The sequence below is a fragment of the Oncorhynchus kisutch genome, linkage group LG18 (assembly GCF_002021735.2).
Source record: "Oncorhynchus kisutch isolate 150728-3 linkage group LG18, Okis_V2, whole genome shotgun sequence".
Taxonomy (NCBI): Eukaryota; Metazoa; Chordata; class Actinopteri; order Salmoniformes; family Salmonidae; genus Oncorhynchus; species Oncorhynchus kisutch.
The window spans coordinates 45,419,666-45,563,844 of NC_034191.2; the positions used below are offsets into that span (position 1 = coordinate 45,419,666).

Here is a 144,179-nt window from a genome sequence, read left to right on the forward strand (position 1 = left end):
CAATTTCCCCATTAACTCCTTCACGGTCTCTGTTTCGCTCACCTCCAACACCGGCTCTGGTTCGGGTCTCCTCCTAGGCTCCTCACGATAAACAGGGAGAGTTGGCTCAGGTCTGACTCCTGACTCTGCCACACTCTCCCTGAGCCCCCCCCCAAGAAATTTTTGGGGCTGATTCTCAGGCTTCCTTCCGAGTCGCCATGCTGCCTCCTCATTACGGCGCCTCTTTGCTCTCGCCGCCTCCAGTTCCTCTTTGGGGCGGCGATATTCTCCAGGCTGAGCCCAGGGTCCTTCTCCGTTTAGGATTTCCTCCCATGTCCAGAACTCCTTATAGCGCCTCTCCTCTTTGGGCTGCTCCTGCCTGTTGACATGCTGCTTGGTCCGTTGGTGGTGGGTGATTCTGTTACGGTTTTCTTCTATATCCTCCTCTGACGAAGAGGTAGAACAAGGATCGGACCAAAACGCAGCGTGTTGATTTAGATACATATTTAATGAAAAAAAGAAAACACGAACTTACACGAACACTACAAAAACAATAAACGAAACCGAAACAGCCTATCTGGTGCAAACTAACCGAGAATACACATAGGACACTAAGGACAATCACCCACGACAAACTCAAAGAATATGGCTGCCTAAATATGGTTCCCAATCAGAGACAACGATAAACACCTGCCTCTAATTGAGAACCACTCCAGACAGCCATAGACTTTGCTAGATAACCCTACTAGCAACAATCCCAATACCACCACCAAAACCCCAAGACAAACACACCACAATTACAAAAACCCCATGCCACACCCTGGCCTGACCAAATACATAAAGATAAACATAAAATACTTTGACCAGGGCGTGACACTAAGTATGATTCTCAATCTGAGACAACGAACGACACCTGCTTCTGATTGAGAACCATACCAGGCCAAACACATAAACACAACATAGAAAAAAGAACATAGACTACCCACCTCAACTCACGCCCTGACCAAACTAAAACAAAGACATAACAAAGGAACTAAGGTCAGAACGTGACATCCGGTATCAATATGTCCAGGTGAGATGTCTGTTCAATAACCAAACAGGGTACATACACAGCTATGTACAATGTAAAGTACTGGAAAACTGCACATACATTCATCTTTGTGGATGAAGCTGGATTCAACCTGGCAAAAACATGCCGCAGGGGAAAAATTGTGATTAGACAGAGAGCAACCGTGGATGTCCCAGGCCAGAGAGGAGCTAACATCACAATGTGTGCAGCACTGTCCAATGATGGTTTGCTGTTACACAAACCAGTCATTGGCCCCTACAATATAGAGGCTCATTTATTTTCTGGATGACCTGCATAATCGACTTGTGCCAGCAGAGGAGAGAGGGGCATGAAACTCCCCTACCTTCGATGTTGTGTGGGATAATGTGGCATTCCACCACTCTGCTGCAGTCACATCCCAGGATGTCAGTACTATTCCTGCCTCCGTACTCCCCCTTCCTAAACCCCATAGAGGAGGTTTTCTCTGCATGGAGGTGGAAGGTTTATGACCACCATCCACATGACCAGATGTCCTTACTGGATGCCATGAATGTGGGGTGTGGAGACACTTCTCCTGAAGACTGCCAGGGTGTGGAGACACTTCTCCTGAAGACTGCCAGGGTTGGATTAGACATTCCAGGAGATACTTTCCAACATGCATCGCCAGAGAAGACATAAGATGTGATGTTGATGAGAACTTGTGGCCAAATGCAGAAGAGAGGGAGAACTAGAACCCTCACAGTACTGTACATATAAGTAAAATATAGAAAAAATAAAGGCTATTGAAGCAAATTGCTGCATTGCTGATTCTTTCTTGTTACATATACTTTAGTACAGTTAATAAAGGGAAAAGGTGTTATTCTTATTCTACAATGAAATACAGATTTTTTGAAAATCCTTCAAACTTCAAAGAGAAGTTCATTTATGTAATGCTCCCTGTTAGTGTTTTTTAGGTCACTGTGTTAAGAGTGACAATGTGTGCTTTCTGAGTGAAAATTGTTGCCAGTGTTATGGTCGAACGTGCTTATTTTGAGACATGTATGAAGTGATTTGAGTGAGTTTGGGGGAGAGACTAACTGTTTGGCCAAGATGCATGTTGGTAACGCAGACTGTGAATAGTTTTGAAAAGGTGGCTTCAGTATTGACCGATGCTTGCCTAGTAATTGAAAAAAAGTGTGCCCTGTTAAAAGTACATTTGAGCCAATCAGATGTGTTGTGACAAGAAAGGGGTGGGATACAGAAGATAGCCCTATTTGGTAAAATACCAAGTCCATATTATGGCAAGAACAGCTCAAATATGCAAAGGGAAATGACAGTCCATCATTACTTTAAGACATGAAGGTCAGTCAATGCGGAACATTTCAAGAACTTTGGAAGTTTCTTCAAGTGCAGTTGCAAAGCGCTATGATGAAACTGGCTCTCATGAGGACCACCACAGGAAAGGAAGACCCAGACTTACCTCTGCTGCAGAGGATAAGTTCATTAGAGGTAACTGCACCTCAGATTGCAGCCCAAATAACTGCTTCACAGAGTTCAAGTAACAGTCTCATCTCAACATCAACTGTTCAGAGGAGACTGCGTGAATCAGGCCTTCATGGTCGAATTGCTGCAAAGAAACCACTACGAAATGACACCAATGATAAGAGACTTGTTTGGGCCAAGAAACACGAGTAATGACAGACTGTTGGAAATCTGTCCATTGGTCTGAGTCCAAATTTGAGATTTTTGGTTCCAACTGGAGTGTCTTTGTGTGAACGGATGATCTCTGCATGTCCCCACAGTGAAGCATGGAGTACGAGGTGTGATGGTGTGGGGGTGCTTTGCTGGTGACACTGTCAGTGATTTATTTAGAATCCAAGGCACACTTAACCAGCATGGCTAACACACCTTTCTGCAGCGATACGCCATCCATCTGGTTTGCGCTTAGTGGGACTATAATTTGTTTTTCAACAAGACAATGACCCAACACACCTCCAGACTGTGTAAGGGCTATTTGACCAAGAAGGAAAGTGATGGAGTCCTGCATCAGTTGACCTGGCCACCACAATCACCCGACCTCAACTCAATTGAGATGGTTTGGGATGAGTTGGACCGCAGAGTAAAAGAAAATCAGCCAACAAGTGCCCAGCATATGTGGGAACTCCTTGAAGACTGTTGGATAAGCATTCCAGGTGAAGTTGGTTAAGAGAATGCCAAGTGTGTGAAAAGCTGTCATCAAGGCAAAGGGTAGCTACTTTGAACAATCTCAAATATAAAATATATTTTGATTTGTTTAATACTTTTTTGGTGACTACATGATTCCATATGTGTTATTTCATAGTTTGGATGTCTTCACTATTATTCGGTATTATGTAGAAAATAGTTTTTTTTCAATTAAAAAACATTGAATGAGTTGTGTCCAAACTTTTGACTGGTACTGTGTATAGTTATGTTAGGAATGACGGTGGAGAAGAGAAGCAGGCACGAGGAGTTTACATTTAATTTGGAATGGACATGCAACAGGACAGGAACGGCATCAGAACTGGGTAACACATAGACTGACAACAATCAATGCTGAAGCGGGGAAAGGAGCTGGGGAACAGACAGATATAGGGGAGATTTAAAAAAAAACAGGTAATTGAGTCCAGGAGAGTCCAATGAATCGCTGATGCGCGTGACGAGGGAAGGCAGTTGTGCGTAGTGATGGTGGCAGGAGTGCGTAGTGCAGGGCAGCCTGACGCCCTCGAGTGCCAGGGGGGAAGAGCGAGAGCAGGAGTGACAATTTACATGTTTATCTCGTACCCCTGCACATGGACTCGGTACTGGTACCCCGTGTATATAGCCAAGTTATTGTTACTCATTGTGTTTTTATTCCTATTATTTTTCTATTATTTTCCTATGTTTCTTTCTGCATTGTTGGGAAGGTCCAGTTAGTAAGCATTTCACTGTCAGTAAACACCTGTTGTTTACAAAGCACGTGACAAATACAATTGGATTTGATTTGACATCAACAAAATGCTTAGACTCAATCTCCAATAATTGGAAGTCCTTCAGAGTACCTACAGTCATTTCCCTTTTGAACTTGAACTGCTGAGTGGAAGGCTCCTGACTGACATGGATGGGTGACTGACACGGATGGAAATTAGACTCTGGCTATGTTGATTGTACCCATGAATCAAGTGGATACAGCATATTGTGTTAACTGTTCGTGCATGAAACCTGTGTGCCTGGTATTACGAAAGACTGATAGGACATTGATACACGATACTAAACATAAATAAATCTGTCCTGGCCAGGTAGGGGCTACTGTGCCCAGGTTCCACAGGGCAGGCTGGAGGGCAGAGCAGACCGCGGGGCAGTAGTTGTTGGTTGGGCAGCTGAGACAGCTGTCTATGGATCTAGCACCAACCGTCGGCCCAAACGTACCCTTCAGACATTGCACTGGTGTGGGACTTCCCACTGGACAATAGCATCCTGATTGAATAAATAGAGTTTTACCACATGAGATGGTAGTGGTAGTGTACCACCAAGGGTATTAATATATTGTCACAAGGTGGCATAGTCAGGTTTTGTCTCTCATGCCACACACAGTTAAAACACAATAGCCTAACAATGAGATCATAATTATTCTCAATATCCAGGTCTATCTAAGCATGCAGAGACACACAGACAGCCTACCTTGTTCACATGGCCTTTCCATCTCCTTGGACTTCTCCGTTCTGTTGTGGTCATAGACAGTGTGCTCCTTCACACAGACATACAGGTCACCAAAGCAGCAGGGTGGGCCACATGCAGACCCCTGGCCCTGACTTCCTTAGCATCATCCCAGTCCTGGACAGTCCTGCTACGGCTGTCCCAGACTCAGTGAGAGTCAGTGGGGTACAGGAGACCAGCACTTTCCCTGGCCTACTGAATCATTGATGGGGCCTGAGAGGTAAGGTAACATGGGGGACTGGTGGGTTGAAAGCGGTAACCCAATATATCCAGTTCAGATTACAGGCTTTCTTCATATCAATCCTACCATGGTACTGATATTGGACTGATAGGTATTTAGCTCTCGTCACATCATCATCAACTTCGCTTTACGGTTCACTGCAATTCTCCCCAAATTCTAGGAATGTGCTATTTATTTGCATTGGATGTTCAGAATTAGCGGACTGTTCTTAAGCCGGTTTCTGTTTGCCGTTTTGCCAGGTCAAAGAGTGGCCGTGAGAAATGAGTACTATGTTTCGCTGCTTATCCAGTTGCGTCAAACTTTGTGCTGTATACTGAAATGCTGCCAGCTTGTTTTCAAAATCCAAGGTTAATCTTCACCCTTGCTTCCTCATCAAATTAAGCGATAACGGGCATGTCCATGCCTTTATCCAGTGGAACACATACGCATACACATATGCATGCACCAAATCCATACCACTTACCAAATTAATATCAATGAAAACCAGTAGCATTTTCAATATAGGCTAACCGCCTAGAAACCACAAATACAGAATGGAAGTGTATTATGCAAGTGTGTGTGCGCGTTTGTGTCTGTGTGTGTTTGTATACACTAGGAATGTGCATGGTTATGTGCGTGTGTGTATGTGCGCTTGAGTGTGCAAACGCTTGAGTGTGAATGCACTTGTGCGTGTGCCTGGGATGTGTAATAACCTGCAGTATGTTCAGAAGTCAACCGCCTGCACAAGCAGAAGCAGGTGGCCTTAATCTAGAACTGGATGTCTCCCTTGTCTCTTAATTTGATGCTTCCTCATCAAATTAAGAGATAACAGTACTCTCCTGGCCTTTATCTAGTGGTGCACATACCCATACACTAAATTAATGTCACCAACCAAATCAGCATCAATGAAAACAAGGCGCAATATGAACATAGGCTAACTGCCTAGAAACCACAAATATAGAACTAAAGTGTACAATGCTTTAGATGAACATGTCAAAAGTGATGGCAATTTCCTTTTTTTGAATGACAAGAAATTTGCTTTAAAAACTCAAATAAATCTTCTCAACCTCATAGCAAAATGTGAACAATAGCATTAGATTAAAACTGCCCATTTTTTCTATCTGCTCCATGTCAATGTGAGTAGAATTGCACGAAATGAGCTTTAAAACAGTTAAATGTTTTCATTTCCCCATGGCAAAATGTGTAGAATTGTAGGAAGTTAGCTGTTTCCTTCCTTGCTCAGACCTTGGTACGCCACTGTTATCCACTTTCGAGGACGTTCCCTGTAATATATTCTTCCACTTTTTTTGGCTACCTGGAATAGCCTACATAATTCACCACAGAAGCTCTGTCAATGACAACTAGTTAGTTACCTAAGAGAGTTGCAGTGACCTTTCACACACACACAAGCGGGATGAGATGAGTGAAGGATGTGTCCTGGCTGCAGTCAATGGTTAAACCGTCTGTGTTGGCATGACGACTGCAGATCAATGACATTATGGCTGTTTATACTAATTCACATATAAATATGACTCATATAGAGATATTGGAACAGATGAGCTCATATGAGGTGAGAGTAATATCGATGGGTGGGCTGTTAACCAACAAAACCGATACATGCGCATAATATATATACATAATATATACTACCATTGTTTTCAGAGGAGGTCTTTAACAGAGGCCTACTTTCCATGTCTGTGTACTCTTCGTTTTAAGCACAGTAGGCATAGTCTCTGCCCCAGACTGAGGGGATTCAGAAGGAACTTGAGTTTTTCCAGGCTCACCCAGTTGTTGACTCATGACAGGGACTGGTGGGAAGCAACCATTGAGCTTTATCCTAGTTGGCTTCAGTGTTCTATATCTGATAGTGCCATTAATTGCCTGTCACATGTTGCCATCCCTTGTTTTTCCCCCAATTGGAAACCAGCCCTTTTTGTGTATATTTTATATTTATTTAGAGTTTCCAGTGACCTTTATCATAATTTGTGTGCTTTACTCTATGTTACATGATTTTCAATAGTGTGCTGTGCCTCTCCCTCCTTTTGTGTTTTCTGATTTATTTATTGCAGATTCCTCCCCCTTGGCTGGTCTACTTGGAGAGTGAGTTGGCCCAGGTCTGCCACACCTGGGCATGATTGAAATAACGTTCCAGGTCGGAGACTATCCTGCAAAAAGGATTTTACAGACATGCTGGGAACATGAGCGAGGAGAGAACACAAGCTTTGGGTGGGGTAATAACCAGGTGAGGGAGAAGGGAGTTTAGCCCTAAGGTAGTTATTCCTGTGAACCCACTATGGCTACTTCCACCTCCAGTTGTTGATCTAGACGTGTTGGAGAGACTCGGGGAAAGATAGGGAGGGGGTTGATCCATCTAATCTGTTTAATAGATGTCTGTATAATAGATGTCTGTATATCAGGATTCTGTGCCCATATTCACAAATGGTTCAAAACACCCAAGGAGAGGACATACTGGGTCAGCATTTGTAGTGCAGGAATGTGGGGTGGGAGTCAGGAAACGTATTACAGATCACCTGGCTGTTTACACAGTGGAGCTGATGTCCGTACTGTTGGCCTTGCAGTGGGTGGAGGAAATCAAGCCAGACAGAATAGTTATTTGCTCTGACTTATGTGCAGTGTTGATGAGTCTGAAGTTCTTTCGCTCACGTAGCAGACAAGACTTGCCCATATGGGGGTGGAGGGGAACGAGTCAGCTGATGTACTGGCTAAACAGGCCCTTAGTAGTGGGGAATTGGATGTTGAAGTTTCAATGAGCAAGGCAGAGGCAAAAGGTCTGATATGGACAGTTGTGGTGCAGAGATGGCAGGAGCTGTGGAACAGAGCCACTAAGGGCAGGCATTTATTCCAAGTACAGAGGAAAATCGGGGAGGGGAAGAGAGGATACTATTTTTACAAGATTAAGGGTGGGATGCAGCTGGTTGAATAACACATTGAATGTGATAGGAAAGCATCCAACAGGAAAGTGTGATTATTGCCAGGAAACAGCGACAGTGGAACACTGTACTGATACAGTGTGGACAGTACGAGAGGGAAAGAAAGGTTGAGATCCAGTATGAGGGAGAAGGAGACACAGAAAATGTGTTTAAAGAGCTTATTAAGTAGACCATCATTGGAAACAGTCTCAAATATTTTTTAAGAGAAAGTGGGCTGGCAGGTAGAATTTAGTTTCTCACTGTCTCTGGCCCACACTCTAGTACATACACGATAAACACCACCAAAGAAGAGTTTGGGGACTGCAGCTGGATGGCGAACACATCAAAGCCGGATACTGCTGGAACAGGATTCGGCACCTCTCCATTTTATGGACCGTTTGGTTCCGGAACCCATTTGCCAGGATCCAGTACACATTTTCTTCACTGTTTGCAATGTAACAATTCTAATCAAAGCAGAGTTAATTAAAGTTGCCTTCTCTGTAGTTCTCATGCCCCATAAAAAATGTAATGTGAAATGTGGCTTATATTCTAAGAATGGATTCATGTTGGGTCGGCCCGTGCAACATTGCAACATTGTAGCCTATAAAAAACGCGTTGCCACTAATTTCCAGCATTGCACTTCATCTCGCAGCCTAAAAAAGCCTAGCTGTGGATAGTGTGCAGCCCAATCACATGGCACGCCTACAGTTGGGAACACGTGACAAATGTGTCAGTGAAAAGAGTATACTAATCTATCTGTAGGCTACCAAATATGTTGTCAACTTCCAAATAGGCCTCCTGAGAAAACAGCATTGTTTTACACAAAGTAAAACGAGAGAGATAGTCTTTAGGCAGCGCACATCTGCCATCGATGGCGAGCGAGCATTGGGTGAGTCAGTGAAACTGGAAAGCTGTTTTAGGACTATAATTTCCTCATGTTGTACAATGTGTCTCCACACAAGTAGGCCCAGGCTATTGATGGATTCAAGACAAGGTTGTTTTTATTGATCTCAGATTCTGTTTGTCAGTGTCAAAGTAGCCTGTCATTTTGATCATTTGTGAGGTATTAAAAACGATTCTGCTAAGGTCTCCAATAATCTAAAACGATGTAGAATTGCATGAAATTCATTCATAAAAGGCCACATTTTTCCCAGATCCCAGGCTTCAATTTCGGGTTCTCCTATATGTGTGCAACTTTTCCAAGTGGCTCTACTCTACTGCTCTATGCCAGCACACAAAAGCAATGATGATGCAATGCTTTATTATAAAGGTTATCTTTCTTTCATGCGTTCTCAGGTACCTCATAGCCCCCCATCTTGGCTCACATTTTGTTCCCGCACCTCCCAATTTACAAATGAAGCACTGGCCGAACTGCTGCTGCTTCCACGACCACGACCACCAGTAGTCACCACGTCACATCCAGCCTGCAGCCAGAGGGGGACCTGAGTCGACAACGCTCTATTCTGCAGATAAGGGACGGGCAACCCCATAACATGTGAGTGTGGTCAAATACTTCTGTTCAGAACGGCTCCTGCTCATGCATGTCTTCCTCTCCCCCTCTATCGCCAGTGTGGAACAGACCATAGGCTCGGTGCCACAGACGCCTGATGATAACCGGCGAAGAGGAACAACTGGCAACCAACAACCGATGGACAAATGCTGGACGAGTGACCGACGGTGGTGGCGGGGGCTATCTTGAGGACCTCCAGCAGCGTGGACTGTGTTTTGGGACTGTGTGTGTGAATGGTGTGAACCCCGCTGATGCTTTTTAAATAACGTTTAAAAAAACTTGACATACTGTATTTTGAGCCATGTAGTGTATCTAAGCGGATGAATTTAATAGTGCATTTAAATTATAATTCAACGTGGTGGTTTTTTAGGAACACGTGTCCCCATGGTAGTTGCAATGAATCAACTTTGCATGTCCTCTTTTATTGACCTGCAAACTCTTCCTGATATTGACCCTGTCGCCCCACATGACTCATTTTAAGACCACAACGCTTTTACAATCTTGCCCCTTAATACAGGATGACATCATTTGAAATTCTTGAAACCGATGTCGCAAGGAATGTTGGAGCTTGTGCAGTCTGTGACAGGGAGAGTTACTGTGCGTTGTGTTGGGTGCTATTCCTTATCAACATGACCCTCCACGTGTTGTGTGTTGACACAGGCAGAGTTAAGGGCAGCCAATGAAAAGAAGGACCCATCCCTTTATAAGCACTGTCTTGATGAAGAGTCATTCTGCCAATCCTAGTATACAGGTAAGGACAGGCCACTCTAGCACTTATTGATCTACAGCTACTTCTATTGTTGTTTGGTCTATTTAGTCTGAAGATTCATGTGAAAAATCAAAAAATTCATTTTCCCATTTTTCTTCAGTGAAAAAAAACATGCATCTCAAAGTAGTGATCTTCGCCTTGTCATTTTTGACAACCACAGGTTTGTGCTTTCTTCCCTTTCCATTTCTTTAAAAACATCATTGCATCTGCTATCGAATAGTGTTTGTCATAATATAGAGCAGATGTAATGGTGTTTTAAAGAGAATAATAGAATTTAAAAGGAGTTAATGTATCAATGGTGTTAACTTCTCCTATCTTCTACTGTAGCATACCCACTCCACCGTACCAGCAGAGAAACATCCCAGGCACTACGGGACATGATGACAAATCAGGCTCATGAGAAGACAGACCTCAACAAGGATGTCAAGTATGTACACATACATAAACAATTGAATCATGAATCAGAAATGCATGTATACAGGTGAGCCTTCTAACAATCCTACACATCCTTATTACAGCCGTATAACAGTCCCATAACAGACTTATAACAGCCTTATAACAGTCATATAATGGTATTATAGCAGTATTTTAACAGCCCTGTCCCAGTCCTGCAACAACCCCTTAACAGCCTCATAACAGCCTTATAACAGTGTTTTAACTGATCCTGTATGTGAACAGCGGGCTGTGGAAGAGCCATGTGGAGAACAGCAACCTGTATTTCCAGGACAGCGCCAGCCCCATGGTGAGCGAAATCCGGCACAAGCTTACCCTGGAGTCTGAGAGGCTGCGCGCCCGCCTTCGCCAGGAGCTCACTAAGCTGAGGGAGATGCTTGCCCCGTACCCTGCCCACCCCCAGTCCAGCGAGTCCACCCTGGCCAGCATGAGAGATCGCCTAGGCCCCCTGATCAAGCAGCTCCAGAGTGCCTTGGACGGCAACAGCCAGGAGCTGTGTAGCCACCTCAGGCTCTACTTTCAGGGATTGGAGGCAGCGGAACGCCAGGCGGTGGCCGGACCCATCCTATACCTGGAGGCTGTGCAGTGGATCAGCCAGACCTTGGACGACAGCAGTGCCGAAATGACCTTCCTCATCCAGGACTTCAAAACCAAGACGTCCAGCATGATCAGGGAGCTCAATGGTACCATTCAGGGGGACTTCTGCCAGGAGGTGAATGTCCGGCTGGGACAGGAGGTGCAGGCGTTGAGTCTGGAGGTCCAGGGCAGGGTGGGGGTGCTGAAAGCAAAGCTGGCCCATCTCCTGCTGGCTCCACAGCCCCTCAAGGCAGTGGTGTCCACCAGTATGGAGCAGTTCTGCCAGAGTGTCGCCTTACAGGACCAGTTGTTCCATGCCCGAATTGAGAAGCACCTTCTGGGGCAGGAGTCACAGGCTCAGAGCCCCAGCGAGCCGCTCTCTCTACAACCTCTGGGCTTATTGGAGGAGGACTTCTCTGCGAAACTAAGTGCTCTCCTCCAGGATATTCTTCACAATGTCCAGTAAAAGCAGAACAGAACTTTCCACATAGCAGAATGAGAGAGAGAGAGAGAGAGAGAGAGAGAGAGAGAGAGAGAGAGAGAGAGAGAGAGAACATTGTGTCCCATTATAGGGAACATTTAAACTATATAATTGTTTCTGCTCCTCGTGCTTATATATATCAACTCCTCTACCATTGTATATAGAGTACAGTAAGTAATCCATGTATATTTATGATTTCATTGTTGTGTTTATTTCATGTGGATGATTGTTGTAAAGACATTTTATGTCAACTGTAAATAAAGCTTGTGTGAAGTTTACACTGTGTAAATAGTATGTATTGTTACGGCTAGTTCATAAGCAGTACTTTTACTATATTCTCATAAAAACAGACATCATTACAGATACAATTGAATTCATATTTAACAGAATGTAGTCTTTTTCAGATAATATACAGTACAGAGCAGCAGTAGCAGGTCTGAAATTGGAGCATGATTGACACGAAAACCAGCCATCTTAGGTTAGAATTCAGCTGTATTGAGTACAGTATATCAAAATAAAATCCCCAAAACCTATTTCATTTCAGAACATTGTGGAAGACTCAGTGCATATATCTATGGAGTCATAGGAAACGCTATTAATTGTAGTCAGATAAATGTCATGGGTAATATATCAGTTCCCACAAAGAAGTATTGATGCTGCCTCATGTTATCTTGTACAGTATTGCTCAAGTGTTTTAACATACACTACATGGCCAAAAGTATTTGTGGACACCCCTTCAAATGAGTGTATTCAGCTATTTCAGCCACACCCATTACTGACAGGAGTATAAAATCGAGCACACAGCCATGCAATCTCCATAGACACACATTGGTAGTTGAATGGCCAGTACTGAAAAGCTCAGTGACTTTCTACATTGCACTGTCATAGGATGCCATCTTTCCATCAAGTCAGTTCATCAAATTTCTGCCCTGCTAGAGCGGTCAACTGTAAGTGCTGTTATTATGAAATGGAAAAGTCTAGGAACAACAACGGCTCAGCCGTGAAGTGTTAGGTCACACAAGCTCACAGAATGGTACCACGGAGTGCTGAAGCGCGTAAGGGTGTAAAAATCACCTGTCCTCTGTTACTACACTCACTACCGAGTTCCAAACTGCCTATGGAAACAACTTCAGCACAAGAACTGTTCATAGAGAGCTTCATGAAATCGGTCTCCGTGGCCGAACCGCCGTATTTTGAAGGGAAATCGTAATGCTACAGCATAAAATTACATTCTAGAAAATTCTGTGCTTCCAAATTTGTGGCAACAGTTTGAGGATGGCCCTTTCCTGTTTCAGCATGAGTGCCCACGTGCACAAAGCGAGGTCCATACAGAAAAGGTTTGTTGAGATCGGTGTGGAAGAAATTGATTGGCCTGCACAAAGCCCTGACCTCAACCCCATCGAACACCTTTGGGATGAATTGGAACACCGACTGTGAGACAGGCCTAATCACACAACATCAGTGCCTGACCTCACTAATGCTCTTGTGGCTGAATGGTCCCCGCAGCAATGTTCCAACATCTACTGGAAAGCCTTCCCAGAAGAAAGTGCCAGAGTGGAGGCTACACCTTGACGAGGTCGCTGTGGTCCTATTAGCCAACTTACAATCAATCAATCAATCAATCAATCGATAAACAAATAGACGAACTACGAGCATGTATATCCTACCAACGGGACATTAAAAACTGTAATAGCTTATGTTTTCCAGAGTCATGACTGAACGACGACATGATTAGCATACAGCTGGCAGGTTTGAAGATTTTTTGGCATGATAGAACAGCAGCCTCTGGTAAGACAAGTGGAAGAGGCCTATGCATATTTGAAAACAACAGCTGGTGCACGAAATTTAAGGAAGTCTCAAGGTTTTGCTCACCTGAGGTAGAGTATCTCATGATAAGCTGTAGACCATACTATTTACCTAGAGAGTTTACATCTATATTTTTTGTAGCTGTCTATACACCACCGCAGACCGATGCTGGCACTAAGACCGCACTCAATGAGCTGTATATGGCCATAGGCAAACAGGAAAACGCTCATCCAGAGGCGGAGCTCCTAGTGGCCGGGGACTTTAATGCAGAGGAACTCAAATCAGTTTTACCTCATTTCTATCAGCATTTTAAATGTGCAACCAGAGGGAAAAAAAACTCTAGACCACCTTTACTCCACACACAGAGATGCATACAAAGCTCTCCCTTACCCTCCATTTGGCAAATCAGACAATAATTGTATCCTCCTGATTCCTGCTTACAAGCAAAAACTAAAGCGGGAAGCACCAGTGACTCGGTCAATAAGAAAGTGGTCAGATGAAGCAGATGCTAAGCTACAGGACTGTTTTGCTAGCACAGACTGGAATGTGTTCCAGGATTCTTCCGAGGGTATTGAGGAGTACACCACATCAGTCACAGACTTCATCAATAACTGCTTCGATCACGTTGTCCCCACAGTGACTGTACGTACATACCACAACCAGAAGCCATGGATTTCAGGCAACATCCTCACTGAGCTAAAGGGTAGAGCTGCTGCTTTCTAGGAGCGAGACTCTAACCCGTAAGTTTATAAGAAATCCCGCTATGCCCTCTGACGAACCATCAAACAGGCAAAGTGTCAATACAAGACAAAGATTGAAGCGTACTACACCGGCTCCAATGCTCATCGGATGTGGCAGCGCTTGCAAACTATTACAGACTACAAAGGGAAGCACTGCCACGAGCTGCCCAGTGACACAAACCTACCAGACGAGATAAATTACATCTATGCTCACTTCGAGGCAAGTAAAACTGAAACATGCATGAGAGCACCAGCTGTTCTGGACGACTGTGTGATCACGCTCTCCATAGCCGATGTGTGTAAGACCTTTAAACAGGTCAACATTCACAAGGCCGCAGGGCCAGATGGATTACAAGGACGTGTACTCCGAGCATGCGCTGACCAACTGGCAAGCGTCTTTAACTGACATTTTCAACCAACTGAGTCTGTAATACCAACATGTTTCAAGCTGACCACCATAGTCCCTGTGCCCAAGAACACAAAGAAAACCTGCCTAAATGACTACCGACCCGTAGCACTCAAATCTGTAGCCATGAAGTGCTTTGAAAGACTGGTCATGGCTCACATCAACACCATTATCCCTGAAACCCTAGACAAACTCCAATTTGCATACCCCCGCAACAGATCCACGGATGATGCTATCACTATTGCACTCAACACTGCCCAGTCCCACCTGGACAAAAGGAACACCTATGTGAGAATGCTACTCGTTGACTACAGCTCAGCGTTCAGCACCATAGTGCCCTCAAAGCTCATCACTAAGCTAAGTTATCTGGGACTACACACCTCCCTCTGCAACTGGATCCTGGACTTCCTGACGGGCCACCCCCAGGTGGTAAGGGTAGGGAACAACAAATCCTACACGCTGATCCTCAACACAGGGGCCCCACAGGGGTGGGTGCTCAGTCCCCTCCTGTACTTCCTGTTCACTCATGACTGCATGGCCAGGCAGGACCCCAACACCATCATCAAGTTTGCAGATGACACAATGGTGGTAGGCCTGATCACCGACAACGATGAGACAGCCCATAGGGAGGAGGTCAGTGACCTGGTCGTGTGGTGCCATGTCAACATCCTCTCCCTCAACATGATCAAGACATAGGAGATGATTGTGGACTACAGGAAAAGGAGGACCGAGCACACCCCCATTCTCATCGACGGGGCTGTAGTGGTAAAGGTTGAGTTGGTGTCCACATCACCAACAAACTATCATGGTCCAACAACACTAAGACAGTCGTGAAAAGTGCACGACAAAGACTATTCAGGAGACTGAAAAGATTTGTCATGGGTCCTCAAATCCTCAAAAGGATCTACAGCTGCACCATCGAGAGCATCACTGGTTGCATCACTGCCTGGTATGGCAACTGCTCGGCCTCCGACCACAAGGCATTACAGAGGGTAGTGCATACAGCCCACTACATCACTGGGGCCAAACTTCCTGCAATCCAGGACCTCTATTTCAGGCAGTGTCAGAGGAAGATCCTAAACATTGTCAATGACTCCAGCCACCCTAGTCATAGACTGTTCTCTCTGCTACTGCACGGCAAGCGGTGCCGGAGAGCCAAGTCGAGATCCAAAAATCCTGAATCAAAGCGCTACCCAGACCACTCTTTTACTCTGTTTATAATCTATGCATAGTCACTTTCACTCAACCCACATGTACATATTACCTCAATTACCTGAACTAACCGGTGTCCCCACACATTGACGCTGTACCGGTACCCCCTGTATATAGTCTTGCTTGTTATCTTACTGCTTCTGTTTAATTATTTGTAACTTTTATTTTCTAATTTCATTTTTTTTTTTTACTTATCGATTTTTTACTTGACACTTAAAAATATAAGTTTTATTCTTGCTAACTACTGTGGCGAGAGAGGATGAGAGATATACTAAGAGGACATTCACAGAACAGAGATAACCACAGTCAGTATCCATGATCAAAGTGCAGAGGAGATGATAATGCAGAGATGGTTGGGAGATTTGTTATCCCACGTAGGAAATGCACATTTAAATGTACCCACTAAAGAAAATCTGTAACATTTCTAAAATGATACACATGAGATATTTCATATTTCTTGGAAACAAATAAGGGATATCTTGAAAATGATTGAGCGTTGTTGCTTTACAGGGACAGATTATACACTGCATTCATGTCTGTTTCAAATATCATGTTAGATTCATTCAATGAAGCATCATGATTTCTTTTTACATTATAATGAACCCACTTGAATGCAATATTCTTCAGTGATTTGTTAAAAGGTGATTTGGAAAAAATGTATTACAAATATAAACAGTTGAAGTTGGGAGTTTACATACACTTAGGTTGGAGTCATTTAAACTCGTTTTTCAACCACCCCACAAATGTCTTGTTAACAAACTATAGTTTGGGCAAGTTGGTTAGGACATCTACTTTGTGCATGTCATTAGAATTTTTTTCAACAATTGTTTACAGACAGATTATTTCACTTATAATTCACAATTACAGTGGGTCAGAAGTGTACATAGTTGACTGTGCCTTTAAACAGCTTGGAAAGTATGTCATGGCTTTAGAAGCTATAGGCTAATTTACATAATTTGACTCAATTGAAGGTGTACCTGTGAATGTATTTCAAGGCCTACCTTCAAACTAAGTGCCTCTTTGCATAACATCATGGGAAAAACAAAAGAAATGAGCCAAGACCTCAGAAAAGAATTGTAGACCTCCACAAGTCTTGTTCATCCTTGGGAGCAATTTCCAAACGCCTGAAGGTACCATGTCCATCTATACAACAATAGTATGCAAGTATATAAACACCATGGGACCACGCAGCCGTCATACCGCTCAGGATGGAGACGCGTTCTGTCTCCTAGAGATGAACGTACTTTGGTGCGAAAAGTGCAAATCAATCCCAGAACAACAGCAAAGGACCTTGTGAAGATGCTGGAGGAAACAGGTACAAAAGTATCTATATCCACAGTAAAACGAGTCCTATATCGACATAACCTGAAAGGCCTCACAGCAAGAAAGAAGCCACTGCTCCAAAACTGCCATACAAAAGCCAGACTACGGTTTGCAATTGCACAGGGGGACAAAGATCTTACTTTTTGGAGAAATGTCCTCTGGTCTGATGAAACAAAAATAGAACTGTTTGGCCATAATGACCATTCTTATGTTTGGAGGAAAAAGGGGGAGGCATGCAAGCCCAAGAACACCATCCCAACCGTGAAGCGCGGGGTTGGCAGCATTATGTTGTGGGGGTGCTTTGCTGCAGGAGGGACTGGTGCCCTTCACAAAATAGATGGCTTCATGAGGTAGGAAAATGATGTGGTTATATTGAAGCAACATCTCAAGACATCAGTTGCAAATTGGTCTTCCAAATGGACGATGACCCCAAGCATATTTCCAAAGTTGTGGCAAAATGGCTTCAGGACAACAAAGTGGAGTGGCCATCACAAAGCCCTGACCTCAATCCTATAGAAAATTTGTGTCCAGAACTGAAAGAGCAAGGAGGCCTACAAACCTGACTCAGTTACACCAGCTCTGTCAGGAGGAATGGACCAAAATTCACTCAACTTATTGTGGGAAGCTTGATGAAGGCTACCCGAAATGTTTGACCCAAGTTAAACAATTTAAAGGCAATGCTACCAAATTCTAATTGAGTGTATGTACATTTCTGACCCACTGGGAATGTGATGAAAGAAATCAAATCTGAAAGAAATCATTCTCTCTACTATTATTCTGACATTTCACATTCTTAAAATAGAGTGGTGATCCTAACTGACCTAAGACAGGGAATTAAAGGTGTATGTAAACCTTTTTAATCTGTTTTTTTGTTGATAGGTTGAGATAATGTGTAGAATATCCGATAATATAAATTCTGAGCCTCCGATACAACAAATCTATACTGAATACTATAGAATGATTCTCTATTGAGCATGGGTTTTAGCCCAGAACTTGGCTTAACCTTTGTCTAGGATACAGGCCCTTAGAGCTTCACAGGTTTGGCATCCTTGGGGTTCATTTTGCGTTTCTTATCAAACTTCCACCTAAAAGTGAGATTTTAAATATCCAATAGAGACAAAGCTGTCTTTGCTATGTCCTATGTAGAAGAGTGGATTCATGTCTTGGGAATGAAACACTATGAATTTTGGAAATCTGATAACCCACGCCACAAGGTAAGAAACACACAAAACCAAAAATAGGCCTCTATTCCAGTATAGAGGCTCCTTGCAAGTAGCCTTCACTGTAGGCTACAACTGCTACTGGTCAAGGCCTATTGTTCAGTGTGAAATATAGAATGAAAAAGACCAGATATGTTTTTGCCAAAATCTGCTTGGTGAGAGAAGAGATTTGAAATACTATACGGATGCGTCACTCGGTGATAGTCCCTTCCCTTTTTGTCTCTGCCCAAGATCTCTCCAATGACAACAGTTTAGTGTTCAATAGGGGATGCAATGAGCATTATATTATCAGATTCCAATAATGCTAATGGCTGCAGGATTCACTCAATGGGAGAGTTCCAGATTACGCCATGCCAAACTAAGACAGCATAGTTTGAAACTAAGCTGTTTACTATTATTTAAGTCAATAGATAATCAAGGTTTATTGATTCTGAAAATGAATGAAAGGGCAGTACTCTACATCTGGAAATACCACAGTGATCAAATGCATGTTGCTTGCCTCACATGTTTTTCTGCTGTTGTTTTTTAACGTTTATTTTATCAGGGAGTCATACTGAGACCAAGGTCTATTTTACAGATGAGTCCTGAATGACAGAAATCACAGAAAATGCACACATCAAAATATAAATACAAAACGCAAGCAGAAAGAATTGACGGTCATGAATTGCACTAGAGGCACTAGAACATGGCATTTAAGAACATTTTGAAGATTGTTCCACAAATAAGGTGCCAGAAAACTAAAAGCTGATTTACCCTAACTCGGTAGAGACCAAAGGAATTTCCAGAGTTAGCCATCCCTGTGTGACCGGGTGTGGTAAAAGGGCTTTATAAATGAAAACAAAGCAATGTATCAATTTACGTGACATCAAAGAGGGCCAAACAACATTCTGGTAGAGAGTACAAAGACTGTAGCTCGTAAAAAAGACCATTGCTCTTTGATAGGGCGGCAGGGTAGCCTAGTGGTTAGGGCGTTGGATTAGTAACCATAAAGGTTGCAAGATCAAACCCTGAGCTGACAAGGTACACATCTGTAATTCTGCTCCTAGGCTGTCATTGAAAATAAGAATTTGTTCTTAACTGACTTGCCTAGTTAAATAAATAAACTGCATCTCACAGCTTTAATTAAGTGGTAGCTGTGTTCATATAGATGATGTCGCCATAATCTAGGACCGATAGGAGTGTTGACTGAATAATCTGTTTTCTACTATTTAGCGAGGGACAGGACCTATTGATATAGAATAAGTCCATTTTAATTCTCAGCTTCTTAAATAACTCATCAATATGTTTTTTACCAGACTACTTTTTATGCGCTCTAGAGAACAACATACAGTGCCTTCAGAATGTAGTTACATCTTGATAAGTTACAGCCTTATTCTTTGATTAAATAGTTTATTTTCCTCATAAATCTACACACAATTAGATTGACAATGCAAAACAGGATTTTAGACCTTTTTGCTCATTTATTTAAAAATAAACAGCTGAAATATCACATTTACAAAAGGATTAAGACCGTTTACTCTGTACTTTGCTGAAGCACATTTGGATGTGATTGCAGCCTCGACTCTTCTTGGCTATGACGCTACAAGCTTGGCACACCTATATCTGGTGAGTTTCTCCAATTATTCTCTGCAGATCCTCTCAAACTCTATCAGGTTGGATGGGGAGCTTTGCTGCATAGGTATTTTCAGGTCTCTCCAGAGATGTTCGATCGGGTTAAAGTCAGGCTCGATCGGGTTACCATCCAGAAGGCGAGGTCCGTAAAGGTGCATCAAAGCTGAGACTGGGAGACTGAAAAACAGCTTCTATCTTAAGACCATCAGACTGTTAAACAGCCATCACTAACACAGAGAGGCTGCTTCCTACATACAGACTCGAAATCATTGGCCACTTTAATAAATGGATCACTAGTCACTTTAATAATTCCACTTTAATAATGTTTACATATTTTGCATTACTCATCTCATATGTACAGTATATACTGTATTTTATACCACCTATTGGATCTTGCCTATGCCACTCGGTCATCGCTCATCCATATATTTATATGAACATTTTCTTATTCCATCCCTTTTGATTTGTGTGTATTAGGTAGTTGTTGTGGAATTGTTTGATGACTTGTTAGATATTACTGCTCTGTCGGAACTAGAAGCACAAGCATTTCACTAAACTCACATTAACATCTGCTAACCATGTGTATGACCAATAACATTTTATTTTATTTTCTTTGAGTCAGTTTTCCTTGCTTTGGCCTAGACCTGATTTCTCCTCTGAATTAGCTCAGATAATTATGCAGAAAACAAAGTGTTCAATCTATCTTTGACTCTAAATTGTTTAAAAGGGGCATGTTTATCGGCCAGATTAATAAATATGGAGGATACATTTTGGAAAGCCAATTCAGGGTCAGGGATAAATGAGACAGTGGCTAAATCAGAGGAGAGCAGGTCATGTAAAAACCCCTTGATCAGAAAACTTTTTTAAATGCATCTTCTTAATTAAACAAGGATTAGTATTTAGCTGTTTCTCTGTAATACATACTATGGGACAATGATCACTGAAATCACATGCAAATACTCTACTAAACAAATATTTATGTGGGTTATTTATGTGGGCTATCAATCAATGAAGAGTTAACAGGGTTTTTCACCTTTAGACATGTGGGTTTTTAGATAATTTGAGTCAGATAAAAATCAATGCATATATTCTTAAATTGATATGAGGCCGGAGATAGCCAATCCAGAATCAAATTCCCTAAAATGACCAACTCTGAGGACAGAAAAGGTGTTAAACACTCAGATATAGCACCAATAGCATCCACCATGGCAGCAGGGGGGTGGTAAATCCCAGCAACAAATAAATGTGTATTCTGGTTTATGGACACAACCAGGATCTCAAACGTCTTGGGAACAAAAATATTTAAAGATTGGCATGTCATGAAATATGATTTTACATATATGGCCACTCCTCCCCTTTCTGTAATCTGTCACATCTAAATACATTTGAATCACTTACTTTGTCTTTGTCAGAGACAGAACCATTTAACCATGTTTCTGAGATGTCAGGACATGATTCCTGTACCCAAATGTCAATAATGTCATTATTTTCACATTTAAGTGCATTAGCCTAAGCCCTCTACAAGATTTAAAGTCAAAGGGGGTATTAAGTTAATTCTCAAAAGAGCTAAGAGGCATAGGGTCATCTGCAGTTACAGTACCAGTCAAAAGTTTGGACACACCTACTCATACAATGATTTTTCATTATTTTGACTATTTTCTACATTACAGAAATGAAATAACACATATGGGATCCTGTAGTAACCAAAAAAGTGTTAAACAAATCTAAATATATTTTAGATTCTTCAAAGTAGCCACCCTTTGCCTTGATGTCAGCTTTGCACACTCTTGGCATTCTCTCAACCAGCTTCACCTGGAATGATTTTCCAACAGTCTATAAGAAGTTACCATATATGTTGAGCACTTGTTGGCTACTTTTCCTTCGCTCTGCGGTCCAACTCATCCCAAACGGGTTGAGTTCAGATCATCTGATGCAGCACTCCATCACTCTCCTTCTTGGTCAAATAGCCCTTAACACAGACTGGAGGTGTGTTGGGTAATTGTCCTGATGAAAAACAAATGATAGTCGCAAATCAGAGGGGATGGCGCATCGCTGCAGAATGCTGTGGTAGCCATGCTGTTTAAGTGGGCCTTGAATTCTAAATTTTATTTATTTATTTGACTAGGCAAGTGAGTTAAGAACAAATTCTTATTTTCAATGATGGCCTAGGAACAGTGGGTTAACTGCCTGTTCAGGGGCAGAACGACAGATTTGTACCTTGTCAGCTCGGGGGTTTGAACTTGGAACCTTCCAGTTGCTAATCCAACGCTCTAACCACTAGGCTACCCTGCCACTGACTAGCAAAGCACCCCCACACCATCACACCTCCTCCTCCATGCTTCATGGTGGGAATCACACATGCAGAGATTATCCGTTCACCTACTTAGCGTCTCACAAAGACACGGCGGTTGGAACTGAAAATCGCAAATTTGGACTGATCAGACCAAAGGACAGATTTCTCGTGTTTCTTGGTCCAAGCAAGTCTCTTCTTCTTTTTGGTGTCCTTTAGTAGTGGTTTCTTTGCAGTAATTCTACCATGAAGGCCTGATTCACACAGTCTCCTCTGAATAGTTGATGTTGAGATGTGTCTGTTACTTGAACTCTGTGATGCATTTATTTGGGCTGCAATTTCTGAGGCAGGTAACTCTAATGAACTCGGGGTCTTCCTTTCCTGTGGCGGCCCTCATGAGAGCCAGTTTTAAAATAGCGCTTGATTATTTTTGCGACTGCACCTCAAGAAACTTTCAAAGTTCTTGACATTTTCCAGATTGACTGACCTTCATGTCTTAAAGTAATGATGGACTGTCCTTTCTCTTTGGTTATTTGAGCTTTTCTTGCCATAATATGGACCATAATTCTTGCCATATGGTCTTTTACCAAATAGGGCTATCTTCTGTATTCCACTGATACCTTTTTCACAACACAACTGATTGGCTCAAACGCATTAAGAAGGAAAGAAATTCCACAAATCAAATTTTAACAAGACACACCTGTTAGTTGAAGCATTCCAGGTGACTACCTCATGAAGCTGGTTGAGAGAATGCCAAGAGTGTGCTAAGCTGTCATCAAGGCAAAGGGTGGCTACTTTGAAGAATCTCCCTCAAGTAGCTGGATGCAGAGGCGTGAACTGGAAGAGCAGTGTTGGCAGAGCTCAGTCCACCCAGTTGAAGCTCCCGCCAAAGGAGTGGAGCTGCTGCATGGGACAAGAGTCACTGCCACTGCTCAATTCTGGGTGAGCACAGGAGGTCTTGGTTTGGCTCCTGTTGCAGGGTTGGGGATGCCATGGGGGACAGGAGTGTCCCAGGCCTTGGGATGGAAGTAGGTAGGGTAACCAAAACCAGCCTGGGAGGTAGGCTGTGGGGGGAATTAAGGATGGTGGTGTGGAGGGCAGTGTGGTTGACGAAGCTCCAAACTCTCAGCATATTGTAGGCTGAAAATGTGAATGTTACATGGTGTGGACTGCATCATCTGGTGCACTTCCCTCAACGGTGTTTTGGCAGACTCTTTGTTAGCTAAACAATTAAGCATATCTATTTTGTTATATTATTTCTGGTTTGAGAGGGGGACACAAAGGATTTTAGAACAATTAACTCATATGTAAGATGAATGGGTTAATAATAGCTGTTAAATGTGGAATTGTTCTCCATTCAGTCTTTCTAATAAAGGTTTTCATTCATTCAGTCACCAATGCAGGAACCCTCAAATTTCACAAAGTTAAATCCTGCATGAACTGTGAACTTCACCACTGAAAATGAGCCATAAAACAACATGACAAGTGTAATAACGTCAAGACATGTCAGCCAGGATTATGCCGTAGTGACAACATATTCCAACACAGTAATCGCCATTGTGCTTTTTACCGTATTCATTCTCAGGACTCAACAATGGTGGCAGAAATTCGATCACAGTCATAGCAATAACCAAGGGCAATTAGATTTGATTTGGGAAAGAAGAGATGGTGGGAATGGGTAAGAGAATGACACTGTACACTTTGGAAGGGTATAGTGGATAGATCAAGGAGTCATAATACTACCTGTGTGTCTCCGTGGACAGCTCCTGCATCACACAACTAGCTTATCTCTCCTTTCTCATCATGTCAGCTTGCAAGGTGGACATATTGTAGAATACCACAGTATGAGTCATAATACCAATAAAACCTAGAGGTCAAACAGGGAAATCGTTCCAATAGTTTTTCCACCATTCATTTTTCCCATGTGTGATTTTAGAATCACTTACAATATGTAGGTATACTCGGGCGTGACGTTTTCATAACCGTATATGCTAATTAGCTGCAAATGTGGCCATCATAAACAATTACAAATGCCATGATGATCTGGACGAGACTGCCGAATCGAGGCAAAGGTAAGAATCTAATGTTAGATAAATGTAGTAATGAATAAATTGACTACAGATAGACTACTATCTGTCTTGTGCACATTTTATCTGGTATAAAAGGTATCCGCTAGAGATGCAGAAGCTTGCAGGGATTTGTAGTTTTACATGATGTGTACTTTCACGTTAATTAGCATTTTCAAATCTGAGAGTAAATAGAACTGAATATATTGATAAAAGTCACCTTGTCCGAGAGAGATTAACATGGTTATCAAAACATCACACCAGGGTAAACCTAGACAAAACATAGCCCTTATTTTAAGTGTTTCTAAAATCCCCTATGGGAAAAATGAATGGTGGAAAAACGATTAGAACCATTTCCCTGTTTGACCATTTCCCTGTTCTATGGCCATACAAGGGCCATTGTCTAGTTATGGCTTCATGTTGTGTCCTTGAGATGGCTCTTGTGTGTTAGAAATGTTGGAGTAGAACTAGTATGAAAGTAGAAATAATGTGATTATTGGTCACTGCCATTGCTTGGATAAGACAATGCAATGACGGTAAGTTAAAAAAGATTGTTGTGAGAGAAGTAGTCTTATGCTGTCATCTGCTGGCCAAGTTTGGGTAGTTATCAATGATTGTGGACCAAGGTATACAAAACATTAGGACCACCTGCTCTTTCCATGACATAGACTTGACCAGGTGAATCCATTTGAAAGCTATGATCCCTTATTCATGTTAAATCCATTTCAATCACTGTCGATGAAGGGGATGAGACAGGTTAAATGAGGATTTTTAAGCCTTGAGACAATTGACATTTGGATTGTGTATGTGTGCCATTCAGATGGTGAATGGACAAGATAAAAGACTGAAGTGCCTTTGAGCGGGGTATGTCAGTAGGTGTCAGGTGCAAAAGCTGCAACGCAGCTGGGTTTTTCATACTCAACAGTTTCCCTTGTGTATCAAGAATGGTCCACCACCCGAAGGACATCCACCCAACTTGACACCCAACTGTGGGAAGCATTGGAGTCAACATGGGCCAGCATCCCTGTGGAATGGTTTTGACACCTTGTAGAGTCCATGCCCCAATGAATTGAGGTTGGTCTGTGTGCAAACGGGGTGCAACTCAATATTAGGAAGGTGTTCCTAATGTTTTGTGCACTCAGTGGATGTTCCTCTTATTATTTGGAAATACCCAAAAATTCAAATCTGATCATAAAAAATAAACAAAATGCCTGTTCCAAATCATAGACTTTTATTACCTTTCAGTAAGACCCTATTTAGTATTTTAAACTGGGTCTTTCAAGCCTTGAATGCTGATTGGCTGACAGCCGTGGTATATCAGACTGTATACCAGAGGTATGACAAAACAAGTATTTTTACTGCTCTAATTATATTGGTAACCAGTTTATAATAGCAATAAGGCACCTCTGGGGTTTGTGGTATATGACCAATATACCAAGGCTAAGGACTGTGTCCAGGAATTCCGTGATGCGTCGTGCCTAAGAACAGCCCTTAGCCGTGGTATATTGGTCATATACCACACCCCACCATGTCTTATTGCTTAATTATATAACATACTATATAACATACTGATGGCTTGAAATCAAAAGGGCCTAGTCCATTCCTGATTTACAGCAGATGGGGAGCCCCTCACAGAGAGACAGTGCATGACATTGCATGACTTGAGTAACACTACCCTGGTCTCACTCAGGTTACGACCCTCTCATGGGGCCAAGACTTGTGTCACTAATAAAGGGACATGATAGAGCGTTACATTCCAGGAAGAAGAGTAGTGAACCTCTGGCCCAGAGCCAGCCAGACAGCACAAAAGTGCCTCACATAAAATGCCTGTGTTGTGGAACACAGCCCAGCTTGTCTGAGCTCTTCATTTGCTCCCAGAAAACATGTGTTGCAGGGTTACCATCTGCTGATGACTGATAGAAGAGAGGCCAATGAGTCTCGGTCTTGTGGCTGATTTACTTGTGGCTGACTACTACTGTGTGTGCTGGGCCAAATAGGCTAGTCTTTTCTGTTTACATGCTGTCTGCTTCCTGGAACAATCTTGTATCATTTTTTTTTGCTAATTTATATGTAGATGAAAATATATATATATATATATATTTATTTATTTTGAATTTATTTTGCATAAATTGAGTCTAGGTCATTCAATAATCTTACATGGAAATATATCTGAAAATCAATTGTATTTCTTTTGTAAATTAAAAATAAATAGGTTTTTCCAGGACACCGACAATGCTGTTTATGGTATGAGAAAGCATGTTCTACCTCTTCGTTCATAGAAGATTGTTGTCGTTCTTTCCTGATTCTGCTTGGGCATGATCGCTCTTTGACAATATTGCATAAAATTAAGTTCCGACTACTTTATGTGTAACTGATATTATTAGTTGAGAGATGAGGGTTCTATTTGCTGCATGTCATGTGTATAATACTGTTATTGATTACTCTGTTTTAAGCGTTAAGCCTCTACATTTTTCTTCATATTCTTCATTATTCATTATTCATAATTTCGTCAAATCATTTCTACAATCCTTTTGACCATAAAAAACGTGAAATATACTTATTTACATTTTTCTAGAGAGTAGGGGAAATGAGTGGAAGTGCCTGAAAAACAAACGAGAAGGAACTGGGACAGGAAATATAGTGTTGAAATAACAGCTGTTCCCTTTCCTCCTTTCTGGCTTCCTGTTAGGGGCCAATGCTTTGCACACTCCTCTGAGCCCATGAACTCACCGTGATCAACTCTCCTCAATAGCAATTAAATCGGAGCCTTTTTTCACCGATCCTAGATCAGCACTCCTACTCTAAGACACTTTATGGACGCAGGCCCTGGACTTTTCCGTTTCTGATAGTGGAAGTCAAAACACGAACTGAAAACGGTTCACTATAGGGGTAATTTGGGTTTCCAGTTTTAACATACCTGGCAACCCATTGCTGTTTGTTGCCAAGTTAGGTCACCCTTTCCCATGTAGCCTAGGCCACAGCATACAACCAAATGTGTTATTATGGTAGAGTCTGAGGTGACTGATGTTGGCTCTCTGATGTTGGCTCTCTGAGCATCAGCACTCAATTATATCTCAGATCTGCTCTGGCATAAAACAGGCTTTTTTACTGACTGACCATGTGTAAATTATGTGGATACAGATTTCAGGGCCGTTGTTATCTGGTTATATTGGCCATCACATAGTAACCTCACAACAACAAAAAATGCTCACCACCTTCTTGCATTGTCTGGAGTTTGCTGCCTAGAACACTTGAACATTTGCCAAAGTCTCGCCAAAGTTTTCCATGGCTCTGCAACCACTAGAGCAAACGGTAAAGTGAGCAAAAAATATAGTAGCTACAGTACAATGGATCTTTGCAGGGCAGTCCACAAAGAAAAGTGACTGCAAAGTCCTTGCTAAATACGCACCCGCCACCCGGCTCTAGAATTTCATAATTTCCTCATGTGGATGAACACAATCCTGAGATTACAGTTTTTAACAATCACTTTGGCACTAATTTCAGAACCTTGTGGTCATTTTTCAAAAATCTAGACACAAAACTCAAAACGGTCATCACTTGTAACACAGGCTGTCCAATGTTCAAAACATTGCATTGTGCATTCATATCTTTAAAGAAACCTTGCACTTGCTGAATCATTGGTTCAAATAACTTATTTATCATGAAATACCATAGGAACATTCATTTAGATCACCCACACACAAGATACCGATAGTTTCACTGTGTAGTTGTTCGTACAATCATTAAATATTGTAGTACAAAATATGTGATACATGTTTCATTATGCTACTACACGTAAATACATCACTGTAAAAGGACTATCTAGTACCCAGTACTAGATAGGTGTACGTAATAAAGTGGCTGGTGAGGGTACAGTAATGTCAAATCTGAAAACATGGTCTGGAAAAGTGGTACATGGGACCATAGAAACAGTGTTTGATAAAGAATGATGATGAAATATTACATCCATAGATAATGTAGTCCAATTGGTTCATGTTCCACGGTAACTGGTGTCAATGGATCTCGTTATCCTGAAACTTTCATGATCTAAACATGGAATATTGTTCGTCAGTTTCCATAAAACTATGCATTAAGAGTAATGCAAGTTACTTATCATTTTGATCAGTTGTATCAATTGATAGTTAGATCATTGTAATGAAATGAATAGACAGTCATCTCAGATGTAATGTGTGAATTGTATTTGATGTTAAGTTGTGTCATTTTGAACAGGTGATTTTAGTTCAATGAACAAATTATCTTAACTTTATGTGTATTGTATCCAAGCAATTGAAAAATGTGCATTTTGATCATTGGTTGTGAGTTTTGTGTCAAGGGTTTTGAAAAATGACATCAAGGTTCTGAAATTAGTGCCAAAGTGATTGTAAAAAAACTGTAATGCTTCACATTTTTTAATTACACATTTTTCTATCACCCCGGTTGTCAGATCTTTCCTCTAGCACACAGTAGATCTAGGCTATAATAGCAGGAACATTTGCATATGAATGATTGATATTCAATTAAAGTAGTGTGTGTGTGTGTGTGTGTGTGTGTGTGTGTGTGTGTGTGTGTGTGTGTGTGTGTGTGTGTGTGTGTGTGTGTGTGTGTGTGTGTGTGTGTGTGTGTGTGTGTGTGTGTGTGTGTGCGCGTGTGCGCGTGTGTATGAATGTGAAATAGAAAATATTTACTATACACTTGTTCAATCCTATGTATGTTTCTCTCACTCAGTATAACATACCATACAAAGACATCCATTCATTCTAGTCTCTCTCCCATTCTTATCAAATATATGTGACTTTGATTATTGTGTGGGTACAGCATGGAGTAGCCTAATGTTATTATGCCTTTATATGAACGCAAAAAAACATAGCAAGATATGAGAAGCGTTGCTCCTTTAAACTTTTATCTTGGATGGACTTACACAAAATCAAAGGCCATCCGCAGTAAGAGGGGTTTAAAAACCGGATCCTACAAAAACACTTCGACCTAATTCTGATGTGACCATATCCGATTGTTTCCCTCTCTCAGGCTTTGACGAGCAGCCACGGATTTGCTCGAATTCACGCGAACTCTTTAGTGAAGATGAAGAAATGGATTTTATTAAACTGCTCGGGATTGTTTTCGCTGTTTTCTGCCAACCAGGATTCACCCAATTTGAACTCAATGGTGAGTGTTTACAGGAAAAAAATGTCAAACTTGTCAAAGCCCGTTGTCAAAAAAGTAACGGTATGATTAACCAAAGTTATTTAATGCATGAAAATATTGCGCCCTGTTGATTGTGCGGGAAAAACATGTTTCTTTAGTGCCTAACGAAAGAAAGATTTTGAACGACTAAAATGTTTAAATAGAAACTTCAAACGTCGCTCAAAGTCGGGTATTTTAGTAGGCTACATGGAAAAAACAGTAACTGCGAAATTTCACTTCAATGGGCCTTTACATTACCCAGGGCAGGCTTTTTGTTTTGGTTTGTGTGTCGGAAAAAATATGATTCGTTTTGAGATGGGGTATTGTGCTCCCAAGTAGGCTACAGATTTACAAGACCAATGTGGTATTCAATGGCCTAAAGGAGGTGCAAAAATCAACGCGCAAAATCAAGGTGGGCCATATTACTTGAAAGATTAATCACTGTGGTTCGCAACATTATTAATAAAGGCCCTAATAATAAAGAAAATAAGAGAGTAATAATCAATAAATAATAACATGCAGCCTATTCATAGTGTTATATGCCAGCGCTTATGAAAAACAGTAAAGCATTTCTTAAGCTTATGGCAATAGGCCAACATATAATCAAGAGATCTTGCACATAGGCCTATTATCATGTAATTCATGTAGGCTAATATGTGTTCCATATGTCCTCACATCTTGCATAACAACTTGCAATATTATTCCAATGAATATATATGAATTAATTACCATTCTGATTTGCCAATCTTGATTAGCCATGCTTAGATTTGCAATTTTGCAATTGAATTAGCAATTTGATTTGCATTCTTGATTTGCAATTTCTTATTTTCCAATGTGATGCACTGTAGGCCAGAGGATCTGTCGACGTGGCACAGAGCGACCCTGCTACAGGATCAACTACTTCCAGGACCCACGGCGGAGGGTGACCTTCAATGATGCCAGCCAGGCCTGCAGAACGGATGGGGGGGAGATCCTCAGTATCGAGACTGACAATGAGCAGCACCTGGTAGAGAGGTTCATCCAGCAGTTGCAGGCCACTGATGGGGACTTCTGGATCGGGCTGCACAGAAGCCCACGCCACCGGGTGACTACCATAGGCTGCCCTTCGCAGTACTACTGGCTGGATGGCAGCAAGGCCAGATTCAGGTGTCCTTGTGTTTTACTTTGGTTTCAAGTCTAGGAGATCCCTGTAGCAAAAAGTCTAGGAGATCCCTGCAGCTGTTGCCATGCACACCACAGGAAAATACAGGGCCATAGCGATACCTCACATGACTCACAATAGTCTGAGAGTCATCAAAGAGCATCGTGGATTAACATATGTTGGTGTCTTCATGCTTTGAGGGTCATTGCTATTTTATCTGTAAAATGTTAATAACCATGAATGTTGTGGTATCGGCAGTGTTGAAGGAGCTATTCTGAAAATATAGTTTACCAAGGTACTAATTACTTCACACTGGCAGAAATTAAGCTACACTAAAGCTATCCTTAAAAAAACATAGTTTACTTTGAAAAAGTAGTTCACTACATCCAAACTACTTCGTGAAAAATGATCATATGTAAATCCGAAGTGTCACAAGATGACAAATTGCAATAACAGATCACTGAGGTCAGATTTGACCAGAATGTGTCATTTATCCTATTAATCACAAAATAAATCTTTCAAGTGAGAATTAGGCAGGCCTGAGGCCAAAAAAGAAAGGAAATGATTGCCGATTTCACCCATATATTATTTTATTTAGCAAAAAAGAATAGTGTATTGTTCCAGTAGCTAGCTAGCTACACCACTACATGGCAAAAAAAGTAATTAACTACTGAAAACTCTACTTTGATTTGAATTTAGTTCAAATGCCACCATACTACTGCAAAATGTAGTTAAATTACTAGCAGAACTGCATGTAGTTCACTACTCCCCAAAAGCGGGTATCAGTAGGATGAGCGTCCATTTTTAGAATCATGATGGTGACTATCTGAGAATTTCTGATAGGGTTGTTGACCTATGGAAAACACGCTCGTTGCAGAAACTGGCATTGGGACGAGCCATCGTGTGGAAACGAGATGTGTGTGGTGCTGTACCACCAGCCCTCTGCCCCCCCTGACGAAGGCGGGCGCTTCATGTTCCAGTGGAACGATGAAAACTGCAACACCAAGAACAATTTCGTCTGCAAGTACTCTGAAGGTGAACTGTACCCTGGACACGTTCTGAGTAGGCAAACGCTGTGGAACATTGCAGATAGAAATGTCATGAATAGAGCTGACATTATTCATTATTCTACATGTCAGAAAGTTATGTTTGTTCTACATCATGTTTTTTTCTATCTGAACGTTCCACAACATTGTGCCCTTCTGAACATGGCCCCGGTGTCCTTGATAGTGTCCATATTTAGACATGAACAGATTAAACCAGGGTTGTATTCAATAGACAGCAAACGGAAGGAAATGTACCGAAAAAGGGAGGGACTACCTAAATTTGTCCAATAATAATCTCTCGTTTCCGTTGACGAAATGTTTTGTTACGGTTTGCAACAGTGTGCACTAATGAATATGACCCACGTTACATTACATTTATCCAATCTCAATCCTGTAGTTTATCTCTGCTGAAGGAGATCATATTGTATGGTATGATTTTGATTGAATACCAGCTTATCAACAAGGAACCAGGGAAAAAGATAATTCAGAATCAATATAGTCCATATTAATTTGCAGCTGATGATTGTCTCTTTCTTTCTCTTACAGAAAAGTTGCCAGTGTTTACTGTGGCGTGGAATTCAATATACACAGGTAAACCCACTCCTGCAGCAAAAAAAACACATTATGACTCTGATATTTTAGAGTCCACTGGACCACAAAACAGATGGTTGGTGCATATGTTACGGTAAATGTGTAAAATCTGGAAATCTATACATTTTCACACATTTAGCCTACCAGTGTGACGGTCTGATTTGACACATTTACCGTAACACATAGACCAGTGATTGAGTCCATTCAATATAGGTAAAGGTCTGCATAAAAAAAGAGATCTAATGGTTATTTTTGTCCAACAATTTAGTGAATTACCTTCTTTAATGTTCAGCAATTAGGCCTGGCTGTGTCCTACAGTAAGTGATGATTTCACAAAGTTACGCTTACATAAAAGTGCTATTTATAAACATTGTTTTGGCATTTTTAACAGAAACATTTAGATTTTGTTAAGGTCAAATATGTGAATCCATGGGATGAGTCATTTGTTGATACTGAGATCAACAGCTCGAACATGATTATGACATCACCAGTCTCAATCACCGAAGTGTCTATGTATAGGATGACATCTAGTGGTCAAGATTTATGAATCACAATATAATAGAATAGAAGAGGGTAAAATAGAAAAACTTTATCAGAGTCCCGTTCAATTCATCCTCTTCCCAGATAATAGAGGCAATGCATTAGGCTACAGTACAGTACTATAGCCTACAGTAGGCTATAGTACAATTATAGATTACTAGTGATGCTGCTTGAAACCTTAGGAGTTTATTTCTAGTATGCTGCTAATTTGCATATTAGTCATACTATACTAGTCTACCCATTTCTGCATCACACATGCTCATTCTTTAATCTCAGATGAAGACAAATGTTGCCTATTTTTAGTCTACATATTTATTTGGGCTATATGATGTTTTTGGATATCATACGAACTTACAGTGTTTGTCTATTTACACGTTTTGCTACAGTGTCTGTCTATTTACAAGTTTGTTCATGATCTGTTTTCCAGTTGCCCCAATTATATCTCTAATGCCAAACCTCCCGTCAGCTACAGTGAGTGATGAGAAAACAAAAATAGGAATGTCTGAATCATCAGGTAAAAAATCTGCACTCTTCAGGTCTATCGAGTTTGATCCTTGTACATTGTGTCCCAAATGCAATAAGTAATCTCATTTATTTTCCAACGTTTTTTCCAAAAGTATTCATAGTTGAGGTGCCAACTTACTGCCATTAGCCTGGTCCCAGATCTTTTTGTGCTATCATGTCAGCTCCTTGTCATTGGCAATGAGTGACAAGGAGTTGGCATGATAGCACAAACAGATCTGGGACCAGGCTAGAATACCATTATCTTACCTCTGGTGTTCTTTTTCTCCCTGCAGTAACTCTTTCGGATAATGCCTTATATGTCTCCTACATTCTATTTGCCACTATCCCCGTTCTACTGCTGCTGCTTGTGGCTACAGGAGTCTTCTGCTATAAACGGGCAGCCAAAAGGTAATACTTGTTTGCTTCATTAAATAATAACATGCAATAATACATTTTGTACGATAGGCACCTTTCAAGGGCACCTAACATTATTTTAACGTGTGTAAAACATCTCTAAGTTAAAAAAATGACATGAGTGGCAAAACTGAGGAAGCTCACAAGAGGGCTTGCGAAACATAATCAACGTCAGACATCACAGAGCATAAGATGGCCTTAAGAGATGTTTTGTTTTGAGGTGGTTTTGAATGCCGTATTTGAAGTAGGCAATGCTGGAGGTGTGTGTGGCTCACTACATGCCTCTGTAAATGATAGTGTGACTGTCTTTACGCAGGAGAAAGTCTCAAACAGACAGCTACCCTAAGCAAGAGCAATGGGGTACAATGTCCACAGCGGCCTGCAACATCCAAGGACCCTATGCCTACCAGGACATCACTAAGCTTCAACCAGCCGATCTGGAGAGCATGGCACCTGAATCAATCAAGAAGATGTCCTTCTGTGACTCCTCTCTTCATACCCAGTGTGATGATTACGAGAATGTTTCAAACAAGGAGACAGTGACAGAGAGTGGCTTTGTGACCAATGGCATCTATGAGGCCTGCCAAGACCAGGGTCGGCACTATCTCAACGAGACTGGATGGGTGGAGAATGAGATCTATGAATAATGTTGCTGTCCTGCAGTGCCTCTCTCTTTACCACATGTCCATTGAGCCATCTGGGCATCTGACTGTTGGTGTCTCCATTAAGCTTTCATATATCCTGCTGGTGGGTTGTATGGCATCATGTGACGCGAGACAGGACGGACAGATCCTGTGTGGTATTATAAAGTGTTTGCTTTAGGGTATGCCCATTAACCATACAAAGAAGACCCTTTTGAGGCTTCCTGTGTGGAGGCTGATGTCAGTGAAAAGGACAATATCTTCGGAAACTCGGATGAGTTTTATAAACTTGTATTTATCACAATGTTGTAAAGAAAATCAAGAAAATATATGTTTTGCGTACATTGTATATTCAAGTGGGGCTGACTAGAGTGTTGTAAAAAAGTAGTCTAACTAGCTACAGCTGAGTGTTCTTGAAGGATGTCTGACAGGAAATTCTGAAAGCACATCTGGAACTCGCACATCCAGGAAATCTAGCAGTGACAGCAGAGGCTTTTGTGGTGCTGCTCTCAACAGTTTTTCATGTAAGGCTGTCACGATAGGTTAATTAACAAAACATGCACTTGCTGGACATGTAGTACTATCAAATATCACAAACACTGCTCTGGCTACAAATAAAGCCTATGGATGACCAGCATAAGTGCTTTTATTTTGTTAGTTTTACTTGAATGTGACTTTGTTGTGTTTTTGTGTACAAGAAGACGGAAAAATAGACCATTTCTAAGTCATAAAACCTTTGGTAAGATAGAGCTTACTTCACTGTACTATTGCAAACTCATGACTTCCATATTGTTTTTTTAACCAGCGGGTGGTGCTGTTTCATGTCATTTTTTAACTGTCTTTCCATTGGTCTCGAACTCCAGCACCTTAACTCAAATTCTATGTTGATCGCTAGATGTGCAACGGGTATGTTAAAAAAATGATAATAATTTGCTCATATTCTGTTATAATATTTTATTAGTCTCAAACCAATTGATTCGGTATAATAACCTGTATTCAAAATGTACAAACCTGAATTGCAGATCACACACCATCCAGCGTAATCCAAGTGAATGTTTGCCGTTTTATGCATAGCTTGGAAACCTGGCAAGCATCTTTGTTTAACCTTTATTTAACTAGGCAAGTCAGTTTAGAACAAATTCTTATTTACAATGACGGCCTACCCCGGCCAAACCCTAACCCGGACGCTGGGCCAATTGTGCGCGGCCCTATGGGACTCCCAATCAACGGTTGTGATACAGCCTGGAATCGAACCAGGGTCTGTGGTGACGCCTCTGGTACTGAGATGTATTTGTGGTTGCATCACTTGCATGCATAATTTGCTTTGTGCATAAACATGCATATGTTTCATAGTAAGAGCCCAGCTGCACACACAACTTTACATAACAACTTGCATGCATAGAGTAATTTGCTAGTATAAATGTACATAAATAATGCACACAGTCCAGTCCCTGCACTTTGACCATGAGTAACAAAATCTTTATGTGTGCACCTGCAGGCCAAACTTCAAAGTCAACTATCCACTCAGGGCGGCGAGCTAACAGATTTCAGAATAGCAATGTAACCGGTTGACGTTAGAGGTGGGTCCGGTTGCCTTGGAAACGAATTGGCACTGAAGCGTGGAACAGCTTCAGAGGCCCGCCCCCTGTACAAATACCCCCATAGCTCTGACGTCAATGTACGTCAACGAGAGAATATGATGCCTCCTGCAAGTCAACTCGTGTACTTTAGTTAATAGAGGTAGCTAGCTGAAATATTCTAGCCGTGTTGTGTTGGAGAACGTGGCGTGGCAGCCTGTGGCACTCGTACATGTCACCTGTCGTCTCGTTGGTCTGAAGGGTCGTTCACGTTCAAACTGGCAGGGCGACCGAGAATTGTACTTTTTGTCTATTTTGAATAGACACATTTCAGCGGGCGGTTTGTTTTCCCTTCCTCGATATCTTGTAGGCGAAAGTTGCGAGCCTTTACCTCCTCACCCCCCAAAACCACATTTAATACAGCATGGTCATGGCTGACAATCACCAAAAACCGATGTTCCGGGGTCCTGTCCGAGTGGGCTTCTACGATATCGAACGTACTCTGGGAAAGGGTAATTTCGCCGTTGTAAAGCTGGCTAGACATCGTATTACCAAGACCGAGGTGAGTACTGAGCAAACTAGCTAGCTGGCTAGCATGTTAGGTAACCGTGAACTACAGTAAGCCTAAGCGTGTAATTCTCTTGTAAAGGATACTAACCTTGCCTTTGAACTAACAAGCTAACGTTAGTTACTTACCCCCTGTTTTGCAGCGATAAATTAGCTTGCTATCTAAAGTTGTATTTGCACATTCTGTAGTTAACTTATTCTGTTCACATTTGACATTGACATGTTTCGACTATTTCACACCTAGTTAACGTTAGCTTGCTTTGTTGCAAACACGGTAGTTTTTTTTCAAAGCTTTTGAACCACACATGAAGAAAGCAATAGAGTAGTACCAACTATTATATAACTTGTTAATCAAAACTGTCCGACTATGGTTAACTTGGGTGTCACCCAGTTTTAGATGTAGCTAACGTTAGCCTAACCGTGAAGCAGATTCATGAGACAAATCATTATCCCATCTCTTTGCAACCTCAATGTTGTGCAATACGCTGCCTTTATTTGACCATGGATCATTACATTGCTTCATTACTCTAAGTAACGTTTGTATAATGTTATGTATAATGTGCAAGCCACCCCATAGACCAGGGTTTCTCAAACTCTGTCCTGGAGCCCACCTTGGGTGCGCGTTGGTTTTTGCCCTAGTACTAAAAAATCGATTCAAATGACCAACTCATCATCGAGCTTTGATTATTGGAATTAGACTGGTGTAAACAACCACATAAATATCTAGGGCATGCAGCATGGGATTAGTGCATTGCATTAGTTACATAACCCAATAATAATGTGATTTTGTTGCCTCTTCTTGGGACAATCACTGTGGAGCTGCTGTGTACATACTCCATTCACAGATGCTAATAGCCCTTGATCATGACTTTCAGTTCCATTACACATAAGAGTCATTGGACGAAGGTGTCTTCCTTACAGGGCGAGTTTTGTTGAGCCACGACGCTTGCTCTTAACATTAACATGCATCGCTTGCGGTATGGTTTTGGAAACATAAGAATGTAGCTTTAACAAAAGGTTAAACTACTACACACCTTTATAGGGTTAGGGTTCCCACACGGCTGTATTTCCATGTTACAGCGCTTGTTTACAGAAACAGATGGAAGACGGGGTGGACTAGGGAGAGGCGGACACGCCTAGTGCCCAAATTGTAAATTGTAGATGTATGTTGCGCAGTTGTGTCAAGTGGAGATGAATGGATTCGGTTCAGTCAGTCATCCTGATGAACCCTTCCCAGCTAGTTAGTTTATACTGGCTAGCTGGCAACAATAGCAGCATGGCACTAGTTAAAACTTGTAAAAGAAAGTGATTGTTTCCGATGGGTGAAGAAAAAATAACTTGTAGCTAGGGCTGGCACAATTATTGTGTAACCGACAATAACTGTGAACATAATCGTCTTACTACTCTTTTCAGGAGAAGGAGTGATACAACGTGATATTTAGTATATCTACACTGCTCAAAAAAATAAAGGGAACACTAAAATAACACATCCTACATCTGAATGAATGAAATATTTGTATTAAATACTTTTTTCTTTACAGTTGAATGTGCTGACACCAAAACCACACAAATTATCAATGGAAATCAAATGTATCAACCCATGGAGGTCCAGATTTGGAGTCAAACTCAAAATTAAAGTGGAAAACCACACTACAGCCTGATCCAACTTTGATGTAATGTCCTTAAAACAAGTCAAAATTAGGCTCAGTAGTGTGTGTGGCCTCCACGTGCCTGTATGACCTCCCTACAACGCCTGGGCATGCTCCTGATGAGGTGGTGGATGGTTTCCTGAGGGATCTCCTCCCAGACCTGGACTAAAGCATCTGCCAACTCCTGGACAGTCTGTGGAGTCATGGAGCGAGACATGATGTCCCAGATGTGTTCAATTGGATTCAGGTCTGGGGAACGGGCGAGCAAGTCCATGGCATCAATGCCTTCCTCTTGCAGGAACTGCTGACACACTCCAGCCACATGAGGTCTAGCATTGTCTTGCATTAGGAGGAACCCAGGGCCAACCGCACCAGCATATGGTCTCACAAGGGGTCTGAGGATCTCATCTCGGTACCTAATGGCAGTCAGGCTACCTCTGGTGAGCACATGGAGGACTGTGCGGCCCCCCAAAGAAATGCCACCCCACACCATGACTGACCCACCGCCGAACCGGTCATGCAGGAGGATGTTGTAGGCAGCAGAACGTTCTCCACGGCGTCTCCAGACTCTGTCACGTCTGTCAATGTGTTCAGTGTGAACGTGCTTTCATCTGTGAAAAGGTCATTTTGCAGGGCTCTGGCAGTGCTCCTCCTGCTCCTCCTTGCACAAAGGCGGAGGTAGCGGTCCTGCTGCTGGGTTGTTGCCCTCCTATGGCCTCCTCCACGTCTCCTGATGTACTGGCCTGTCTCCTGGTAGCGCCTCCATGCTCTGGACACTACGCTGACAGACACAGCAAACCTTCTTCCCACAGCTCGCATTGATGTGCCATCCTGGATGAGCTGCACTACCTGAGCCACTTGTGTGGGTTGTAGACTCCGTCTCATGCTACCACTAGAGTGAAAGCACCGCCAGCATTCAAAAGTGACCAAAACATCAGCCAGGAAGCATAGGAACTGAGAAGTGGTCTGTGGTCTCCACCTGCAGAACCACTCCTTTATTGGGGGTGTCTTGCTAATTGCCTATAATTTCCACCTGTTGTCTTCCATTTGCACAACATCATGGGAAATTTATTGTCAATCAGTGTTGCTTCCTAAGTGGACAGTTTGATTTCACAGAAGTGTGATTGACTTGGAGTTACATTGTGTTGTGGAACTCTTCCCTTTATTTTTTTGAGCAGTCTAGTTTACCCAATAACACTTACTCATTTTTACAAGAAGTGCATAAAGTTGTTAATCATTTTACGAGCAGAATGGCACGGTTGGGAGGAGAAGCATCATTTCGTAATGTTCCAATCGGTCAAAACCATTTGTTTTGGAAACAGCGGTGTCACCAAAGCTGTTATTTATTCATGATATATGTCATAGCAACTTTTCTAAGATGCATTCAAAGCTTAAACACATTTCTCTACTAACATGACAGATATGACAATAACCGTGACCATTTGCATGACAATTGGGCCTAATCGTTACCCAAAATTCCATAATCGTCACAGCCCTACTTATAGTATTGGTTTCCATCTGGATGTCACCGGGATATGCCAATTGGCTAACGTATCGAGGTGCCTCCCATTGTTTTGCTTCCCCAGGCAGCTGTATCGCATATCGCTTGAGGTAGCTAACGTGGCCAACTTGTTCCATCCCACTTGATTATATTTTGAGTAAGATAGCAGCCTACACGAGAAATAACTTGTAATATTGGTAGTCACCTTGATGGTCTACTGCTCAATGGGAGAGTTTGCCCTGCAAGCTGACGACACATCACGGGGCACAGTGCATCCTTAGTTCCTGCTTTCCGACCAATGCAGAGCACCACTGTCCTGCAGTAAGGAGAGGGGATGTAGTTTGATAGTCTCTCGTCAGTCTTTTCTCTTAAAGCAAAACATTTGGTCTAATAATGAAGGATCTAGAATAGGCCAATGCAATGTCATACCTTTTTTTTTAAAGAAAGACAAAAATGTGTGATACATTCATAAATGTTTTCTTTGAGGATGTGTATGGAGCTGAGTAGAGCTACATAAACATAAATCATAAGATCTTATAGTTTCGTTAAAATTGCATTTGAAGGACATGTTTGGATTGAATCACCTGACTGGCAACATCCTCAATGTCCGGAACACCATGAGCTTTCTATTCTACTGCGATTACACAGGGGGACTAGTAACCATTGTGACTGTGCTTGTTTTTAACACGGACACAGATGGGTCATCTTTCTTCATTAGCTTTGAGCTCACAGAGCTCTCGAAGGTGCAAAATTAAACAATTTCGGCACTGAACCTTGGAGTCCTGTCCTATTCCTCTGAATATAGCATATGTATCTATTTAGCTAGTCAGTGGCAATGTTTCTCAGCTAAACAAGCGAGTCACATTGGTCAGTTCAAAGACCAACATAAGCCTGGCTACGTGTTGAAACAAGTGAGGAATAACATACAATGTGACACCTTCTTCCACAGATGAATACAAATTGATGACCATTACGGAATGTAATGTGAGTCATAAGCATGCAGAGACCAGTACAGTACTTAGAATGACCCTCACTGTATTTTATGTTGTGAGGCAGCTGAAGCCACTGAACATGGGTCTACTCTGCTGCTCTCCCTCTGACCATGTTGTCCAGACTCTCCATATCCAGGATGTGTCCCAAATGTCACCCTATTCCCTATGTAGTGCACTACTTTTGGGCAGGGCCCATAGTGCACAGCGCCCTACTTTGTAAATGGTGGGCCATTTGGGATGAAATCCTAGCCTATCCATGTTGCGTGAAATCAGTCAGTCAGTAGGACAACGATGGGAGAACTAGGGTGTATGAACAAAACGGAAGCCAACAGAAGCAAATGGCAAGGGACCTACATGAATTTTTCCATCATCAACTCTTGTTTTCATTGCAAAACGTGTTCTGTTACAAAACGTTTTGCGACTGTTTGCTATGGTGCACAATAATCATTACACCACTATCCATCTCCTGTTGTTCCCTTTTTTTCATTGGTCTCTTTCATTTATGATCTTGTGATCAGTCGGACCTCAGTTCACGAATGCCCCCAACCTTACTTGACCTCATTGGATATATCGGGCGTATGCATCAAATTGTGTGTGGATGGCTTGACAGAAATGGTTGCAGAAGGTAAATGTTGAACTTTTGTTGCACAAATATCCAGATGATGCTGCATATAATTTTGCGGTAGGTGTGATCGAGGCGTCAATGTAATCTGTTTATAACGAAGAACGAGAGGAGCGTTAGTGTAGTGCTATGTATCTAATCAAGCGTTGTGTTGGGTAAGATTACAGTGGAATGATAAAAGGCCTCCCCTCGCTTTTGTTTACTCCCTGAGCTTGGCTCGCAGACATTTTGGATCTCTTCAAGTCCTGTTGATGAAATGCTGTTTATGAGAGAGAGACTTGGGATATTGCATGTTATCATGACTTGGACACACTGTTAATCAACTCTCGCAAGGATGAAGAAATGGCCTGTTTTCCAGCAGCTTCTGCTAATGTTTGCCGCCCTTGCCTCTCACCCAGTATGGGTGACGGAATATAAAAGCTGTTTATGATTACCTCCAGCAAACAGTTTTTTGTACATAGGAGAGCATTTTGAGATTTCTGTTTGTTTGTCTGTGCTTGCCTTGCAAGAACTGAGAGTGCTGTGGAATTATATTATGGAGAGAGAGGCTTACTGCTTACCACTTTTTCCCCCTTTTGTCTTTAGAATTATCTGCCTCAGTCTAAGCGACACTTAAAAATGTAGGCCTCCAAAAAAGTATTTTATTTTCCTACATAAAAAGACCTCAAGGGAATCCTTTGAACGTTTTGTCCAGGGACTCATCACTGTGTTCCACAGGTTGCCATTAAAATAATAGACAAGAGCCAACTAGATGCTGTGAACCTGGAGAAGATCTATCGGGAGGTACAGATCATGAAAATGTTGGACCACCCGCACATCATCAAGTTGTACCAGGTAAATCGCCCCTCTTAAAAAAACAGTATACAACATACATTCCCTTTTTATTTGGTCCTCTGGGTTTTTGTCAGGAATAAGGAATAATAATTAACCAAACCGTAATTTTTATTTTTATTTTTTACAGATAGCCAGGGTCACACTCCAACACTCAGACGACATTTAAAAACAAAGCATTTGTGTTTAGTGAGGACGCCAGGTCAGAGTCAATATAGATGACCAGGGATGACCAAGTGTGCGAATTAAGTATTTTTTCTGAAGTACTTTACACCACTGTTTTTTTGTATAAATTTGCAACGCCTACGGTCATTCAGGATATTTTCTAATAGGTTAGCAAACATCTCCAATCTACCTGGCCTTCACAGTCCTAGACCTTCATAGATATCAGAGCTGACGTCTGACGGAGTTAATGACTAGACAACCAACCCTCTGCATCTTCAAGCAACGTGTCAAGGTGCTTGACAGAATTTCACCCAAACTCCACTGTAGGTTTCAGCCTCTCGTGTTAATAGCAGAAGGGGAAAGAAATGTTCAGCTGCCAAGCTCTATCATCAGAGGAGGTCCTACTAGTCAACCTGAAAAGCCCACCCCAGACTTCACTTTATTACATAAGACTTTAGGTCACTTTGGTCATTGGCAATGTGAATAGCACTTCGTTATTACACAACCAAATGGCTCGGGTCCAGACATTGATGTGTAGTCATTGTGTATCATTATTTCCAACAGCTCTTCCATTCAAACGGCTTGGGTCAATTAGTAATTTCCTTTCAGGCCTCATGAACAGAGGGCAGCAGGCTCGGCATCGGCTCTCTTCTCGCTCTCTCATCCCCAAACAACCAACACCCCCCCCCCCTTTGGGGTCTTTGCTTCACAGGATGCCCCCTCAGTGGACAGTGGACTCAGAGACCCAAGTTTTACACACACACACACACACAGCTCTTGCTTCGACCACTTCACTGTTTCAAATAAACTCCTCATCCCCACCTTCATCAATATATTACCCATTTGTCCCCATCAAGCATTCACAACAACACAGAGAAGTTGTAGGCTATAATGTTGTCCTTTACATGGGACAACAATCCATGTCATTCCCCCATTTGTATCATTGACAGAGTACTCTGGCAGAATTTGGATGATTAGTGCCATGTGGTCTGCATGTTATGGAAGGCACTGGGGAAAGTCACATTGGTTATCCCTACAGCGTCTTTGATAAAGTCATGGAGGCAGTGGCATATTGGTCAGAAAGGGTGCAGAGCAACGGGTTAGTGTGCCCAGATGGGAATTTACATGAAATAACCACTTTGGGGGATGTGAATGTATCTGATTCATTAATGCATCTCTTTTCCTCTCTCTCAATTTAGCTCTCTTCATCCCGTTGTTTTCTTTGGCTAATTCTGTACTGATAGTGCCAGCGGTGTGTGTGGGAGGACACCAGGGTATTTGCCCCAAAATGGCACCCTATTCGCTATGTAGTGCACTACTTCCCATAGGACCCTGGTCAAAAGAAGTGCGCTTCATAGGGAATAGGGTGCCATTTGGGATGTAGACCCTGGTGTCCTCCCACACACACACCGCTGGCACTCTACAGGGAATAGAGGAACCGTTCAACCATGGAACAGAACATTGTTCCTGTTCTCTCATATTTGTGTCATTTTTGTAATTCCGAAAAAAAAAAAAATGTTATTGTTGTGTGCAGCCAGTATAAGCCGTTTACTCTGCTGATCTGTGCAAGTTTGCATTCATTCATTTGTTCTTTATGATCCTTTCATCAAGACTGTTCTGCGGTTCTCAGTAGGCCCACGTCAGCCAGCCTAATACTATTCCAGGAATCCATGCACAAGGATTATCAGATGAATTTACATCTTAACAGCACCAAGGTCATTGCTGAAGTTGGTCTTAATCTGTTTTGCTGTGTGCTTATTGCTTACTCATTGTTTCCTTCCCTCTTTCATAGGTAATGGAGACCAAGAACATGCTCTACTTGGTGACGGAGTATGCCAAGAACGGGGAGATTTTCGGTAAGTGACGCAGACGTACCAAGCAAATTTTTACCCGACGACAATGTCGAACAATTTTAGCATAAATCTCTAAATCGCAATCTGTGTAGATGAAGGGGAGGATACAGGTTAAAGAAGCATTTTTCAGCCTTTTAAGCTAATTGAATTATGGATTGTATGTGTGCCATTGAGGGTGAAGTGCCTTTGAACGGGGTATGATAGTGCAGTGGATCCCAAACTGTGGGGCGTGCCCGCAGGGGTGGGGGTGTTTTTTACATTTTTTTAAGGAACTTACAAATTTACAAATTAGGTAGTGCATCATCAGTTCCTCTTGTCATGCTAGTCGTGACATACATTAGAGAGCTATTTTATAACTTCTAGATAATGTCCGGATCAACTAGCCCATGTCAGCTAATGTTTTTAGCTGACATGCTAGGTTTTTTTAGGCAATAGATTTTGTAGTAATGTTTTATAACTCATATCACATGAATACACATTAGACATGGCAGAATGTATAGAATTGCAAGAACACTCGCTTTAACTGCTAAATGTTCTCTGCAGCCAATTACAAAATGTGCTTTAAACCAGCAACATTTTCTCTCTGCCAACAAGAGGGGGGTGAACAGTTTGTGTCATGAACAGTGCTTGTGCCCATATAAATAAATGTGGCGCGCATGAAGGAGGGGTGCGGGATGTTCCCCAATGCTGAATGCGGGGCCTGAGTGAAAAGGTTTGGGAACCCCTGTGGTAGTGGGTGCCAGGCGCACGGGTTTGTGTCAAGAGCTGCAACGCTTCTGGGTTTTTCAAGCTCAACAGTTTCCTGTGTGTATCAAGTGGCCCATCACCCAAAGGACATCCAACCAACTTGACACAACTATGGGAAGCATTGGAATCAACATGGGCCAGCATCCCTGTGGAATGCTTTCGACACCTTGTAGAGTTCACGCCCCAACAAATTGAGGCTGTTCTGAGGGCAAAAGGGGGTGCAACTCAATATTAGGAAGGTGTTCATAATGTTTGGTGTACTCACTGTATGTTCCTGATAGGCTTTTGCTTAATCAAAAAGGAAGGCTTCTTTCACTGTCTGTCTAAGGACAGGTAGTAGGACAAAGGAATGCCTCCACCTGTTGAGACAATGAGATGATTTGATTCAATCTTCCCTTGAGCTCCTCACCATTTGCATATCTTGCCCCTAATCCTACTTTCAGTGAAGATTGATTGTCATAGGTGAGAAGCATTGCGTTAAACCCATGTAACTAGAATTCTATGATATATGAACCGCGTAGATAGTGAATTTAGAGATGATTTCCCGGTCTTGTGTTTTGACTAAACAAGGCTGGTAGTTTGTCCAAATACCCTTGTTTATGTTATTGTGCCACTTGGATGGCACCCACTGTGGCAGGGAGAGGGCAAGGAGGAGGAGGCACAGGTTAATAGAGCTTGTCTGACCTCCATTTTCAGTTCAGGGGTCAGTCAAAACAGCCTTTCCTCAAATACCCTTCTGTATCTGTACAGAGTTGTTACAGGCTTACCTGTCTTCTATATACCCACCAAATAAGACAGAATCTAAACCTAAGAGAATATCATATGATGTAGGTAAAGATGCGAAATGTGAATGCTATTTTACCCCAAAGCACATTTTGTTTTTTGTACAGTACATGGACCTCACAGACAGGCCTTCCCAAGGCAAGCCATTTCCCAATGGTTATGTAAATTGATTTTTGTATTGATGAATAGTGTTGCATGATGTTTGACACATCATTGTACTGTAGGCAATGCAGAGCTGGGTACAGTGACTTTCCTGTTCTGTGTGCTCGAAGGTGTGCACAAGGTGAGTGGGTTGGTTAACCTTTGCCCCTTAAAAAGTGGACGACAAACAATTGGTGGGATTCTACTACTGGACTGGAGCGGTTATTGATATGAAAACGCTAGATAGCCTAGCCGTGAAGAATGAATAAGTGTCTGGTCATGAAAGGAGGGCAAAACCAGAAGCCCTAGAAGTAACCTATTAGGACTTATAGAACCAATCTTGATGTACCATTGAGGTATGAGGCGCATGTTCTATCGCTAACAGACACGCCATGCTCTCTGGTCTGCTCCAATGAAAACCAGCGCTGTTGCCACCAGCCATCTTGGTTATACAAGCAGCGTTTTCTGGTTCTCTCATTTATTTGTTTGTGTAGAGGGAGGAAAGGGAGTGCTTGCTTGACACTTGAAGAATGACAGTTTTTTTTTTTCTTCACATGTGGAACAAAGTGAAGTGATGCAGGGCACTCAGCAAAGTTGTCTGCCTTATCCGTGCCAATGTTTATCCTTCTGGAAGGTTCTCCCATCTCCACAGAGGAACTCTGGTGCTCTGTCACCTCCCTGACCAAGGCCCTTCTCCCCCGATTGCTCAGTTTGGCTGGGCAGCCAACTCCATTTGAAATTCATGCTGTAACACAACAAAATGTGGGAAAAGTACATTGGTGTGAATACTTTTTGAAGGCACTGTATGTGACAGGTCTTTTTTGTTCTTACACACTCAGTTCTTAGGTGGTGTGTTTGTGTGATTTTTGCCTAGTCAGAGTAATGCATGTTTACAGAGGGTCGGAGTAGGGAAATGTGGCAGTGATTCTCAAGTGGTTGATGCCTTATTTTGGATGGTCATCACGTGTTTGTGTGTGTGTGTGTGCGCAAAGCAGCGATACTGCACTAAATAAACAAACTGTGTTTGACACTCTTCTCCCTGTGTCTGGGTTAAGCCAGGGTCAAGCTCAGACCTGACACTGGTGTTGATTCTAACAACAGCCATGATAAAGAAGGGTGCAGAGTAGTGGCGAGTGAATGGGACAAAGTCGACTGACACCTTTATTCCCCTTTAGTGCACCTCTTTTGACCAGGGCCCATAGGGAAGTCCATAGGGCTCAGGACTCTTTCTGGGGCTGTATTGACTTATGTGGCGCCTGGAGGACTTGTCTTGCAATCAGCCCACGACAAGCCCATTATGATAGAAATAGACTGGGCTTGATAGTTCATCAGCGCAGCACTCCAACTGAAGGGCGGACAGTACATTTGGGTAACCTAATTTCAGAGAATTCTTAGATTGCTCCGCTGATCATGTCTAGGTATTACAGAACAATTTTGGCCCCACTTATTGTTCTTATTGCACAATGTAATATGGTTATATAATGCATATTTATATGCTTTTCGCCATCAACATCATCACTGAGATTTTCAGACGCCAGCAAGCAGCACAATAGCTGACATAGGTAAACAGGATTAAGACGTTCTGTTTTCTTCCACTATAAACAGACATTCCTTCCACTTAACATCAATCTAAAGATCCACCAAACCCACCAAGCTACATTTGTGCAACTTGACTTAGTAGCAGGCTGTCAAGTAGTGTCTGTTAGTGGCTTTGTGAAGCCACGGTTCTTTATCCAATCACCAGAAAGCACTTCACCCACCTATCTGTTATCAAGTCCTTTTTATAAGCCTGCTGCTCTCGGTCCGTATCCATCCAGCTTTGTTCCAGACTCGGTGTCAACTAGCTAGCTGTCTGGGAGGAGATCTAGTCTGTCTGTCCATGTCCATCCCATAGAATTGGAATTACTAAGACGGACGTTCCTATACAAGTCAATGACTTACAGTTCCAGTAGGTCTATTTCTACAATCCATCCATCCCAGCCCAATGGACTTTGAGTCTGGCAGGGTGGTGGGCCAGACACCGTGAAAGCAGCCATGCCAACCTGTCTGCTGGCTTGTCAGCCTTACCCACCCACCAAGCTGCAGGAGTGGATCAAACCTGGAGAAATTGGGTCAACTACAAATAATGAGGAGGAACAGAACCGCCAAGCAGAGGAGGGGGGGGGGCAAGGGGACATCAATTTGAATTTGAAAAGGGGGTAAAAAAAAAAAATGTAGGCCATGCATATTAAGAAGAAAACACTACAGGAGAGTAGCTGAGTTTAATTGACTAGGCCTTAACACATCTGTCTTCCTGAGAGTGTGCCACGGCGAGATTCATTTTGGCTGTCAACTTCTATTGTCCGCTGCAGTAGTTGGGGCAATTTTTTTAAATTCTGTTACTCAGTAGGTATCGGGTGTTTTTTGTCTGAGCTGAAAAGGCTTGTAAATAGTCTCTCTTTGTAGAAGTAAACTCAGTTGACAATCTGTCTTTCAACTACCAATACAGTAGACACCTGTTGACTCACCTAGCTGACACTAGTAGCATCGTTTTGATGGCTGATTTGAACTGGGGCATGCTAGGCAGTGTTGAATTGTGTAGCGTATGCGTACGTCTTTACTTCCGTACTAAATTTCAGGAAAATAAGTTTGGAGCTGAGACATTGCAGGATTGATCGGGAGAGAGTCATTATTTCCCTTGTTCAGTGGGCAGGCTCCCCCTGGCTTGGCTGTCTGGATGCCGGCCAGCTGAGAAATGTACGGACGCCAGGTCCTGCTCTCGCTCGGCTTTCCAATCTCTTCAAAACCTGAGCAGCTGTTAAGAGATTACACATCTACCCAACAGAACTGGAACACGGTGCTCTTCTGAGATTTTCCCTCGTTGTTTTTAACACCCTGTCCTGGACCTGTGATTCACCATTTCCCCCCCCCCCCCCCCCCCCCCCCCCCCCCCCGTCTCTCCCACTTTCTCCCAGAATGCAGCACTTCTTTGACTGAGTACACCTGACTGTGCTGCCATGTTGGTCCTCCTCCTTGCCCCTTCTGATGTTGAAGCAGTGCATTACTCATTCATCCACTGATGTGACGGTAGCTGCTGTGACAAGCTTGCTTTTTTTTGTGTCATTAGCCCTTAGCGGAAGCACTCTGGAGCGCACCAGACTCTGTTGCTCGCGTGTTAATGGAACGGCTTAGCTCTGTCAAGGTGTTGGGGATCAAGGCTAGAGAGCAATTTTCAAGTCATGCCATAGATTTTCAAGTAGATTTAAGTCAACTCAGGAACATTCACTGTTTTCTTGGTAAGCCACTCCAGTGTAGATTTGTCTTTGTGTTGTAGGTTATTATTCTGCTGAAAGGTGAATTCCTCTCCCAGTGTCTGGTGTAAAGGTGCTCCGTTCGGAAGGACGACTGTATCTTTGTGTCTGGGTGGTTTAATACATCATCCATAGCATAATTATTAACTTGACCATGCTTAAAGAGATATTCAATGTCTGATTTGTTATTGTTACCCATCGTCCAATCACTGCCCTTCTTTGAGGCTTTCGACAAGCTCTCTGGTCTTTTTTGTTGAATCTGTGCTTCAAATTCAATACTTGACTGATGGACCTTAAAGAGATTGTATCTATGGGGGACAGAGGAAGGAGTGGTCATTCAAAAATCATCTCAACCCCTATATTGTATTTCTCATGTCTATTTCAGTGCAATAAAAATAGTATCTAGCACAGTGAACATCACTTCTATTGTCCAATGTAAGTGTCAGCTAATTCCAGCCAAATGGGTATCCAGGATCCAAAGTCCAGACTTTCTCTAGCGAGGGATTGGTTAGGTACTATGGGGCAAGAGGCCGCTGTAGGCTTACTACTCAGTATATGCAGAGAGGTTTATCACATAGCTGTGTTGTGTAGCCCACCCACCCAATCTCCGTATTCAGAGCACCTCGCCACATTCCCATGCCAAGTGAGTTTTTATTTATTTTTTATTAGCGACACGCGACAAAGCCTCAGTCAAGAGGGGAAACCATATGGAATATGGCACCCTCTCTAATCAGTGTCATGTTTTTCTAATTCCCTCTGAAGTTAACCATTCATCAGAAGTACTGTACTGTCTGGCCATAATGTCACAGTTTCCTGGAACTTTAGCTGTATGCATTCTCATTTGCATAATGAACTGGATATGAGGGAATTATAATTCAGATTGATGGATTTAATGCTTGATATTTCCTAACTTTGCAGTTGCTCCATTTTTCATTTTTTTCACCCTCTCGTGTGAGCACAGGGTGGTTGACGCTGTTGAGATGACTCAGGCTCTTTAAAACTCGAACTCTGGTTGGTCTCCTGAAATGTTTTGTATCGTTGAAATGTCTTGAACGTAATTTTGCCCTTGTACTGTAGAGGGAAATGAGTTCCCATTCCTCTCTGTCTTTCTCCCTCCATGCTATGTGAGGGTGTGAAATACAGAGCTGCATGCATGGCTGCCTGCTGGTTGCAGGTGTGAAGATGCCATCATGACACGAGTTCCCCAGAGGCTGTTGATGAGTGATTAATTCTCTCTCCCATTATATCTGTTCATGGTTGTAATTGACGGGAGGAAGTCGTAACGAGTTTTATTTGATTTGGAATTTGCGGATGGTTACAATTCAAATTTTACGTTACAATAATTAGCTAAATACACTCATACCATCATGGCCGCCTAGTCATCCCCAGCTTCCAGTTGGCTCATTCATCCCCCACTCTCTCTCCTGTAACTATTCCCCAGGTCATTGCTATGAATGTTAACTGGTCAAATAAATGTTAAAGGAAAAATGGTATCACAATAAAATAGAAACAATGAGGCTATACACAAGAGGTACCGGTACTGGGTCAATGGGCAATGCTTACGGGTTAGTCAAGGTCATTGAGGTAATTATGTATATTTGGAAAGTAGTCAGACCCCTTGACTTTTTCCACATTTTATTATGTTACAGCCTTATTCATATGTTATTTTTCTCATCAATCTACACACAATAGCTCATATTGACATAGCAAAAACAGGCTACAAGCTTGGCACACCTGTATTTGGGGAGTTTCTCCCATTCTTCTCTGCAGATCCTCTCAAGCTCTGTCAGGTTGGATGGGGAGCGTTGCTGCACAGCTATTTTCAGGTCTCTCCAGAGATGTTCGATTGGGTTAAGTCCAGGCTCTGGTTGGGCCACTCAAGGAATTTCAGATATTTGTCCCGAAGCCACTCCTGAGTTTCTTGGCTGTGTGCTTAGTCGCTGTCCTGTTGTAAGGTGAACCTTCGCCCCAGTCTGAGGTCCTGGGCACTCTGAAGCAGGTTTTCATCAAGGATCTCTCTGTACTTTGCTCTGTTCATCTTTCCCTCGATTCTGACTATTCTCCCAGTCCCTGCTGCTGAAAAACATCCCCACAGCATGATGCTGCCACCATGCTTCACCGTAGACATGGTACTAGGTTTCCTCCAGACGTGAGGCTTGGCATTCAGGCCGAAGAGTTCGATCTTGGTTTCATTGACCATGAGAAACAAGATTCTCTGGTCTAGAGTCATTTTTAGGTGCCTCTTGGTGAACTCCAAGTGGGCTGTCATGGGACTTTTACTGAGGAGGGACTCTACCATAAAGGCCTGATTTGGTGGAGTGCAGCAGAGATGGTTGTCCTTCTGGAAGGTTCTCCACAGGGGAACTCTAGAGCTCTGTCAGGCCTTTATGACCAAGGCCCTTCTTCTCAGTTTGGCCAGGCAGCCAGCTCTAGGAAGAGTCTTGGTGTTTCCAAACTTCTGTGTTCTTGGGGACCTTCAAAGCTGCAGCCATTTTTTTGGTACCCTTCCCCAGATCTGTGCCTTGACACAATCCTGTCTTGGAGCTCTACTTACAATTCCTTTGACCTCATGGCTTGGTTTTTGCTCTGACATGCACTGTCAACTGTGGGATCTTTATATAGACAGGTGTGTGCCTTTCCAAATCATGTCCAATCAATTTAATTTACCAAAGGTGGACTAAGGTGAAATATCTCAAGGATGATCAATGGAAACAGGATGCACCTGCGCTCCATTTTTAGTCTGTCTGAATACTTATGTAAATAAGGTTTTTCTGTTTTTTTTATTTTTATAACTTTCTAAACCTGTTTTTGCTTTGTCATTATGGTGTATTTGTGTGTGTGTGTGTGTGTAGATTGAGATTATTTATTTAATCCATTTTAGAATAAAGCTGTAACAATGTGGTCTGAATATCAAATCAAATCAAATTTATTTATATAGCCCTTCGTACATCAGCTGATATCTCAAAGTGCTGTACAGAAACCCAGCCTAAAACCCCAAACAGCAAGCAATGCAGGTGTAGAAGCACGGTGGCTAGGAAAAACTCCCTAGAAAGGCCAATACCTAGGAAGAAACCTAGAGAGGATCCAGGCTATGTGGGGTGGCCAGTCCTCTTCTGGCTGTGCCGGGTGGAGATTATAACAGAACATGGCCAAGATGTTCAAATGTTCATAAATGACCAGCATGGTCGAATAATAATAAGGCAGAACAGTTGAAACTGGAGCAGCAGCACAGTCAGGTGGAAGTTGAAACTGGAGCAGCAGCATGGCCAGGTGGACTGGGGACAGCAAGGAGGAGTCATGTCAGGTAGTCCTGGGGCATGGTCCTCCGAGAGAGAGAAGGAGAGAATTAGAGAACGCACACTTAGATTCACACAGGACACCGAATAGGACAGGAGAAGTACTCCAGATATAACAAACTGACCCCAGCCCCCCGACACATAAACTACTGCAGCATAAATACTGGAGGCTGAGACAGGAGGGGTCAGGAGACACTGTGGCCCCATCCGAGGACACCCCCGGACAGGGCCATACTTTCCAAATGCACTGGAGCTAGGGGTAAAGTGACTATGCATAGATAATAAACAAAGTAGTAGCAGAAGTGTGTGTAGTTAGAGTCCAGTGAATGTACATCAAGCAAGTTGTTGTAGAATTTTAAACAATTTTGCAAATAGTCTGGGTAGCCATTTGAGTAACTGTTCAGCAGTATTGTGGCTTTGGGGTAAAAGCTGTTAAGGAGCCTTTTGGTCCCAGCGATGTTGTGAGAGTTTGGGCGAAGTGTTTGCTGTTGGAGAATTTTTGGACTTACTAATACTAATTCAAGAAATATCAACAGAATCGAGACATGATGGGTCCATGATCTTTGGAGATGGATGGGGAGGTTTCTTTAAGATGTACACTATTCAAACAAGATAAGCCAAGCCCCCAACATTTAAATTTTTTTTAATTTAACCTTCTATTTAATAACTAGGCAAGTCTGTTAAGAACAAATTCTTATTTACAATGACGGCCTGCGCCTTATGCGACTCCCAATCACGGCCGGTTGTGATACAGCCCGGGATCGAACCAGGGTCTCTAGTGACGCCTCTAGCACTTAGATGCAGTGCCTTAGACCGCTGCATCACTCTGGAGCCCCAAAATAGATTCCAAGTGTTTGCATTTGTCTCAGGAAAATGGTCCGTGGCCCAAATTTGTTTCCACCCGTTTGTCCCTTAGAGAGGCAGCGTAGGGGTCAGAACAGAAGAGCGTCATGCAGCTCTTTGCACGACATTGCAGCACCCAGGGACATTGGAGTTAGGTCATCTTGGCTCTTTCTCACTCCCTCTCCCTCTTATGTGCTAATGCACAAACAGCAGGGCAGTTCTGAGTAACCCTCCTTCTATCCCCTCCTTGAGTTAGCTGATGAGGACATTTTCAATGTTTTCTGTGTATTACAGTAAGCTTAGGCTATAATGTGTTTGTCACTGCCCAGCCCTGCCAGCTCACCTCAGCTCTCCAGCTGTAAACTGAGCGGAGCTAGCCAAGCTGGGCTAGAATGTGTTAGTCGAGCACTGTATGCGTTAGTTGGGCCTGTAGGGTCTGCGGGCTTGGCTGGCTGAGGTCTGAGGGCCTGACCCAGCACTCCTGGGTGTGGTGACTGACCACATGATTACGTCCGTGGAGGGGGGGGGGGGGGTGTTTACTCTGCTGCCTCGACCCGACCACAGAATCACAGGCCAGGCTTCTTATTGTGGCTCATCACTGTCCTTTCCTTTGTAGGCTGGCCGGAGGAGGGGTGGTTACTGTAAGAATAGTTGAGAGAGCTGAGGTGTTCCATGCCACTATGTGATTGTACTCTACAACCATGGCATATGGCAAACCCAACCCAAATGGAATTGTACTAGACTATTACTGTTCAGGCATGAGCAGAGTGTGGATTCTGTTAGGCACACAGATGGATTTGGTCTAATGTGTAGTCTAGCAAGCCTTGGCTAGGAAGAAGACATGGAGCACACACAGGCCTACAGTACATGTTTGAGGGCTACGCATCCTAGCCACCCTTGATTTGAATGTATGCCAGCTGATGAATGTATATATGACTCTAACCCTCTCCCCTCTCTAGACTACCTGGCCAAACACGGGCGACTGAGCGAGCTAGAAGCGCGGCGCAAGTTCTGGCAGATCCTATCAGCGGTGGAGTACTGCCACAATCGTAACATAGTCCACCGAGACCTGAAGGCTGAGAACCTGCTGCTGGATGGACACATGAACATCAAGATAGCAGGTAGGTGGTCAGTGCAGTGAAGCCAGACATTTTTGTGTTTTTTTCCTTGACTCATAACCTGTCATGAGAGACCAGACATTTTTCTGGTCAAGTCACATGGTCAAAAAAAACTCCTGTACTTTCTCATCGCTAGGGTTCCAAAATTCCCCCTGTTTTCCAGAAATCCTGGTTGGAGTCCTGGCAATTTTTGGAAAGTGAGCTGAATTTTGCAACCCTACTCTTAGTGATTCAGGGGAAGAGTAATCTAAATTGTTAGGTTAGATTACTCGTTGGTTATTACTGCATTGTCGGAACTAGAAGCACAAGCATCTCGCTACACTCGCATTAACATCTGCTAACCATGTGTATGTGAGAAATACAATTTGATTTGATTTGGAAAGACCAGTGGGATGGACTGTATGAAAATACCTTGTGTAGAGAGAGTTTCATGTTCACAGTTGTGAAGATCCTGTAAATCGACATAGGCCTAGAAATTGTGAACCAAGTCTTTTATATATAGTGCGAACAACTTCACAACTTGTTTTGATCAGAACATTGCTGTTGGATTACATGGCCAGGAGCAATGAACTCAGCGACGGTTCAGTTCTGAAATGTCTAACGACCAGAGCAGGCCATTTGCACTGTGTTGAGGTGACTAAAGCCCCCTAGCTAGATCAGGGAAGCAGGAGCTGAAAGCTAGGCCGTACTGCACAGAGCCTCGGGCTGTTGTTGCATTATCAGGAAGATGGCATTTTGAGCGGGCTGGTGAAAATGTCATCGAGCATCTGCGAGAGGGCTGGGTGAGAAGGACTGTTCTGAGATGTTTGTCAAACACGGTGACGCGCTGTGTGCATGCCCACAGAGTCCTTGCGTTCCTGCTCCAGTGGTGTGAGATCTAGGCTAGTCCGGACTGTGACTGACAGAGAGAGAGACTTAAGAAGCCTGTCTTCCCGTGTTCATTAGGGCACACAAAGGAAAACGTTTCCAAACGTTTTTCAACTAAAAATTAAAATGAGTCCCTGTAGTCCCTCCTTGGTTTTAGTATTTTGTTCCGTTTGATATCTAATGAACACGACCCAGTTTGTCTCTCTGTGGATGTAAGAGAAGATGATCGGTTGTGGTGGCAGGTGGTGGTTGTTATTACCAAAGGCAATATCGCCACCACAATGACTCCGATCCAATTGTTGGGAAAGGTACACTTTTGGGGGGAAATGGACCAGTGAAAACATTAACCTAGGATTACAAATACATCAGGCAGGCACACAAGGACATTGGGACATCCTGTGCTTTGCTTGTCTTAGATGAGGACAATGTTTTTTGTCATTTTGTTCTAGTCTCTCTGGACTAAAGAGACTCACTGCACAGAGAAACAGATAAATGTTCCCCCAGTGATATCTCACCCCTTGTTTTACCTCACCGAAGGACATTGTGTGGTTCATGTTTTATCCTCAAAGAAGAGGATGCACTGCCACACTAGTTTCCCTTTTTTAAAGGTCTCCTTTTGTATACCCAGAACTGCCCGGGTGGTCAGTCTCTCAGACGCTCCATAGTGCTGTCGTGGTTGATGGTCAGTCAGGGAACGGTCATCCAAGTGCCAGGCAGCAGGGGGTGTTGCTTTTATGTTTCTACTTCAGAGCTTGTCTCTCTCTCTGTGTGTGTGTGTGTGTGTGTGTGTGTGTGTTAGATCATGCACTAATCAGGAAGCCTCTTAATCACACTTGGGGTTGAGGCTGGCATCAAATTAACTGCTTTGAAAACACTCATCATATGTGACCAGTGATTGGGTCTGCTGCTGCAGCAAACAACATTTGATCACAGTGGTACACTGCTTGACACCCCCTCTCCCCCTTCACCCATACTATAACACTATGTCTTGTTTTATTGTTCATGGACCAAGCTGAAAGGCGACCCATTACACAGAATCACATGTTCAAGGTGCAGGTGTGATATAATCATTAAGCCACCCTCGCATTCACCCACCCCATGCCTCTACCTCCAGACAGGGTGATACTCATCCACACACACTGTCCACCAGCTGTATAAATCACCATAGTAAGCTGAGCTCTCTATGCACTTGTGTCAACTTGAACAAGGACACATCGCATTGTCCCTCATTTATAAAGGAACAGCCACTGTTGGGATCCATTTGGGACACAGACAGAGTGACTGGTGCTGGGCGCGGCGTTGCGCAGCCCACCCTCTCCACATAGCGAGCCCCTGGGCTGTTGGGAGCATTGACGTCAGCCAGCCACGCTGCTCAGTATGCAGCCCGCAAAGTGGGTCAGCTCCTCTGATAAGCCCTCACTCCTTCTTTACTCTGCCTTAATGTGCCTTGCCAGGGCCTTCACCAACATAGACTAGCCGAGATATAATTATCTACAACTCCCTTTGTCTCGGGGTAATACACACCTTTAGATCCCCCGTCTTAGATATGGGCATAAAGGTATATGATTGACCGCTTCTTTTGTCTCTAGGTTCAAATGTAGCCTAAAGACTAGGCTAAATCTAGATGTACGTATACTGTGCCTTCACTTCTTTTAACATTTCACATTTTGACCTTGTGGCAAGCATCACTCTGACCTTGATGCATTGTATTGTCAGAGCTAGACAGTTTTCAGGTGAGGTATAAAAAAAAGGGGGGAAAAAACACATTTCAGATTACTTTCATTCAGTAAACCCAGATTCACAGTATTACCAGAATAGAATCCAGACTTGCATGGGATTGGATTACTGTTAATTTTAGGTGATGGTTATGAAACCTTGTTTTTAGCTAGACAAGTCAATGGCAATGCTGCACTGCTGTTGTTAAGTGTGTGTTGTGCAGTCTGTGGTACACGTCACACAGGGTTTCCGTTAGCCAAAAGTTGCTGGCTTTTGTCCACCCCCCAAAAATGAAAAAACTGTAAATAAATCTGTTGCAGGCTAAAATAACCGAGAGAGGGAAAAAATAACATTGCAAAATGATGCTGTTTATTCATTGATGGAGATACAAGTCAATGTAAATGCATTTGATGATCATGCTTACAGTGCCTTGCCAAAGTATTCATCCTCCTAGGCATTTTTCCTATTACAACCTGTAATTTAAATAGATTTTTATTCGGATTTCATGTGATGGACATACGCAATATTGGTGAAGTGAAATGTAAAAAAAAAACTGAAGTGGTGTGTGCATATGTATTCACCCCCTTTGCTTTGAAGCCCCTAAATAAGCTCTGATGCAAACAATTACTTTCAGAAGTCACATAATTAGATTGCACACAGGCAAAACACTGTTTTAATCAATTGTTTGGTGATGTGAATATATTTAGTGTAGTTTTATCTAAAATAATAACTTCTTTTTTTATGTTTCACTTTTTTTTATTTGTATGAGAGAGATTCACTGTGGAGGATGGTCCTCCTCTGAGGAGCCTCCACTGCTTCACACATTTTACTTTTCACTGACAACTGCAACTCAATAATCAGCTAGGCCTATTGCCATGCGCACTGCCCAAATAGGCCTAAGCCCAAATAGGCATACGCCTATGAGCTTGAAACAATCCACAGCTATTTTTTAAATTTTTTTAAAGAAGCTAGTGGTCCTTGATTCCTCTGTGGCTAAGTCATGCTTTCTGGTGAAGTATTTTGAATTATTTTATTTCTTCCTGTATAAACGGGAGTAATTTATATAATTTTGGCAAATTTAGTTCAATTTACTTCCCTATTGGACCCGCTATGCCATTTCTCTCATGTCTTATTGGTTTTCATGTCAACCTTCTTTCGTTGTCCAGAAACTTAAGGCACAATCCTAGTCATATTAGCAACCCATCCTAGTTGTTGAGTCTTTAGACCCCCCCCTTCTTTCTAAGTTTCTAACAGAGATTTTCATCTGTCACATATAGATCTGCTGTCAAGTGCGCTGTTTATAGTGTGTTTTCCCGCGAATTGCTTTTTGGCAACTGTTTGAAAATGAGGTTTTATTGGCTGAGTTAGTTCCATGTTTTGTTAAGATGCATTACCATAATCTAAATGTGATTTCTGTCATTTTGAGCACTGTGGGTAGACAATCTCATGGTTAAAATGTTTCAAATGGCCGTCAAATTAAAATCTCCCCAGTCACGTTGTCCAGCGCCACATTTTCCTAATGGAAATACTGACGTCACACTAGTGGCAGAGAGGGAGAGTGGGTCTCAAGTAGCACCCTATTCCCCATATAGTGCACTACTTTCAACCATTTAAACGCACTTTGCGTCCCTTTTTACATGGCTGTGCGAGGCGAATTTTTTTTTAAATTGTACATTCTACATTTTCACCTCACTCAAAACACCCTATTTTCTTTAGGAGGCTAAAGCCCATGATTTGGTCAAGCAGTAAAGTACATTTATCCTCATCATTCCTGTAATTAGTGTCTGCCTGCCCCTGTACCTGTTTAGCTGGGAACTGCTGTTGCTGTGTTGAGCGAGCCACTCGCTCTGCTTTCCTGGATAAATGTATAGCATTTTAAAATCCTATTGTGGGGAAAACACAGCTATCCTGTTGTCATTTAAAATGAAAGTATATTTGTCACATGGTTTGAAAACAACATGTGTAGACTAACAGTGAAATGTTTACTTACGGGCCCTTCCCAACAATAACACGAGGAATAAATACACAATGAGTAACGATAACTTAGCTATATACACTGGGCACTAGTACAGAGTGGATGTGCAGGGGTACGAGGTAATTGAGTTAGATCTGTACATATCGGTAGGGGTAAAGTGACAAGGCAACAGGATAAATATAGCAGTAGCGTAATGTGATGAGTCAAGAGTTAGTGCAAAAAAGGGTCAATGCACATAATCTGGGTAGCATTAACTATTTAGCAGTCTCTTGGCATTGGGGTAGAAGCTGTTCAAGGTCCTGTTGGTTCCAGACTTGGTGCATCAGTACTGCTTACCGTGCTGTCTTTGATCATTGGTGGCTGGAGTCTGACACCGCCTGTTAAAGAGGTCCTGGATGGCAGGGAGCTCGGCCCCAGTGACATACTGGGCCATACTCACTTCCCTCTGTGTAGTGCCTTGTGGTCGGATGCCAAGCAGTTGCCATAGCAAGAGGTGACGCAGCCAGTCAAGATGCTCTCAATGGTGCAGCTGTAGAACATTTTGAGAATATTTTCAAGTGTGTGTGGCCCATGATAATTCCTTAGTGATGTGGACACCGAGGAACTTGACGCTCTCAACCCATTTCCACTACAGCCCCGTTAATGTGGATGAGAGCGTGTTGGACTGCAATCAGCTCTTTTGTCTTGCTAAAGTTGAGGGAGAGGTTGTTGTCCTGGCCCCACACTGCCAGGTTACTGACCACTGTCGTGTCATCAGCTAACTTAATGATGGTGTTGGAGTCGTGCGGTGGAGTATGACCTTACCTCACACAGGAAGCGGCGCAGGTCCTAATCCAGGCACTTGTCCTCGCCCTTCTGGGCTACTGCAACTCACTGTTGTCTGGGCTCTCCGCTTGTGCCATCAAACCTGGTTTTCAACTCTGATGGTTTGCAAGCCCTGCCACATCCAACGAGCGTCAATGCCGGCATAGTAGGATTCAATCTTAGTCCTGTATTGACATTTTTACTGTGATGGATTGTCAGGGGTTGTAGCGGTATTTCTTATAAGCATCCTTAAATGTTATCTGATGAATCTTGGAACATATTCCAGTCTGTACTAAACAGTACTGTAGCTTAGCATCCGTTTCATCGGAAAACTTCCGTATTGAGCACTTCACTGGTACTTCCTGTTCGAGTTAATCAAATGTTAGTCTGGAGTCCTGCCTATGGGCTTCCTAATGGGCCCTGGTCAAAAGTAGTGCACTAAAAAGGGAATAGGGTGCCATTTGTGTTGCAGTCCAGGACACTGCTGCAGCTTTATACGGGTTGATCTTGGACATTGGCCTCTCATGGGAGGGGGGGTGAGCGCATTTGGCCAGAGCACTGAAGAGGCTAAATCAATTTGCTGAGCTACTGAACACTGCTTTGTGCCACACAGTCCAACACGACCTGCCCCCATTACGTAAGGCAGCGTATTATTATTTGTTTTTTTTTCACAACGCGTCTTCTTCCCTCGGCTTTATATAACGGGGATGATAAAAAATAAATAAATAAAGAGCTGAGAATACAAAATACTTTTTATTCATTTGATAAAGTTAGTTGTTACAACAGGGTCCCTTAACACTGTCGGGCTCCACAGATAACGATCTCTCCGTTCTCACACTCGAGGGCAACGACCACTGAAGTTTATTCTAATGGGAATCTTAAACATAAGGAACAGACACGTGAGGGAGTGAGAAAGGGAGCGGGAACAGAGGGGGTGGGGAGGAGGTAGTGATTTACGTAAGAGAAAAAGCTAGCAGCTTCATACTGGTAAAAGATTTGGTCACACGCTGTTGGAAGTTTAATTTTAATGAAAGGCAGAGCTTTTTTTCTTTCCGAGTTATGATTTAGATCAAGTGTAAGTTTGGAGCTCACTGACTCGCGTGCGCGCTCTCTCTCTCTCTCCCCCTTGGAACAATCAGAACACAGTCACTCTATGAGCTCATGTCAGTCTCCTGGGAGATGACCTCATGAAGGCCCAGCTAGCCGACCAATGGCCTCAACACACAAATATGTGCATTACATATCACATTGGCTAAAAAAACCTGCAGCTTGTTCTACTCTGCGTCCTAAATAACACCCTACTCACTATACCAGAGGCCCTGGTCAAAAGTTGTGCACTATAGTGAATATGGTGCCATTTGGGACACAGTTCCCTAGAAAGGAACAGTTTTTCAAACATAGCCACTAGACTTGACTACTATACTGTTACATAGTTATTTATTAGTATTGCTACCTACCTGTATTGTTATTCTCATTTGTTATTTTTGAATTGTGGTGCATTTGTGTGATACTTTGTAGTCTGTCCTTTATGTTGCACTTCTCCTAATACTCATGGTTTGTTAGATGGAAGCAGAGATACAAACTATAGATAATTTGCTTCCAGGGATAGTAGATGGTCACATTCCAAAGATAAGACTGAATCCGTTCATTATGCTTTTTCTACAGTTCCGGCCTTTCTCCTGTTATTTCATATACACTAACACTTTAGTCAATTCGTAGGCAAACTATTGTAAAAAAAAAAATACATACATACACTATGTATACACAAATTTTTATTTTTTATTTTTACAAAAGTTAGCCTATATGTATATGTATGTATATATATGTGTATATATACACACACATATACATATACACAGTTCCTTGCGAAAGTATTCGGCCCCCTTGAACTTTGCGACCTTTTGCCACATTTCAGGCTTCAAACATAAAGATATAAAACTGTATTTTTTTTGTGAAGAATCAACAAGTGGGACACAGTCATGAAGTGGAACGACATTTATTGGATATTTCAAACTTTTTTAACAAATCAAAAACTGAAAAATTGGGCGTGCAAAATTATTCAGCCCCTTTACTTTCAGTGCAGCAAACTCTCTCCAGAAGTTCAGTGAGGATCTCTGAATGATCCAATGTTGACCTAAATTACTAATGATGATGATAAATACAATCCACCTGTGTGTAATCAAGTCTCCGTATAAATGCACCTGCACTGTGATAGTCTGAGGTCCGTTAAAAGCGCAGAGAGCATCATGAAGAACAAGGAACACACCAGGCAGGTCCGAGATACTGTTGTGAAGAAGTTTAAAGCCGGATTTGGATACAAAAAGATTTCCCAAGCTTTAAACATCCCAAGGAGCACTGTGCAAGCGATAATATTGAAATGGAAGGAGTATCAGACCACTGCAAATCTACCAAGACCTGGCCGTCCCTCTAAACTTTCAGCTCATACAAGGAGAAGACTGATCAGAGATGCAGCCAAGAGGCCCATGATCACTCTGGATGAACTGCAGAGATCTACAGCTGAGGTGGGAGACTCTGTCCATAGGACAACAATCAGTCATATATTGCACAAATCTTGCCTTTATGGAAGAGTGGCAAGAAGAAAGCCATTTCTTAAAGATATCCATAAAAAGTGTCGTTTAAAGTTTGCCACAAGCCACCTGGGAGACACACCAAACATGTGGAAGAAGGTGCTCTGGTCAGATGAAACCAAAATGGAACTTTTTGGCAACAATGCAAAACGTTATGTTTGGCGTAAAAGCAACACAGCTCATCACCCTGAACACATCATCCCCACTGTCAAACATGGTGGTGGCAGCATCATGGTTTGGGCCTGCTTTTCTTCAGCAGGGACAAGGAAGATGGTTAAAATTGATGGGAAGATGGATGGAGCCAAATACAGGACCATTCTGGAAGAGAACCTGATGGAGTCTGCAAAAGACCTGAGACTGGGATGGAGATTTGTCTTCCAACAAGACAATGATCCAAAACATAAAGCAAAATCTACAATGGAATGGTTCAAAAATAAACATATCCAGGTGTTAGAATGGCCAAGTCAAAGTCCAGACCTGAATCCAATCGAGAATCTGTGGACAGAACTGAAAACTGCTGTTCACAAATGCTCTCCATCCAACCTCACTGAGCTCGAGCTGTTTTGCAAGGAGGAATGGGAAAATGTTTCTGTCTCTCGATGTGCAAAACTGATAGAGACATACCCCAAGCGACTTACAGCTGTAATCGCAGCAAAAGGTGGCGCTACAAAGTATTAACTTAAGGGGACTGAATCATTTTGCACGCCCAATTTTTCAGTTTTTGATTTGTTAAAAAAGTTTGAAATATCCAATAAATGTCGTTCCACTTCATGATTGTGTCCCACTTGTTGTTGATTCTTCACAAAAAAAATACAGTTTTATATCTTTGTTTGAAGCCTGAATGTGGCAAAAGGTCGCAAAGTTCAAGGGGGCCGAATACTTTCGCAAGGCACTATATATACTGATTTTAAAATTAGATTTAGTGTCACTGGCATGCACACAATACCCTATAATGTCAAAGTGGAATTATGTTTAGAATAAATGTTTACAAATTAATAAAAAATGAAAAGCTGAAATACATTGAGTCTTCAACCCCTTTGTTATTGCAAGCCTGAAAGTTCAGGAGTAAAAATGTGCCTAACAAGACACAAGTTGCATGGACTCACTCTGATTTTTGAATGACTACATCCTCTCCGTACCCCACACATACAATTATCTGTAATTCCCTCATTCAATCAGTGAATTTAAAACCTCCACCACAAAGACCAGGGAGGTTTTCCAAGAAGGGCACCTATTTGTAGTTGGGTTAAAAAAAAACTGAAATTTGCTTGAAAATCGATGGCAAGACCAGTCTAATGTCCATTGCTGGTGTTTCTTCACCGAAGCAAGTCTCTCCTTCTTATTGGTGTTTTTTAGTAGGTGTTTCTTTGCAGCAATTTGACCATGAAGGCCTGATTCACGCAGTCTACTCTGAACAGTTGATGTGTCTGTTACTTGAAATTTGAAGCATTTATTTGGGCTGCAATTTCTGAGGCTGGTAACTCTAATGAACTTATCCTCTGCAGCAGAGTTAACAGGGTCTTCCTTTCCTGTGGCAGGCCTCATGAGAGCCAGTTTCATCATTGCGCTTGGTTTTTGGGAATGCACTTGAAGGAACTTTCCAAGTTCTTGACATTTCACGTATTGTCATTAATATGGACTTGGTCTTTTACCAAATAGCCCTATCTTGTGTATACCCCCCTACCATGTCACAACACAACTGATTGGCTCAAACGCATTAAGAAGGAAAGAAATTCAAGAAATTAACTTTTAACAAGGCACGCCTGTTAGTCACCATTTCAATTATCTCATGAAGCTGGTTGAGAGAATGCCAAGATGTCATCAAGGCAAAGGGTGGATACTTTGAAGAATATCAAATATATTTTGATGTAACTTTTTTGGGGGGGTACTACATGATTCCATATGTGTTATTTCATAGTTTTGATGTCTTCACTATTATGCTACAATGTAGAAAATAGTAATAAATAAAAAATTGACAAACCCTGTAATGAGTAGGTATCCAGATTTTTGACTGGTACTGTATGATATGTATTTTGCTTTCAATAAATGTGCAGAAAATATATTTTCACTTTGTCATTATGGGGTATTGTGTGTAGATGGGTGAGAAAGCAAATTAATTGATTCCGTTTTGAATTCCGTCTAACAACTCAATTTGGAATATGTAAAGGCATATGAATACTGTCTGAACACAATGCATCTCACCTTCCTATTTAAACAAGTTAAAGCCATTTTAATCCTTGATGAAAAAGCGATAGGTCTATATAGTGTTCTTTGCCGGACAAAAACAGTTAAATCCTTGTTCCTGCTTGGAACATCTCAATTTCTTCTGTCTACTGGAACAGAATCCTAGGGTGCCTAAAATTGCTGTTTTAATGTTGGAAAATGATTAGCATGTACAGGTGCTGCTGTGCAAGGAATATTTTTCTGCCTCTTTAGCAACCACCCCCACTCTTTGCGCACACACACAGTCACATTTTCTAATCTGGAGCTAGTGTTTAAAGCCCTATGCCACAGGCTACAGGTAGTCAATCTGTCTTGACTTCCTGTGAGTCAGCCACCCTCTGATCCTTTGACCCGTCTGCGCGCTCTTGCTCAGTACTCAGTGTTCTGAGTACTGACGCGCTCCATCTGTTACGATCCGTTCCCTTCCATCCTTCCCTCACCTCTTACCACCCATAACTCACTCAGTCAGTCAGCCAGCTAAATGTGCCCAGGCAGAACCATCCATACCGTCTATGGGCAGAAGAACTCAACCCAGTGTATGTTTGTTTGGGTCAAGGTGAAGGTGCGTAATAAGTTAACTGTGTCATTCTCCCCTTTTTGTTAGATTTTGGCTTTGGGAACTTCTTCCAGCCCGGGGAGCCCCTGGCCACATGGTGCGGCAGCCCCCCCTATGCCGCTCCGGAGGTGTTTGAGGGACAACAGTACGAGGGCCCCCAACTGGACATCTGGGTAAGACGATGCTCTTGTCTGCATCCTAAATGGCATCCATATTTCTTCCAATAGTGCCCTATTGGCTCTTGTCCAAAGTAGTGCACTATACAAGGAATAGGGTGCCGTTTTCACACACCTGCTCTGCAATGAGTCACATACTGCCAACTAGGCCCTCGGTGATACACACGGAGTTTCCCAGAACTGACTGTACATTGTTTTTGACACTGGATCGAGTGTAATCATGGACATTAGAAGCAATAGTGAGGCCAACCAGATTAAACAAAGACAAAGCCGGGGAAAAGTTATTTGTCCCAAATGGCATCTTACTCCTCACAGTGCACTACTTTTGACCAGAGCCCTATCAAAAGCAGTGCACTATTTAGGGAATAAGTTGCCATTTGGGATGTAGTCAATGTGCTCAGCTGCGAGAAGGTGGGATAAAAAAATATACTGCTTTTGGTGATTGCGTCGGGGATCTGATTGTGAATCATCAACCCTAGTCAGCTGGGGCGGCAGGGTAGCCTAGTGGTTAGAGCGTTGGGCTAGTAACCGGAAGGTTGCAAGTTCAAATCCCCGAGCTGACAAGGTACAAATCTACCGTTCTGCCCCTGAACAGGCAGTTAACCCACTGTTCCTAGGCCGTCATTGAAAATAAGAATTTGTTCTTAACTGACTTGCCTAGTTAAATAAAGTTAAAATGAAATGAAATGTTTGCTTTCCCCCTTGCAGTGATAAGTGTATGAGAATGACATCTTGTTAAAAAACCAAAACTTGTGAAATCACAAGATTTTCCAACCTCTTTTTATATTGCCCTCCCTGTATTACGAGATAGTGAACTCGCCCTCTCATACATCTGGGTGCCTTTCTACCCTGATTGATCTAGTTATGTGAGTGTAATTGTTCACACTGCAGCCCCTGACCTAGTCTGTCTGTCCGTCTGTCTGGCTGTGCTTGTGTGCGCATGTGTTTTTGTCTCAATGTAGAGTATGGGGGTGGTGCTGTACGTGCTGGTGTGTGGCGCCCTGCCCTTCGATGGCCCCACCCTGCCTGTTCTCCGACAGCGTGTCTTGGAGGGTCGCTTCCGCATCCCCTACTTCATGACAGAAGGTGAGACTCAATAACCTAGTGCTTTACACCCCAAAAAAGTCGTTAGTGACACCACTGCTCCTATGGAAAAACAGTGTGTGGTTGTTGGAATGGGGTTTGTTTACTTGTGATGCTAGCAGAGGACATTAAAGGGGCAACCCTAAGATACAACAAAGTGGTTACTCCACCACTTGTTTTAGTAAATGGCTGAGATATAAAGCTGTAGAAATACAACCTCCTCGAATCAATGCCTAAATATTGTTCATTTAAATAATTTTAAAAACAACATGCAACATTTTTTTTTTTTTTACTGAGTTACAATTCATATAATAAATTCAGTAGACCCTAATCTAAGGATTTCACATGACTGGGCAGGGGTGCCCTTGTGTGCCAGGCCCACCCACTGGGGAGTCAGGCCCAGCCAATCAGAATGAGTTTTTCCCCACAAAAGGGCTTTATTATAGACTGAAATACTCCTCAGTTTCATCAGCTGTCCGGGTGGCTGGTCTCAGACGATCCCGCAGGTGAAGAAGCTGGATGTGAAGGTTCTGGGCTGACGTGGTTACACGCCGCCAGCAGTTAAGGCCGGTTGGACGTACTGCCAGATTCTCTAAAACAACGTTGGAGGCAGCTTATGGTAGAGAAATGGACATTAAATTCTCTGGCTACAGCTCTGGTGGACATACCTGCAATCAGCATGCCAATTGCTTGTTCCCTCAACTTGAGACATCTGTGGCATTGTGTTGTGTGATGAAACTGTACATTTTAGAGTGTCCTTTTACTGTCCCCAGCACAAGGTGCACCTGTGTAATAACCATGCTTAATGGTTAATCAGCTTCTTGATATGCCAGCTTCTTGATATGCCACACCTGTCAGGTGGATCGATTATCTTGGCAAAGGAGAAATGCTCACTAATGGGGATTGAAAACAAATTTGTGCACAAAATGTAAGATAAATAAGCTTTTTGTGCATATGGGTAATTTCAGCTCATGAAATATGGGACCAACACTTTTACATTGCGTTGCGTTTTTATATTTTTGTTCAGTAAATGCACCAATACTGTGTAACCCATTTAACTGTCTGCTTGGAGCTCTTCAGAATCCCCCTTGTGTCTCACCACTGCACAGGGGTCTAGCATGCAGGGAAAGCATAGACTGCTTTTGAAGTGAGGCTCAACTGCCCGGCATGGCATAAATACCTGTTCAAAACACCTGTCCAAAATGGAACCCATTTACTAATAGGGCAGGGAATTGCCAAGGACCTCACGATACGACATTATCATACTTAGGTGCCAATACGATATGTATTGCGATTCAATACTGTGATTTTATTGCAATTCAATGTTCCAAACATATTGTTCACCATACGTCTGCTGCAGAGGGACAAGAGCGAGCCATTCATAAAACATCTGAGTAGGAGTGCTGATCTAGGATCAGGTCTCCTCTGTCCATATACTGTGCATCTTATCCATTCTGCTCTAAAAGGCTAAACTGACCCTAGATCAGCACTACTACTCTGAGACACTTTATGAATATGGGCACTGTTCCTAGGAGATCCTAACAGTGCTCCTTTTGGTGGTGCTCCAAATCTAGAGAAGTCAGCATGTCATGTTCGAGCTAACACTGTACGCCAACCTGGTGCGACTAACTCTAATCAGAGTGAGCCAGAGTCATTGTGTTTACATAACCTGGGGAAGAGCCAGTGAAGTTCAAGCAGGGCTCTGCCAGCCTCTCCTATAGGGGTGGACTATTTAGTCCATGTTGAGAATGCAGCCCCACGGCCCGCTCCGGTCCTGTTCCCACCTTCCACTTCATACGAGAAGAACAGAGTGCCGTTTCCTCCCCACATGTTCAGTCTCTGCTACACACACACTGTACGGTACAGTACACAGCCTCTATATAAACATTTAGCAGCGCTGTACTGGTAGTACACTACTTTATTTTACCTTCAGTACTGTACATCCAGGACCGTACATTGTTTGACCGCCGTAACGAAGCGGCCCCAGGAGATTTGGTGTAACAGAAATCTGAGAACCCCCCCCTGCTTTCTTTAACTGTCGAAAGGAGGTGTTAACTGTCCGGCCCTGAATATTTCCATGATGTACTGGGCTCCTGAGTGGCGCAGCAATCTAAGGCACTGCATCTCATTGCAAGGCATCACTACAGACACCCTGGTTCGAATCCAAACTGTATCACAACTGGCCATGATTGGGAGTCCCATAGGGCGGCGCACAATTGACCCAGTGTCGTCCGGGTTTGGCCGGTAGGCCGTCATTGTAAATAAGAATTTGTTCTTAACTGACTTGCCTAGTTAAATAAAGGTTAAATTAATAAAAATGTATTTTAAATGTACTCAAGAGAAAAGAGGGTCAATGTAGATTGCATAGTTTCTCTCTCGCTCATCCCTCTCTCTTGCTGGATTTCTCGGCCAGAGAAGTGCTCATTCGGCAACAGGGCAGTCATCATACATCGTGTTTGAAAAGTATTCAGACCCCTTCCCCTTTTCCACATTTTGTTATGTTACAGCTTTATTTTAAAATGGAGTAAATGAAAACATTTTCCTCTTCAATCTACACACTGTACCCATAGTGACAAAGTAAAGACAGGGTAAAAAAAAAAAAAAAATGGCTTATTTACACAAGTATTCAGACCCTTTGCTATGAGACTTGAAATTGAGCTCAGGTGCATCCTGTTTCCATTGATCATCCTTGATGTTTCTACAATTTGGAGTCCACCTGTGCTAAATCCAATTGGTTGGACATTATTTGTAAAGGCACACACCTGTCTATATAAGGTCCCACCGTTGACAGTGCATGTCAGAGCAAAAACCAAGCCATGAGGTCGAAGGAATTGTCCGTAGAGCTCCGGGTCAAGATTGTGTCGGGACATTTTGGGGAAGGCTACCAAAAAAATTCTGCAGAATTGAAGGTCCCCAAGAACACAGTGGCCTACATCACTCTTAAATGGTAGAAATTTGGAACCACCAAGACTCTTCCTAGAGCTGGCTGGTCGGGGAGGTAACCAAGAACCAGATGGTCACTCTGACAGAGCTTCAGAGTTCCTCTGTGGAGATGGGAGAACCTTCCAGAAGGACAACCATCTCTGCAGCACTCCACCAATCAGGTCATTATTGTAGAGTGAACAGACTGATGCCACTCAGTAAAAGGCACATGATAGCCAGCTTGGAGTTTCTCTGGTCTGAAGAAACCAAGATTGAACTCTTTGGTCTTTTTGCCACAACTTTGGAAGTATGCTTAGGGTCATTGTCCATTTGGAAGACCCATTTGCGACCAAGCTTTAACTTCCTGACTGATGTCTTGAGATTTTGTTTCAATATATCCACATAATTGTCCTGCCTCATGAAGCCATCTATTTTGTGAAGTGCACCAGTCCCTCCTGCAGCAAAGTACCCCCACAACATGATGCTTTCTCCTCCGTGCTTCATGGTTGGGATGATGTTCTTCAGCTTGCAAGCCTCCCCATTTTCCTCCAAACATAAAGATGGTCATTATGGTCAAACAGTTCTATTTTTTTTTTCATCCGACCAGAGGACATTTCTCCATGTGCAGTTGCAAACCGTAGTCTGGCTTTTTTATGGCGGTTTTGGAGCAGTGGCTTCTTCCTTGTTGAGTTTCCTTTCAGGTTATGTTGATATAAGACTTGTTTTACTGTGGACATAGATACTTGTACCGGTTTCCTCCAGCATCTTTAAGGTCCTTTGCTGCTGTTCTGCGACTAATTTGCACTTTTTGCACCAAAGTACGTTAATCTCTAGGAGACAGAAAATGTCTTCTTCCTGAGCGATATGATGGCTGTGTGGTCCCATGGTGTTTATACTTACATATTATTGTTTGTACAGATGAACGTGGTGCGTTTGGAAATTGCTCCCATGGATGAACCAGACTTGTGGAGGTATACCATTTTTTTCCTGAGGTCTTGTCTGATTTTCTCATGTCAAGCAAAGAGCAACTGAGTTTAAGGTAGGCCTGAAATACATCCAACAGGTACACCTCCAATTGACTCAAATTATGTCAATTAGCCTACCTGAAGCTTCTAAAGCCATGCCATCATTTTCTGGAATCTTCCAAGCTGTTTTTAAGGCACATTCAACTGAGTGTATGTAAACTTCTGACCCACTGGAATTGTGATACAGTGAATTAAGTGAAATAATCTCTGTAAACAAGTGTTGGAAAAACTTGCCAAAACTATAGTTAACAAGAAATTTGTGGAGTGGTTGAAAAACAAGTTTTAATGACTCCAACTTAAGTGTATTTTAATGTGATATATATATATATTTTTTAAATACATGCATTTTATTTTATAAATGTACAAAATGCCTATAAACCTTTTTTTATGCTTTTTCATAATGAACAATTTAATGAACAATTTAATACATTTTCGATTAAGGCTGTAAGAAAGTGTGGAAGAAGTCGAGGGGTGTGAATACTTTAGGCACTGTAAATAAGACCGCAGAAGGCAAGATGAGTACGTTGCTCGTGCCGAAGAGGTGAGAAGAGCAGAGACGCATGCATGCAGGCAGACCGATGTGCGCGCACACACAGATACAAACAAACAAACAAACAAACGCACGCGCACAAAACAGAACCTCAGCCCAGTGGGCAGTAATCCTATTAAGACCCAGAGGTTGGTGACGTCAAGCTCATTTAGCCGCTAACTGAAGGATAAGAGGTCTCTCCATCCTCCTCCTCTGAGAGAGGGAGAATGGGAGAGGGAGATGGGGATAGAAAGAGAACAGGAGAGAGGGGGTTAGAGAAAAAAGAGGGAGAAAGCCTGCTGTGCATTCCTGCCTGAGCTCATCTGTTTTTCTTAGCATGAGTAGTGGAGGCACTCCTTCCCTGTGGCCGGCCCTGCTTTAATAGAACTGCTTTGTTCCCCCAACGTTTTAGCCGGAGCGCTCTCTTCACTCAAATGGGGGTATTCTTCCTTCTGTACTCTCGGTACATGGTACACTCCGTACACACAGTACCACTGTCCCGAGCTGCGTGTTGTTGTGTATGGTCTGTGTCGGGGCAATTGTGGAAAGTCAGACGTGACAGGAGAGCACACTCCTCTCTGTCATCAGATGATGTCTCAAGTGATATTGTAAGAACTGTTATTGATCTGAGTACCAGGGATTGTATATTGATTTGTTCCCCTCTCTCTGTCTCCATCTTTATTCATTTTCCCCTCCCCTTCTCAGACTGCGAGCACCTGATCCGGCGGATGTTGGTGCTGGACCCGTCCAAGCGTCTGTCAGTGGCTCAGATCAAGGAACACAAGTGGATGGCACTGGATGTGCCGGTGCAGAGGCCCATGCTGTACCAACAGGAGGGGGACCTGAGCGTGGGCGAGTACAGTGAGCAGGTTCTGCGACTCATGCACAGCCTGGGCATCGACCAACACAAGACCATCGAGGTGAGAGATGGCCGAGAGAGGGTGCTTTGTTCCTTATATAGTTCCCTACTTTTGACCAAAGGGCCCTGGTCAAAAGTAGTACACTGTAAAGGGAATGGGGGTGCCATTTGGGACGCAGACAATATCTACGCTAGCAGCTCTAACCTTTTTGGTGGCCCTAAGCAAGATTTGGTTGGACGGCCCCCCACCTCGTCGCAAAACAACACAATTTTGTGTACTTGCATACTATATGCCAGTGTACATTTGTACACTAGCATTAACTAGCATACTAAAGAGAATGAAGCAATGTGTTGTGCAAGTGTGAATATACTGTATCTCTAATGACACCCTATTATGAGTGTTGATGTTAGCACAGGTGTGGTCCTCTGTAGCTCAGTTGGTAGAACATGGCTTTTGCAAAGCCAGGATAGTGGGTTCGATTCCCAGGGCCACCTATACCTAAAAAATGTGTGTACACATAAATGTAAGTCGCGTTGGGTGACACATTCCCTCATAGATACTCTAGGCATCACTCTGGACCCAGAACTATTCATATTTTTGTTTTTTTTATTTTAATTTGAATGATTGCCCCTATCACTTCTGTTGGTTGTTAGCTAGCGGTGGCTAAAGTTAGCTAATAATACAATTCTAATAATTTGGTGGGTGTGGTGGTCATGAAATTTCATCAGCCATTCACAATTTGACAAGCACTTGATAATGCTTAGAATTGAAGCACTCTGGATAAAAAAATGTTTTTGTTATGTTTATTCGAGATGTTATGAAAACACTGTAGACTGTTTTCAGCAAGTTACAACATTGAAATGCAGAAATAAGCACTTTTCCATAAACAAGCTCTAAATCATGTTTGATGCACTCTGGATGTCCAATTTTTGCTGTGCTCTGTCTAGGTTGAGATGAAATGAACGCCGTGGACAGTTTTCAGCAAGTTGAAACATTGAAATGCAAAAATAAGCACTTTTCCATTAACAAGCTCTAAATCATGTTTGATGCACTCTGGATATCCAATTTTTGCTGTGCTGTGTCTAGGTTGAGATGAAATGAACGCCTTTGTGGGGCCATAATGCACTCTTAAAAAAATGCACCTTTCACTCCTGATCTGGTCTTTCTCACACATTGCGGACGCAACTGCGCTCGTGCTTATCCAATGGTCCGAGGTGCATATTGAAGATATTGGAAGAACTGTCCGCATTTACTTTCCGTCAGCCAACAAGATGAGTAGGCCTAAAAAACAGCAAAAGCACTAGCCTCTGTCAATCTACTATCCCTCATAGTACAAAAGTTGACCTGTGCGAGAGATAAATATTCCAAACATAGTCTAGGACAGTTATGGGATGCAATTTTCACATTATACGCGTAGAAAATCGTAGACTATAGCAGGAAAACACCATTATCAAAAGGGACCACATGATATTATGCACGTAATGCTTTTATTATAAAGGTGCATTTTTATGGTGAACATTTTCTTCCCTAAACTTGAAACTCACGCGCTACTTATGTATGCCAGTTAGGCTCTACACCCCTTGTAAAGCAGATTTAATATGTTTAATTTTAAGAAGTTATTTGACCACTAATGGTTTCTTACCTTAAGCTGGTAGTGATAATATATCATTCATAAGTAATAAGCTAATATTGTCACCCATCAGACTCTTCTTGTCATTACATACACTAAATAATATGTGTGAAATTCTTTTTGAATTTCGAATGGACCATTATTTCGAATAGACCATCATGCACCTGTCTCGAAACAGGCAGTAAAAAACATGTCCACTCCGCACTTAAATATCGAATGGAGGACTCTTTTCCCGTGGTTCATTTTCATGTCAGCCAGGTAGGCTATACTCCTGTTTTTCAAGATAAGCAACGTGCTTAATATTTGCTTATAGTAGGCCTAGCCTATAGAAAGCTGATAGGATCCGCCTCTTTTTAATAGAGGCCATCACTTTGTTTTATCGCACAATTGCATAGCCTTTAGAAATGTTGCGCAACATGAGCTCATGGGTTCTCATGAAGTGTTTGATTAGATTTTCGATCACATTTGCATTGATGTCAGAGTGATTTAGAGGGACAATAGAGTGCTGAGTCCCAAGCAGTTAGCAAGTTTGGTAGGCTACTAATGACCATCAGCATCAGCAGCATCATACTTTGGAGAAGCCTAATTACCGTGACTAAACGGTTACGTGGAATTTGACTGCCTTCATGACTCGTGACCGCCCGATGTGGCGGTAATATGTGTGTACACATAAATGCATAGATTTTTTATTTATTTTACATGCATAGATTTTATGATTCACTCTTTCACTAAGTTTCATAGGAATATCATCATAGTGATGTTACTAGATGACATCACATGCATAGATGAATATTAACAATTTACCTTACTAAAATTTAGTGGGTGTTTAGCACCTAGTGGGTGCTGTTTATTTGTCCTATGATTCTTCTCAAGTAACCCTCTGTGGATAGGACAAGTACCCCCAGGGGTCCTAGTACCCCTGTTTGGGAACCACTGATCTATACCGCTGTGAAATAAATCAATATATTTTCCATGACACAAAAATATTATATTTTCAGCTGTTTTGAAGCTGGTGTACAAAACCCGAAAGAAAGTAAAAGACGCAAAAATGAAACTTAAGGACGGGAGGCATATAAATAGTGCACATAGAACAGATCTACCGCTTCTTAGATTTGCTTTCTATTTCTATGTGAATTTGGTAGGGTCGCCCAAAAAGTTACATATTGCAGCTTTAACATTCCTGTGTCCAGTCGCTCCAGAACAAGAGTTACAACCACTTTGCTGCTATCTACTACCTGCTGGTGGAGCGTCTCAATGCCCACCGCTGCAGTTTCCCTGTGGAGCAGCGGCTTGACGTACGCCAGCGCCGGCCCAGCACCATCGCCGAGCAGACTGTCGTCAAGGTAACCCTCTCTGTCTTCGTTGCCGTTCTTTTGGCGCCACAAGACAGGTCTGTCTGTGTGGTGCATTAGTATGGCTGTCTGTGGTTGTAATGGTCAAGGACATTTACATTCACACACCTGGCTGTTCATAAAACATATTTTCTCTTCCTTTCACTGCCCTGTCTTTTCTTTTTTTCTCACTCTTATCCATTCAACTTCCTTTCTTTTCTTTTTCGCTCCCTTTGTCACCCTCTTTCTTTGATTCTCTTTCTATCCAACTTTTTTCCTCATCTCTTTCTCTCGTCTCCTTATCTTCCTCCCTCATTCTCTCTCGTGCTCTCTGTACCCCTCCATCTATCTCCCCTACAGCCGAGCGAGCCAAGCGGTTGCTCCCCCCAGGTGGGTCTCCTGCCCCATGTGGTGCGGGGTCTACTACGCTCCCCAGCGCTGTCCCAAGCCTCTGTTGATGCCTTTAACTTCCCACAGTCGCCGCTTCTGCCCGAGCACAGCTTCATGGTCGAGGATGTGGCCACTCCTAAAGTAAGTCACAACTCCAAACAAGTCGCCCCATGTCATCTAAGGTTACAAGTTATTCTGAACCGAAGCACCCCGGCCTGTAGACACCCACTATGTGGAGTGTTATCCAGTTTTCCAGCTGGATAACACTGAGTTAGTGGACTTAAGCATTTTGTTATATTAAATATTTGATATGTTAAACTACACTGCTCAAAAACATTAAGGGAACACTAAAATAACACATCCTAGATCTGAATGAATGAAATATTCTTATTTAATACTTAGTTGAATGTGCTGACAACAAAATCACACAACAATTATCAATGAAAATCAAATTTATCATCCCATGGAGGTCTGGATTTGGAGTCACACTCAAAATTAAAGTGGAAAACCACACTACAGGCTGATCCAACTTTGATGTAATGTCCTTAAAACAAGTCAAAATGAGGCTCAGTAGTGTGTGTGGCCTCCACGTGCCTGTATGACCTCTCTACAACGCCTGGGCATGCTCCTGATGAGGTGGTGGATGGTCTCCTGAGGGATCTCCTCCCAGACCTGGACTAAAGCATCCGCCAACTCCTGGACAGTCTGTGGTGCAATGTGGCGTTGGTGGATGGAGCGAGACCAGATGTGCTCAATTGGATTCAGGTCTGGGGAACGGGCGGGCCAGTCCATAGCATCAATGCCTTCCTCTTGCAGGAACTGCTGACACACTCCAGCCACATGAGGTCTAGCATTGTCTTGCATTAGGAGGAACCCAGGGCCAACCGCACCAGCATATGGTCTCACAAGGGGTCTGAGGATCTCATCTCGGTACCTAATGGCAGTCAGGCTACCTCTGGCGAGCACATGGAGGGCTGTGCGGCCCCCCAAAGAAATGCCACCCCACACCATGACTGACCCATCGCCAAACCGGTCGTGCTGGAGGATGTTGCAGGCAGCAGAACGTTCTCCACGGCGTCTCCAGACTCTGTCACGTCTGTCACATGTGCTCAGTGTGAACCTGCTTTCATCTGTGAAGAGCACAGGGTGCCAGTGGCGAATTTGCCAATCTTGGTGTTCTCTGGCAAATGCCAAACGTCCTGCACGGTGTTGGGCTGTAAGCACAACCCCCACCTGTGGACGTCGGGCCCTCATACCACCCTTTGTGGCCTGCTGGAGGTCATTTTGCAGGGCTCTGGCAGTGCTCCTCCTGCTCCTCCTTGCACAAAGGCGGCGGTAGCGGTCCTGCTGCTGGGTTGTTGCCCTCCTACGGCCTCCTCCACGTCTCCTGATGTACTGGCCTGTCTCCTGGTAGCACCTCCATGCTCTGGACACTACGTTGACAGACACAGCAAACCTTGCCACAGCTCGCATTGATGTGCCATCCTGGATGAGCTGCACTACCTGAGCGACTTGTGTGGGTTTGTAGACTCCGTCTCATGCTACCACTAGAGTGAAAGCACCGCCAGCATTCAAAAGTGACCAAAACATCAGCCAGGAAGCATAGGAACTGAAAGTGGTCTGTGGTCACCACCTGCAGAACCACTCCTTTATTGGGGGTGTCTTGCTAATTGCCTATAATTTCCACCTGTTGTCTATTCCATTTGCACAACAGCATGGGACATTTATTGTCAATCAGTGTTGCTTCCTAAGTGGACAGTTTGATTTCACAGAAGTGTGATTAACTTGGAGTTACATTGTGTTGTTTAAGTGTTTCCTTTATTTTTTTCAGCAGTACAGTGTACATTTGGGAAGTTCGAAGAAAACCATAAAGGAGAGTGTCATCAAATGGATTGGCATTTTAGACTCATGCTTCAATTCTGATATACAAATTATAAACATTATGTTTGCACAGAAATACACACGGTCAGTGTCATGTGGGAACAGATCTGGGTTGTGCTCATAAGGGCACATCGTAGCAAAACAAATTGCAACACGAACATCGTTATTTTATTTTATTAAAATTTATTTTTATTTTTTTCCGCATTGGACAAACTCAGGGAGTACCTCTGTTTGAAAAGATTTCAGAACATTTTCTCCTAACTGAACACAACCCCATGGAGCACTGATTACAACAGGACCGATCCTCCCCCAAGGCCACCCCAACCCGACTGGCCACTGCTGTTGAGTTATCCAAGAGGGGACTCTTGTCTGTTTTGTTTGGTTTAGCCCACTCATCCTTTCTCCCTCCCTCCCCAGGGAGCTCTTTGTTCAAGACTGTCCCCAACTCCCCATAGCCAGGCAGTGAGAGAAGGGAGCGTTGCCAGTTTGGCACTCAATAGAACAACAACACAAAATCAGCGGAGGAGTGACATAGTCCAGCCCCAGTCCCCTCTTACCCCCTTTTATACCTTGTGTGGGAGTTTCTAGCTAGTTCCGACTAATTTGCATCCTAAATGCATCCTATTTAGTAGTGCACTGCTTTTGACCTGGGCCCTGGTCAAAAGTGGCGCACTATAAAGGGAATATGGTGCCATTATAGTGCACTGCCTTTGAGGCTCTGAGTGATGGATGGTGGTGTTTACGTCACAGTTTTGTTATGAAAGAGCTCTGACTCACATTTCACTGAGAACGGGGCTCCACGGTAGAGTACATAAGCTGGGAACATGTCTGGGTGTTAACCTTGTTCAAATCCCCTGGCCTATCCTGTCCTATTCTGACCCCTCCTGACCGGCACCGGCTGCTAGTGCTACTTGGATGGCCCCCTTTTCCTCTGCTGCGTCCCAAATGGCACTCTATTCCCTTTTATAGTGCACTACTTTTGATTAGGGCTCATAGATTCCCTGTGCACTATATAAGGAGCAGGGTACTATTTGGGACACAGTCTGTGCACTGTTCCACAGCCTGGTTGTCAGATGGGGAAAGGAGGGATGTGTTCTACCCTGTGAGCAGCTCCCCAGAGCCCTTAAGGCTGAGGCACTGGGCTGGCTGGTTCTAACAGTAACCGCACAGCAGGCAAGGCACAGCTGTCCCTCGCCAGCTTACGTAAGCCACTCCACTCAGCCCTGTCTGTCTCACTCGCTGGGGCCACACATCTGACGTGACAGCTGCCCAATTCTCTACAGCTCAGGCACAGTTAGAGACCTCTTTCTCACACACACACACACACACACACACTATGACCACATGCACACTTAGCATTGGCCCATGTGACATCCGCTGTACTCTTGCCCCTGCAGGTCTGGACCCAGACTCTCTCTCCCTACTCCCTCTCTGCTAAGTTTCTGTCTTTATCTGTGCCAGACTGTGACCTTTCTTCCAGCCTGGCCAGGCTTTAGCATTCGAAAAACTGCCTTACACACAGACCCTATACTAGTTTTATTTGAACCACTTCGTTATTTATCACTTTTACAACAAAAAAAATTGCCTTTTTATTTTTATATTAACCCTCGTAAAAAAGAATGACTTGCTAGAGATTAAATCAAAGCACCGCTCAAGTGTTATCTTGGTGAGTGAACATGGCAGGTCCACTCAAGAACAAGGAACTAGAATAATCTCAGTAGCAGGAGCACCAGCAGGACACATGTCCAGGATGCTGTCTGTTGAGGCTTTTCCCTCTGCCCTCCCTCACTCCTGATGAGCCCCTGCTTGCTCTAGGCACTGTAGGTACTAGGAATGAATCCCAAATGGCACTCTGTTACCTATTTCGTGCTCTACTTTTGGTCAAACTAGTGTACTAAATAGGGTATAGTGTGCTGTAATAGCCTGGTGTGGCCTGGGTTTGAGCAGCCAGCCCCTCTCCCTCCCCAGTGTGTTGAGTAACAGGCAGCATTCCTGGCCCAGCACGCTTCAGGAAACTGGGATCAGGAATTGTACAAAGCAGCTCTGACTGGAGGAGCCCAGGGTTCTGGTTTCCCCGGCAACTCATTCAGTTGATCCGTGTCAGCGAGGGGTGTGTGTGCGAGAGCGAGATGCTGTGTGAGCAAGAGACATTGTGTGTGTGTGTGTGTGTGTGTTTGATGAGCGAGTGTGATTGTGTCTCAGTGTGCCTGTGTCTGTGGGAGAGTCTCTCGCTGTGCTTTCGGCCAAAGCACACTTCCTGTGCATGCATTCCAGACTCCCACCCCTCTCCCCCTCTCACAGTGTCTGAGCAACGGGGGGAAAGGGAGGGCGGGATAGAAATGGCACACACATTTTGTTTACCCATCCATTCCCCAATCCTTGCAGTAGATTGTGTTTCTGTAGCTCCAGAGCTGTCCACTCCAATAACAAGTAAAGAGCACCCTCTGGATGTGTACATTAGGGGAAAGCTGCCTGGTCATGTAACCGAGAGAGGTGCCATGTCCTGATGAATGGTTTCACCCTCTTAGGCCGTGCGTGTAAGCGTGTGTGACAGAGAAGGAGTTCCCATTCATGTCAGAGTGAAGCATAACAGGCGTTAAGGAGAGACCCTCTCTCACCTTGCTGGGAACTCGTGTTAGCTCCCTAGAGATAATGCCCTGAGAGTCTGGGTTAGAAACCCAGTTCGATCCCCAACTCTAGCGAGTATGGATGAAAATTTGCTCTTTTGCTGACACTTGAGCATCAATGTCGGGCCGACTCTTTTCTCTGTGTATATCAATGATGTTGCTCTTGCTGCGGGCGATTCCCTGATCCACCTCTACGCAGACGACACCATTCTATATACTTTCGGCCCGTCTTTGGACACTGTGCTATCTAACCTCCAAACAAGCTTCAATGCCATACAACACTCCTTCCGTGGCCTCCAACTGCTCTTAAACGCTAGTAAAACCAAATGCATGCTTTTCAACCGGTCGCTGCCTGCACCTGCATGCCCGACTAGCATCACCACCCTGGATGGTTCCGACCTAGAATATGTGGACGTCTATAAGTACCTAGGTGTCTGGCTAGACTGCAAACTCTCCTTCCAGACTCATATCAAACATCTCCAATCGAAAATCAAATCAAGAGTCGGCTTTCTATTCCGCAACAAAGCCTCCTTCACTCAAGCCGCCAAGCTTACCCTAGTAAAACTGACTATCCTACCGATCCTCGACTTCGGCGATGTCATCTACAAAATGGCTTCCAACACTCTACTCAGCAAACTGGATGCAGTCTATCACAGTGCCATCCGTTTTGTCACTAAAGCACCTTATACCACCCACCACTGCGACTTGTACGCTCTAGTCGGCTGGCCCTCGCTACATATTCGTCGCCAGACCCACTGGCTCCAGGTCATCTACAAGTCTATGCTAGGTAAAGCTCCGCCTTATCTCAGCTCACTGGTCACGATGGCAACACCCATCCGTAGCACGCGCTCCAGCAGGTGTATCTCACTGATCATCCCTAAAGCCAACACCTCATTTGGCCGCCTTTCGTTCCAGTACTCTGCTGCCTGTGACTGGAACGAATTGCAAAAATCGCTGAAGTTGGAGACTTTTATCTCCCTCACCAACTTCAAACATCAGCTATCTGAGCAGCTAACCGATCGCTGCAGCTGTACATAGTCTATTGGTAAATAGCCCACCCTTTTCACATACCTCATCCCCATACTGTTTTTATTTATTTACTTTTCTGCTCTTCTGCACACCAATATCTCTACCTGTACATGACCATCTGATCTTTTATCACTCCAGTGTTAATCTGCAAAATTGTAATTATTTGCCTACCTCCTCATGCCTTTTGCACACATTGTATATAGACCCCCCCTTTGTTTTCTACTGTGTTATTGACTTGTTAATTGTTTACTCCATGTGTAACTCTTTGTTGTATGCTCACACTGCTATGCTTTATCTTGGCCAGGTCGCAGTTGCAAATGAGAACTTGTTCTCAACTAGCCTACCTGGTTAAATAAAGGTGAAATAAAAAAAAAAAAAAAAAAAAATGATGATTACTGTGCACTGTCTTTGAAATTTAGTCAAATGGATTAAGCTAAATTAATTGCTCTAGCAAGTAACTCCCCATGCCTCTCCCTGTCTTTGCCTTTAGGTGAACGGCTGTATGCTGGACCCCCTGCCCCCCACAGTGCTGCGCAAGTCCAGCGTGTCGTCACCCAGTAACATGATGGAGACGTCCATCGACGAGGGCATAGAGACGGAGGAGCCCGACGCCGAGGACGACCCCGCCCACTTCTTCTCCGCCTTCCAGACGGCCCGCTTCGGCCAGCGCCGACACACCCTGTCCGAGGTTACTAATGAGCTGGGCCCCGTCATCAACCAAGGTAAGATCTGAACCAAGGTTCTGGGACATTAGAGAATCTTATACGCCATTGGCTAGATAGGGGACATAGGGCTGTGTTCATACGATGGGTTGTTGATCTGCTAAGCCAGCAAGTATTGCGTTTGTGAATGGTGAAAATGTGCGCTTCCAGTGGAAATTGTTATTTTAAAGGCACCACATTTATTGATAGGTGGATGGATGAGTGGATGGCTGGTTTAAATTTTTATTAGCTAAGGCCAGAGGGGTACACACTACAAAGCAGGATCAATGCGTTAACTTTGATAAACAACCAGAAATTACAATCGATTTTCTGGTTCATTTAAGAAAGCTAAACTTAGTGTATTATGGTTGTTGAGGCAATTAGACCATGCCCATTTCATGCTTATCTTCTTAAAAATGTTTTATTTCAGAATATTCTGGAAAGTTAACTGGCTAAGTCATTGATCTTGCTTTGTAGTATACCGCTCTGGAATCTTTCCTGACCGGCAACCTTACCCGGAAAACGGGCTGTGACAACTATGGAGTTTTGGGTAACGATTAGTTGTCATGCAAATGGCCGCGGTTATATTCATAATTATCATTTTGTTGAAAATGTTGAGCTCGTAATGTAATGCATCTTTTAAAATGTACTATCACATACCTAATGAATACAACACAGCTTTAGTGACACCCTTGTCTCTAACTATTGCTTTGAACTTTTGGAAATGAAGCGTCTCCTCCCCACCATGCCGTTCTGCTCGTAAAATGATTGTTTAACTTTACCTACTTCCTACCTACTTAACTCCTATTGGGTAAACTATATCTACATAAATATAAAGTTGATTCCCTTATCATAACATGAATGTATGAAAACAATGGTTAGTTGTCCATAATTAACGGTTACACGTTTATATGATAATTGTGCCAACCCTACCCTGAAAAACCTGTGACCCAATTAGAGCAATATCCAATCCATCAGTAGTACTGTCAATGAACCCTTGCTTTCCTGTATTTCTGTGAACCAACAGATAAACTGTTCACCATGGGCCACAACCCGTCCCTGGGCAGTGTGGACTCTGACATGGGCTACGACATGGGCTCCTTGCACAGTGACCTGGGTCTGCTGGAGGACGCCCCCTCTCTCAGCGAGGTGATCCTGGCCAACACCCACAGCTCGGGGTCCCACGTGACCCAGGGCCCCTTCATGAGCCAGCGGCCCCCCAACCCCACCATGCAGGCCCTGAGCTCCCAGAAGAGGGAGGCCCACAACCGTTCTCCCATCAGCTTCAGGGAGGGCCGCCGCGCCTCCGACACCTCCCTCACACAAGGTGAGATCCACTGGTAGTCTCTTTACCCATCTCGTTCTTCGTGTATCTTTCTCTCCTTCTTTCCAGCTTCATTCTCACCCCTGCACATTTTCACCCCTGGACATTTTCAAGCTGAAAATTGTCTCGTTCTCTTATTTTCTTCTCTCTCTTTGATGATTCATTTTGTGAATCAGACTGTGCTTTTGAAGGTTTGGCCTACATAGCTCTGTTGAATTTTTCATCCCGTTGCAGAAGCACCGTGTAAAGTAACTCAATTAATAGAGACCTTAAAATGTATTAGTAGACGTGTTGTTTCCCCCCCCCCCAGCTGCCTCTTCAGTCTGCACACACACACACACCCAGCAGGAGCTTAGAGTCACTGTTTGAAACGTCAGTGAATCAGCGGCTGGGTTCTGCCTTTCCCGCTGCAGGGGGAGACGTGGAGGAGCGTCTCAAATCTTTATATAGCCTTATCATTAGGATGAGTCAGGTCCCATGGTTCACGCCGTCAGGAACAGTCACCCAGCCTTTTAGAAGCCAGAGATGCACACCACCAATACACACACTCATGACGTACATACTCTCTCCCTGCAGGCGGTAGAGGAAGTAGGCTAGAAGTGATAGCTATGTAATTTCAGTCGGATAAATACAAGGGAACCGGGTTATAACGATTAGTTTGGATGCTAAAATCCCCTGACTCCTAACTCTGTTGTCAGGTCTGGTTGCGTTCCGGCAGCATCTCCAGAACCTGGCACGGACCAAAGGCATCCTGGAGCTGAACAAACAGATGTACGAGCAGATGGGCTCCGGGGAGGAGGGGCTCCATGCAAACCTGCAGAACCTGCTGGACCCCACGCTGCAGGTCAGTACTGTCTCCAAAGTGTCAGGAGAGGATGGAACAGACAGACAGCGAGATAGTTAGCAACAATGACAAAAAGCTACAAAATGGGGATTCTGCTCGTTGTCTTGATTTTTTAAAATGTATTTTATTTAACCTTTATTTAACTAGGCAAGTAATTTAAGAACAAATTCTAATTTACAATGACGGCCTACCAAAAGGCCTCTTGCGGGGACAGGGGGCTGGGATTAGAATGGCTGACGTTGTACATGCTCCTAACCAACTGTGTTATTTGGTTCGTTTCTTATTTTTTTACTTATTTTTAAAATAATGTTGCTGCTACTGTTTCTTATGGCTGAAAATAACTTATAGATATCAGAACAGCGATTGCTCACAACGAACTGGTAGAAGCCTTTTCCTTTAATGAGTCCGACGTGAAAGATATACTGCTTTCCTGCGAACAGACCCAGATCTCTGTCATTTGCGTGAAGAGAAGACGGAGAAAAGGGGGGCGGAGGTCGGGCTTCCTTCTGAGAATTTGTAGGCGAGCGAGGAAACCCCGCTGCCATCCGTTCTATTGGCAAACATGCAGTCATTGGAAAATAAAATGGATGACATACGAGCAAACTACCAACGGGACATTAAACTGTAATAGCTTATGTTTCACTGAGTCGTGGTTGAACGACGACATGAACAACATACAGCTAGCGGGTTTTACACTGTATCGGCAGGATATAACAGACTTGTCTCTGGTAAGACATGGGGTGGCGGTCTATGTATATTTTTAAACAGCTGGTTCACGATATCTAAGGAACTCTCAAGGTAGAGTATCTCATGATAAGCAGTAGCCACACTATCTGTATATTTCATAGCTGTCCACATACCACCACAGACCGATGTTGGCACTAAGACCACACTCAATGAGCTGTATACCGCCATAAGCAAACAGGAAAATGCTCATCCAGAGGTGGCACACCTAGTGGCCCGGGAACTTTAATGCAGGGAAACTTATATCCGTATCCGTTTTACCAAATTTCCACCAGCATGTTAAATGTGCAACTAAAGGGGGTAAGAAACTATAAACCACCTTTACTCCACACCCAGAGTCACTGTACAAAGCTTGGCAAATCTGACCATAATTCTATCCTCCTGATTCCTTTCAAAAATGAAAGCAGGAAGCACCGGTGACTCGGTCAATAAAAAAAGTGGTCAGATAAAGCAGATGCTAAGCTACAGGACTGTTTTACTTGCACAGACTGGAATATGTTCTGGAATTCTTCTGATGGCATTGAGGAGTACACCACATCAGTTCCTGGCTTCGTCAAGTGCATTGATGATGATGTCCCCACAGTACATACCCAACCTGAAGCCATGGATTACATGCAACATCCGCACTGAGCTAAAGGGTAGAGCTGCCGCTTTCAAGGAGCAGGACTCTAACCCGGAAGTTTATAAGAAATGCACTCCGGCTATAACCATCAATACAGGACTAAGATCCAATCGTACTACACCGGCTCCAATGCTCGTCGGATGTGGCAGGGCTTGCCAACTATTAGACTACAAAGGGAAGCACAGCCGAGAGCTGCCCAGTGACACGAGCCTACCAGACGAGCTAAATTACTTCTATGCTCGCTTCGAGGCCAGTAACACTGAAACGTGCCTGAGAGCATCAGCTGTTCTGGACAACTGTGTGATCACGCTCTCTGCAGGACTAATGTAAGACCTTTAAAACAGGTCAACATTCACAAGGCTGGATGGATTATCAGGACGTGTACTCTGAGCATGCGCTGACCAACTGGCAAGTGTCTTCACTGAAATGTTCAACCTCTCCCTGTCTGAGTCTGTAATACCAACATGTTTCAAGCAGACCACCATAGTCCCTGTGCCCAAGAACACCTGCCTAAATGACTACCGACCCGTAGCACTCACGTCTGTAGTCATGAAGTGCTTCGAAAGGCTGGTCATGACTCATATCAACACCATTATCCCTGAAATCCTAGACCCACTCAATTTGCATACCGCCCTAACAGATCCACAGATGAAGCAATCTCTATTGCACTCCACACGGCCCTTTCCCACCTGGACAAAAAGAACACCTATGTGAGAATGCTGTTCATTGACTACAGCTCAGCGTTCAACACCATAGTGCCCTCAAAGCTCATCACTAAGCTAAGGACCCTAGGACTCAACGCTTCCCTCTGCAACTGGATCCTGGACTTCCTGACGTGCCACCCCCAGGTGGTCAGGGTAGGTAACAACACATCCGCCACGCTGATCCTCAACACGGGAGCCCCTCAGGGGTGCGTGCTCAGTCCCCTCCTGTACTCCCTGTTCACTCATGACTGCACGGCCAGGCACGACTCCAACACCATTATTAAGTTTGCCGATTACACAACAGACAGCTTTAGGGAAGTCCGAGACCTTACCATGTTGCGCTGGCACCACCTCTCAACGTGATCAAGTCAAAGTAGATGATTGTGGACTACAGGAAAAAGAGGACCGAGCACACCCCCATTCCCATCGAGGCTGTAGTGAAGCAGGTTGAGAGCTTCAAATTCCTTGTCCACATCACCAACAAACTAAAATAGTCCAAACACACCAAGACCGTTTTGAAGGGGTCACGGCCACCTTTTCCCCCTCAGACTGAAAAGATTTGTCATGGGTCCTCAGATCCTATAACGGTTCTACAGCTGCACCATCGAGAGCATCCTGACTGGTTGCATCACTGCCTGGTATGGTAACTGCTCGGCCTCCGACTGCAAGGCACTTACAGAGGGTAGTGCGTACGGCCCAGTACGTCACTGGGGCCAAGCTTCCTGCCATCCAAGACCTCTATACCAAGCGGTTTCAGAGGACAGCCCTAAGAATTGTCAAAGACTCTAGACACCCTAGTCATAGACTCTGCTACAGCATGGCAAGCTGTACCGGAGTGCCAAGACTAGGTCCAATAGGCTTCTAAACAGCTTCTACCCCCAAGCCATAAGACTTCTGAACATCTACTCAAATGGCTATCCAGGCTATTTATTCCCCCCCATGTGTACATTTTACCGCAATTACCTCGACTAACTGGTGCCCCCACACATTGACTCTGTACCGGTACCCCTGTATATAGCCCGCTATTGTTATTTTACTGCTGCTCTTTAATTATGTTACTTTTTTTGTGTTTTTAATTATTTATTTTAACAGCATTGTTGGTTATGGCTTGTAAGTAAGCATTTCACTTTTTAAGGTGAATACCTGTTGTATTCGGCGCATGTGACAAATTATATTTGATTAAAAATATGACAAAACACGTCTCTCGTCGTGATAACACTACATGAAGAGAGACCTAAGACATGAACATAGCATGGCAGCAACACTACATGACAACATGGTAGCAGCACAAAACATGGTACAAACATTATTACCATGTCTTGTTTTGACCCCACCCAGCAGCACCTGTCCCGACCTCACCAGTGATCTGTTAGCCAGCCAGCCGGTGAATCACAGACGAGGCTGGTTATATAATGTTCCGTCCGGACGAAGAGGTAGCCAATTGTCCCCTTGTTGACAGTCAGTCAACCCCTGGTGCTGCACATAGTGAATACAGCCATTGTTGTTGAGGTAATATGAGAAAGAGGGAGAGTGACTGAACTGATTCACCGTTGGCTGCTGCTTGTAAACAGGCAACAACGAGTCAATTCAATGGCCCCTACAGAGAGAGCGTGATCAATCTGTGAATCAGTGCATCCATTTCCCTTGCCCTAGAACAGTGGTTGCTGCGTGTAAACACAAGGCCTGTGTGGTTGGTTGACCAGAGCTCTGGGCAAAAATAGTGCACTCTACAGGGATTTGGAATAGGGTCCCATTTGAGACACAGCACTGGTGGTCTAAGGGCTGATTGGCAGCATGTCTTGTCTACAAGGTCCCTATAGTTGCTTACCACACAATTACTATACACAGTCAGCAACAATACATTGGCCCTGTATACAAGAGTGGCAATAACTTTACTCAGTGGAGCTTTGTGTGTGTATATGTGTGTGTGCGCCTCTGCTTCAGGGTTTCCTTACCGGGAAGATTTTAATTTACCGGCCATCAGAGATTTATCGGACCCATATGCATAGGGTTCATAACCCATTAAGGCGTCCACCCACGGTGCTCAGAATGACAGTAATCATATTTAGATTATGGTAAGTCTTCTTAACGTAACATGCAACTGCTGTAATGAAGCCAATAAAACGTCATTTTAAACATTTGTCAAAATGCAATTTGTGGGATCACACCATTCTAAACAGTGCACCTGATGTGAGCGGTTCCATATGTGACTATATAACCAGGTTTTACATCCAACCTTTGTGTAAAGTACGTGTAGGATAAAAGCGTGCAGATAGCGCTGTTAGCTAGAGTGCACGTGCCAGTACCAGAGTGGGCATACTCGCTATATAATGTAAACTTTTTCGTGAGAAAAAGGAAAGTTAATTGATTTTATTTGATACATGGGAATTTAACCGCAAAAGGGATCACGTAAAGCGTTTTATTTGCAACAAGTCAATTTGATGGAAAGTGAGTAAGCATATTTTTGAATATTTGCATGAGTCTGTCGCCATTTGGATGGAAGACTTGCTAATGATAAATCTCTAAACTTAGAAAGAAGGGGAATCTAAAGTTGCAACAACTAGGATGGGGTACTAATATGACAAGGATTGTGCTTTTGGACAATGACATTTTTAATGGCAGTCTTTATAAAAATAAAAAAATATGGTCAGAATTTGCCTATGCTACTATGAAGCAAGGTAAGACTCAAAATGATGTAAAACATTCAAAATGCAAACTGCCTCCAGCTCACATTGCAAAGTGATGCACTGACAGCCTGCCTACTGTTGCCTATGCACTTGAATGGCGAATGGAAGGCATGCTTCAATTACCATTTGAGAAATAAAAATAGTAGCTCTTGGCCTCCCGAGTGGCTCAGCAGTCTAAGGCACTTTAGTTTGGCCGGGGGGGGCTTTTACTTGGCTCCTTGCTCTCTAGCGACTCCTTGTGGCAGGCGCCTGCAGGCTGACTATGGTTGTCAGTTGAACGGTGTTTCCTCCGACACATTGGTGGGCTGGCTTCCGGGTTAAGCGAGCGGATGTTAAAAGCGCAGTTTGGCGGGTCGAATTTCGGAGGACGCATGACTCTACCTTCGCCTCTCTGAGCCCGTTGGGGAGTTGCAGCGATGAGACAAGATCGTAATCAGAAAATTGGGAAGGAAAACGGGTAAAAATTAAACAATCTAATTGTGGTGGTGATAAACTGTTTTTAATATGCGATTGCATTTAGAATTGTTGCGAAATGACTGGACTAAAAGCACGTTTCACTCCAGCAGTAACAAGCTGTGGCGCTACAGCAGCTCTAGCACTGTCTGACAAGTGATATTTAGCTGAAAATAGGCCCTGTATGCTGTGCTCGTGTGATAAATAAGACCTGATAACTAACAACAATGCACATGCCCAAATTTATTTCCACAAAATTAGTATGACTGTCAAATTTCCATCAATTAATAACAAGGATTTTTCATTGGGATTGTTTTTTCTCCCGGTCAATTTGGCCACCGACAATTTTATTTAACTGCTTTACGTATTCATTTTGCCAAAAGCTGGCAATTACTGGCAAACGGAAACCCTGCTCTGTGTTTGTGTGTGCGTAGGCGGTCTGTAACCTAGTGTGATTGTGAGTGTAACCTCTGAACTCTTGTGTGTTTTCAGGGTGAGGCATCTAAGCACGAGGATAACTTAGCTTTATACCATGGTGGTGCCCAGCCTATACTGTCCCGAAGACAGAGCCTGGAGACACAATATCTCGCACAGGTACCAAAACACGACTCAAATCTAGCTTGTATTTATCAAAATATTTATTAGGGGAGTAATCAATTACAATTGAAAATGGCTAATCATTTGTTAGTTTGTATGCATTACTGTACGATTTTATATACATTTCATTGTAATTTTATATTTGTCAATGTTTATGGATGGCACATTTGAGACTGGTCACCCTCATTGCAACCACAGATAAAATTATTGAATCCCTCTTATTTCCCACTCTGTCCCTTACAGAAAGCTAGTGTTATGGCTAATGTGAGTCCTGCTAGCTGCCAGCTCTTCTGTAAGGAGAATCCTCGGAGTCTAGAGCAACAGCTGCAGGAGCATAGGTACATTATTAGACTATTCATACTTATCAAACAGATCCCTCCGCCATCTTATTTTTCTGGTTGTCGCTGTAACCTATATCACTATATCTTCAGGTTGCACCAGAAGAGGATGTACCTCCAGAAGCAGACCCACCTCCAAGCCTACTTCAACCAGATGCAGATAGTGGAAGGTTCCTATCCAGGGGACCCAGGGGCAATACACAATCCACAGCAGCAGGGGGCCATGGCTGGGGCCCACCAGCAGCAGGGCAGCTCCCAGGCCTCCCCTCCCTACACCCAGGCCCTCAGCCCCTTCATTGAGCCCAGTGCCAACCTGGTCTACGACCACTACCTGGCCCAGCACTACCCCCACCCTCACTCCCACCTCAGCCCAGTGTTAATGCCCCCTGCCCTGGTTGGCCAGCTGCAGAACCAGCACCCTGAGGCCCTGGGATACAGCTACCAGCTGTGTGACCAGCAGGGCCAATTCCACACTCCGCAAGAGGCACTTTATCCAGAGCAATACGAGTTCCACCTGGACCCCGGGCAGCCGCACCGGCCTGGCCCAGGAGAGGCCCCTGTTGCCGGGTATGAGGGGCTGGCGTTACCCACCGAGCTCCAGGACTCCTTTCTGGACAGCGAGATGATGGAGACTGTAGACTCGCAGCATGGCTTCCTACTGGTGAACTGAAGCCGGTAGAACTGTGGGGAGAAAGCAGTATTACCGACAGTTGAAAATCTACACAGCATCATGTCGTAGATGTCATGGAGTGGAGTTGGGGGTCAAGGTACAGGGAGGGGAAGTGTTGTTTTTTTGTATCAATGAATACTATTTTTTTAGTTGTGGTGAACCAACCTCAGAACCTTTCTACCAAAATCCTCCCGAAATCCTCCCGATCTCCCTTCCCACTTCTCTGTTCCCATCAGCCCTATGCAAGGACCCAGGCCTGGAGGCTGCCTGGGTGATGGGGGTGTGCCAGCATGGATGGCTGGCTGGGTGTGTGTGGATGGATGTTGCCATGATGGGGGGTGTCACATGTGAAGTGATATCGCTCCACAGGAACACAACTGCCTCAAAGCTGACTGCAGCCGCAGCGGCCCCGTCGAGAACAAGTGCTGGACGATGCAAGAAAACTTAGCACAGTTTTGTCGTTTTTGGAAGACGTGCACAACGGAATTTGGCTTACCGAAAGCACAAACCAAACGACAAAGATGCTATTTTGTATTGAAGTAGGCCAAGAACTTAAAAACACATTGGGTGTTTTGAAGTAGTAAAAATAATAAACGAACAAGAGACAAAGTAATGAATTAATGCGCACTTGATAAGTGCAGTGTTAGTCAATATTTTATTGTAGCAATATTGAATCAACAGGCTTTTTCCTCACCAGAAAGTCGTACTTTAATGTGTGGTGTTTTTGGGGAGAATTCCAGTATGATGACTCACAGCCAACATATCCACAGTGACCGCTCATCACTGCGTAGACCGTGATGAGATAATCCCCCCACTAATACCATCGCAGCAGATAACAAAATGAATTGTATAAATCGGCTAGATATTTCCAACAAACTACACAAATCAGTTTGAGGCCCTTTGCTTCACTAGGAGCTAAAAGGAATACAGTGCCTTGCAAAAGTATTCATCCCCCTTGGCGTTTTTCCTATTTTGTTGCATTACAACCTGTAATTTAAATGGATTTTTATTTGGTTTTCATGTAATGGATATACACAAAATAGTCCAAATTGGTGAAGTGAAAAAAATTACTTGTTTCAAAAAATAAAATGTCAAATCTGAAGTGGTGTGCATATGTATTCACCCCCTTTGCTATGAAGCTCCTAAATAAGATCTGGTGCAACCAATTACCTTCAGAAGTCACAAAGTCCACCTGTGTGCAATCTAACTAATTAATTGTCACATGATCTCAGTATATATACACCTGTTCTGAAAGGCTGCAACACCACTAAGCAAAGGGGCATCACCAAGCAAGCCAGCACCATGAAGACCAAGGAGCTCTCCAAACAGGTCAGGGACAAAGTTGTGGAGAAGTACCGATCAGGGTTAGGTTAGAATTTTTTTTATCTGAAACTTAACATCCCACGGAGCACCACTAAATCCGTTATTTAAAAAAATGTAAAGAATATGGCACCACAACAAACCTGCCAAGAGAGGGCCGCCCACCAAAACTCAGACCAGGCAAGGAGGGCATTAATCAGAGAGGCAACAAAGAGACCAAAGATAACCCTGAAGGAGCTGCGAAGCTCCACAGCAGAGATTGGAATATCTGTCCATAGAACCACTTTAAGCCATACACTCCAGAGCTGGGCTTTACGAAAGAGTGGCCAGAAAAAAAGCCATTGCTTAAAGAAAATAATAAGCAAACACATTTGGTGTTTGCCATTAGGCATGTGGGAGACTCCCCAAACATATGGATGAAGGTACTCTGGTCAGAGGAGACTAAAATTTAGCTTTTTGGCCATCAAGGAAAATGCTATGTCTGGCGCAAACCCAACCCCCACTCGTCACCCCGAGAATACCATCCCCACAGTGAAGCATGGTGGTGGCAGCATCATGCTGGGGGAATGTTTTTCATCGACGGGGACTAGGAAAGTGGTCTGAATTGAAGGAATGATGGATGGTGCTAAATACAGGGAAATTATTGAGGGGAAACCTGTTTTGTTTCAGTCTTCCAGAGATATGAGACTGGGACGGAGGTTCACCTTCCAGCATGACAATGACCCTAAGCATACTGCTAAAGCAACACTCGAGTGGTTTAAGGGGAAATATTTAAATGTCTTGGAATGGCCTAGTCAAAACCCAGACCTCAATCCAATTGAGAATCTGTGGTAAAGTATTTCTGTACACCCACGGAACCCATCCAACTTGAAGGAGCTGGAGCAGTTTTGCCTTGAAGAATGGGCAAAAATCCCAGTGGCTAGATGTGCCAAGCTTATAGAGACATACCGCAAGAGACTTGTAGCTGCAAACGGTGACTTTACAAAGTATTGACTTTGGGTGGGTGAATAGTCATGCACGCCCAAGTTATGTCTCTCTTGCTTATTTCACCCAAAAATATTTTGCATCTTCAAAGTGGTAAGCATGTTGTGTAAATCAAATGATTACAACCCCCCCAAAAAAATCTACTTTTAATTCCAGGTTGTAAAGGCAACAAAATAGGAAAAATGCCAAGGAGGGTGAATACTTTTGCAAGCCACTGTAAGTCAAGTCCAATCAAATCCAGTTTGCTGCGCTATTGTTAGGTGAGTTTTATCTCCAAATTGTGACCTTATACCTCCTGTTGTATGCAGCCGATGTGGGTCTAACAGTGGGTTTACTGGGTTTCTGAAGTAATATTTCTCTAACCTAAAGGTTGCTGTAAAAAATAAGGGGGAAAAAGACGTTAGTAACCCGACACTGGATTAATTTTGACAAGTTTCACCATGGCTCTCTTACAACAAGCTTCGAATGAACACAACTTTTGAATCTACTTGAAGCATACAGATTTCTGACGAAGACATAACTCTACTTTTCATTAAATGGGATGAAAAACCGAAGTGTTTGAGGTCAGAGACAAAATCTGCATCTCAAATGGCACCCTATTCCCTCCATAGTACAATGCTTTTGAACTGAGCCCTATTGGCTCTGGTCAAAGTAGTGCACTATATAGGTAATAGGGTGGCATTTTGGACGTAGCCATAGACTGCAGGATTGTCTGTGGAAGTTGAATTACTGGAGCACTTTTACGAGGCGATAAAGGAAATGTAGCTAGAGTGAGAGATGTGGTGACGGTGGTAGTCAGAATGGTGTTTAGCCTAGTCTGCTGCTTCCCCGGGAGACTAAAACAAAAGTGAGGGACCCATTCGCTGTCTTATCTCAATAAGTGGAGACACAACATTTGGTTCTTATAAAGAAAGACCAGCGAGAATAACACTTGTTCATTGTGCTTTGTACAAATTAGGGGTTTAGAGACTCTTTAGTGCTCTCAAGATGAAAAAAATATTGTTGAGCGTGAATAGTGTTCAGTGTGCCTTTTTTTAAAAACTTTGTTTTGAATTAAGATAAGAATATTTGAGCTTTTCTGGTTTTAATTCCGTTCTGTTTTTATTTTGGGGTATCCTTTCCGGAAATAAGTAGTCCCAGGTTTTACAGAGGTACAAAACCAAAGTCCCCTCAGAAGTTTCCCTGTACAACCCCACCATGTGGAGTTAGGAGCTTCTTGGTTTTAGCTTCTTGACAGTGCTTTTTTTGGTCAATCAGTATATGCCATTTAAAAAGTATTATAGCAATATTTAAGTAATAGTTGAAAATATACAGAAAATAATGAAGATCAGTAGTGGATGTGTTTCAGTATCATAATTGCACCTCCTGCTGACAAACACCTGTTAGAAAATCAAATTTTATATTTACCTTCATTGATGTTGACCACACATAAGCTAACTTGCTGTTGAGATTAAAAAGGTTTATCGAACTTGTGTGAGTATCTTGATCTACTTTTTTTTTTTTTTTCAAATAATCTGACTACGTACTCTTGGGTTGAATCCAATGATGAATACATTTACGTCCATGGTTGAATTATAGGCACTGTCATTCTCCAAAACATAGCTCACTATTTGAGATTCCATTACAACAGCCCAAATAGAGACTTCAACGGATCCTCAATTGTACCAGTATGACACGTAGCCCTTTATCATAAACAGTTGAGTCACAGTACATGAGCCTGAATTCATTTCAGGAACTAAATCCAAGGTCTCACAAAGGCCATCCATTATCAGTTATCAGCACTTTATTACCTGTTCAACATCCAAATTGATTGGTAATGTGGCATGTGTTTTGTAAAAACTCTCAAATAGATGGGTATGTGGCATCATTACTGTGTTGATAAATATGTTCAGGGTTCTTATTAACACCATTGACTCAGTCCTAGTTATGTGAGTAATCAATGGCATAGTTGGACCAGAGTTAATGGTCTAAACTTTATGGATTGAAATGTCTGCCCTCACAAGCACAGCACATTTGTCATCTAGATGTGGTGTAAATCGGGGCCTGTATTCATAAAGCTGCTGCTCTAGGATCATGTCCCCCGTCCATATAATATTCACATGATCTTAAAGGCCAAACTGATCCTGGATCAGCACTCCTACTCAGACACTATGAATAGATAGAGCATCTCAGACAGTGAAATGTTCCACTTTTCCTAAAGGCCTCTACATGACTATAGCCTATATCCCTCTTGGTTCTCTTGTCTGGAATTCAATCAGGATCCCCTACAGGAGTTCTACTCATAACTGAACTAGTTCCCATTCCCATTGGTGTCGGTCTAGGTTGCTAACTGGATTGTTGTCAACACAAGGCCCAAGCGTCATTGCTTTGGAGGTTATTTGATTAGTTCAAGCATTGCTTGGCAGATGCCCTTGCTATAAGTTATCTGGGTATGGATCAACAAATGATGCTCCCGGGAGCTGAAATGAGTGAACCAAGAGATGCCATGTCCTCCCATTAGTGCACTCAACTGTATCCTATTCACACCAGTGCATTAGAGTGAGTCAGCCGAACTATGACTGAGGACCTCCCCATAAGTGGATGATGAGATCACTTGGTCTTCAACCTAGCGGCCTCCTTATTCCCAGTACAGATTGAGCTAATGTCCCAGTCAAAGCTTAGTCCTTGTCCTTAGAACATGAGCAGGAATACAGTTAATCAAATCAGGCCTGTAATCCCATTCAGACAAGTTTACAGCTTCAGGTAACACCAACATAAAGTGTCTTAATAGGGCGTTGGGGCCAGCACAGCTTCAATGCACATTGGCATAGATTCTACAAGTCTTTGGAACTCTATTGGAGGGATGCAACAAAAATGTTCCATGTTGAGATTGGTGGAAAATGCAGGCTCGGGCACCGCTCCAGGATCTCCCATAAGTGTTCAGTTGGGTTGATCTGAGACAGCCATGGCATATGGTTTACACAGTTTGTCAAACCATTCAGTGACCACTCGTGCCCTGTGGATGGGGCCATCGTTATCCTATGAGGGCATAGCCATGGTAGCCAAAATAATGGCCCGCCCAGCATTTTTATACATGATCCTAAGCATGATGGGATGTTAATTGCCTAATTAACTCAGGAACCACACCTATGTGGAAGCACCTGCTTTCAATATAAATACAAAATTATGTGGACACCCCTTGAAGTTAATGGATTCTGTTTTTTCAGCCACACCCATTGCTGACAGGTGTATAAAATTGAGCAGACAGCCATGCAATCTCCATAGACAAACATTGGCAGTAGAATGGTCTTACTGAGGAGCTAAGTGACTGTCAATGTGGCACCGCCATAGGATGCCACCTTTCCAACAAGTCAGTTTGTCAGATTTCTGCCCTGATAGAGCTGTTCTGTGTCAACTGTAAGGTTTGTTATTGTGAAGTGGAAATGTCTAGGAGCAACAACGGCTCAACCACGAAGTGGTAGCCTACCCAGAAAGGGACTGCTGTGTGCTGAAGTGCGTAGCGAGTAAAAATCGTCTGTCCTCTGTTGCAACACTCACTCAAGAATTGTTTGTCGGTAGCTTCATGAAATGGGTTTCCATGGCCGAACATCCGCACACAAGCCTAAGATCACCCTGTGCAATGTCAAGCGTCGGCTGGAGTGGTGTAAAGCTTGCCGTCATTGGACTCAGGAGCAGTGGAAACAAGGTTCTCTGGATTGTTGAATCACTCTTCAACATCTAGTAGTCCGATTGACGAATCTGGGTTTGGCTGATGCCAGGAGAACGCTCCCTGACTGAATGCACAGTGCCAACTGTAAATTTTTGGTGGAAGAGGAATAATGGCCTGGGGCTGTTTTTCATGGTTTGGGCTAGGCCCCTTAGTTACAGTGAAGGGAAATCTTAATGTTACAGCATACATTGACATTCTAAACAAATCTGTGCTTCCAACTTTGTAGCAACAGTTTGGAGAAGTGCTTTGGAAGAACTTGACTGGCCTGCACAGAGCCCTGACCTCAAACCCATTGGACACCTTTGGGATGAATTAGAACGCCGACAGCGAGCCAGGCCTAATCGCCTAACATCAGTGCACAACAACACTGATGCTCTTGTGGCTGAATGGAAGCAAGCCTTCCTAGAAAAGTGTATTTCCACTTGTTTATACCGGTCTAAAAATGTGGAAACAATCAGAATGGCAAGAAGATAACACAGGACACATGTTAGCACCAGATATAAATGGGGAATTTCAATATTATTTATTCAGAATCAGAATTCTACCCTCTGTTCACGCTGGTAAAACGCAAATCAATGGTTGCCATGGCGATGGGTGAATGACAACAGCTTACTTCTGCTCTCCAGCTGAGGTCAGAGTACTCATCAGTTTAACCCTCTGGGGTCAGTTGAAGCTACACTGAACAAAGGCAGCTAGTCCTGGGCCATATTTCATTAGGCACCAAACAAAAGCAAAGACTGAAACGGAAAGACTAACTGGACATTTTAGTTTTCCGTTGCAAAACATACCATTTTCTGCCACACGCCATAATGAACACAACCCTGATGGAGGATGGACAGGGCTGACAATGAAAAAGAGGCCAACCACATGAAGGTACCGGTCTAGCCTGACACATCCCTTTAGCCTGACCTACTCGTGTGTTATAGTGACAGACGTGACTATGCAAGGTTGTTATTTCTAGGTCATGTGCAGGCCGGGATTAGGGTCTCTGATAAAGTAGAACAACACTAAGACTGACGGAGACCTACACTGACTGCTGCCCATCAGTTATGCATCCTTCTTACATGGAATGTAAGCTTGGCCATGATTTACGTAATAAAACTACATGATAAGAAAACACGTCATGCCTATTTATCAGGGTGCCATTAATTTGATACAGTTGGAGGATTAAATATATTACGCCGTCAATATTGTATGGTTTATTCACACAGAGTTAACTATAAGATATTGACTTTGTCCATCAGTGCCCTCACAGAAACAGAGGCAAGACACTTCTACTTGTGATGGTCGAGTGGGCGGGATAGACAGACTAACCTACTCAAAATGTGTGAGAGAGAAAGGACATATTGAGGGCAAGTTGACTTCTATGTTTCGTCTTTTGTCACTGTGAGAGAAACCAACCGGAGGGCATCTCTTCCCCCACTGAGCTGAAGTACCTTTGCTGAATCCTGTCATGAATGACTTTATCTAGTTTCAGAAGAGAGAGCTGCATTGTTTTGGTTTCATCAAAGTTTGCAGCAGTTCTGTTTGACGGCTTCAAATATTAGTATCCAAGAGATAATAGAATCCATAACTCCTCAATTCAGGTCTTCCTATAAGAATTATGGCTAATAATATTAAATCAAACATACTTTTAAAAAGGTTCTGTTTAACTGTTAGTTAGGCTACAATCACTGTAAATCCTGACATAAATCTACTTTTGGCAATCCAATGCAGAGGATTATTCCATCAACCTCCAAACTGAACAACGTCCAGATGTGACATCTTCGCTCCAGGCTCCCTATCATGCAATTAAACCACCAACACTCTCTCTGTCCTCGCGTACAGTACTGTTATGCTACCATGTGACGTAAAGACTAACCTTTGCATAACGTAACAGCGATGAGCTATAAATCGGGGGTGGAGATTGAGAGATTTAAAAAGCGCTCCCATTCTAACGGACACTCTCATGCGATAGCTCTGTTTAGTGTTTGAATGCCTGAGTGCTCTTTGTGTAACAGAAAGGGTGTTTGTGATGTGCTGCCAAGGTCTTCCCTTGTGTAGCCCTTCAGTGTGACAACCAAGTGAAAGTGGTAAATAAAGAACAATCTACCTAAAAAATGAATTCTCCCTCTGCTAACTGCTGCATATGAAGGACAACTTGAAACATCATTCATTCACTATGCTGCTGCAGAGGGCCAAGTCAAAACAAAACAAAAAAAATCACAGTCCTCCAATAGACAATAGCATTTGTACAACTCCTTTCATCCAGGCCATGCTGTTGCACAAATGTGAAAGTCCTCTATCTGCAATGGATTGAATTCCAGAATCATCATATCATTCACCTTTTCTCATTTCACGTCATCTAAGTGAAGTTGTAATAATAAATACACCCCCTTTCGTCCCTAAATTGACATTGAGGTGCTCTTCATTACAACCATTTTGCAACAGATTCTTATTGGACAAGTTCAATTATTGTACAGTTTGCTTCCTAATGAGGGCCAGTTCAGCATCAGCAAAGAACATTCTGACAGATGTATGATCCACCCAGAACAAATATGATTCTGTCGTCATGTAGAATACAAAACGTGTCACTTATTTATTATATTTCTAGCTGCAACATGTTATTATTTATTTAACTCAGCAAGTCAGTTAAGAACAAATTCTTATTTACAATGACGTCCTACTCTGCCAATGCTGGGCCAATTGTGCACCGCCCAATCACAGCTGGAAGTGATGCAGCCTGGATTCGAACTAGGTACGAGCAGTGACGCCTCTTGCACTGCCTTAGACCACTGCGCCGCTAGGGAGCCCCAGTATTCTGGGGCACTTTTCCCAGACCAAGATTAAAAGGCTAGTTTTGGTCTATGAAGCACTTTCAAAGGAGAACCACTATTTATCATGCGTTTTAGGGCCATAGGCCCAAAGGGATAGTTTAACCAAATTACAAAATAACATTGGTTTCCTTATCTTGGGCTGGACTCAATCCATAGCGCTGAAGAGCTGCACAACAGGGCGATAGAAATTTAAAGGCAATGTCCCTGCATTATAGCAGAGACTCGATTCACGGTAAACGCTGCATATGTCGGCTCAATTGGAAATGACCTTTAAATTTCAATCATGCTAGAGCGCTGAACTTCAGCAGTAAGGTTTGAATCCATCCCCTTGTCAGTGGTCCATCGACAAAACCAATGTGTAATTTTGTAACGTGGATGAACTTTCATTTGTGTCCAGGAAACCAAAACCAGCCCCTGAACGATTCACCTGTGAACAGGGCCTACCCACTGGACAGACGTCATTTCAACATCTAGTTTTGATTTACATTTGGTTGAGATGTTAAGTTGCCAACTAATGTGAAATCAACAAAAACATTCACCATGTCATTGGATTTACTTAAAAAGTTGGGTGAAAAAGATACCAAATTGCCAGATGTAATATTTTGGGTTGAAATAACGTGGAAATAACGTTGATGCAGACAGTTTTTGCCCAGCCTACATCACAGATTTTCCCACTTACCTCTGATCAGCAGCAGAGACAGGGTTGACATGAGGTGTAAGTAATGTTAGACTATAGCTCTGGTATAGCTGCGTGGTGCCAGTTATATTTCATCTTCAGAAACAGCTGCCATTCCATAATGCTCAAACATGAGCAAGAACATCTGAAAACAATTGAACATAATGGGTGTCCATGAATGGGCTGGAGATAGCTGGGCTGATCACTGAGAGAGCTGTGCAAACACACTTTGAAGCACTGACACATGTGGATAGATAGGCCACCAGGTCTCCACATGGCCCAGGCATGGATGGACATCTGGGGAGAGAAGGGAAGCAGCTGGTTTGACCCTTACTGCTGTTAAGAGGGCCAGCAGCCCATCTGGTCATCCATCTTAACCAATAGACCAGAGGGTGATTCAATTCCAGGCCTGCTGGTTTTCATTATTTCCTTCTAATCAGGGACTGATTCAGACCTGGTGGTGAGTGAACTACCTGGCCAATCAATTACATGATTTCATTAATTGATAAATTCATTAACCATTAGCCCTTGAGGCCCATAACTGAATAGCTCTGCATTGAATGTCAGATTATAACTTGTTATTGAGTTGGTTACTTTGTTATTGAACGTTAGATTTGAACTTGTTGTTGAGCTCTACTATATACAGTATCTGGTTGCATGAGACAGCAGCAATTGCCACTATTATAGAAACACTGTCTGCATCCCAAATGGCACCCTATTCCCTATAGTGCACCACTTTTGACCTGGGTCCACAGGACTCTGGGTGATTCTACAGAAGTGGGTCGCCGCTAGTTAACACATAACCGGTCAATTCAGAAGAATGCCGAAAAAACAAGTTCCGGGGTGTGTTGTAATATGGAGGACCGGCAAGCCAGCCTATTCCCTATAATGTAAACAGAAATACTGATGCTGTCATCAAGGCAAAGGGTGGCTACTTTATTAAAGAATCTCAAATATAAAATATTGTTTGATTTGTTGAACACTTTTTTGGTTACTACATGATTCCATATGTGTTATTTCATAGTTTTGACGTCTTCACTATTATTATTCTACAATATAGAAAATAGTTTAAAAAATAAAGGAAAACCCTTTAATGGGTATGTGTGTCCAAACTTTCGACTGGTGTGTATATATATATATATATAAAAGACCGCCTGATTGGGTGAGACAGAATTCAATCTGGCAGGGCCCGTGCTGTGGCTTCGCCTCTGATTGTGTAACATGTGTAGATCTCATGTTCTCCTTTGAGATCAAAGGAGAACCTACCATCCCCCTTTTTTCTCCCATATCTCCCTAGTTTTAATGTCTTAACTATTATTCTACAATGTAGAAAATTGTAAACATAAAGAAAAGCCCTTGAATGAGTAGGTGTCCAAACATTTCTCTGGTACTGTACAAATTTTCCTAACCCTAAAATGTGCCTAAATAATCTACATCAGAGTATTATTATTTATTTTTTAATCTAACATTTAGTGATGCAATATGCATATATTTAGATGGCATTCTTTCATTGATCCCTATTTTCTGAACCTATTCTCATAATGTATTCTAGTCTGTCGACAAAATTTGAATGAAAGGTACACTGTATTTAAAGGGATAAATAAATGTACTTAAAACCCTATTGAGGAAATCTGTTGGCCAGCAAGTGTTTTTTTTTTTTGTGGTTGAATTAAATGTATTCAGTAGACGCAAGGGGACCATGCCTGCAAAGCCTGGTACACTCCTGCATAAGGTAAGTCTGAATACCAACTACTGAGAAGTGCATAGGAAAGGCATAGATTTTTAAAGTCGAAATTGGGCCCCTGCTGAAAACCCTCCCACTTGCTGGCCAAAAGATTTTCTCTCATAGAGTTTCCATTCAATAGGGTTTTCAGTACATTTATCTAAAGACATCCCTTTAAATGTGGTGTACCTTTAATTAGAATATATGAAGAGAACGGTTCAGAATATTAGGGATAAATTATAGAAAGCCATGTAAATACATGCATATTCGTCTCCTTTTCGCCGCCAATTGGTAGGTAAAAAAAATACTCTGATCTATGTTATTTAGGGTTAGGAAAGTATTGATGAATAATACAAAAAAAGGTTTGGAGAGCCTTAAAGCACAAAATATATTAGTGAATCAAAGACAGTGGTTTGATTCATCCTGAAAGTTGCCATATTCAATTGTTCAATACATGAAAAGTGTCAAATTAGGGTTGAATATTAGTCCTAGAAATCTACCCTAATAATCCTCACTAATTATGGAACTGTGATGACAATAGTCATCGTGAACTGTGCGCCAGGCTCCAGGTTTAAACTGCTATGTACAGTGCATTCAGAAAGTATTCAGACCCCTTCCCTTTTTCCACATTTTGTTATGTTACAACCTTATTCTAAAATGGATTAAATAAAAAAGGTGTCCTCAATTCACACACAATACCCCATAATGACAAAGAGAAAACAGCTTTTTAGAATTTAAAACAGAAATACCTTATTTACATAAGTGTTCAGACCCTTTGCTGTGAGACTCAAAATTGAGCTCAGGTGCATCCTGTTTCCATTGATCATCCTTGAGATGTTTCTACAACTTGATTGGAGTTATAAGGTCCCACAGTTGACAGTGCATGTCAGAGCAAAAATCAAGACATGAGGTCGAAGGAATCTTCCGTAGAGCGCCGAGACAGGATTGTTTTGAGCCACAGATCTGGGGAAGGGTACCGAAACATTTCTGCAGCATTGAAGGTCCCCAAGAACACAGTGGCCGCCATCATTCTTAAATGGAAGAAGTTTGGAACTACGAAGACTCTTCCTAGAGCTGGCTGCCCAGCCAAACTGAACAATCGGGTGAGAAGGGCCTTGGTCAGGGAGGTGACCAAGAACCCAATGGTCACTCTGACAGAGCTCCAGAGTTCCTCTGTGGAGATGGGAGAACCTTCCAGAATGACAACCATCTCTGCAGCACTCTACCAATCAGGCCTTTATGGTAGAGTGGCCAGACGTAAGCCACTCCTCAGCCAAAACGCACATGACAGCCCGCTTGGAGATGCCAAAAGGCACATAAAGGACTCTCAGTCCATGAGAAATAAGATTCTCTGGTCTGATGAAACCAAGATTGATCTCTTTGGCCTGAAATGCCAGGTGTCTTATCTGGAGGAAACCTGGCACCATCCATACAGTGAAGCATGGTGGTGGCAGAATCATGCTGTGGGGATGTTTTTCAGCAGCAGGGCCTGTCCGACTAGTCAGAATCTAGGGAAAAATCAATGGAGCAAAGTACAGAGAGATCTTTGATGAAAACCTGCTGCAGAGCGCATTCAGGACCTTAGACTGGGGCGAAGGTTCACCTTCCAACAGAACAACTATAAACACACAGCCAAGACAATGCAGGAGTGGATTCGGGACAAGACTCTGAATGTCCTTGAGATGCCCAGCCAGAGAGTGAATGGGCAAGACAAAAGTGGGCAAGACAGAAGTCTATAGCTTGGGTCGACAAATTTTATCGCAAGTTATAAGGCCAGCATTTCATAAACTTCACAGTGGAAAAGGTGATATGTTGGTTAGATATGCTTCAGTTTGCTGCCACATCTGATTTCACTTCTCCAGTGATAAAATAGATTTAAATCAATTGTCATTTATATTTACAATCCCCTTATCCAAAACAGTTTACCTAGCTCTTATGCATTTTTTAATTACAGTGCATGGAGAATGGTGTTGTTTCTATCGGAAAAAAATTAAGTAGAGGTTTGCCACTTGCAACGGTGGCTCAACTTTATTAGTTATGTTGCGCGCAAAGGTCGTGGAATGATGAGGGAATTATGTCTAAATCCGAATACGGCGTATCTGTAGTCCCCTCCGTCACTGCATTGGAAATTCCCCTTACTGAGCTCAGGACCTAGTCAATACAATCACAGACAACCTTTATGTCACCTCAATGAAAGTTAACCAAATCAATAATGTGCTAGTTAGGTTGTGATCGTTTTGCTGCAGGCTACACTCATCATCACGATGAAACTGTGAAATGATATCCAATGTCATGTATGCTAGTTGGACTGAAAACGGAATATTGTCGCTGTATGTGTAATAGCATAGCAAGCAACATAGGCTAGTATAACACGTGTTAACCTGTTTCATTACATGCATCATATTATACTCAGATGACATAGCTGCATATATTTTTCTTTTGCGCGTTTCTCCTCTTTCCTAAACTGGGCTACCTGATGGATTAGAGCTTTTCTTATCCATTTGTGTTGATTTGGCACTCGAGCATCAATACATTACTCATCCCCCAACACTGTCAACCAAGAGTCAAGACTAAATCAATTCACCATTGTGTCTAGACTGGTTTTATACTACTCGTTAACAATTGTGACTGATTTTAATAATTGCATTAGTACTGTACAAAGTTAAGAGGTGCACTATTTGATAGATTCCCCTTACAGTACCCCGGGCTTCAAGCAGGGAGTTCTGAGGTCAACCTACCCCCGCCTCATCTCAAACTTCTGAGGAGGAGACCTTCCCAAGCAGTAGCCTGCCTAGCTCACAAACTAGAATCAGGGTGCCCACTCCAATAAGGTTAATTGACTCAGTTCCACAAGATGACATATCATTAATGTGACGTGCAAATGAGCGATAGAAAACCGATTGCGCAAATGTCACCATTCAGAATTGTTGTGTGGGCTCCCCCCGGCAAGATGTGGCCCTGGCTGGTGACATGGCTGCCCATGTCACCGATACCTAAATCCGCCACTGGAGTAGTCTTTAATCTTGCTCATTACAGTGCTGCTGTGCAACATCATTTCGCAGTAGCAAAATCTGTAGACTCCTTGGGTGTGCAGACAACTAAACAGCTACAACACTAAAATGCAAAAGGTTATATTTTAAGGTTAAAAGAGTAAAAGAACATCAGTAAACAACCACATTTTTATGACTTTATTTAGTTCAAGATAAAGTACAGCATCACAATTGAGGAGATTTCAATAAAAACCCAAAGTGGGGTCTTCATAATATGGGAAACTAGTTTTTAAAATAAAATTTAAGAGACCGATGGGAAATGGGGAGGGAGACAATGAGGGAAAGAGTTGACCGTAATTGACCAAATCCTTCACACTCCCTCTTCCCATCCTATAAAACATTATGCAACCACCTACACAGAGCCCTGCTATTCTTAGTGATCCTGTCATTTTAGCTGTAGTGGTCAACCTTGTTTAACTGACTGACAACCCGTGAGGAATGATGCCTTGTCTTTAGAGAACAGAAAACATTGACATAAAATAGGACAATCAAGAGTTAAAACCATATGAAAACCAAAAAAAAGCCATTGCTCATCAGTAATTGGCACAACAATTAAGAGCAATATAGCAAATGAGATTGTGGACAAATTCTCCCACTGTTCTTCCATGCGTCAAACAAACAGACTTGTGGATACCATTTGTCTCGGTGTGCAGTTTGAACGAAGTTGCCAACTAGTGTTAGTTAACTTTGGCTCATGAAACTACCTTCAGAGTGGACAGAAAGAAAAAAAAGGTATCCCTAACTTCATCTAACTCCGGGGAAATAGATACAGGGCATCATCGCCAAAATCAAAGTATCCCTTTAACTCTAGATAGAAATGAGTAACCCACAATGTTCTCGAACAAATTAAACCGTAATTTATTGTAGACACACAGGACAGAAAGAGAGGATGGGGTGCTGCACAACAGCTTTTCTGAATACATGAGAAATGTCCCAGGAGAGGAAGCAGCACATGTAAACAAATCTGTGGGTGCCTTAGCCTTGCGGTTCTTCACAAGCAAATAAAACAGCCTTCCTCACCATCTGCTGCAGCAATAGCATGTGTCTAGCACTTGGACAAGCAACCAAGAGATGGCTTGCGTGTTCTGGGTGCTTCGTACAGAGAAATGTGTCAGCGAAAGGGGCCGTGCGAATAGTAACGTTACAGTCAACGGCTATGTATGTACGGGGAGGAATGTGTGGGTCAAACCAGAAATGTTACTTATGCACAGTGGTCAGCATACTGTGCTTAAATGCACGTTTCATCACACTTGGAGAAGCAAAAGATTTACAGCGAGGGGAAATTAGATTCTTGGACATTTTCATTTCATTTTCAGAGTAAAAAAAAGAAAAAAGAATAGACGTTAATAGACGCCATTAATTCACCATTTGATCTTGAACATCAATAAATATATTGTGAAAAGTGTTCAATGTCGTGCTATCTTGGGTTTTTGTTTCCTCTGGATAGCCAAGCTTGGGTTGGTTTATGCCAGGGCCAGAACTACGGGGAAAAACACAAGGAATCAGAAGAATGACAAGATGGACTAACGTTCAGATTGGGCAACACATTCAGCAGGGCATAACATTGTACATAATATAGAAACAGCCTAACAAACATGCTTCTTTGACATGTAGCACAAGGACTTACGGCAGCTCTATTAAGGACATTTATCAGCAATGTGCCACAACGTGCCAAACTAAACGTGGCCCTATGAGGAGACTTCATAGAAGAAAATGGACAGTACTATCCTTACCACGTATAGCTTCCTGGGCAAAGTACTTAACATCCATATCAGTGTCTGTAGCTAGTTTCTCCAGGACTGGTTTCACCTCAGTCTGCAGGGCACTGAGAAAAACAAAACATTTCAGACAAAGCACACATTTTCCCCACACTCCCATGCTATAATAGATTAGCTGAGTGCTAGAATTAAGCATGGACATCTGGGTCATGTTCAGTAGACGCAAAACATTCTGCGACGGAATAAAAAAACGAACATCCTTTACTGGACCAGTTCAAGCAAGAGCCTCCGTTTCAAAATATTTTCTCCCATTTTGTGCCTACTGAGAACGACCCTGATGTAGACTGTACAATTCATTGGAGATGGTTGTTCAGGTATGCCTGAACGAGGGCTTTGTGGTAGATGAGGAGGACCTACTTGCTGTCCAGGACAGGGCCAATCTTCTGGAGGGACTTGGCCACATTGAAGCGCACATTGGCCACCTGGTCGTTGGACATCTTGAGGACCACTGGCAGCATATGCTTAGTGGTGATGTCCTGGCCACAGGCTTCAGACAGTGACTGGGGTGGATGGCACGGAAACCAACAACGGCATAAACAAATGATTGTTAGTCACTTGTCTAAGTCACTCTGGATAAGAGCATCTGATAAATGCCTAGAATATCAGGATGTAAAATAAGTCATGATAAAACAGTATGATTTACTTTTAAAACAATTTTTTTTCAAAAATGGCTTGGTTAAATCCATCTCAGGTTTAATGACATGAGCCCTATACTAAAAATCGGGTTTGAAAGGTAAGCGAGGTAACTTTGGTCAACTGAGTTTAACGCAGGATAACCGGTCATACGAAAGTGTCTCACCTTTTAGCCAGGTACATTTCTATGCAAAGAATCCTTCATAACTAACCTGCTCCAGGGCAGGCGGCTAACCCAAAGCTAACCTGCTCCAGGGCAGGCGGCTAACTCAAACTAACTCCACTTACCCTGAATGAAATGACAGAGCCGCGAGGCGAGGACCACTGAAATCAGATTCCCTCCCTTTCGCAAAGATTGCGTCGTCCGCTTAATTTGAAGAAGACCGATTCAATATTTTATTAATCAAATGTGTTAATAGTAATAAAATACACATCACACATTTGAAAGTTCACGCACAGTAAAACTTTTGTATGACTTAATACAATCATTTATTGATGGGGGGGGGGCTGTTTGTGCATTGTTGTGCTTTTCAATGCACTAATGATGCGTAATAAAATACCCACTTATAATATCCTATTTTACACCACAGCCTGCAAAATTTGCAAGATCTTCTTTCCTGTTGATTTTGGCAAAAGTGAAAATGTGGCATCGACTCGCCCATGGATTGATGGTTCAGCGTCAACTCAATGAATAGTTTGGTGTTCAACTACCCATGTGCGACATGCACGTGAAGGTACAAGCCACTTTATTTGGCGGCAGCTACATGATCAATATCCACCGTGGTAATATGGCTAGCTTTATAAAAACCTGAGTAGAGCTAGCTTCCATCTTAGTATAAGCCTATGGTCTGAGGGGTTTGTGTGTGGTATGAAGGTCAGGAGGACTCACATTGATGCAGAAGAGCGTGGTCATCCTGTGCAGGTAGTTGGGGTCGTTGGCCATACCCAGCACCTTGGGCACGATGGTGTTCTGGGCCCACTCGGCTCCAAACTTCTCCACCAGCTTCATCAAGTTACAGGTGGCTGCCTCGCGGATAGCGTATACTGTCGACAACACAAACATGCTTAGAGACCTTGGCCTGTAGAACTAGATAGAAATTAGGACTCGAGATTGTTTGGTAAAGGAAAGCCCTGACAAGAATATTAATTGAATCTATTGACTAGCATTTCTCAATCTAACCAAAAAGAAAATGTGTACAAAACTCAATTACACAGATCAAAGTTAAATTAAGACATCCAAACTCTACAAGAGTAGGCAGTCCGTACAATACTCAGTAAAAACAAATACCCAGCACCTGAAAATTTGCCGGGATTCTTGCTTCTTTTGAGCTCTTTCCATTCCAGTTTGGCAGCCATCTTTGGATTATTGTCAGTTTGTTTGCCTTGTAACAATATTGGCAAAAATCCCATTCGCATGGAAAACATGCCAATCAGTAATCATGGCTAAAGAGGCTAGTGACTGCAGAACTGCTCAAAACACTCAATTGTGCCCAGAATACAGTGACATGACATCTGGGTACACACAAGCCTGATAATCGATACTAGCTGTTGGACAAAGAGCGGGAGACCAGGGGGCCTGGGTACAACACATTTCTAAACCACTGACTAACCGAACCCTATTTGGCCCCTAAATACAGCCATAAACAAGACTGCTAGAGAACCACATTGGGCTTAGAAGAACCATGCCAATAGCCTGTGGAGCCACAATGGGATATTAAAACCTGTCTTACCAACGTCTTACTAAAACTACATACTGTGTGCTAATCATACTACTTTGAACGTACGGTTTAGTATAAAATGTATGCGATAGGCCAAAAGAGATGCAATCTTGCTGTTGAAGGCTTTATGTACAGGTTGGCTGATAATGATTCTGAACGGTCAGATCGCAGCTTCTCGTCATTGTTGCTGACTAAGACGGGAATCGTAGAAAGAAAAAGAGCTGAATAAATCAAAATATATTTTACATTTGAGATTTTTCAAAGTAGCCACCCTTGGCATTCTCTCAACCAGCTTCACCTAACCTAGAATGCTCTTCCAACAGTCTTGATGGAGTTCCCACATATGCTGAGCACATGTTGGCTGCTTTTCCTTCACTCTGCGGTCCATCTCAATTGGGTTGAGGTCTTGTGATTGTGGAGGCCAGGTCATCTGATGCAGCACTAAATCACTCTCCTTTTTGGTCAAATAGCCCTTACACAGCCTGGGGGTGTGTTGGATCATTGCCCTGTTGAAAAACAAATTATTGTCCCCATGCTGGCTAAATGTGCCTTGAATTCCAAATAAATCATTGACAATGTCACCAGCTAAGCACCCCGACACACCACCTCCATGCTTCACGGTGGGAACCACATATGCAGAGATCTGTTCACCTACTCTGCGTCTCACAAAGACACGGCGGATGGAACCAAGAATCTCAAACTTGGACTCATCAGACCAAATGACAGATTTCCACCGGTCTAATGTCCATTGTTTGTGTTTCTTGGCCGAAGCAAGTCTCTTCTTCTTATTGGTGTCCTTTAGAAGTGGTTTGTTTGCAGCAATTAGGCCATGAAGGCCTGATTCATACAGTCTCCTCTGAACAGCTGCTGTTGAGATGTGTCTGTTATTTGAACTCTGAAGCATTTATTTGGTCTGCAATTTCTGAGGCTGGTAACTTATGAACTCATCCTCTGCAGAAGAGGCATGTCTGGGTCTTCCTTTCCTGTGGCGGTCCTCATGAGAGTTATCATAGCACTTGATGTTTTTGCAACTGCACTTCAAAGTTCTTGAAATTTTCCAGCTTGACTGACCTTCATGTCTTAAAGTAATGATTGACTGTCATTTCGCTTTGCTTATTTGAGCTGTTCTTGCCATAATATGGACACGGTCTTTTATCAAATCTTCTGTATTCCCCCCCACGTTGTCACAACACAACCGATTGGCTCAAATGCATTAAGAAGGAATTCCACAAACTAACAAGGCACACCTGTTAATTGAAATGCATTCCAGGTGACTACCTCATGAAGCTGGTTGAGAGAATGCCAAGAGTGTGCAAAGCTGTCATCAAGGCAAAGGGTGGCTACTTTGAAGAATTTTGAGGAACACTTTTGCGCTTACTAAATGATTCCACGTGTGTCATCTCATAGTTGTGATACCTTCACTATTATTCTCATCCTTGAATGAGTAGGTATCCAAACTTGACTGGTGTGTGTGTGTGCATTTTTATTTTTCCAGGTAATATACCACATCTTCTATCTGAAATTGGTATTTGAGTAACTCAGATAGCACAACTGGGCATAAGCAATCGCAAAAACTTGACATTTTCTCTCAGCCCCATGGCAAAATGTGTTGAAATGCAGAGAATTAGCTTGAAAACAAATAATCTCTGCTGTCAAGAAAGCATAACATGTCGGTCAGACAGCACTATGTGCCCTCCACGTTAACTTTGCCACCGCTGCTGAAACAAACTCAAAGGGAAACTCATGTCTAAGCTAATATGGCAAACAATAGTTAGCAAGCTAACCAACAACTGTAACAATGTTTGAGAGACAAGTGCTCATTGTGTAAATATATTTATGTTTCAATAAACATTTGGAGACTAAATACAATTGTCAACAACTACATGTTGTCAACAGTCTAAGCCAGGGTCCCTGCCAGATTTGACCCATAGTAGGGCAAGCAATCCGTCTAAAGAATAGAAAAAGGGATCAGGTAAAAAATAAATTCTGCTGACATTAAAGGCAGAGCGAAAAGACGTAGCCAACAAGGTCTCCATATCACATGCAAATCTAACCAGCGCATTCAAAAGACCAAAAATACGTAAACTGCAAGATGTGCCTATTTTCAGAGTGGGGTTGTTACAATACCAACATTTCACTAACAATGTGATAACAGGCCAAGTATCACCGGTATCGTGATCACCAGCTCCCCCACCCAGGATGCCTGTTCCCGTATTCTATACGTTCTGCACAAAAACCTGTCCCTGACAGTCACATCTCTGCTCAATACAGCATTGAATCTAACTTGACAGAAAAGGCTACTGCAGAAAATAGCTGATTTGCTCATATCCAAATGCCTTCCTGTTACGGTGTATTACAGTATGGTTTGTATACTAATTGGCACCCGATTCCCTATATAGTGCACTACTTTTTATTAGAGCCCTATGGGTATTGGACTCCCGAGAGGCGCAGAGGTCTAAGGCCCTGCATCTCAATGCTAGAGGCGTCACTACAGACCCTGGTTCGATTCCAGGCTGTATCACAACTGACTTGCCTAGTTAAATTTTAAAAAGAAAGTAGTGCACAATATAGGGGATATCGTGCCATTTGGGATGCAGACTATTGCAGTAGTTTTCCCATTCTATCCAGCTCAGCTACAGAAGGCAGCATGCAATTAAGGAGAGCGAATTTGGCCTCTCCCAGTCTAAGTCACTGGGTTGTCATCAGACCTTTGTCATTTGCACAGTCGTGAGGCTTAAGAGAGAGCTGCAGCCTGACGCGTCCCCATCCACACAATCCATCAGGGACGTGATCCCCACCTCTGTCCAATGGAGGAGGACACTACTGACTAAGCGCACAGAGGACAAATGCATTGAAAAGTGGTGTGTATGGGGGAGGGGTCTTACCGTGGTCAATGAGCCATGCCATGCAGAGGGTGTTCAACTTCTCATCAAAGAACTCCACTCCCTGGAGAAGAGCGATTAGGAGAGAATACTTTTCTAAACCATTTCCATATCCAAACATTACAGTGCAAGCAACACTTATTGAATTGGGTTCCAATTCAACCAAAAATTGAGTCCTACTCAGAAAGCAAAAATAAAGCTAGCTGAATTCCTTGCATAGCTCTTTTTTTACAAATTCATGGATGATATTAGTGACGAGCACTTGCCCACCATAAATTGTGGCACATATGCATGGCACAAGGCAGATGTAGGCCACAGACAGATGTGTGATTAGGGGGAAAGGAGGATGTGACAGACAGGTCTTCTGAGGTGGGACTGCAGGGGGCTCTGATCAAAAGTAGTGCACTATATAGGGAAAAGGGTGCAAGGGCTCTAGTTACAAGTAGAGCACTATGAAGGGAATAGGGAGCCATTTGGGGACGCAGCCAATGACTCACCAGCTGTCCGGCCAACAGGGGCATATACTCGATAATTGCCAGGCGGACCCTCCACTTTGCGTCCTCGGCCAGCTCCACGATAGCAGGCAGCAGCGACTGGGAGAGCTGGCGGATGCCGATCACCTCATTGACACAGTCCAGGTTGGAGATGATGTTGAGGCGCACCTCAGGGCACTGCAGGGCAAGAGAGAGGGATCTCTTGTTTAAGTTGTGGGGACAATTACATTTCATATGTCTGTCTTCCTTTAAGAATTAAAGCCATTTTATTTCAAGTGGTCTTAAAAAGTGGCAAAAGTCATTGTGACCGCTATTGCATCCCTATCTGCTTATAATGATGCCAATCTTGGCTCCAATCTCAACATGACATTAGCAAAAAAAGGCTAAACGAATTGCCAAAGACCTTCCGCCAGTCCCTTGATTCCTAGCCTCAGAATGCGCAGACAGATTTCACATCAAGCTTTCTGTGACCCTAATAGGAGACGACAGAGATAGCAGCCAGCTGAGAGACTAAATATATGTAGTAGAAATATTGAAGAATACAGATATATATTTTTTATATCCGTGAGTCATTCGGGGTGTTTCGCACCTCGGTTGTCCGTTCTGACTGTAATCCTTTATGACATAAACCCTGTCAAGTCAGCTTTGGCTGCGAGGCAACTAGAACATCTTTTAATAGGAAGGCTGTCGGTGCAATTTCCCTCATCTACCAAAACCTTCCACTCTGGTATTAATAAACCACCAGAGATGCGTAAATGTGTCGGCTAATGCCGACATCTTACTTCAACAGGATTTTAGCTGCGATACATGTTACATTTAGGAAGGATATGTCAGAAAGAAACCACACGTCACTGAAAAACGCATCAAATAGCCTAGCACCACTAGTACAAATGTCACCAGGGAAAAAGGTTCAAACCCTATAAGGGTCATCCCTAGGTTTTTACTCCGGTAGGGAGCCAGCCAGGTACATCTGATCCTGAACAAGGTCAATAGCATTACAGGATATTAAAGAGGGTGATCAGATCAGACAAGACACGGGAGACATTTCTCCAAGTCCAGGCAGCACCCCCACCCTCAACCATTTGGTACTTAATGAATAGAACGAGTAGGAGCAGTAGTGACTGGTGTTACCTCATCCTTGAGCTGGGCCAGGAACAGAGGCAGCAGGTGCTCCACTGTGTTGTCTTTGCCCAGGATGGTGGACAGGCCCATGATGACAGAGGCCAGGGCAGACTTCACGTGCTGGCTGGTGTCAGACACCAGTTCCTGTCAGAGGAGAAAGAGTCAGACATTGCAGTGCACAGTGACAGCAAATATGGTATTTTCAAATAGAGGTGAAGAAACTAGCCTCTGTGTTGAAATGAATCATCAGTTAATGCAAGCTGACCCAGCACAGAGTTGTCCTGTGTGGCTCAGTTGCTTGAGTATGACGCTTGCAACACCAGTAGGAAAATGTATGCACTACAGTAAGTCGCTCTGGATAAGAGCATCTGCTAAATAACTCAAATGTGGGGGGGGTTGGGGATGTTCATGGAAGAGACATTTTTCGCCAAAAAATATATTTTCGAAATAAAAGGGTGTCATTTAAACTCGGGAACCAACCAGTGAGCTCTTACACTTCGACAGATTAGGAATGATGGTGGTTTGGAAGTAATTTAGAATACAACAGTGCCCCATGCTGTCCAAAGGCTAATACTGAGCGCAACTCCTCATCTAGCCATAGACCCCAACCTACAAAAGCATAATATCCTCATGGCTCACATATAGAAAGTACAGTCAAAAACAACCAGTTCCTCAGTTTATCAGCTCAGTAGATACTAATGCTAAAAACTGATTTGTGGGTGTAAAAATATCTGCTACTTCCGCATTTGCACATCTGAACGCAAGAAATTGATTGACATGCGTTATTGTCGAGACTTCAGAACACAACAGCTTTTATTTTTTTAGATATGTGATGTTTTTGGCCCCTTCGTGAGTGAGAAATTGACAGGTCAAAGAAACCTGCATACGCAAGTTAGCAGAATAAAAAAGGGATAAAAGTGAAATGGCTTTAAAAAAAAATTTTTTACCTTGACACAGGACAAAATGTGAGTCATGATGATGGTCTCTCTGCTGTCTTCTGGAAGGTTCTCGCAAAACTCTGAGGACAGAAATGGGGATTGTAAATACCATGGTCTATTAGACGGTAAAAGCTTCTCATTCAAACCATTATTTCAACATAGGCTTTATGACTGGCAGATAGTATCCAGACACTCACCCTTGATCTTTTTGGCGGCAGCGGATCGGACCTCAGCCTCGCAGTCCTTGAGCAGGTTCTGGAAGGCTGGGACGAGGTCGTTCTTGGTGATCTCTGGGCCCACTGCTTTCTGGAGCTGTGGAGTCAGTGACAAGGCATTTAACACCCACCACTAAACCTTTGCGTGAGACTCCATAACCAACACACTTGACTGATGGGATTCAAATTGGGAACGCACAGGCTACAAAATCCATGGAAGCAAAGGGGAAAGTGCCCACAACGATTTGCCATTGCCAGGCTTTAATTTGTGTGGATGTTTCCTGCCAACTGTTAAATTGGTTGAGGGAACGTCTACCACAAACTATGGGCATGGCAATTAACATCCAGCAGAGCTCTCCATCTACGGCTCTGACAATCCCCCCTTTAACCTTGCTCTGATTTGCTGATCAACACACTAATCTAATGGGATTTGGGGTTGGGAACATATGCTACCAAAGTTCATGGTGGCAAGGGAGAAAGTGGTAGAAGTCCTTTCAGTAAGTGTGGTGCACAAAAAAAACATATGCTGAGCTTTAATTTGTGAGAGGTTGCCTGAAAGCTTTTATATTGATTGACTGAACTTCTATAACATTATGGAAGTGGCAATATGGCCCATTTTATACTAAATGACAAGAGAAGGTCATATGGGTTAGAAATCAATTGATTAGTGTGGTGAATGTAAGTGGTAAAGAAAACAAAAAGAAAGTTCTACGCTGGGGGACTATGAACATTACAGGCCCCATAAAATGTCCACTACTCACCCTTGGATTGTATTACTTAAATTCAATACAGTAATCCCACTGAAAATATAACTCTTCCTAGACAAACATTTGAGCTATTGCATCTGCCAAATCTCTCAATTTAGCACAACATGTTTACTGATAGGCAGTTTTAAAGTGACCATATGTGAAGCACTGAATATCAGTGCTATTATACCCCCTCCCCCCATTACATCCGTTCCAGGTTCGGTAAAGGAGAAAATATTTTTGATCTATTATGGCTACATGCAACACATCAATGTTTCCACATGCTCACCTCAGAGAACTTGTCAGCCACCATGTAGCGGACCCTCCAGGACTTATCCTCGGCAGCCTGGCGCAGGGTGGGCATCACCAGGGTCTCCAGGTCCTCCTGGGGCAGCAGCGAGGCGATGCTCACACAGGCTTCCACGGCCAGCAGGCGCACTGAGTCCTACAGGCGGGGGGGGCATGGGATTATTGCTGATTCTGTACCAATTTAATAAAATACTGTCGCAACACCATAGAAATGCATAGAGGGAACACGCGATTCCCCCACGGGCCAGTTGTCATGGTGTAACTGCTGAGGTGTTGGGTTAACAATAGCTAGACCCGGTTTTGAGTCCCAGTTGGGGTGACCTATTGAAGTCGCTGTAATATGACTGTTCTAAGCTATTCAATATTCATCCATCCCCATTCAAAAACATCTCATTTGTATGGCCATGTTAATTCCACAGGCAACAAGCCAGTCGATTTTAGCAAATGGCTGGAAGAATTCCACGCACTTCCCACCGCAATGCTACAGGACACCCTGTGTGCGTGTTTTCAGTACATGTATGTACCTGCTCATCAGAGGCCAGTGCGGTGAAGAGGGAGATTATGTCACTCTTGACATAATCCAGCTCCAGAACCTTGGCGAATTCCCCAAGTTTGGAGGCTGCAGCGCGGCGCACCATGGGAGTGTCATCTGAGCACAGAGTGCGGAAATGCCTGTGGAGAGAACACCCCGCCAACCGTCAGACCACAAATCCATTGTGTAGTTAATCATCCCAATTTGATGGACTTGGGCCTGCAAGGCTAGTATGTGACTACCGAAGGTGGGTGCATTGGACCCCTGATATGAGAAAGAAATGTCCGCACCTCTAATATTTCAATCCCATTGGGATCTTAGTTAATCAGGTCTAAGCTAAATCCCGCCTGATATAGCTACTCACTGGCGTATTTCAGCCTTGACAGTGCTAGACACGCGGGGGTAGCAGACGCTGAACAGGCCACAGGCGGAGGTGCGGGAGGTGAACCAGTCACCACTGGCCAGCCTCTTCACCAGAGGCTCAAAGTGCACCTCCAGGTCCACAGGAGAGTGCTCCTGAGAGATCTTACGCAGAGACTCTACCGCCTTGTCTCGCACAACCGTTTCCTCCACGGTAGCCAGGCTCTCCAGCGGCGGCTGCAAAGAAAGACACAGGGACATAAATGTGCGTATGTGTAGCTGACTGGATAAGTAAAAAAATAAAGTGTTGTCAGGTCTGTTGAATATCTGTATGCATTATATGCTCACTGACAGATTTAGTTTGCAACAGATACGTACCAGCAGACAGTGAACATATTCAGGGCCTCCCACCAGCATGGTGAAGTTGCCCAGCTGCTCAGCCAAGGCAAGAAGCACCTCATCCTCATCATAGATGGTGTCTACAAGAGGTCAGGTGTGAAACATAATTAAGGGGAGGGCGACAACTCATGTTTGCTGTAACTTGGGTCTTCATTTTAGGACATAGTGCATTCGGAAAGTATTCAGACCTTCCCTTTTTTCACATTTTGTTACGTTACAGCCTTATTCTAAAATGGATGAACTTGTGTTTCTCAATCTACACACAATACCCCATAATGACAAAGCAAAAAAAATAAGTAGAGAAATTTTTGCAAGTTCATAAAAATGAAATATCACTTTCACATAACTATTCAGATCCTTTACTCGGTACTTTGTTGAAGCACCTTTGGCAGCGATTAGAGGCTAGAGTATTCTTGAGAATGACGCTACAAGCTTGGCACACCTGTATTTGGGGAGTTCCTCCCATTCCTCTCTGCAGATCCTCTCAAGCTGTTAGGTTGGATGGGGAGCGTCACTGCAAGGGTTCAAGTCTGAGCTCTGGCTGGGCCACTCAAGGACATTCAGAGACTTATCCGGAAGACAATCTTGCATTGTCTTGGCTGTGTGCTTAGGGTTGTTGTCCTGTTGGAAGGTGAACCTTCTCCCCAGTCAGAGGTCCTGAGAAGGTTTTCATCAAGGATCACTCTGTACTTTGCTCCATTCATCTTTCCCTCGATCCTGACTAGTCTCCCAGTCCCTTCCTCTAAAAAACATCCCCACAGCATGATGCTGCCACCACCATGCTTCACTTTAGGGATGGTGTCATGTTTACTCCAGACATGACACTTGGCATCTTGACACAAACCAGTCTTGGTTTCATCAGACCAGAGAATCTTATTTTGACAAACTCCATGCAGGCTATCATGTGCCTTTTACTGAGCAGTGGCTGACGCCTGGCCACTATCCTAAAGGCCTGATATTGGTAGAGTGCTGCAGAGATGGTGGTCCTTCTGGATGGTTCTCCCATCTCCACAGAGGAGCTCTAGCAGAGTGACCATCGGGTTCTTGGTCATCTCCCTGACCAAGGCCCTTCTCCCCCGATTGCCCAGTTTGGCTGGGTGGCCAGCTCTAGGAAGAGTCTTGGTGTTTCCAAACGTATTTCATTTAATAATGACGGAGGCCACTGTGTTCTTTGGGACCTTCAATGCTGCAGAAATGTTTTGGTACCCTTGCCCAGATCTGTGCCTCAACACAATCCTGTCTCAGAGCTCTATGGACAATTCTGTCGACCTGAAGGCTTGATTGTTGCTCTGGCATGCACTGTGGGACCTTAAACAGGTGTGTGCCTCCCCAAATCCTTTTCAATCAATTAACCATAGGTGGACTACAATCAAGTTGTAGAAACAGCTCAAAGATGATCAATGGAAACATGATGCACCTGAGCTCAATTTCTAGTCTCAGAGAAAGGGGTCTGAATACTTGTGAATAAAAGGTATTTATTTTACATTTTCAAACATTTCTAAAAACCTGTTCTCTCTTTGTCATTATAGGGTATTGGGTATAAATTGATGAGGAACAGTATGTATTTAATCCATTTTAGAATAAGGCTGTAACATAAAATTTGGAAAAAGTACTGAGTACTTTGAATGCACTGTACCTGTGAGGAAGGGGAGGAGTTCAGTGCGGGTCCTCTCCACTCCCAGGGCCAGTGCGATGGTAGACAGCTTCTTGATGCTGTTCAGTCGCAGCTTGGAACGTAGACAATACCAGGTAATGTTATTACATGAAACTAACAAGAGATGCCACCATTATCTATAAAACCATCTTAGCGTTTCACTAAGGCTAACTAAAAATACTATTTCAGACGTGGGCATATTCCCATGTAGATGCCTTCCTATGAACATACAACCTTTAACTAGAGTATAGGAAATCGGTGTTTTTGAAAGAGACACCAAAGCAAGATGCAGATAGTACATAAACTAATCATGTCAGTCGTTACCTAGATAACTAGTTTGTTACAATAATGATAGTCTCACAACCATTACCAGGGTGGAGCTGGATGACCGACGGGTACAAACAAGGAAGGAATGTAGTTAACGTTAGCAGCTATAGACATGCGTTTACAGTAAAGTTGTGTGAAGTGTACATTTTGATATTTCAGTAACAAAATAAAGTAGCTAGGTGCCTCTGCAAGTTAACATGCGAATTTGACCACCTAGTTAGATTACGTTTATGAACTAGTTAAGGTAGTTAGCTGCTAACTAGCATAGTGATACAGTAGCCCAGCAAACTAACGTTAGCTAGTTACTAACGTTAGTAACGTTAGCTAGTTACTAACGTTAGGTCACTTGGTTAACGTTAGCTAACACCAGTTAGTTATACACGGCAGTAACTAAATACGACTTGTAGCTATTCCGGTTGATATTTATTACACCAAGAAACACGCTAACGTTAGCCAGACTGGGTGCGCCAGGCAGACTTCACAGGCCAAGGCAAGGGGCCTCGGGATGTAAGGTACGGTTAGCTAGCTATCCTATTTGAAATTGGACATGTTTAAGTAAAACAAACAACACCAATATAATACCTCGTATAAACAGAGCATATGTGATTACCTGCACATCCTCATTACGAAGCTCGTCAATGAGCACGGCGATGGGGTAGAGAGAATCATCTCCATCAGCTCCTGCCATTTTAGATTTGTGTTGCAGTAAGCCAAAAGCGAATCACTAGGACTCTCCTTTCTCTACGGCGTTTTATGGTTGTCACTAGTTACCACAGTCACTGAGTAATAAACCCCGCCCATTTCTACCATTTATCTCCTTAAAATCTGGTTTTAAACCAGACCCCGACTTTAAGGCTAACCCTAACCTTAGATTAAGAGCAAAATATTTACTTTTTTTACGATATAGCCAATTTTTTTGTGATAACTAATGGAAACCGACTTTTATTTTTGGAAGGCGCGAGAGTATGATACCGGTAGTTGATGTTCTCGCTGGATTTGAAAGTTCACCAAAAAGGCCCCAGAGCTTGTGTAGGGATCTGAGAATAATGATCTAATACTCAATAATACGTAAACTAAAAAAACCAACAAAATGCTCAGTCTTATTAAAATATAAGACTGAGCATTTTGTTGGGTTTTTTAGTTTACGTATTATTGAGTATATTCAGAGTGGACTAGGCGAGAGGGATAACTTGGTCCGAAATCTGTCTTCCCCAGCAGGTTACGTTTGTCTTTTTCGCTTACCTAGCTAGGAGTATTTGTAAAGAGGTCAATGAGCGAGTCTTGAATATATCCCAACAGCGTGTGTCATAATACCCATAACACCTAGCGGTCAAACAAGGAAATGGTTCCAATATCTTTTCCACCATACATTTTTACCAGAGGGGATTTTAGAAACACTTAAATTAATGGCTGTGTTTCGTGTAGGATAACCATGTAACGTTAGTGACTTTTATCAATAATTCAACTCCATTTAATCTCAGAATCGAAAATGCAAATTAGCATTAAAGTAGACATGCAAAACTACAAATCCATGCAAGCCCCTGCACGTCATGTGTAGTTGACAACTTTACTAACAGGTATTGTGTAAATGTAAAACTTGCCAAAGACAGTTCACAGAATTTCCATTTAGATACATTTAGCCAATTTATTAATTACTGCATTTAGCTAACATTAGATAGTTCATCCAGAGATTCTTAGCTTTTCCTCAATTTGGCAGTATCGTCCAGATCATGGCATCTGTAGTTCTGTATGCTACATTAGTACTTAGTTCTGTATGCTACATCTGTAGTTCTGTATTAGCTACATTAGCAGCTAATTAGCAATTAATTTGTTGGGTGTAAATACAGGCCAATATATTAATACGTCACCTGTTCTAAGAGAGATTTACAGTGCATCATCAATCTACACACAATACCCCATAATGACAAAGCAAAAACCTTTTTTTCTTTCACATGTATAAAAAAAAAAAAAAAATACCTTATCTACAAAAGCATTCAGACCCTTTGCTATGAGACTCAATTGAGCTCATGTGCATCCTGTTCCATTGATCATCCTTGAGCTGTTTCTACAACTTTATTAGAGTCCACCTGTGGTAAATTTAATTGATTGGACATGAGTTGGAAAGGCACACACCTGTCTGTATAAGGTCCCACAGTTGACAGTGCATGTCAGAGCAAAAACCAAGCCTTGAGGTCAAAGGAATTGTCCATAGAGCTCTGAGACATGATTGTGTTGAGGCACAGATCTGGGAAAGGGTACCAACATTTTTATGCAGCATTGAAGGTTACCAAGAACACAGTGGCCTCCATCATTCTTAAATGGAAGAAGTTTGGAACCACCAAGACTCTTCCTAGAGCTTGCCGCCTGGCCAAACTAAGCAATCGGGGGAGAAGGGCCTTGGTCAGGGAGGTGACCAAGAACCCGATGGCCACTCTGACAGCACTCCAGAGTTCCTCTGTGGAGATTGGACAACCTTCCAGAATGACAACCATCTCTGCAGCATGCCACCAATCAGGCATTTATGGTAGATTGGCCAGATGGAAGCCACTCCTCAGTAAAAGGCACATGACAACCCGCTTGGGGTTTGTTAAAAGGCACATAAAGACTCTCAGACCATGAGAAACAAGATTTTCTGGTCTGATGAACTTTGACCATGAATGCCCAGTGTCACGTCTGGAGGAAACCTGGCACCATCCCTACGGTGAAGCATGGTGGTGGCAGCATCATGCTGTGGGGATGTTTTTCAGCGATGGACTGGGAGGCTAGTCAGGATTTGAGGGAAAGATGAATGGATTAAAGTACTTGATGAAAACCTGCTCAGAACTTCAGACTGGGGCAAAAGTTTACCTCCCAACAGGACAATGACCCTAAGCACACAGCCAAGACAACGCAGGAGTGGCTTCGGGACAAGACTCTGAATGTTCTTGAGTCACCCAGCCAGAGCCCGGACTTGAACCTGGTCAAACATCTCTGGAGAGACATGAAAATAGCTGTGCAGCAATGCTCCCCATCAGAGCTTGAGACGATCTGCAGAGAAGAATGGGAGAAACTCCCCAAATACAGGTGTGCCATGCTTGTAGAATCATACCCAGGAAGGTTCAAGGTTGTAATCGCTGCCAAAGGTGCTTCAACAAAGTACTAAGTAAAAGGTCTGAATAGTTATGTAAATGTGATCCGTTTAAGATATTTTTTTATACATTTGCCAAAAATTCGAAACCTGCTTTTGCTTTTTCATTATGCGGTATTGTGTGTAGATTGATGAGGAATTTAAAAAATATATATATATATATATTGTAGAATAAGGCTTTAACGCAACATTTGTAAAAATGTGAATACTTTTGACTGCATTGTACATGGTTATCAAAATGTTATGCCAGGGTAAGCTTTCACAGAACACAGCCCTTTTAATTGTTCTAAAATCTGCTATGGGAAAAAAGAATGGTTGAAAAATGATTGGAACTATTTCCCTGTTTGACAGCTAGGTTTTTGGGGTATTATGACTCATACTGTGGTATTTTATTTGGTTAACACATTTTTTGTGCTTATTCGCTACATAATGCTTAGGGTGTTGCAAGAGTATTGACATAAGTAGGATATCCTGGCAACTTTGAGAAAACACAGCTGTGCACACATCTGCCCTCTCATTGGCTGGAATGGTGCCACATGCTCTTGCCTCCTGACTGCCTTCCATTTAAGAGACATTTACTTTTAATTGATAGAGAAGCCACTTGACTATCTGGTCACTACAACAGATAAGTTATGTTTTTCACTTGTAGAACATATATTTAGTCCTTACCAGAAATAAATGAGCTCTGGTTCATTCGGCCATCCCTATAGGGAAATAATATGGTTTTGGAATTAACACCGAAAAATAAGGTCTGAGGTTAACACAAGCATATATTTTACATTGTTCTATGAGATAATAGCAGTCATTTAACATGACCTTTATGAAGTATGTGTTTTTATTGTTACATAAATTCACAAAGTGAGGTTAGCTGATTATCTCCTAGAACAAAACGTTTAAGATCGAAGACTGTGTATACCACATACCTTATTTAAGGCGTTTATCCCAAAATCCTACAAAAACGCCATTAATTTTCCTCATAGGCTTTGTCCAAAGTAAGAGTGCCTAAAAAAAGGATCCATGACGACTCCATTACTATTTCTTTGGGGTTAAAGTTTCAGTTTTCACCCCACCCAGTAGGTGGCGGCACCACACAATGAAAGCATGTAGTCCCCCGTAAAAAGTTCCCCGAAGAAGTTTACCAAAATGGCAGCGCAGCAACAACCCGGTGGACCGATTCCACAAGTTGGAATGCAGCAAGCTGCTACACTTCAACAACAGCAGTTGAGTCAACAGCAAGATTTCGACCCAGTTCATCGATTCAAAATGCTTATTCCACAATTAAAAGAGAGCCTCCAGGTACTCCACGTTTTGTTTACATGAGCTGGAAACAATGGCTAGTCAGTCTGGTCTCTTCTCTGCCACACAGAGGGGGATTTTCGAACAACCTTTACTTGGCGATCCTTCGAGTAATCAATCAATGTGTACGCTGCCATCTGTCTTTCAAATCTTCTCATTGATTGAGTCAGGTGAGTGTCATTCAACCAGTGGTTAATTTGGGAGGTGGGGGTCCTTCGTTCTGGGGCGTGCGGGGGGCACTCAGCCAAGGATGTAGTCAGCTGACTAGCTCAAGATAACTCAAGCCCACCTTTAGAATTCAATCGATCCGTCATATTTTATTTAACTGGGCTAGTCAATTAAGAACAAATTCTTATTTACAATGACTGCCTCCCCCGGCCAAACCCTAACCACGTTGGCCTATTGTGCGCCGCACTATGGGTTGTGATACAGCGTTCCAATACATCTATTGGTGTCATGAGAAGGGCTAGCAGCTAATGTTCGATTCAGCTCAGATCTCCGACAATGCATTCAACGCCATTGGTGATCGCTATGCGCCTAATCCATGTTGTTGTTAAAAACCCTGGTTTTAAAATGGTCCATCTGTCAGTTGAGGAATAAATGTAGGTAGAATAGAAAGCTGTGATCCTGCTCTGTTAAGTGGCAATTAAACTGCTGGGCAGTGCCACTCGAAATTTGAAAGCTCACAGAGGAATATTATTTGCTCCCATAGAATGGGACAAGATGACCAATTGAATAGGTAAATCCTTCTAGGGAAAGGGGGATACCTAGTCAGTTGAACAACTTAAATGCAATCCTATTGGATTATCTGGTGTTGATTACTTTGTTTTTATTTATTTAATTAGGCTAGTCAGTTTAAGAACAAATTCTTATTTACAATGACTGCCTACCCAGGCCAAACCCGGACCATGCTGGGCCAATTGTGCGCCGCCCTATGGGACTCCCAATCACGGCCGGATGTGATACAGCCCGGATTCAAACCAGCAACGCCACTTGCACTGAGATGCAGTGCCTTAGACCTCTGTGCGTCTGGGGCGCAGGAAACAGTAAATGTCTGTTGATTACTCGTGTTGTTGGCTGAGGAAATATTAAATGTGGACAACAATTTTCCATTATATTCAAAATTAACATTACCAAAGGTGCAAGAGCCCCACCTGGCTCTAATTTGAATCATAAGTGCAGGGTCTAGGAACTGGCCCAATTCAACCACTGCATTCAATATTTCTGAGTCACTCATGACATGCAAATGATCATGTCTCACTGAGAGAAGATTTTAAATGTACAAGATGGCGGCGTACACATTCTTGATTACTTCATGGAGCAATTTTTTTTTAAATTTAATAACAGGATTTTTTAAATGAACCATCTGCAACTAGCAATGCGTTGTCTTCCATGTCGGGAATTTAGGAAGTATCGACAAGTAAAGGTTGGTCAAATTGTCTGTGCTACGCTTTACACTACCTAAATAATCATAGCCATCTGGAACAGTAGTAATGATCTGACTAGGGAATATTTTTTTTATGACTACCTTTTAAGTTGAACTGCAAATAGTGGTCAGAGACAGGGGGGGATAATGCTTTTTAATGGAATATGTTTGCACAGTAACAACATTATGCTTATAGCTATGTACAGGTATTGCAAAATGTAACTACATCAAATATAGGATAACTAATCATTATTTTCTGTCTAGAATGTCATGAAGATTGCCTCTTTAAATTTGGGACATAATACATCAATTGACAATGGCATGTAAGTACCCTTTTCCCCTAACTTAATGGCACACACACAGCGTATAAGTGTTTTTTCTGGAGCTGGAGATGCACAACTTTCCTAATGCCTTTGTATTTCAGAAAGAGCAGCGATGCCAGTGTACAGCGGTTTGACAAGAGTCTGGAAGAGTTTTATGCCCTGTGCGATCAGCTGGAGCTCTGCTTAGTGAGGCACACACAAAATGAAATTGTTCACCACCTCTTATTATTACACGTCTTTCTATTAGACTTTTAGAGTACCGAGCATCATTCACCATAACATACAGTATAGTTTATACATTGATAAAGCTGGCAGCCTGGTTATCTGCTTACTATTACTCTTTTGTTTCCCCCATAGCGGCTTGCCTACGAGTGCTTATCCCAGAGCATTGACAGTGCCAAGCACTCTCCTAACTTGGTCCCAACAGCCACCAAGCCTGACACCGTACAGACAGAGTCCCTGTCCTACTCACAGTACCTCAGCATGATCAAGTCACAGATCTCCTGCGCCAAAGACATTCACAACGCTCTATTGGAGTGCTCCAAGAAAATTGCAGGAAAGGGCCAGCAGCAAGGAGTCCTGTAGAAATGGGCATTCCATTATACTATCACATGGTTGTTATTTTTCTAAAGTTTTGTATTTTTTTGTATTGATTGATAAGGACATACACAGTTTAATAATTGTTTAACGGATGCCCCTCTTCAATTTTCTTCCCCCAAAAATCTGAAAAGTAGCAAACAAAATGTCCTCAAGCATCAAGTAATGAGATTCACAACTTTCTTGGATTATGGAAAAGGTACTGTGCATCAGATCCGGCCAGTAATGTTTTCAACAACACTATCCCACTGTTGACACCAATGGAGTCTTGACGAGGTCACTAGGCGTTGAACTAATGTTGCTATAGTATTTTTACAATCTGGTCCTCTTTCTTATTTTGTTCCTCGCGCTTCTTTAAAAAAAATCTAATCAAAATCAATTGAAATAACACTTACAACTGCAATCCGCAAAGATGAAACAACCACGTCCGTTTGTCAATAACTTCGTTGTTGTAATATCACAAACACCTTTTTCCCGTCGGACATAATGCGGGACAGAAGAGCACAACATCAATATGTACAGCTTTTTTTTTATTACCATGCTGCTCCACGCTTCTGAGCTTGGCCACATAACGCGTTGGCACCGTTTCCCGCTACTGTAGCCCAAATGATCAGACTCATTCATTTCTCTCGAGTCGGGATGGTGCTATACCAGAACGCGGGCCGTTGTTGTCAGCATGCTAGGCTAGCTAATGCTATAGCAGCCCATTGGATTCCATTAAAACACGACTGCTAGCGTTGGGAGGAATTCAACAACACAACCGAAGTGTTATTGAAACCAATGAGTTGATTTACCTTTACTAGCACGACGACAAGGGGCAGTTAAATACACAATTAGCTATATTTCAATATTCTTGATTCGCCATTCATATTCTCGGGATATTTAGGAGTACAGCGAAACATTCCATCTCTGGATTGAGGAACATTTCCCCAACCGTATAGCGTGCCGGGCTCGGGTGGTCATTCTGGCACTGCACCATTCAGAATTCAAGAGCGAAAACTAACGAGTTGGATCATTTTGACTACCGCTACTACGGAGTTCAGCTTTAATCAAGTTTGCATGCCCTAACGTGTAAATAAGTGTTTTGTTACAAGTAGAGCACATTACCAAATGACCACCAGAGAGTGGTGACCAAGTCAGTACCAATGCTGTCCAAGAGCAGCTACTAGTCAACCAAATTGCAAAACCTTTGTGGCAGAGTAGCTTTGTCTTAATTGTGATAAACAATTTTCACTCACTTAATTTGTCTCTTACTTTTACATACATTCAGACCCCTTGACCTTTTCCACGTTTTGTTACGTTACAGCCTTATTCTAACATGAGGGGGAAATACATTTAATCCAATCTACACACCCCATAATGACGAAGCGAAAACAGGTTTTTAGACATTTATTAAAAATGAAAAACACCTTATTTAAATAAGTATTCACACTTTGCTATGAGACTAGAAATTGAGCTCAGGTGCACCCTGTTTCCATTGACTTTCCTTGATGTTCCTACAACTTGATTGGAGACCACCTGTGGTAAATTTGCTTGATTGGACATGATTTGGAATGGCACACACGTGTCTATATAAGGTCCCACAGTTGACAGTGCATGTCAGAGCAAAAACCAAGCCATAAGATTGAAAGAATTGTCTGTAGACCTCTGAGACAGGATTGTGTTGAGGCACAGATCTGGGGAAGGGTACCAAAACATTTCTGCAGCATTGAAGGTCCCCAAGAACAGTGGCCTCCATCATTCTTAAAATGGAAGACATTTTGAACCACTAAGACTCTTTCTAGAGCTGGCTACCTGGCCAAACTGAGGAATCAGGAGAGAAGGGCCTTGGTCAGGGAGCTGACCAAGAACCTGATGGTCATTCTGACAGCTCCAGAGTTCCTCTGTGGAAAACCTTCCAGAAGGACAACCATCTCCGCAGCACTCCACCAATCAGGCATTTATGGTAGAGTGACCAGATGGCAACTACTCCTCAGTAAAAGGCACATGACAGCCTGCTTGGAGTTTACCAGAAGGCACCTAAAGTACTTTCAGACCATGAGAAGCAATATTGAACTCTTTGAGACTTGAGGCTGTAATCGCTGCCTGCCAAAGGAGCTTAGGTAAATGTGGTGTTTGAGTTATTTTATTAGCAAAAATGTCAAACCTGTTTTTTGCTTTGTCATTATTGGAAATTGTATGTAGATGGGGGGGGGGGGGGGGGGGGGGATGACAATTAGAACAAGGCTGTAACGCAACAATGTGGAAAAAGTTAAGGGGTCTGAATAGTTTCCGAAGGCACTGTAACTCAGTAAAATCTTTGAAATTGTTGCGTTTTATATTTTTGTTCAGTATGTCTCAGAACAAATGAAGATGTTTGAGGTAAGGTAGCTTCGGACAGCCACATTTTTACGATATATGAAAGAACGGCCTTGCTAGACTAGAGGTAAATAGTCAAACAGCCTCTTGTCTCATTTCCTTCATCTGCCCAGAGGTGATGGAACTGGTCAGGGGAAAGCAAATATTCGGTAGGCATCCATGAGCCAGCTTTTGAATCTCTTACCTATTATGTATTGTCACAGTTAGATCAGTGCAAATTGAGGAGAGGAAGCCACTTCACACACTCCTTCTGAATCCCAACACCCAGATGATATTACTGACCTTGCTAATTTCTGCAGCCCTGTTAACATAGATGGGACATTTACTTTGTTACATAAACACAGAGGAGTTATGCCACTTTATCCTATGAAACCTTGAGGCAAGAGGCCACCCCTCTGACCTAACTGCTCTTCTCCTTCCCCTGCCTCTTAATTTATAATTGAGAAGCCTGCATATATGGACATTTGTTGAGTTAACGTCTTAGGTGATTCCATAATATATTTTCACACTTGATATAAATGCAAGGAGACAAAAACAAGTTAAACTAAATCAGGAGCACATGATGGGGCATGTGATGCGAGAGTGTGCTGGGTTCATAACATCTGAGTCACTGACAAGTCTGTTCCAAAAATACCCTGTTAGATGTATCTGTCACACAGGCACAGTCAGCAGTGCTCCTATACAGTGATAAACACACTGCTTGATGACAAATCAAATAAACACTCAGTTTTAATAGACTAAGCTACCATTTGCTTTTGAAATGAAATATTAAATTTTCAAATTGAGGATCTTATGAGTTCAATCTATAAGAATCCCATGATAAGAATATTTTAGAATGAACCGGACACTTTCATCCCAACCATAATTTCTGTTTTTTATGTTATAAATTAATAGCATGGTGAAAAACAAGATAACCCCATGTCAAATAACAATATAAAAAGGGTATTATCATTTTTTACAAAGATTACAGCAGGTAAAATACATGAATAAAACAATGGCCACTACACATAAAAAGTACACAAGTTTGACGTCTAAGTGCACTTATGGACTTCAAATGTCTAACTGCATAAATATATTTGTTTGTTTCCTTTTGATGCAATCTATACAATGTGAACATGACATTTCCAAAAGCAGAAGGATAATATTTCTGAGATAACATTGCTGTTGATCTGATGCCCAATGATATAACATGTGACAAATTATGTCTGCTCAATGTCATGATTCTGAAATCATATATCACATATAATCGCTAGTAGCTTATGTGTGCCTGTCTTAATGCTACTTCCACGGGAGTCCTGAGCTTTCTGGAAGAAGCTTGTATGGATCTACTCTGACAGAATAAGTGCCTGACTTGACAAGTGTTCTTTACTTTACTTGGTAGCATCAACAACTGGGTCATTGTCTGATTTTCTGTGAGACAAAATACCTGGAAACCAAGCTTGTCTTGGAGACAGGTAAAAGCATCAAAGAGTTGTTGCCTGACGTAGCTTTATTTGCTAGACATTTCTACTGCTTCACCATGCCTGATCCTTTGACTTTGAGATCGTCAATGTGTATTTTCCTTCCTTCAGGTTTTGGTTTTACTTTGTCCCTGAGGGGGGAAATTAGAAAGCAGACATAAATCATTCATCCATCAACCCACATTTCAATAAACCATTGATCAACTGTAGTATAATACTTGACACTTCAATCATAACCTAAATGTTCACTGATGTAGCATCCAGAAATGGATTGTTTTGGTTTACGGCCACTCCTCCTCGAGCGGATCTGTCCTACGTGTCATTATATGACCTAGGACACATGATGACTGACCTACGTCCCTGGTCGGGGCCGGTGGCGGCAGTGAGGGCTGCCCGATGCACCACCCTAGGCTTGGGGGCCTCCAGACGGGACTTGGGGGCAAATGGTCGGAATTTAAACACCTCTTGCTGCCACTCTTCGTCAAAGGACTGCGCCTCGGCTATGAGGGGAAAATGCAGAGGTTAGGGGTCAGGAACAGTTTAGGTATCACTCTGTGGGATGCTGTGATTAACCTGGAAAGGGGCAGTTCCTTGGAATTTGAATACCTTATTTTCTCTGAGATAGGAACAAAACGGAATGTCTCAGACTATATAAACCCCAAACAGAGCTGGGATAGGAAAATCCTCTGACAGTAAATTCTGTATTTTTTATGACTATTCATCCAACACTGATGATAACCTATATGCCTTAAAATAATCATCAAAGCATCATAAAAAACAATTAATAAATTGGTAACACTTAATTAACACATTGGTAATTAAAGACTGCAAGTATTATGTGTTATTCTTATAAGCATGTATGCACCTTCGTGATGTTTTTCAGGCTTATAATATGATATGTCTCTTTATATAGGACATTTTCAACAGACTCAAGTAATGATCATTATGAGATGATAATAAGACATAAGGGGTGACACATTCTTTCAACATGTCTTACAGTGCATTAGAACCACATCATAATGCATATTACCTGCAGGGTTAAAGTAAAGTATTACCCTGTTTTTTGGGGGGATGCTGACCCCCTTACACTACAACTGACTTACATTCATCCAGATTCTGGAAGTCCTGGTTGAGCTCCCGTTCCCCTGTCCTCTTGTTGTGTTTTTTCTCCACCACGTGTCCTCGGTCCTGGATGTGGTGTCCAATGGACATCTTCTCCAGACCACTCTCTGAGTCCTTCAGGGACTGCCGAGTCTCCTTAATCTAGACACGGGGACAGCCAATCAGAATGAGTTACCAAAGAGGCGATGGACAATAATGACTGAGAAAGCCAGCATCAGGAAACTCTTGCTGTGTCAGACATTCAGTTGAAGTCGGAAGTTTACAATCACCTTAGCCAAATACATTTAAACGCAGTTTCACAATTCCTGTCAGAATAATAGTAGAGAGAATGACTTATTCCAGCTTTTATTTATTTCATCACATTCCCAGTGGGTCAGAAGTTTACATACACTCAATTAGTATTTGGTAGCATTGCCTTTGAATTGTTTAACTTGTGTCAAATGTTTCTGGTAGCCTTCCACAAGCTTCCCACAATTATTTCGGTGAATTTTGGCCTATTCCTCCTGACAGAGCTGGTGTAACTGAGTCAGGTTTGTAGGCTCCTTGCTCACACACGCTTTTTCAGTTCTGCCCACAAATATCCTATGGGATTGAGGTCAGGGCTTTGTGATGGCCACTCCAATACCTTGACTTTGCTGTCCTTAAGCCATTTTTCCACAACTTTGGAAGTATCATTGGGGTCATTGTCCATTTGGAAGACCTATTTGCGACCAAGCTTAACTTCCTGACTGATGTCTTGAGATGTTGCTTATATCCACATAATTCTCCTGCCTCATGATGCCATCTATTTTGTGAAGTGCACCAGTCCCTCCTGCAGCAAAGCACCTCCACAACATGATGCTGCCACCCCTGTGCTTAACGGTTGGGATGGGTGTTCTTCGGCTTTCAATCCTCCCCCCTTTTCCTTTTTTTGGGGCAGTTTTGGAGCAGTGGCTTCTTCCTTGCTGAGCGGCCTTTCAGGTTATGTCGATATAGGACTTGTTTTACTGTGGATATAGATACTTTTGTACCCGTTTCCTCCAGCATCTTCACAAGGTCCTTTGCTGTTGTTCTGGGATTGATTTGCACTTTTCGCACCAAAGTACGTTCATCTCTAGGAGACAGAATGGGTCTCCTTCCTGAGCGGTATGACGGCTGTGTTGTCCCATGGTGTTTATACTTGCATACTATTGTTTGTACAGATGAATGTGGTACCTTCAGGCATTTGGAAATTGCTCCCAAGGATGAACCAGACTTGTGGAGGTCTACAATTTCATAGATTTTAGGTGTATGAAAAAAAATCTCCCAAAACCCTATACACTGATTATGAACACCTGTTCTGAATGTGAAAGACAAAATATTTAAGTGCCTTTGAACGGGGTATGTTAGTAGGTGCCAGGCGCACCAGTTTTAATGTTTCAAGAACTGCAACGCTGCTGCTTTTCACACTCAACAGTTTCCCTTTGTGTATCAAGAATGGTCCACCACCCAAAGGACATCCAGCCAACTTGACAACTGTGGGAAGCATTGGAGTCAACATGGGCCAGCATCTTGTAGAGTCCATGCCCCGACGAAAGAGCATCTGCTAAATGACTAAAATGTTAAATGTTTTACATATAGATACATACTTATATTACTGTCAACAAATGTAGAATTTGCCCACTTTTTTATAAACAAAAAAATATTTGTTACATTTGCTTGTGTAAAACCTAGCAGTACTACTTATTTCTCTGAGAGAAATATAAAGCATTTTGCTAAAAAAAATTGATTTGTCTCTAAAATGAAACCATCAAGTGATAGAGTTTAAACAAATACTGTGCATGTCTGTCATTGAACATCCCCATGCCATGATTAGATAGTGAAAAAAAATACACCAATCTCTTTCATAATTTCTTTAAACAATAAAAGCTAATGAATGGATGTATAGCATTTTGGAATTAAACTCTTCTTATACTCTCTATGACTCTGAGGGCTTGCTGTTCTCGTAAACAACTTCTTCCTTAGTGTTCAGTGCAGTATCAGCTTGGAGAGCCCTCCCCCAGCCACTCAGCAGTATCTCTGGCCAGACTTGAGTGTACATACCCCGCCAGGGGCGCGCCGTGTCTGGGAGGAGGCCTGGAACACTTTGGGGGGTTCGTCTCCAACCTTGGAATAGGTCATCACTGAGGAAGAGCTGAATGAGTGGGCGTTGGTGTTGCCGTTCGAGTCTGTGGACAGGTTCTCCTGGAAAACAACCCACACACAGATTGACGTGAGTATAAAGCCATGTAGAACACACGTCCTAAAACACTAATGAACAAAGTCTGTCATAAAAATATAATTAATTAATTCATACTATTACCCTTCTAGTAATTCTATTTGTATGGGCTGTGTGGGGTCTGAGAAGAGACACAACGTGACTCACAAAGTTTCTGTGCATGTCCTCCATCTTGTTCCTCACGCCGAACATCATGCTGTCCAACATACTGAATGGATTCTTCGACTCCATGTCCTGCAGACGGAACAAGAACAATGGGCCATTCAAAACTAACTTTAAGGTCCATACCACCATTACAACAGACATCCATATACCATACAATATAAAATCTCCCTCCACGCTGTACCATCATAGGGGCAAAACTTCCACTAGTCGAATTTCCACTTATTTTCCCATTGACATCAATGCATGACTGGGTGAATGCTTGACTTATGCTCAAGTAAGGATTCACACCATAGCTTAACAAGTATACTCATAATCTAGTTTGTTAAAATCTATTTAGAAATGTAGGCTAACTTCACTCATCGCTATATTGGACATCTTTCATCAATCAGAGATACACGGAGAGTGATTCCTTTGTCCGCCTGGAGCGTGGACACATTTTGACGTCATCAGAGTGTGCAGTTGAACACTGTATGCTGTTATTTTTTACTAAAACATAACCAATACTCGTTAAATATACAGTACCAGTCAAACCTACTCATTCAAGGGTTTTTCTTTATTTTTACTATTTTCTACATTGTAGAATAGTGGTGGCATCAAAACTATAAAATAACACAAATGGAATCATGTAGTAACCAAAAAAGTGTTGAACAAATCAAAATATATTTTATATTCTTCAAAGTAGCCACCCTTTGCCTTGATGACAGCTTTGCACAATCTTGGCATTCTCTCAACCAGCTTCATGTGGAATGTTTTTCAACAGTCTAGAAGGATTTCCCACATGTGACACGTTTCAGGACACTAGGCGTAATAACGCGAGTCTCGACTTCACAGGAGAGCCATTTGAACGTTTTTTATTTTGATCAAAATGCGTTTTTTGGCAGAAAAGCCTTCTGGAACGTGAACTTTCATGTGCCTTAATAACAAACTTATATGTCTGTAAAAATGAATCCAATTGTTAAATGACGAGCCTTGTTGGTTAAGCCACAGAAAAGTGAGCAACCTTCCCACAAGCCATGATTGGCTGAGATAATGAGTGGGCTGGACATGCTGAGAGAGGAGTTCAGATTGGTCTGCCATATAGAGGGCATCTGTCTATTTGAGCTGGTCAGTCTGTGTTGGTAATCCTGTTGAACGCTGTTTTATTTTAATTTTTTATGTTGCTCTCCACTTTCTGGAGGATCGAGTTTTGAAATCAGTGGAATTAGAGTATGATAGTTAGAGTTAAGAGTTTAGAGTAGCTAAAGAGATGGAGAAAACACCGGCCTCCGGATTACATCTTCAAACTAAGGACAACCGTGGCATGGCATCCGTGACAGGGAAACACGTCCATCATGCATGATGATGTATACAGACGGGTAAGATAGCTAGCTACATTTTCAGATATTACACAAAAGTGGTTTAATTTCAAGCTAAAGTATACTGTTAGCTAGCTAATGTTACGTGTATGACGATATTATTCGTATCCCAGAGCCATTTGCTTTGCTAGTTAGAGCCTAATGTTAGCTAGCTAACATTGAACCTGGTTGGTTAGCTCCCAGCAGATTTGCGCAGGGTAGTGTTTAACTAGCTAACGTTAGCTGGCTGGCTCGTTAGCTAATGTAACGTGTGTGATCTTGCATGTTGTTTACCTAGCTAGCTAGCTACATGTCTTAAGCTAAAGTGTACTGTTACCTAGCTAACGTTAGCTGGCTGGCTCCCTAGCTAACGTTACGTGTATGACGTTATTACACCTGTTGAATATGGCCAGTGTCAGTTAATTGTTGGCAAAAAAGCGTAATGAAGTTGTTGCCAGCAGAGCTGGTTAGGCTGTTTCTATGTTATCCAGAGGGAAACAAATCTTCGGCCAGAGCGTTAGGTGTGCGCTATGAACGCTCCGAGAGCGAAACGAGATGGGTGGGGCTAAAGCTTAAGATGGTGTGAACGATGCTGAATGGGTGTAGACAAAAAGCTCTAGATACCAAAACATTCAAAGACCATTTCCTCAAAAGTGAGTTACCAAATTGATCAACTTTCAAAGCAGTATTACTTTCCCATTGTTCCTCAAAATGCAGTGTATGATATACCATGTTGTAGAGTCTCTACTTTTATCCAATGTAAAAAACACAATTTTACATTTTGCTACATAAGACCAAATCCAGGTGGTGAGTTACATATCTTGAGCACTTGTTGGCTGCTTTTCCTTCACTCTGCGGTCCAACTCATCCCAAAACATCTCAATTGGGTTGAGGTCGGGTGATTGTGCAGGCCAGCTCATCTGATGCAGCACTCCATCACTCTCCTTCTTGGTCAAATAGCCCTTACACAGCCTGGAGGTGTGTTTTGGGTCATTGTCCAGTTGAAAAACAAATGATAGTCCCACTAAGCGCAAACCAGATGGGATGGCGTATCGCTGCAGAATTCTGTGATAGCCATTCTGGTTAAGTGTGCCTTGAATTCTAAATAAATCACAAATAGTGTCACCAGCAAAGCACCCCCACACCATCACACCTCCTCCATGCTTCATAGTGGGAACCACATATGTGGAGATCTGTTCACCTACTCTGCCTCTCCATCTCAGTGGATAGATATGTTTTAGTAAAGTGCATTAGTTGGGCATATGCAACCTTTGTGATTTGGAAAAAAAACAGCCGCAAAAATCACACTGATAAGTTAGCATAGCTTTAGGCTGCGTCCGTTAGGGCACCTTATCCCCTTTATAGTGAAGAACTTTTTACCAGGGCCAATAGGGCTTTAAATCAACATCCTGTGCATGTCATTGGGTAAATAGAGCTCTTTGACTGTTTTACAATACTCGACCCAACCACATGATCCTAGTCTCTCTTGTAGTGGAGTGTAAGTTACAGTAACTAACCACAGGCCTCCTAGAACTGCTAGAGTGAGCTAAATCACTAGGCTGAGCCACCATGGGTACCATGGCCTGGTTGTTTTACGAGCTGGTTGACCCCTCCTGTTGATGGTGTTGGGTCAAATATTACCCCAGCCAGCTGGCACCCACAGCGGGCCAGATCAACTCTGCTGGCTGGGGTAATATTTGACCCAACACCATCAACAGGAGGGGTCAACCAGCTCGTAAAACAACCAGGCCGTGTGTGCATGACCACACGCACACTAATACTGGTAGATACAATCGCATGCACACACACATGCCTAGTAAGCCTACACATACACTTGGTATTGGGTAAACACATGCATACTCCCACATCTTACCAATTTGGCATGGCAATATGCACTGTGAATGTGGCCTTTGCTCAGATTCACAATATATCAAATCAAATGTATTTATAAAGCCCTTCTTACATCAGCTAATATCTCAAAGTGCTGTACAGAAACCTAGCCTAAAACCCCAAACAGCAAGCAATGCAGGTGTAGAAGCACGGTGGCTTGGAAAAACTCCCTAGAAAGGCCAGAACCTAGGAAGAAATCTAGAGAGAACTAGGCTATGAGGAGTGGCCAGTCCTCTTTGGCTGTGCCGGGTGGAGATTATAACAGAACATGGCCAAGATGTTAAAATGTTCATAGATGATCAGCAGGGTCAAATAATAATAATAATAATAATATAACAAATAATATAATAAATATTACGTTATTACCATAACTCCAGCTAGATTCTAACTTGCTGTGTGTGTCTATAAAGATATAGTGTAGGTGAGGGGGGTTAGTAGTTGCCAATTGGTCAGCTTATGGCTGAAACAAGGAATGGTGCTGCATTATAGCATTTGAGTAGTCTGCCGGACTAACCGTGCTATCAACACAGCCGAAACGTGAAAGCGACTGGCTTATCCTCTGAAAAGCAGTACAATACAGAATGAACATAGAGTGCAGAGCAGCAGCAACACAGACATAAGCACACACATATACACACGCACGCACTCACAAAGAAGCCTGAGAAAGCAAGGCACCACTGAGACAGGAAGGCTCATATACAAAATAGTGTCCGTCTTTACACATGTATTCAGTTTGTTCTCAGTATGTAGTCTAGTCTCTTTAGCTTTGTTTTCTTGTTATATTACACTGTGAATCTGAACCTTAGCCCTTCCCACATTTCCATGGGGCCTAGAACCTGCTGAATGTGCAAATTGGGAGAAAGACTATTTCAGTCCTAGCCGCTGCTCCCCTGACTCTCTACTTCAGGGTGTTTATAACCCCTGGAGGCCTGGGCAGGCATCCTAAACATCCCAACCCAAGCCAGGGGCACCGTATGTGGATACAGACACCAGAGAGAGAGGGAGAAAGGTTGGGCTGGAGCTCAGCCTGGAGGGTGTTGAGAGAGCTATGCTCTCCATGTAATTGGGACCCGTTGCCATGGATTACAGGGGGTTTAACACTGAAAACATATCCTCGTTCTGAAAAAAAACCTGCATGGACCCAACGGGTGGGCAGATGGGTGGGGGGCAGAGAGTCTGGGTCTCTCGGTTGCTCGCTCAGCTCTTTTCCAAAGGTCAGGGTGATGTAAAATGCTCCTCGCTGCCCCTGATAGGCCTGTACGTAGCACGACGGGACAATTATATCTCTGAATAGCATGTATAAACGAATAAATGCCCGTTACACTTGCATGTCGGGCATATTCTTAGATGGCCGCAGAGGTTGATCGTGTAAAATGTAAAGTATTGACTCGCAGGGGCTTTAATACATTATTTTGGGGGTGGCTGTGCTACTGCTCGATTTTTTTAAACTCATGGTCCCCTTTCCCCCCTCCCAGCCTGTCATGGCATCGCGTCTTACTCTATTCCCCCCTCTCGCTGGTTAAAGCGGAGCTATGAGTCACACTGAGGCCAGGGCATAGGGCTTTAATTTCAGCTCTCAGGGAATGGAGGGACAGGCGAGCTGTGAAGGCATGGCTTCTAGGAACTGTTAGAAACCACTGGGGATGCTACCCTAATAAAAAATAAAAAACTGGTCAGCAGGTTAATGATACAGAGAGTAGGAGTAACTTTAGCGACAAAGTGCCCATTTCCTTTTATAAATCAAAACACATGATAAAGTTTTTTTTATTATGACAGGTATATAAAAAGCTGAAATGTGATCTTGGCTTTAATTAACGCAGTGAAATTAAATTAACCGAAATAAAACAATTTTATATTTTCTTTAATGAGTGATTAAAGTAAAGCGAAATAAAACAAACTCCTCTGAATCCAAGGTATCTTATGAAAGATTATATTAACTAAGCAAGTAGTTGAGTGTGATGGAAGGGAACGAAATGTGATATTCCCAAACAGCCAAACAACCTTTGAGAGGAAAGACTAAACATATTCACAGGCTGGGGGGATCGAATGCTCAGCAAACTGGCAAAAGAAACAGCAGCTTTACTTCAACGATGCTGTGAATGTCTGTGTGTGTGCACGTAGGTGCGTGTTCTGATGTGTGTGTGCTCCTGTGTGCACATATCTGATATAGGGTGCGTATTCACTAAAGCATGCGTGATACTTGAGATCGGTAGCGGAGCAATAATATCTTTCATAGCTGCTAACCCTTCTGCAGTGGGTGCCAGAGCACGCTTGCCAAGCAGATGGAAGAGCAAAAGGAACAACCCAAAACAACATCCACCCAGGGCCGGATTAATGCAGGGGCTTACCGGTGCTGAAACCACTGGGCCCAGGCCCGTGGGGGGCCCGGTGTGGAAGCAAATAAAAAAAATATATATATATATAATAATAATAATAATTCCAAAATTACAAACAAATATTATCTATACTTCGGAAAATATTCTCAACCCCACATTGTTACATTACAGCCTTGTTCTAAAATTGATTCAACTGTTTTTTATCCCTGCATCAATCTACACACAATACCCCATAATGGCAAAGAAAAAACAGGTTTTTAGAAATTGCTGCTAATTTATTTCAAAAATGTAAATATTACATTTACATAAGTATTCTGACCCTTTACTCAGCACCTTTGGCAGCGGTTACAGCATTGAGTCTTGAGCTTGGCACTCCCATGCTTCTCTGCAGATCCTCTCAAGCTCGGTCAAGTTGAATGAGGAGCGTCGCTGCACAGATATTTTCATGTCTCTCCAGAGATGTTAGATCGGGTTCAAGTTCAGACTTTGGCTGGGCCACTCAAGGACATTCAGACTCCTGCGTTGTCTTGGCTGTGTGCTTAGGGCGTAGTCCTGTTGGAAGGTGAACCGTAGTCCCAGTCTGAGGTCCTGAGCACTCTGGAGCAGGTTTTCATTAAGGATCTCTCTGTACTTCGTTCATCTTTGCCACGATCCTGACTAGTTTCCCAGTCCCTGCCGCTGAAAAACATCCCCACAGCATGATGCTGCCACCACCATGCTTCAACGTAGGGATGGTGCCAGATGTGACGCTTGGCATTCAGGCCAGAGAGTTCAATCTTGGTTTCACCAGAATCTTGTTTCTCATGGTCTGAGAGTCTTTAGGTGCCTTTTGGCAAACTCCAAGCAGGCTGTCATGTGTCTTTTACTGAAGGGTGGCTTCCGTCTGGCCACTCTACCATAAAGGCCTGATTGTTGGAGTGCTACAGTTTTGTCCTTCTGGAAGGTTCTCCCATCTCCAAAAAATAACTCTAGAGCTCTGACAGAGTGACCCTTCTCCCCCGATTGCTTAGTTTGGCCGGGCGGCCAGCTGTAGGAAGTCTTGGTGGTTCCTTCTTCCATTTATTAAGAATGATTGAGGCCACTGTGTTCTTGGGGACGTTCAATGCTACAGAAATGTTTTGGTACCCTTCCCCAGGTCTGTGCCTCGACATAATCCTGTCTCTGCGCTCTATGGACAATTCTTTCGACCTCATGGCTTGGTTTTTGCTCTGACATGCACTGTCAACATATATACAGTGTGCCTTTCCAAATCATATCCAATCAATTGCATTTACCACAGGTGGCCTCCAATCAAGTTGTAGAAACATCTCAAGGATGATCAACGGAAGCAGGATGCACCTGAGCTCAATTTCGAGTCTACGAGTCTGTATACTTTGCATCCCTCGTTTACTCAAGTGTTTTCTTTCCTTTACTTTGGCAGTTACATGTATGCCTACAGCCGGGAAGACCGCAGTTTGGGCAGCATGCACGCCAAATATATTGTTTGTTGCATTGTGGCTATAGACATATAATCCATAGAAGGGTTTTGTAACCTCTTACCCTGGCAATTTGACTGTTAAACTCATGGGTACACTAGCAATGGATGCCAGTTCTGACTTGAATGGGAACTGCCATCTATGGATTATATTTCTATGGATGGTTGCAGCTGTTGCTTTGCCTTTTGCAGATTTTAAAATACAATTGCGGGAAAAATGTATAGTTTGGAAAGAAATTCTAATCAGTCTGTAGAACCAATAGAAACTATTTTTTATTTGAAAAAAGCAAAGCCCTGCATCCACCAGTAGCTTTTCAAAAATCCCTACAACAGCCCACTGCTACAGAACTAGCCACCGCTGTGCACAGTGCACCACACGCTCTTACCAACAACACCTTCAACTGTGAGCTAGCTTGCTACAGTAGCGCTCTTTAAAGCTCTCTAAAACAGTGTCTACCCCCCAAATGGCACCCTATTCCCAATGTAGTGCTCTACTAATGACCTATGTAGGCTGGTGAACATTGAAAGTAATTACCAGGGATAAATATACTGGGCACACGGGGAGGGGTGCAGGATTAGTGAAAGGACACAGGGACTAAGTTTAGCACCTCAGGGCTTCTAAAGCAGGGCAGCTGCCTGGTCATCATGAGACCTTTATACTGGGAGAGAAGGTGTGTTTAGGGGAAATGGGAGCAAAGGCCCATTAGACAGATCTCGGTCATGACCATTAGACACCAAACGGAAGAAAACGGACTGAAAAAGGGAGAGACAACTTGAACTTGTTCAATAAGAAACACTCATTTTCAGAATCTGTTGCAAAATGTTTTAGAACATTTTTATGTCCTAATGAATATGACCATTAGACCATCGACCAATCCTCAAAAAGGGCTTTAGTTTTTGAGCAATGGCGGTCGGTGCCGTTTAAGGTTGCAAAGGGAGGGTATATTACTGGAAACTTTTTAAGTTTACCAGTATACTACCAGAATGTTGGTATCATTCAAGGATGTTATCTAATATGTCACAAGATGTCTAGTGGCCCTTTTGGGTACTTCAGATTTTTACAGGTGTCTAATTATCTCTTGCTCTCTTTCTGGTCTTATCACATGTAAAATATACCAAATAATTAAATAACATGATTTTCAAATAAAACATTTAATGACAAAGCTGTAAACATTAATATAAACCATCAACTTAGTTAATAACATTGGTGTTAATGAGGGTTTCAGCCTGAAATATCCTTGTATTTGTTTTATTTTATTTTATCAGTATGCATTTGCTGGTAATGTTTTTGCATCAAATTGGTGGCAGCAGTTGTGAAAAGAGTAAATATTGGAAGAGTTGCATAGATATTTGAAAATAATGCCATTGTTGATTAGATGCTTTTTTCATTAATTAGGCTATTTTCTCTTGAACTTATGGTCTACCTACTAGAAACTCATGGGCAATATGGAAATAGAAAAAAATGAATACTATATATGAATTTTTCAAAAACAAGTTATTCAAGTATAATTGACCAAAGTTACAATAGATTGCCATAGATTTTCTGTTAATGACCAAAATTACTGAAGATTCCGGTAACTTTGGTAAACTACAGGTCGCTTTGCAACCCTAGCACTGTTTAAGATTATAGCATAATATAAATAATGACAATAATATTCATACGAGTCATTCGTATGAATGGAATATGAATGACTATCATTCATATTCCATTCACCCAGCTCAATGTAACATTGATAGGTTTGGCTAGTAGCCTACTACATGTTTCTGAAATTTGCCCTATACCCATCATAAGGTTCCTACAACCTAGCCTAAAAATTTAAGTTTGAAACTACGCTATAAAGGTTTGAGAGACAAATTTGAGTAAACAAGGTAACAAACAGTGATGCTTTCAATACTGCCTTGCACACTCTTGCCTGCATCTAGCTGATCTGGGGTGTGTAATCATTAGTCCAAACAGTTGCACCTCCCGAGGTGCTGACCTGTTGCACCCTCTATAACCACTGTGAATATTATTTGACCCGGCTGGTTATCTATGAGTGTTTGAACATCTTGAAGAACAATCTGGCCTTAATGACCATGTACTCTTATAATCTTCACCTGGCACTGCCAACAGAGGACTGATCACCCCTCAGAGCCTGGTTTCTCTCTAGGTTCTTCCTTGATTCCAACCTTTCTAGGGAGTTTTCCCTATCCACCATGTGCTTCTACATCTGCATTGCTTGCTTTCGGGGATTTTAGGCTCGGTTTCTGTATAAGCACTTTGTGACAACTGCTGATGTAAAAAGGGCTTCATAAATACATGTGATTGATTGATTCTGTTTTGCAACTAAAACAAGAGTTTCTATTGGACAAATTTAGGTAAGTCCCTCCCTGTTTTATTCTGTTTCCATTTGTTCTGCTTCCATTTAAGAATTGTTTTGCAACAGAATTGGCGCAATGAATACACCTTTAATCACCCACACACACAGTTCACTTTCATAGCAGCAACACACAGCATCACTTGCTCTCACCTTTCCCCTTCACTTGTGAACACCAGTGCACAACAAAACAGGTGTGACAAGGCGCAAAAACCTCTAAGACAAACATTTATACCATAACCGCTACACAGCCTACATTGTTGTCACCATATTAATGCTATTGTCACCTCCTGAGTGGCGCAGTGGTCTAAGACACTGCATCGCAGTGCTAGCTGTGCCACTAGAGATTCTGGGTTCGAGTCCAGGCTGCGACCGGGAGGCCCATGGGGCAGCACACAATTGGCCCAGCGTCGTCCGGGTTAGGGAGGGTTTGGCCGGCAGGGATATCTTGTCTCATCGCGCACTAGCGACTCCTGTGGCGGGCTGGTGCAGTGCACGCTGGCACGGTTGCCAGGTGTACGATGTTTCCTCCGACACATTGGTGCGGCTGGCTTCCGGGTTGGATGGGCATTGTGTGGTTGGGTTGTGTTTAAGAGGACGCATGGCTCTCGACCTTCGCCTCTCCCGAGTTCGTATTGGAGTTGCAGCGATGAGACAAGACTGTAACTACTACCAATTGGATATCACGAAATTGGGGAGAAAAAAGGGGTGGAAAATACTAAAAATAATAATAATAATGCTATTGTCAACAAACTAGAAATAATTTGTTTGTACACATGGATTGGATTGTTGGTTTACTATCAGGCAGTAGTGTACAGCAAGCAGATTAGCAGTTACACCAGCGGGCCCTGTTGACAATACATCAATAAAACAGAAAGCTTACCTTGACTTGGAAGAGTTGCAGTGTTGGATAGCCTTAGCCAGCTAGCTAACATAAATAACATTCCACTCTGTTCGTTTGAGTCAGGTTGTTGAGTAGGCTAAATTAGTTGCATTAGCTAAGTGAAATGTAACAGGGTCCCCTGGTGTAAGAAGAAGAAAAAGGTACATATAACTCTCTCTCTCACTCTCTGCTGCTTCTCCTTCATTTTTGATGAAGTTAATTTGTTCAAAACTGTTCAACTATTATCTTTCTCACTTGGAGTCAACTACTCACCACACTCTATATACTGCATAGCTAGCTAGCTGTAGCTTATGCTTTCATTACTAGATTTGTTATCTGATCCTTTGATTGTCTGGACAACATGTCAGTTCATACTTCAAGAGCTCTGATAGGTTGGAGGACGTCCTCCGGAAGTCATTATAATTAGAAGGGGATGAGAACCATGAGCCTCCTAGGTTTTGTATTGAAGTCAATGTACCCAGAGAAGGATGGAAAATAGCTGTCCTCCGGCTACACCATCGTACTATCCTCTAGAAGGTCTACATTGAGGCCAATGTAGACCTTCATTACAAAACAGTATGCTTTAAATCAGTTATTTGGTGACATGAATATATTTAGTATAGTTTTATCTAAAAATTATAACTTAAATGTATAACTATTTTTATTCTCCTGAAATTCACTGAGTAGGATGGTCTTCCCCGTCCTGCTCTGAGGAGCCTCCAATGTACCCCTACTCGATGTAAAACAACACAACCATGTTTTGTCACATCTCTTATCTCTCCCATTTATGAAATGTGTAAACATATTTTACTTCTAACGTGGTTAAATTGATAGATATTGTGACACCCCCCTAAACTAAAGAAAAATGCAGAATATGCCTGGCTGGAGGGGGGAGGGCCACATAAGCTTATGTAACCCAATATTGCAAGCTCTGATATTGAGAAGATTTTGAATACAAGTAGTCAGTTGTCTGCACTACATACACAGACAGCATTAGCATATCTTAATTAGCTTTTTGGAAATATAGACCTGTAAATACAGAGATACAATAGAAGGAAATAGCAAATACAGTACCTTCAGAATGTATTCACACCCCTTCACTTCTTTCCACATTTTGTTGTGTTACAGCTTGAATTAAAAACGTATTA

The 144,179-nt window shown here is 42.8% G+C and overlaps 6 protein-coding genes across 11 annotated transcripts in view; 4 read left to right on the forward strand and 2 right to left on the reverse strand.

The window, feature by feature from the left end:
• The first annotated feature begins 10,104 nt into the window (after positions 1-10,104).
• Positions 10,105-11,937, forward strand: LOC109909302 (uncharacterized). Its single transcript, XM_020508384.2, has 3 exons — positions 10,105-10,309; positions 10,477-10,576; positions 10,828-11,937. Exons 1-3 carry the CDS (start codon positions 10,261-10,263, stop codon positions 11,642-11,644), a joined length of 966 nt encoding a protein of 321 aa, XP_020363973.1. The 5' UTR covers positions 10,105-10,260; the 3' UTR covers positions 11,645-11,937.
• Positions 11,938-29,250: 17,313 nt separating this feature from the next.
• On the forward strand, positions 29,251-35,031 carry LOC109908856 (layilin-like). The gene is made up of 7 exons (XM_020507596.2): positions 29,251-29,496; positions 30,363-30,660; positions 31,533-31,690; positions 32,248-32,292; positions 33,260-33,346; positions 33,630-33,744; positions 34,067-35,031. The coding sequence occupies exons 1-7, from the start codon at positions 29,421-29,423 to the stop codon at positions 34,395-34,397; spliced, it is 1,110 nt and encodes a 369-aa protein (XP_020363185.1). The 5' UTR covers positions 29,251-29,420; the 3' UTR covers positions 34,398-35,031.
• Positions 35,032-36,115: 1,084 nt separating this feature from the next.
• LOC109908855 (serine/threonine-protein kinase SIK2-like) lies at positions 36,116-94,038 on the forward strand. The gene is made up of 15 exons (XM_020507595.2): positions 36,116-36,530; positions 42,017-42,133; positions 44,088-44,151; positions 54,208-54,369; positions 65,144-65,268; positions 66,234-66,357; positions 71,536-71,750; positions 74,511-74,663; positions 75,012-75,182; positions 81,069-81,300; positions 82,307-82,606; positions 83,302-83,447; positions 89,150-89,251; positions 89,498-89,592; positions 89,686-94,038. Exons 1-15 carry the CDS (start codon positions 36,393-36,395, stop codon positions 90,260-90,262), a joined length of 2,721 nt encoding a protein of 906 aa, XP_020363184.1. The 5' UTR covers positions 36,116-36,392; the 3' UTR covers positions 90,263-94,038.
• Positions 94,039-104,663: 10,625 nt separating this feature from the next.
• LOC109908852 (serine/threonine-protein phosphatase 2A 65 kDa regulatory subunit A beta isoform) lies at positions 104,664-123,190 on the reverse strand. Of its 3 annotated transcripts, XM_020507588.2 has the most exons (16): positions 122,698-123,190; positions 122,444-122,478; positions 118,303-118,393; positions 116,646-116,746; positions 116,272-116,504; positions 115,900-116,047; positions 115,356-115,511; positions 114,303-114,417; positions 114,115-114,185; positions 113,177-113,311; positions 112,049-112,222; positions 111,555-111,615; positions 107,841-107,995; positions 106,676-106,818; positions 106,274-106,365; positions 104,664-106,020 (listed from the first exon to the last, which is right to left on the reverse strand). In XM_020507588.2, the coding sequence occupies exons 4-16, from the start codon at positions 116,682-116,684 to the stop codon at positions 106,004-106,006; spliced, it is 1,539 nt and encodes a 512-aa protein (XP_020363177.1). In that variant the 5' UTR covers positions 116,685-116,746; positions 118,303-118,393; positions 122,444-122,478; positions 122,698-123,190; the 3' UTR covers positions 104,664-106,003. The 3 variants fall into 3 exon arrangements, with proteins under 3 accessions (XP_020363177.1, XP_031652020.1, XP_020363176.1); XM_031796160.1 differs by lacking the exons at positions 122,444-122,478; positions 122,698-123,190 and adding an exon at positions 120,625-120,669; XM_020507587.2 differs by lacking the exons at positions 122,444-122,478; positions 122,698-123,190 and adding an exon at positions 119,258-119,427.
• On the forward strand, positions 122,879-127,619 carry LOC109908853 (mediator of RNA polymerase II transcription subunit 29-like). 2 transcript variants are annotated; one of them, XM_020507589.2, is made up of 4 exons: positions 122,879-123,070; positions 124,761-124,819; positions 124,921-125,005; positions 125,177-127,619. In XM_020507589.2, the coding sequence occupies exons 1-4, from the start codon at positions 122,918-122,920 to the stop codon at positions 125,402-125,404; spliced, it is 525 nt and encodes a 174-aa protein (XP_020363178.1). In that variant the 5' UTR covers positions 122,879-122,917; the 3' UTR covers positions 125,405-127,619. The 2 variants fall into 2 exon arrangements, with proteins under 2 accessions (XP_020363178.1, XP_020363180.1); XM_020507591.2 differs by having other exon boundaries at positions 122,910-124,496; positions 125,177-126,658.
• Positions 127,620-128,634: 1,015 nt separating this feature from the next.
• LOC109908851 (myeloid leukemia factor 1-like) overlaps positions 128,635-144,179 on the reverse strand; it is a 23,967-nt gene continuing 8,422 nt past the window's right edge. For all 3 annotated transcript variants that reach the window (XM_020507585.2, XM_020507584.2, XM_020507586.2), the window contains 5 exons: positions 132,740-132,826; positions 132,418-132,558; positions 130,338-130,497; positions 129,587-129,734; positions 128,635-129,365 (listed from right to left, as the gene is read on the reverse strand). In XM_020507585.2, coding sequence (XP_020363174.1) covers positions 129,281-129,365; positions 129,587-129,734; positions 130,338-130,497; positions 132,418-132,558; positions 132,740-132,826 — 621 coding nt within the window. In that variant the 3' untranslated portion in view covers positions 128,635-129,280. The remainder of the gene's footprint in view (positions 129,366-129,586; positions 129,735-130,337; positions 130,498-132,417; positions 132,559-132,739; positions 132,827-144,179) is intronic.

Bases quoted from the DNA above. Each gene is read 5' to 3' on its own strand.
- LOC109909302 (XM_020508384.2), top strand. From the start codon at position 10,261: ATGCATCTCAAAGTAGTGATCTTCGCCTTGTCATTTTTGACAACCACA. The intron at 10,310-10,476 runs GTTTGTGCTTTC...CTTCTACTGTAG, and splicing joins GTCATTTTTGACAACCACAG to CATACCCACTCCACCGTACC. The intron at 10,577-10,827 runs GTATGTACACAT...GTATGTGAACAG, and splicing joins GACCTCAACAAGGATGTCAA to CGGGCTGTGGAAGAGCCATG.
- LOC109908856 (XM_020507596.2), top strand. From the start codon at position 29,421: ATGGATTTTATTAAACTGCTCGGGATTGTTTTCGCTGTTTTCTGCCAA. The intron at 29,497-30,362 runs GTGAGTGTTTAC...GATGCACTGTAG, and splicing joins CACCCAATTTGAACTCAATG to GCCAGAGGATCTGTCGACGT. The intron at 30,661-31,532 runs GTGTCCTTGTGT...CGCTCGTTGCAG, and splicing joins GGCAGCAAGGCCAGATTCAG to AAACTGGCATTGGGACGAGC.
- LOC109908855 (XM_020507595.2), top strand. From the start codon at position 36,393: ATGGTCATGGCTGACAATCACCAAAAACCGATGTTCCGGGGTCCTGTC. The intron at 71,751-74,510 runs GTGAGAGATGGC...TCCTGTGTCCAG, and splicing joins ACCAACACAAGACCATCGAG to TCGCTCCAGAACAAGAGTTA. The intron at 81,301-82,306 runs GTAAGATCTGAA...GTGAACCAACAG, and splicing joins GGGCCCCGTCATCAACCAAG to ATAAACTGTTCACCATGGGC.
- LOC109908852 (XM_020507587.2), bottom strand. From the start codon at position 119,335: ATGGCAGGAGCTGATGGAGATGATTCTCTCTACCCCATCGCCGTGCTC. The intron at 114,186-114,302 runs GTGAGTGTCTGG...TTCTGTCCTCAG, and splicing joins TGCCGCCAAAAAGATCAAGG to AGTTTTGCGAGAACCTTCCA. The intron at 111,616-112,048 runs GTGAGTCATTGG...GCTCTTCTCCAG, and splicing joins CCCTGTTGGCCGGACAGCTG to GGAGTGGAGTTCTTTGATGA.
- LOC109908853 (XM_020507589.2), top strand. From the start codon at position 122,918: ATGGCAGCGCAGCAACAACCCGGTGGACCGATTCCACAAGTTGGAATG. The intron at 123,071-124,760 runs GTACTCCACGTT...TTTTCTGTCTAG, and splicing joins AATTAAAAGAGAGCCTCCAG to AATGTCATGAAGATTGCCTC. The intron at 125,006-125,176 runs GTGAGGCACACA...TTTCCCCCATAG, and splicing joins ATCAGCTGGAGCTCTGCTTA to CGGCTTGCCTACGAGTGCTT.